The 136,805-nt window shown below is 35.8% G+C and overlaps 4 protein-coding genes and 3 pseudogenes across 4 annotated transcripts; 4 read left to right on the top strand and 3 right to left on the bottom strand.

Moving 5' to 3' along the window:
• The first annotated feature begins 42,091 nt into the window (after positions 1-42,091).
• Positions 42,092-87,362, top strand: LOC146526504 (uncharacterized). The gene is made up of 2 exons (XM_085207038.1): positions 42,092-71,564; positions 87,150-87,362. The coding sequence occupies exon 1, from the start codon at positions 42,092-42,094 to the stop codon at positions 44,816-44,818; it is 2,727 nt and encodes a 908-aa protein (XP_085063164.1). The 3' UTR covers positions 44,819-71,564; positions 87,150-87,362.
• LOC146526505 (uncharacterized) lies at positions 79,006-81,751 on the top strand. The gene has a single exon (XM_085207040.1). It carries the CDS (start codon positions 80,501-80,503, stop codon positions 81,749-81,751), a length of 1,251 nt encoding a protein of 416 aa, XP_085063166.1. The 5' UTR covers positions 79,006-80,500.
• Positions 87,363-87,528: 166 nt separating the features above from the next.
• On the bottom strand, positions 87,529-89,212 carry LOC146526503 (uncharacterized; annotated as a pseudogene).
• A 409-nt stretch (positions 89,213-89,621) lies between these two features.
• Positions 89,622-91,404, bottom strand: LOC146526502 (uncharacterized). Its single transcript, XM_085207041.1, has 2 exons — positions 90,366-91,404; positions 89,622-90,279 (listed from the first exon to the last, which is right to left on the bottom strand). The coding sequence occupies exons 1-2, from the start codon at positions 90,723-90,725 to the stop codon at positions 90,067-90,069; spliced, it is 573 nt and encodes a 190-aa protein (XP_085063167.1). The 5' UTR covers positions 90,726-91,404; the 3' UTR covers positions 89,622-90,066.
• A 366-nt stretch (positions 91,405-91,770) lies between these two features.
• LOC146526501 (uncharacterized) lies at positions 91,771-92,921 on the top strand. Its single transcript, XM_085207083.1, has one exon. It carries the CDS (start codon positions 92,175-92,177, stop codon positions 92,919-92,921), a length of 747 nt encoding a protein of 248 aa, XP_085063209.1. The 5' UTR covers positions 91,771-92,174.
• A 7,119-nt stretch (positions 92,922-100,040) lies between these two features.
• On the bottom strand, positions 100,041-102,262 carry LOC146526500 (uncharacterized; annotated as a pseudogene).
• A 7,124-nt stretch (positions 102,263-109,386) lies between these two features.
• On the top strand, positions 109,387-119,673 carry LOC146526499 (uncharacterized; annotated as a pseudogene).
• The last annotated feature ends 17,132 nt before the right edge of the window (positions 119,674-136,805 follow it).

Genomic DNA, 136,805 nt, shown 5'->3' with positions numbered 1-136,805 from the left:
CCTTCCAAGTGGCTTCAATTTTATTATTACTATTTCAGATTTTGTTTAATAAATAAAGATTTTGCAATTTTGCAAACACTTTTGAAAATTTTAGAGCAAGATTTTAAGTACTCTTTAAACTCTTCACCACTATTAAACTGTTTTTCATAATATAACATATACAGTGTCTCCCTACTCTTATAAATACCTGCTGTGGCCCAGTCACCAAAGATAGGACTATCGGTAATTGTAATCTCTTTGGGAGTAAATATTGAATGAAATTTATTAATAAAAGAGTAAAAAAAGAATTGTACAAAGAATTGGGAGGTAAAGTTATATCTAAAACTGGTAAATTAGTTAGTAAACTAACTCTCATACGTTCCAAACGACTAGCTGTGACAGGTACAAAAGCAATTTTTCTCTTAGCCACCTGTTTTTTCTTACTAGAGAATTCTACTAGCTGACCAGAGTGGTCAGAATCCAATTTATTAATAATGCTTTTGTAGCATGGAATAATGTCAGTAAATATGTTATCTATACAAGTACTAGTCGTAGGAGTTATTCTGGTTGGCTCCATAAATAAATTAAGTAAATTGTGTGACTTAAAAAGACTTAATAAATTTATGGTGGGGCTTAAACTTTCCAAAATATTAACATTAAAGTCCCCACACACTAACAAAGGCTTACCCGACTTGGTAAGTTTGCTTAAGGCCTCATCCATTACTTCTAAAAATAATTTTAAATTGGCAGAGGGAGGTCTGTATACACATATAACAATGAATTGCTCTAGTTGAACACACGCTAATTCGATAGAACATTCTACAGAAAGGGACACAATATCTTTCCGTTCCTTGAACTTAAGGTTCTTGTTTAATATAATAAGCGACCCCCCGTGTATTGTGTTGATTCTGCAGAATGAGCTTCCTACCCGGTGGTTTCTGAAATTAAACATGAGCTGGTTTACCTTTAACCAATGTTCAGTAATACACAAAATACTAATTTCCTCCGAGTTCATGAATAATTCCAGCTCTAGCTGCTTGCCCCCCGTCAAGCAACGGATGTTCTGATGAACTAATCTAATAGACTTAACATTTTTATTATTATTTTTGCATGGATATTGTGATGATGTGCAGTGTGCGTTATTATTGTTGTAATTTAATTGTAAAGCTAGCTGGAGGGAAGAGCTCAAAGGGATATTTAATAATAAATTAGAGCTAGAGGTTGCTACCTCTGTTGTCTGAGAAATTAATTTAAATGTTGAGAAATGTCAACAGAGTGTAAATTCTTCTTCTTCTTCCTGGCATTAATCCCGGCTATTACCAGGGTCTGCCTTCCTACTTAACCTACTCCACTTTGCACGATCTTTTGCGTCCTCGGTGGTTAGACCATTGGCTCTCATGTCCTGCATCACGACATCCAACCAGCGCTTCCTTGGGCGTCCGGGAGGTCGCGCCCCAGGAACTGGTATAGCAAGGCACTTGCGTCCGACATAGTTCTTAGGCCGGCGCGTAACGTGGCCAAACCATCTCAAGCGACGCTCTTGGAGCTTATCCGCTACGTCACGGACCCCAAGACTACCTCGAATGAATGTGTTGCGCATGCGGTCAGACCGCGTTACGCCGCACATCCACCTCAGCATCTTCATTTCCGTGACGTGAAGCTCCTGAGTGTGCCGAGATAGTGCTGGCCAACATTCGCTGCCGTATAAAAGAACCGGTCGGACGATGCTCTTGTACATCAGCCCCTTGAGCTTGGGCGGTATTCTGCGGTCGCAGACCACACCAGTGGTCCTCCCGCCATTTGGCCCAGGCAGCGCTTATCCGGCCATGGACATCGTGGTCGATGCCTCCAGACTCGTGCATAACAGATCCAAGGTACCTGAACTTCTCCGACTTAACGGCTGGCTCAGGACCTATAAGGATGGTGCTCGAGTCCCGGCTCCCGCAGGCCATGTACTCTGTCTTCGACACATTTAGTTTAAGACTTAGAAGAGGTTCACTTTACGCTCCAGCGTCAGTCGGTTCTCGGCAATGAGTGCTATGTCGTCGGCATACATCATCAGCCATGGAGGCTGGTCCTGGATGTGAGCCGAGACAGTATCGAGCACTACATTGAATAAGAACGGCATAAGAGCCGAGCCCTGGTGAACCCCCACTGTAATCGGGAAGGGTCTAGTGTCGCCAACAGCAGTCCTAACCATAGAAGCGGAATCGTGGTACATGTCTCTGATAATCTCAATATAGGCCTCAGGGATCCCTTTGGATCGCAATGCCCACCAGATACACTGACGAGGCACACAGTCAAAGGCCTTCTGCAGATCTAAAAAGGCCACGTGCAGAGCTCTCCTTTTTTCCCTGTATGCCTCCATCAAAGTTCTGAGGGCGAAAATGGCGTCCATGGTGCCCGATCCTGGCTGAAATCCATATTGAGACTCAGAGACAGTACACTCTCGGCGGAGCCTGAGGTCGATCATGCGCTCGAAGAGCTTCATGATATGACTCATAAGCTTAATGCCCCTATAACTACCACAATCTTGAACACTGCCCCTTCCCTTGTAAATAGGGGTAATAAAGCTAAGCCGCCACTGATGCGGCATCTTACCAGTGTTCAAGATATGGTTAAAAAGGTCAGTAAGCATGAGCACACCAAGAGAGCCCAACGATTTCCACGCTTCGATCGGAATGTCGTCAGGTCCCACCGCTTTTCCGTTCTTCATGCGTCGAAGGCAATTACGTGTTTCGTCAAGGGTTATTGGGGCAATAAGTCCGAGGTTAGGCGGTGGGTCGTGATGAAGACTGCATGGATGCTGAGTATTCAGCAACTCCTGGAAGTAGCTTCGCCACCTCTCCTTCACAGAGTCATGATTACAGAGCAGCGTGCCCTGGGAATCTCTGACGCAAAGACATTTTGCGATATCTTGCGTCACTTTATCCCCGGAACGTGCCAGTTTTTAAATGAGCTTCTGCCCCTCCACAGTTTCAAGTTTATCATACAATGGTGACAAACTCTCACTGCGGGCTCTGGCTACAGCTCTTTTACTGACACGTTTAGCTACTGTGTACTCCAGTCTGTCTTCAGGAGAGTTGGATTCCTGCCACTTCTTAAAGGCAGCCTTCTTTTCACGAGTCACCTCCTGGAACTCGTCATTCCACCACCATGTCTCCTTGTCGATGACACGTCGTCCCCTAGAAACGCCAAGAACTCGCCTGCCCGCCGCAATGATTGCCGACTGAGCCCGATCCCAAGCATCCTGAGCAGTCTCGGTGTCAGTCGAAAGATTATGACTTTTCACCTCTGCCAGGAAGTCGGTCTGCATCGGTCCATTCAGCAACCACCACTTGATCCGAGGCCTACGTTTCTCGGCTACTTTCTTCTTCGGAGTGACGTTAAAGTCCATGACAAGAAGTCGATGTTGGGCCGTTAGGCTTTCGCCTGGAATGACCTTACAGTTAGTTACCCTGCCCATATGACACCGTCTGGTCAATAAGTAGTCTATTTGAGTTGAGTGGGACCCGCACTTATACGTGATAAGGTGCTGAGAATTCTTTTGGAAGAACGTATTCACGACGGCCAGATCAGACGCAATACAGGTTCTCAGAATGTTTTCTCCCTCTGCATTGCGAAGACCGTGCCCAAAACCCCCGTGAACACGTTCATACGGCTCAGCAGCCCTACCGACGTGCCCGTTCAAGTCCCCCCCAACTAAGACCACTTCGGTAGACGGCACAGCAAGTAGCACCCCTTCATACTGCTCCCAGAATGTCTCCTTTTCGGCCGCGCTACATCCCGCCTGGGGAGCATAGGCACTGATTAAGTTTGTGATAACGCCCTCAATCAGTACCCTCACTCGCATCAAGCGGTCGGAGCGACGGTCAACTTCAAGGAGCCCATTCTGAAGCTCTTCAGAAAGCACTACCGCTACACCGTTTCTACCCGAAGGTGACCCAGTGTAGATAAGCCGGTAACTCTGTCCGATGTTACGGAACTTATTGCCCTTCCAGCGTGTTTCCTGGAGGAAAGCACACTGGACCCGACGTCTCATGAGTACATCTGCGAGTTCCCTGCATCGTCCGGTCAGAGAGCCAATATTCCACGTTGCAAAGCGGAGTTTCTTTCTGGGTACTAGCGTCTTTGGTCGTGCCCGTACATGACACGGTAGCCCTTGCCCACTTGTCGCAGGTGTAGGGCGATGTGCCTGCGCTTCGTTTTGCGGCGACGCCCTAGCCGTACCCAGTCTTGTGTTTCGTTGTCGGTCCATTTAAGTGGCGGTTGGCGGTTTTTAAATGGAGCGACTGCCGTCTGACCTCCAAAACCCCTTCGTGGGGAAAAACCGAAGGGAGAGGAAAATAGAAGGGGTAGGATAGGTAAAAGGAGGCAGCTAAGGAAAAGAGGAGGGGAAGGGGGGGGGGAGTTAGGACACCATTCTTACGGACTGGATGAGGATGTAAGAGTGGCGGCTCGAGGATCCGGGGTCGCGTACCCGTATGTCCACAAACAAATATCGGACAGATATTAGTCAGGACATCCTCTGGATTGTTCGTCCATAAATTTGTCTATAGTAGCTATAATCCCCCGGCACTGGCGGCGGTGGTCCGCCTTCTGTTCATATAGATTTTTGTGGGCGTCGACGAGAATGCTGACTAATTTTTTATTTGAATCATGCTGTGTTTCGACGTGCGTAGTGTCCAATTTCTCCTTAATATGTTTGAAGAGATCCCTCAGTAACTGTATTTCCGTGGGTTTTTCGCGATCGTTTCGGCTAAGCCAATCTTGTATATTAGAACTGATTACAGAACCAATATTTTCAATATTACTTCTGCTATCCACTTTTCGAGTTGGCAGCCATTTTCTAATTTCATCCGATGATGATTCTATTGTTATTAGTGTCTCCGGTGAATTATTATTTATTTTTTGTATTAATTTTCTTTGTGTGTAAATTATTAGACATAATGTCAGAATAAATTGCAATGTCAGTCTGCTCAATAGAAGCAGTTGAAGTAGTAGCCATGAACTGACGTATCATAATTAAAATATTGGTATTGAGTAATTTAGGTCATATAAATAAATGCTAGCTAAGCGCGACATGTACGCGCTTGCTCGTACATATTCCCGGGCGGGAAAGATGAGGGTTAGTAGAAGAGATGATATGCTGCGATGATAACAAGGTAGGTGATTATTACAAAATTGCTTAACTGCCATGAACTCCGTGATTAGTAATAATGATAACTAGATGAGTACATTTTTTCTTAACATCTAACTTATACTGAAGAAGTGTTCAAATATCCCTCGGGAACACTTAGTCTAGGTGTCTCTTTCACTAAGACATTTGCACTTGTAGACTGAGTCGACGGGGGCGCCTCTCGGGTCGGGGCCGCCTGTGGTCCTCGCTCCGGCGCCCATTACGCTCGCCTGCTGCTGCAATTGTAAACCTATACTGCTCCACCGAGGCCCACTAAAGCGAATAACATGTATATCGCAGCATAGTGGTGGACGTCGTGAAAATACATTTCTGCTAAGGGTTCGGTATTTTTCATTAATTCGATATTTCTCAGTGCGTTTTATTAAATTAAACTCTGCTTCTACCACCGACGTCTGATTCTTCCATAGCTTCCAGTGACGTCACCTCATGCCGTAGCTGCAATGTGATCGTGATTGTATTTTTTCACAAATATTTTCCAGGTACTTATGTATTTCCCAAATAGCCTTAATGCCTTCTGAATACGGTTGAGTATCGTAATACACTACTAGCCGCCAGTCGTCTCTAATTATTTGCATGTCTTTAATGTGGTCGAAATAAATACTATTGTTACTTGGTAAGGGATTTATATTATAAAAGGACTGACCTAGTGGGATATTTATAAAAAATAATAAAGAAAGTGCTACGGAGGCAAAGTTAACGGTTTTATTTTCCGTTACAGATTTAATAGAATTTTGTTCGTTATTTTCGGGAAGCCTACATAATTTTATAACTGGCCTTTTCATGAACCCGTCTTTAGGTCTAAGCGTCACAACTTTTACGTAGCCGTCGCTACCGGGGTGTAGCTCTAGTACGCGACCTAAGGCCCATTTCCCCGGCGGGAGATTGTCTTCCTTACTTACTGATGACAATATCGTCTCATTTTACATTTGATTTAGGCTCCCTTTATTTACTACGAGCGGTAAGTGAAGTTAAATATTCCTGGGGCCACCTATTCCATTTTCTTAAGTGAAAACCACCCTTCTTCATTAAGTTAGTCATGTCTGTTTGTAGCTGTTTGGCAGCTTGAAGCGAGTGGGCATCATGAATGAGGTCAACCAAGTAAAAGGATTCTTCTAGTACGCTAGGCGCTAAACTATCTTGAAAGTTCGGCCTCTCGTCGTGAGCTAATCGTTGAAGCGTCATCATTGCAAGGAATGGAGCCGCTTTAGTTTCATATGAAATTGTAGCTAAGTAATATTCAAGCAATATTTTATTTGGATTATCTCTCCATTATAAGAGATGATTAACCCATATAGACCCGCCGTGCCCAAATGGGTACACCTACAATAGTACCCTTGTTTTTTTTATATTTTTATTTTTATGCAGTTTATGTCTAGGATTGAAAAGATAAGTAGTATATACTTATGTTGTAGCCGTAAAATCCAATTAAAATTTTTTTACAATCGTTCATTTCGTGCCTTTTGTAAAGCTGTTTCACGAAATCTGTGAAGGCAAAATGTAAGTATATTTATTTTTAATTTTTTCTTCTAAATACATTTCTTTTGGTACAAAACATACTTAAGTACTTAGTATTCTATGTAATATAATTACATTTGATTAGAAAAGAAGAGTCGTAATAGGACAAATTCAACTTAGACCTAAAGACGGGTTCATGAAAAGGCCAGTTATAAAATTATGTAGGCTTCCCGAAAATAACGAACAAAATTCTATTAAATCTGTAACGGAAAATAAAACTGTTAACTTTGCCTCCGTAGCACTTTCTTTATTATTTTTTATAAATATCCCACTAGGTCAGTCCTTTTATAATATAAATCCCTTACCAAGTAACAATAGTATTTATTTCGACCACATTAAAGACATGCAAATAATTAGAGACGACTGGCGGCTAGTAGTGTATTACGATACTCAACCGTATTCAGAAGGCATTAAGGCTATTTGGGAAATACATAAGTACCTGGAAAATATTTGTGAAAAAATACAATCACGATCACATTGCAGCTACGGCATGAGGTGACGTCACTGTAAGCTATGGAAGAATCAGACGTCGGTGGTAGAAGCAGAGTTTAATTTAATAAAACGCACTGAGAAATATCGAATTAATGAAAAATACCGAACCCTTAGCAGAAATGTATTTTCACGACGTCCACCACTATGCTGCGATATACATGTTATTCGCTTTAGTGGGCCTCGGTGGAGCAGTATAGGTTTACAATTGCAGCAGCAGGCGAGCGTAATGGGCGCCGGAGCGAGGACCACAGGCGGCCCCGACCCGAGAGGCGCCCCCGTCGACTCAGTCTACAAGTGCAAATGTCTTAGTGAAAGAGACACCTAGACTAAGTGTTCCCGAGGGATATTTGAACACTTCTTCAGTATAAGTTAGATGTTAAGAAAAAATGTAATCATCTAGTTATCATTATTACTAATCACGGAGTTCATGGCAGTTAAGCAATTTTGTAATAATCACCTACCTTGTTATCATCGCAGCATATCATCTCTTCTACTAACCCTCATCTTTCCCGCCCGGGAATATGTACGAGCAAGCGCGTACATGTCGCGCTTAGCTAGCATTTATTTATATGACCTAAATTACTCAATACCAATATTTTAATTATGATACGTCAGTTCATGGCTACTACTTCAACTGCTTCTATTGAGCAGACTGACATTGCAATTTATTCTGACATTATGTCTAATAATTTACACACAAAGAAAATTAATACAAAAAATAAATAATAATTCACCGGAGACACTAATAACAATAGAATCATCATCGGATGAAATTAGAAAATGGCTGCCAACTCGAAAAGTGGATAGCAGAAGTAATATTGAAAATATTGGTTCTGTAATCAGTTCTAATATACAAGATTGGCTTAGCCGAAACGATCGCGAAAAACCCACGGAAATACAGTTACTGAGGGATCTCTTCAAACATATTAAGGAGAAATTGGACACTACGCACGTCGAAACACAGCATGATTCAAATAAAAAATTAGTCAGCATTCTCGTCGACGCCCACAAAAATCTATATGAACAGAAGGCGGACCACCGCCGCCAGTGCCGGGGGATTATAGCTACTATAGACAAATTTATGGACGAACAATCCAGAGGATGTCCTGACTAATATCTGTCCGATATTTGTTTGTGGACATACGGGTACGCGACCCCGGATCCTCGAGCCGCCACTCTTACATCCTCATCCAGTCCGTAAGAATGGTGTCCTAACTCCCCCCCCCCTTCCCCTCCTCTTTTCCTTAGCTGCCTCCTTTTACCTATCCTACCCCTTCTATTTTCCTCTCCCTTCGGTTTTTCCCCACGAAGAGGTTTTGGAGGTCAGACGGCAGTCGCTCCATTTAAAAACCGCCAACCGCCACTTAAATGGACCGACAACGAAACACAAGACTGGGTACGGCTAGGGCGTCGCCGCAAAACGAAGCGCAGGCACATCGCCCTACACCTGCGACAAGTGGGCAAGGGCTACCGTGTGTAATTCATGTTGGGTTGATTGTTTTGTTTCAACGGCCACTTTAGTTACAATACAAATTAAATATAGATATGAGAGTGTATTGAAATTGTAGTTATCTTTAGATTTTTTTAATTGTAAATCTGTACTTTTCCTTGAAAATAAATAAAGTAAAAAATATAATTTTATATTCAAGAGAAAATAAAGCTAAATAAATCATCAAGTTAGAGAACAAAAAACCCAATCACATACAAGCAATCTGTGCCCAAAAACGATAGTTTGCAATAGACAACAAATCAACATCCACGAGCCTCGAACCTGAACCTACCCATTCAGTTTAAACCAATGTAGAACAAAGTTTGACAACCACAGAAATACTTTGTAATAAGAAAAAACTTATTTTTCTTCTCCTATATATAGATTTTTTTAGTTCTCTGCGCGGGGAACGCGGAGAACTTAGTGCTCCACACACTTTTCTCAATTTGGTTGACTTATTTATTAGCCTTTCGAATTTTTTCCAACATTTTAAGTAAAATTCATTCATTCATTCATTGATATTAACAATAATAGAATTTAAGACCAAATAATAGACAATAAAAAACCTCACCTTTCAATTTAATCAAAGAAATAACTAAAAGAAGACAACCACTAGACTAAAAACAAAACAACAAATTTATACTTCCAATCACTTTCTGCTTTATCCAAAATAGCAACTAGACAAGACTAGTGTCATAACACTCCAATTTATTCCGCTTTAAAGATGGCGGATGGTGCAACTTAACGCTGCGGTATAATCTATTCTTTTGATAATAAGAATGGAACCTACAATCTTGAAATATTACTTAAAAGGAATCTGCCATAATGTATTCATATGCCTGCCTAAAAACGCGTTGATAGTGTAAAAAGTGTTATAAAACATTTCATGTCGCAAAAATAGTTTCGAAAATTTAGATACTACTACTAATGTGCCCATTGGCCCCATTTAAGGACGGCATTTTTTTTATATTTAAATAAAAAAAAAAAAAATTTTTTTTTACGTTTTTTATTTTCTTACATCGATATCTAGCAATTATTACCTAAAAAACCTTTTATTTACTGCTAGTTTGGCTATGGGTCTAAATGGGTTAAAGAATCATTTGCAAATTCTGATCTTTATTACTAACCCATATTTGCCTAAACATTTTTTCGATATCGGCAGTAAATGCATATTTAAATTGTCACAACTTCAGAATGAGATCCATAATTCTTGTTGAAGTAATTAAAGTAAAAAAGTTTCGGGTGACACAATGGGGAGGTAAATAACATCTGCTGGAATGCATTACGGTCGACCGCCGCTGGTGTCATATGTCCGAGCGACAAAATTCTTGAATGAATTGCGAATAATCATTTTTAATTGGTTTATTTAATTGAAGTCGTCTTTCTAAATTATAAAATTGAGCTATTGCTTTTGGTTTTGAATTCCCTAATTTCTCCTGGTACTCGGGTTTCAGTGGCAACGTAACTTCGTATCGACCGTCATCGTGCCTTTTTGTAGTAGGAAGTAAGATCTCGTTTGGATCCTCCTGAACTGACACGTATGAGTTACGTGGAAGTTGTTTTTCTGCGCTGGCATTTTCCCTTGTATAAGCAGAGTTGCCCTCACCGCTATGACCGCCTTCCGTCGATGCGCGAGTCTATTGCGAATTGTTAAGAACTGGTGAAATTACTTTACTATTAATAAAGGACGGTTTATGATAATACTGCATCTTCTGTGCGTCAGACATGTTATTATTTTTATGAATAGTCTCACTGGACAAGTCTTTGAATAAAACCCAGTTATTGTAGTTTCCGCTAAACGTAGGAATTTCCATCTTTTTATTAATGGCCTTTCTGACGGCCTGGTACTTATATTCATACGCTGAGAATGTACACTCGTACTCCTCGTTTGATCCGTTCAGCTCGCTGTCTAGCTCCCAGTAGTGTGAACGTGGGAGGTTTGCCGAGGGGAGATTGTGGTTTCTCTCCGGCTGTAATATCACAGCTCTGGATATGAGTCTTAATAGTATCATACCTCTCTTTCATCATCCCATTTCATCAGTGTGAACCTCTCTAACTCCTTAATCAACAGTCTCGAAAAGTTACTCTCATATGCAAACCAATAGCTGTCTAGAAGGACCAACATCTTATATTTATGTATCTACTTGCGCCGACTTTCTTAAAATTTGTATATACCCTTTCTATGGCCGATGCCACCTGCTTTAGGTTATCCAAAATATCCGCCACCGAAGACATCGTTGAGAGAGAAATAATATAAAATAAATGGACAGATCTTACTTGGAATCTGCGCGCCTGAATCCTTAGCGTTCAGGCGATTTTCACTGGAACTCTTAACGTAGGTACAGGTAGTACACGAAAGTCACTTATTATAGTTAATGCACTGTATCTCTACAAGTACACCGGTATACAGAACCGCACACACGCGGATGTACTAGGGTTCCGTTGTTATGTAGGTTCGGAGGACCAATATGTGTGTTTATAAATAAAACAGTTTTCTTTAACAAATATATAATATTAAATGCATCTAAAAGTATAATGAACTAAATGCAAAAATAAATTGAGCCACGCGCGGTACTACAATATTGGGATTGCGTAATTTAGGTCATATAAGGGTCATAATCAGAAAAAGTGTACATTTTGTGTCTTTTCTTGTCCCGCTACTTTGAATGCGTTTTAAAAATACAATTTTAAAGATAATTTAAATATTTTGCCATTTACGATAAATTTACTTATTAACTTAAAGATTTTTGTAATATTTTAAATGTATTATGGCTATTAATAGTATTTTTTGTTAGTTGCAAAAAACTTTTCAAAATGCTTCCATACAATTTTTCGTGTCCCATTCACCACTTTACTTTTTAAAAATTGATTTGTTACGAATGTTTATGGTTTTATTTGATTTCAGATATGTTTATATTACTTTACTTTATGCAAAATATTAAACAAAAGTACTTTTATTGATATAATTTTTAATAAATAATATATATGAATTAAGTAAATTTGTCCCAAAATATTGTCTTTTTTGTTACTCAGGGCTAGTAACGTACAATTAAATTATGAATGCAATTATTTTGGATGGTGTTTAATATTAGTTTTTATTTTGGCACCATTATTCTAAAAGGCAATGCTGTCGTAGCTACAACAAGTAGTGTTCTCGCAGCAGTTGAGGGGTTCAAATGTTTTAGAGGGAATGCGTGAAATTACATCTCAGGGTTATAAACGGCTTTTATTTTGGTAAGTATTCTATAATTTCGTTTTCTTGTTTATGTTATTTGCTTCTTTTTACAAAATCTCAAAAAAGAACTTCAGTGCTTACACATGCAACACGTGGCTTATGAGCAAATATTTAAAAAGGTTAGAATTTCTCAGACTTTATTCTCAATTGCGTTATATTTCGTTACGTAACGAAACTGAGAAAATATGAAGCCTAGTTCATAATTACGTTACCATCGGAAGATATGTATATAAAAAAAAATTGCTGGCATATGAAAAAAATAATTGGTGACTTTTGATAACGTAAAGTAACCAAAAATAATGATTTTTAAGTTTTTTGCCTGTTTGCTTGTTTGTCTAATGTGTTTGTGCACGCTTATCTCAGAAACGGCTTAACCGATTTAGTTAAAAACATTTTTTTATTCTTCCTGAAATTAGTTGTGATTTTGTAATTACTATTTTTTTCTCTGGAGATAGTGAATTAATAAATATGTAGTTCAAGTGGGTGAAGCTTTTATTTAAAAACAAATACGTTCTGTACTAGCGTTGTTAAAGATCTAAACAATAAACATAAAATATTATTAAATATCTATTGATAAATATTTTTTTATTTTCAGTAAGCGTCATGGCTCCTATGTCAAATGCTGAAACACATAAAAGATATAGAGAACGTCTTAAAAAGACCAATCCTATTAAATATGAAGATATGCGGAATAAACACTTACAAAGAATTAAACTTAATTCCCGTGATAACGACTCAAATTTTGATATATTTTAAAGTGGATTTAATTTTATCATTAACTTTGTGATCTCTAACTAGAAATAGAAGTTTATTACGTTACGAACTAGCATTATTATATTTTTAATATTGTCACTTTGTTATGTTTTCTTACATTTATAATCTGTTAATTCAACGATTGAATCTTTAAAATTTTAATTTGTGTCTCATTAAATAAAAACAACAGTAGTTTTATTCGTATAATATCCTTACTTTGTTGTGTATAATGCCTTATATCATCAGTTTCGTAACAAACATTATCAGTGTTGTTACTTATCAGTTACGTTACGAATTCGAAAATGTCCACTTTTCTGATTATGACCCATAAAGGAAATGCAAGCTAAGCGGTCTCAAGTACGCGCTTGCTCGTAAATAATGAAAGAAGCTTAATTTTTGGAACTATTCGTATGTCGCATGATCTCAATACTTTGAAAGAATGTTAAATGATTTTAAAAAAAAAATTAACATAATGTGATGGTTGACTTACCCACTTTATTTTTTCTTTTTTTATCTTACTAGCTGAGCCGGTGTCCGGAATAGCAGAATAAGTATTAAAAAAATAAAAATTAAACAATGACTGTTAGGCAGGCATATGAATACACTAGCGGACGCGCGCAGCTTCGCTTGCGTATTTAAGGGTGAATTCTAATAACCCATGAAACATGTATTCAATGAAATACTTTTAAAAATCTAAATTTCAAATTTTATAAAAATCGGTGCCGATTTAAATTTTATTCCATACAAACTTTGAACCCCTATTTCACCCCTTTAGGGTTAAAATTTTTCAAAATCCCTTCTTAGTGGATGTCCAGATTACGAAAGTAAACTTTTGTCCAAATTTAACGTTTCTACGCACAGCGGTTACGGCTGTGCGTGCGTCTTACCTCAGTCAGTGAGGACAAGTCCTTTTATATATATAGATTATGGCAGATTCCTTTTAAGTAATATTTCAAGATTGTAGGTTCCATTCTTATTATCAAAGGAATAGATTATACCGCAGCGTTAAGTTGCACCATCCGCCATCTTTAAAGCGGAATAAATTGGAGTGTTATGACACTAGTCTTGTCTAGTTGCTATTTTGGATAAAGCAGAAAGTGATTGGAAGTATAAATTTGTTGTTTTGTTTTTAGTCTAGTGGTTGTCTTCTTTTAGTTATTTCTTTGATTAAATTGAAAGGTGAGGTTTTTTATTGTCTATTATTTGGTCTTAAATTCTATTATTGTTAATATCAATGAATGAATGAATGAATTTTACTTAAAATGTTAGAAAAAATTCGAAAGGCTAATAAATAAGTCAACCAAATTGAGAAAAGTGTGTGGAGCACTAAGTTCTCCGCGTTCCCCGCGCAGAGAACTAAAAAAATCTATATATAGGAGAAGAAAAATAAGTTTTTTCTTATTACAAAGTATTTCTGTGGTTGTCAAACTTTGTTCTACATTGGTTTAAACTGAATGGGTAGGTTCAGGTTCGAGGCTCGTGGATGTTGATTTGTTGTCTATTGCAAACTATCGTTTTTGGGCACAGATTGCTTGTATGTGATTGGTTTTTTTGTTCTCTAACTTGATGATTTATTTAGCTTTATTTTCTCTTGAATATAAAATTATATTTTTTACTTTATTTATTTTCAAGGAAAAGTACAGATTTACAATTAAAAAAATCTAAAGATAACTACAATTTCAATACACTCTCATATCTATATTTAATTTGTATTGTAACTAAAGTGGCCGTTGAAACAAAACAATCAACCCAACATGAATTTCGTTTGCGGCAGTCGAGGGATTAAAAAAACCCAAATAATTATTAATTATTTATTAATTATATATTAATACAATTATTCTTAAAACTAACGACTGCTTTAATCGAAGTGAGAATAAAGAGTGTTTTTAACTTCTAATAAGATATTATAATTACGAGAATTAAAACACAGGTGCATTGGACAATTCGAAGAAATCGCTGGGTGGTCGCCCGAGATCAGGCGAGTCACTTTGGTACGTCAGCATATTCGTAGGGTTAGGGTTCCGTAACTCCTCCACCCCTAGAGAGGCAACTATTTGAGAATGTTGAGTGAAAAAGTTGCCGGAGTACTCGCTTCCTTAGGATCTTCTGGGTTATCTCCATTTTCCAAGCTTTCTTCATTCTTTGCAATAGTTTTCTTGTACTTTTTATATTGTAATAAAATGATGAGTGCACCTGCACTGAATAATATTTCGTATACTGGTATGGTTGTATGATATACTGTAGAATCCTTTTCGTGTTCAATGTGTAGCGGTGATTGCATCACAATTTTATCGTTGCTTCTATGGAGTCCATGAAGATTTATAGATGATATATTAATAGTTGTATCTGATGATTGAGTTCTACTTGGCAGAGATACCAGCTGCTATGTTTCGGGCATTCGGCCTTTATGTACAAGAATGAATTCTCGTTTGTTGCAATGAAAGGAGAGGATGGGATAAGAGCCTGTGATTTTTTTATTAGGTACTACTAATAACTAATCTATATAATAAAAAAAAATATCTTTAGAAATAATAGGAAATCGGAATATAAAAACTATTTGCTTATTAGCATAGTAAGAAGCCGGTTGAATTATAAGAAACTAACTTAATATGTCTATACTAATCATAGAACGGTGCATGCTTGATGCATGTATAAAAGCTAAACTATTTTCTATTCTTAATAATTCGTTCCTTAAATCGTCTATGTTTTTACTTAATATTACTAATAGTTGGCCAAATTTCGCATATTTAATTAAAGTCAAACCATTATTCATTTTGTTAGAAAGTATTAACATTAAGGTACTATTAATTTTACTTTGATTTTCTACTAGTTGAGTCAAAACACTATTATATTTAGTGATCCATTCTTTGCTTATGCTTAATTGATTATTAATTTCATTTGTAATTTTATCTTGATTACTTTCTAATAATTTTATAGCTTCGTTATACTTTAAAGCATCAGTATAGTCTAAGTTCCCTGTAATACTTTTTATAACTCCTCCGAGTCCATCAATGATTCCTCTTTTAGATCTAGTGGGTTGTAAGGATTTAATTTGAAGTAATATCTCGTCTAATTTGTTAAGCAAGTTATTTATCTGTATTTCATATACTGAACTGAACTGGTTTTTATAATTGTGTGAATGATTCTGTAGACTGTGTGTGCTATCTTTTTATATTTAATGTCCGCGAATTTAATGTCCTGAAGATGTACCAGGGGTAGCATCGCAAACACGAGGATCCTGTAACAAATTCGCTGTTTTAGGGATTCGCTTTAGTCGCGATTTTGCTATAGGGCCACGTTTCTTTTTAGTGTAAATATGTATGGGTAAATCGACAAGGACAGTGTCTTGTGTATATCTAGGGGCTGTTTTTTGTCTTTCAGCTAATGGAATCTTTACAAAGATCTGTTGATCGGGTGCATATTCTATCTCAGGTTCGCGTGTATTATTTCTATTTTGGATAAGGGTCGTTCGGTCACTAAGGGATGATTGATTAATGATGTCGTACACTTTTTTCATCCGCTCTTTATGTGTCTGTAAGTATTGTTGTAACATTTGTTGAGTGAGGTCAACGTCAAGGCAATCTCGGGGGTCAAAATGTCCATTTAGTAAATCAAAAGGTCTACATCTCGTAAAACTGTGTATGGAACTATTGTAGGCTATAAAAGCGTAGGGCATGAGATTGACAATGGGTTCGTCTTTGTGTTGTAATTTTAAAAGTCGTAGATGTTCAAGGAGAGTTGAGTGAAATTTTTCAATGTTTCCGTTGCCATTAGGAGAATTAGCTAAGATTTTGTGGTGGTTAATTTTGTGAAGTTTAGTAAATTCGTTAAATAATTGGTTGGCAAATTCTGTTCCATTGTCTGTTATAATGGTCATAGGAACGCCATGGTGGGTACAGTATTGTAATAGAGCTTGTAATACACTAACAGCTGTTCCGTCACGCAAATAATAAGCTTGTCCGTATTTGGTAAAAACGTCTATGAAAGTCACGTATTTGATACTCTGTATTGTCAGTAAGTCTATGTGAATAATTTCGAACGGTTTCATCGCTGGGGGTACAATATTAAATTGAGGTCGGACTGGGTTTCGATCGTACTTGGCTTGTCCGCATATAGTACATTCTGTGATAAATTTAGTTATTTGATCCTTCATTTTCGGCCAAAAGTAAATTCGTGATAATGATAAATAGGTTTCATTGATTCCTCGGTGATTTGTCTTTCCCTCGTGATAATGATGAATAATTTCCTGCTGTTTAGGATATTCTTTAACGTTCTCTACTTCCGTTTTCGCTAAGACTAAATTCATTGAAGATGATTTAAATTTACTTTGTAGAATTGGAACTATGGTATACATATCTAAAATAGGATTAACTAAAATAGCTGTCTTAATTTTAGAACAAATGTATTCTTTTACGGCGTTAATTATATCTTCCTCTAAATTACTTTTACTTAACTGGATGTTAATTCGAGTGTGCTTTTCAAAAGGCTTTGATACTGTAGGTTTTCTTTTTACACCGTCAACTATAGTAAAAATTATTTGTCTATGAAATTTATTAAGAGGTTCATCCGTAATCGGTATTTCTAAAATAGGGTTTTCGTGATTACTGTGTGCCGTTAACGTAGAAGAGTTAGAATGATGAGAGGCGGTTATTGTTGAAGAGTTTGATCTTTCAGGAACCGATACCGTAGAGGAATTTGACACCCTGCGTATGGTATCGGATGGATTGGCTAATAGTGAATTTAATTCATCGATTTCTTCTATTAATGAATTTGTTTCTTTTGCATGTATTTCTATTCTAGAGAGAGCGTCCGCGTTAGTATTACTCTTACCTTTTTTATATATCACTGTATAGTCAAATTCGCTTAATCGTAAACGCCATCTCGTAAGCCGTGAATTTGGCTCCTTTAGGTTCATCATCCATTGCAATGGTTTATGGTCTGTAACTATTTTAAATTTCCTACCAAATAAGTAAGGCCTAAAGTACTTTGTTGCCCAGACTATAGCCAATAATTCTTTTTCTATGGTACTATAGTTTTGTTCACTATCGTTAAGGATCCTAGAGGCATAGCAAATTGGTCTATCGGATCCTTTAGGGCCTTGTGATAAAATAGCACCTATAGCCACATTGGATGCATCAGTTGTGAGGTTAAATTCTTTATTGAAGTCGGGGTATTGAAGTATTGGGTCATTTGCTAAAACTGTTTTACACTTTTCAAAACTAGATATGTATTCGTCATTTAAAATGATTTTCCTACCTTTTTTTAGACATTGTGTAAGGGGTTTTGTTAATTTTGCGAAGTCTGGAATAAATTTACGATAATATCCAACTAAGCCTAGGAATTGTTTTATTTCTTTTGGTGTTTTCGGTATGGGGTATTTTTCTATTGCAGCTATTTTTTCGGGGTTAGGTTTAACTCCGTCTGCACCTATAATATGGCCTAGAAAAGCTGTCTCTCGTTTTAAAAATTCTGACTTATCCATTTGGATTTTAAAGTTGGATTCTCGAAGTCTCTGGAAAACTTTACTTAAATTTACTATATGCTCCTGTAAGGATGTACTAAAAACAATTATATCATCCATATAGACTAGACAAATTGAGTTTTGTAGGCCTTTCAGCACATCGTCCATCACTCGCTGAAAGGTCGCTGGAGAATTTTTTAATCCCATGGGCATACGAAGGAATTCATAATGTCCATGTTCTACATTAAATGCCGTTTTATGTATGTCCTGAGGATCTGTTTGTACCTGATAAAATCCGCTGGCTAAGTCTAAAGTCGTAAAATACTGACATTTTCCTAATTTATCTAATACGTCGTTAATGTTGGGGATAGGATATTTATCGTCTATTGTTTTTTCGTTTAATTTGCGAAAATCAACAACGATTCGCCATTTTCTTTTACCGGATGCGTCGACCTTTTTAGGCACAACCCAAATAGGTGAGCTCCATGCCGAATTAGAGGGTCTTATTATTCCTTGATCGAGCATTTGACGTATTTGTTTCTGTACTTCCTGTCTATTAACATATGGGTATCTATAGCTTTTTGTGTGGACGGGGACTTCGTCGGTGGTTTTAATCGAGTGTTTTAACTTATTTGTAAAAGTAAGAGGTTCGCCTTCTAGATAAAAAACGTCAGCGTATTGGCTACATAGTATTTCTAGATTTTTCCGCTCCTCAACGTTAAGATGCTCTGTACGAAGTCGCGTCAGAACGTCTTTTACACGTTGCGATTGTTCATTGCATCTAAAATTGATATTATTAATTTCTGCATAGACGGCTCGGTCCATTGAGAATATTACGTCATTCCTACTAGGATTTTTAACTAATACGATACCTCTGCTATTCTTAACGGACGTAAGGTTCTTTAAGACCACGAACATAGGCCTGCATTGTTACTTTTTTATATAAATCGCGCTTTGCTTCGATAGTGGTGGATAGTGTCTCATGTAGTGTAACATAGGTCATTAACATGCTAAACAAATTTTGACAATGGTCATAAAATTCTTGAGGGCTTCTATTACCTTGTGTGGCTAAGGAGAGATCATTGTATAGGGCGGTCTCATCCCTTTGGTCGGAAAAGTTATTAATTAAAAGTGTTTTAATACCTAGCCAACTATCGGGTATTCCGTTTGAATTAATTTTGCTTGCTGCTGTGCCCGTTATCTTGTTTAAAATTCCATTTAACAAACATACGTTAGAAAATTCACTACCAGGTAATTCACTAAGATATTGGATCGCTAAATGGTCACAAATTTGAATAAATCGAGTTAAAATATTTGGGTTCCCGTCGAACTCCGGGACAAGGCGGAGGGCCTTAAATATGGTGTCCGGATCGTGAGACATGTTAACTAAATTAATTAAATTAGAATAACTACAATCTAAATTTAAATTTTTTATTTCTTGCGAATTAATATTTCTTAATCTATCTATACCTAACCGACGGGCCTGCCTAGATGGAGGCTCTCGGGTCCTAGATGTGTTAGGATGGAAAATTTTGGTAACTTATGAATAGGAAGGAGCCACACGAGAACAATTCTTATGTACTCACATAAATTGCATTATCTGGTCTCTTCTCAGTTGAATCGAAGGCTGGATTCTACTCCCGGCTGCCACAGGTCCGTAGATTCTGGATTCTCGAACGGTGCTCGATAGCCACCCGGGCGGCACGCGACGCGATGATAATTATCGAGTAATTAATTTAAACCGATCGCGAACCGGCCCGCTAAAATCCTACCGACTGCGCCAATTACGTTTGCGGCAGTCGAGGGATTGAAAAAAAACCGAATAATTATTAATTATTTATTAATTATATATTAATACAATTATTCTTAAAACTAACGACTGCTTTAATCGAAGTGAGAATAAAGAGTGTTTTTAACTTCTAATAAGATATTATAATTACGAGAATTAAAACACAGGTGCATTGGACAATTCGAAGAAATCGCTGGGTGGTCGCCCGAGATCAGGCGAGTCACTTTGGTACGTCAGCATATTCGTAGGGTTAGGGTTCCGTAACTCATGGGTAACATGGACGATATAATCTTATTCATTAACAAAATGTTTATTGTTCATTTAGGTTTTCTCTTAACAAATACCTCCTTTGTTTATTGTGTATATATTGATAATATTTCTCAAATTGTATTAGGAAAAGTCTCGTCTTGTAACGAATCAAAAACATTAACCAGTAATTTGTCTCGCCTTCTTGAAATAATAATGGCATGAACGTCGAGAATACGTGTGACTTGCACTTAATATTGTATTCAAGAAAGTTGAAGGAGGTTGAGGAGGAGGGAGAGAATTCGATTTCTGTTTTTTTTTCATAATTTGGTCCAGTCCTAGGAATGTCCTGCATGAGAAAATAATATATGTCACACTACTTGCACTAAGTATGTGCGCGAAAAATGGACCAATAACTCAATTTTAACATTTAAGTTTACTGTTCGAAGTCTGTTTTTGTTTTTAAAAATGATAAAAGCTCTTCTCTACATGTCAGGACACGCTCGTCCTGTCTGTAACCGTCTCCAAATATAGTGTTGTTTGGTGTTCTGTTAATGCAGTCGGGTAACAGTAAATAAGTGTGCAAGTTGATGGTGAGAAATACATTGAGGAAAGTTAGGGAATTATTTACCCACAAAACTAATGTGTATCGAATATCATTGTTAATAGAATATAATATAATATAAATTCAAATTCAAAATATTCTTTATTCAAATAAACTATAAAAGCAGTTTTGAATCGTCGAATGTACATGTCAACAAAAAGCTACCACCGGTTCGGAAGGCAGTTCTGCTGAGAAGAGCCGGCAAGAAACTCAACAGTTGCTCTTTTCAAAGTCAATGGTATATTTTACTATTACATTAGCTGGCAGCTATCCTGCATTACATTCAATAGACATTAATTCCAGACATGTTTATCCTCTAAATATTCTTGAACAGTGTAATAAGCTTTACTTGTTAGAATTTTTTTTACACATACTTTAAATCTTGGTAGTGGCAAACTAATACACTGCGGAATTTTATTATATACACGTATACTCAGACCCATAAAGGATTTATTAACTTTTTGGAGGCGAAAACTTGGCGTAACAATCTTATCTTTATTTCTCGTTTCTATCGTATGATTGTCACTATGTTTACTATGACAATGTATATTTTGTCGGTCAAAGAGAATATTATAATATACAAATTATGATCTGCAACTGCATCTTTAAAACATCTCGCAGAGATTTTAGGTTTTTAGCCTTTAGGTTATAAATATATCTCACAGCTCTTTTTTGGACAATAAATATTGAATTTATATCTGAAGCACTGCTCCATAGCAAAATACTATGAAAATAGCTATAGTAGACTAGTCGGGCAGTTTCAACGTCCGTCATTTGTCTTACTTTTTTAATTGCGAACGCGGCAGAGCTGAGTTTATCCGCAATTGCTTCGAGATGAGTGTTCCACTGTAGTGTGGAATCTTATGGCTAAGAAAATTGCTGATATCGACACACATTGAGGGTTTCTCCGATAATTACTAGACTAAAGTTATGTGTTTTAACATTTGGTAAAGTAAAGTAAACTGGATACATTTAGTTTTTTTGTCATTTAACATTAGATTGTCAATATCAAACCAGCGAAGGATATGCGATAATGCGCTATTCACTTCGTCTTACTATTGTGACGCGCTGAACAATCGTTTCTATATCAGTGCGAGTGCGATATCCTGCGAGTCCTGTGACCACGGTAGGTGTTCAACTTCGAACGTTGTTTGTGTGCCGGACGGGCGGAACTCAAGTGAATGAGCCGCTGACGCCCTGCACACTATAGGTTCGGATCGTGGGGACACGGAGTACGATGAGACCCCAAGACGTTCTTGCCAGACGTTCTGATAAGAACGTTGAAACAGGAGGTTGGAAAAGGATATTGAAACACGATCTTGAATACGGTATAACGATCGGTGACTGTCGGCTTTTTTAACTGTGTCTTGTTTCCGATGTTCCTTGTTCCTTGCTTGTTGCTGTTGGTTGCCGACTGACTGACTGACGTTGGAAGACTGACTTTGGGCCGCCCGACGCGCGCCTTTTATACGTGACGCGGTCGGAGCTAATAACGGTAAAGAGCCGAGAATCACCGAGCCGTTTTGTCTTTATTTACAACAACATTTTTACTATCATTTCGGTACATTTACATTTATATCTTTATAACTAAAATTCGGATGTTCTTATAATTTATACATATTGAAAGTATACAAAAATGTCTACAAAACGATATATAACACATTATACTATTAACTATTAGAAAATAACGAAAGACATGAAAACTATGACGGAATTTACACAAGTAATTACGAAAAAAACATCTCTCATTAATTATTAACAAACATTCGGTATATGTAAATGTAATATTTGATGTCTTCTTGTATCAATAAAACACAGCTTTAATAATTAATCTCTGGATATGCAATATAGACAGAACGCCGAGCACGTCTGCACGTGTTCACGATCGGTGCGCGAGTGAGTCGCATTCGGGGTTCGCATATACTACATCCCTTGTTTATTTTATTTTTTTTCCAATTTACAATTAAATTATTTATTAATCTTACATTTACTTACTTATTTTAAATACAAAATAACATGAAAACAATAATTAATCAATACAATTCTGACATAAATAAATTAATTTAAATCGTTATTATGTTCTAAATGTTCTAAACTATCATTGTTAACATTTTCATCAACCACAGTCCACGAATCATTAACTTTCTTCAAATGAACTATATTTCGACGATATTCTCTTCCAGTATCATCGTTCCGAATATTAACATCGCCACCAGTCACACCAGTGACTGTATGTATAGTGGGATTAAAAGTAGTGGTCAACTTATTATCTCTAATTACATTTTTTACTAGTACCTTTTCACCTAATTGTAAGTTATTGTCTGTTGCTCTTCTTTTTAAGTCTCCATACACTTTCCCTTTTTCTTTTAATTGAAGATCTCTGTCTCTTACATCCTCGTCAACTATTTTAAATTCCATATCTGGAGCAGACGGGATCTTGTCTCTAAACTGCCTCCTATAAAATAACTCTGAAGGGGATTTTCCTGTAACAGAGTGAGGTGTACTATTATACATCATTAAATAACTAAAAAGGTCTTCTTTCCAGTCCCGACTTTCTGCTTGACAAATTTTTAACCGTTTTAAAACATCTCGGTTTTGCCTCTCAACTTCCCCGTTCATTTGAGGCCAATAGGGTACTGTATTATTTACAATGATACCACATTCTTTACAATATTTTTGGAAAACCTCACTGGTAAACTGATTTCCATTATCACATGTTAAAGTCGCCGGGTAACCTAATCTGGAGAAAATTTCTTTCAGGGCCTTTATCGTGTCTAAGGAAGTAATACTACGCATAATTTTAATTTCTTTATATCGACTATAGTAATCGACAAGTATTAAAAGGTAATCACGACTAGGGAGAGGTCCTAAAAAGTCCATCGCTATATCAACCCAAGGTTCAGCAGGAAGTGTTCGTCTCTTCATTGGATGCGGTGGAGTAGGATTAGATACCAGAGTACAACCTCGACAGCATTTTACTAATAGTTCAGTATCTTTATCGATCCTTGGCCACCAAACCTTTGTTCTAAGACGAGCCTTCATTGCTACTATACCTGGGTGTCCTTCATGAGCTGCTTCTAGTACACGTTGACGCAAATTATGAGGAATAACTATTCTTGTACCTCGGAGAAGGATGTCACCATTAAAGCATAGTTCATTTTGAATTAATTTATAATTATTAATGGAATCGTGCCAATCATTATAGTAGACACCTTTCTTCACTTTCAAAATTTCTCCATCTTCAACAGAGCCTCCTTTAATTTCATGTAATGGTACTGCAATAGGTCTGCTATAGTTTACTACGTAGTTTATATAATTTTCAGAATCGAATGGTTCTGATGGGGAAGTTTTGCCGAGTCTCGAAATGGTGTCAGCTATGTTTGATTTGCCCGGACGATAAATTATTTTATACCTATAAGCCTGTAATCTAAGAACCCATCTCTCTATCCTAGCGCATGGTTTAGACGTTCTTCCAAAAATGGTTTCCAATGGTTTGTGATCACTTACTAGTTCAAAATCTTTGCCAAACAGGTATATTTTAAAATGTTCAACAGCCCAAACGAGTGCTAACGCTTCTTTTTCTGTTTGGCAATATCTTTTCTCACAGTCTGTTAGAGCTTTATGACCAAAAGCGATCACACGGGGACCATCTTCGCCAATCTGAACTAATACTGCACCTAAACCCACAGGAGAGGCATCAGCGATAACTTGGGTCCTATCAGAAGGATTATAATAACCTAATGATTGAATATTAGATAAGCTTCTCTTTAGAAGTTCGAATGAATTATTTTGCCTAGCTGTCCAATTTTTTTGTATATTTGCTGACTTTCCTAAGCCTAACCGTAATATTTCGCGCAAAGGTTCAGTAAGTGTAGCTAAGTCTGGGATCCATTTACTAACGAAATTAACCAATCCCAAAAAGCTTTGAATTTCTTCTATGGTATTGGGGGTTCTACTATTTTTTATTGCGGTTAAATATTTATCTAGTGGTCTGACTCCATTACCTGAAAGTTCATGACCAAGAAATTCAATGCTTTTGGTTTTATATATGCATTTTTTTTCATTTAATAGTACGTCATTTTCTTTCAAAACCTGTAATAACTTTTTCAACCTTTCATCATGTTCTGTTTCTGTAGACCCGTGAACTATAATATCATCGATAAAATTAAATGTTCCTTCACAACCTAATAACATCTTTTCCAAAAATTTTTGGAACATTTCCGGAGCACAAGAAATTCCAAACATTAGTCTTTTGTACCTAAATAGACCTTTGCTAGTGCTAAAAGTAGTAATATATCGACAATCTTTATGAATTTCTAATTGATGAAAGGCATGTTTTATATCAAGGGAGCTAAAGTATTTAGCTTTGCGGAAATGAGGAAGTAGTTCATTCATTGTTGGAAGGGGGTGATTTTCTCTTATAATAGCTTCGTTGGCTCTCCTCATATCCACACAAATACGTACCTCTTCTTGACCTTCTTTAAGTACCGGAACAATTGGAGAAACCCACGGTGATGGTTCATTTACTTCTTCAATGATATCAGCATTCTTTAGTTCCTTTAATTTTTTAGCAACCTTCTCTTCTAAAGGAATAGGAATTCTTCTATGGGGTTGGACCACTGGCTTAACGGATTGATCTATTGGAATCTGAACAGTCACTCCTCTAAATTTAGGGAACGGTTTCTCTAAAGATGGCTTACTTATAGCATTAATTTGTCCAATTTTAAGCACGTTTAATGAAATCGCAGATTCTTTGCCTAATAAATCACGTGTCCCATTTTTTATTACATAAAACGTTGATTTTATACCATTGTTACCAAAAACAGAAATTTTTGCGTCAAAAGAACCCATAATGTCTAAAGGTTTTTTACTGCCGTAAGAGATAAGTGTCTTGTTAGGATTGCGTATTTGGTTAGAGACTAGTACACTATTGTTTTTTAAATATTGCCAGGTTTTGTCAGTGATTACATTACATTTGCTTCCCGAATCTATCAACATATCAACAATTACTCCTCCAATGTTACACTTTATAGTTTCATCATCGTCCAGATGAAAGATATAATCAATTTCAGTCTTGTCAGTGCAATTTTGCGTTTCTGTTTTAGGTTTTTTATGTACAGTCTCAGTTCTGTAGTTAGAAAATTGTCTTTTTTGCCTGGTTCTACAATGTTCTCTAAAATGTCCAATAAAGCCACATTTCATGCATCGTTTGTCCCTTGCAGGGCATTTCAAGTCATTGGATGAATGTGTGGAGCTACCGCACCTACCACAGCTTGTGTTAAACGGTTTATGTCGGATAGGTCTGCCCATTTTTTTCTTGCTATCGATTTTGTTAATATCTGTTTTGGTAAAATTGTTCATGTTATGTGTATTCTCATTTTTAAATTGTTCTAATTGTCTGGCTACAACTTCTAATGCATTTGCTTTACTAATAATTTCATCAAGAGTAATTGAATCACCGATTTCCAAAATTTTTTTTTCTCAGCTCAACTAACCGGCACTTTTCAGTTATTTGGTCGATAATATGATCTTCTTTTTTATGAAATTGACACTTTTCAGCCTGATTTCTCAATCTTAATAGAAATCGTTCGAATTGTTCTCCTTCTTCCTGTTTCATAAGTCGGAATAGGTATCTTTCATATATTCGACTTTGTTTTGGAGCAAAATAACTATCTAATTTTTCTAAAGCTATTGTATATACATCAACACCATCTGCTTCTTCAGAATGAGCACCAGGTAAATTATAATAAACTTCTTGGAGTGATAATCCCCCTAAGTGAAGAAGTGTCGCTCGTTTTTTTAAAGGTGTCTCAATATTAGCAGCCAGTAAATAAATTTCAAATGCCCTCTTCCATTTTACCCAGCGAGTTCCGACAGATGTCGGATCGCCTTCGCAATCAAAATGGTCTAAATTTGTGAGTGTGAGTGATGCATGAGACATTGGGGCGACCTGCAAACAAATGTATCTCTTATACTTGCGTGGCTTTTACTGAAAATCAGTAACAGTATTTATCTGCATAGCCCTATTTTATTATTACAATTGCACATGGCCTTTTCTATTTTATAATTATACTCTTTAAATAAATTACACATTTGCATAATATGTATAATTTCAACATTTTATATTGTAATGTGCATGGCCCTTTTCTTTGCCATTAACTTATTGCGTGGTTCTAGACCTTTACTGTAATTACGATCTTCTATATATTATTATTGTGTTAGTATGCAATCAAGTACATATAAATAAAACAAAAATAGAAAATAATATGAAACAGCAAAGTAATAAAGTAGTAAGTAGGTAGAATTGAATGTTTCATAGTAAAATGTCAAACTAATTCCAATGAAATTTAAATATTATTTTATTGTTTTGATTTTATGGTTCAATTATGTATAAAATTAGTATTAATAAAATAATAATAATATCAATAATAATCTTAATCAATTGAGTTAACCAATGTGTTCGGAAGTACTGTTAGATTGCATACATGCACAATGTTCAGTAATCATAATCATTATCAGGTAATAATGTCATAATGTCGTAATTACTATTACTTTTATATTTGCGTGGCCCTTATCTATTCAGATCTAATGCGTGGCCCTTTACAGTGAATGATGAATGAACGGTTATTTACGTATTATCTCACTTGATACAGGTATAAGATTTAAATAAAAACTGTTTCTTAAACACATGTACACAGTAGTTTAAGATATAAAAGTAAACATCGTTTTGTCGGTTAGGTTATAATAATGTTTCTTTTTTTTTTTTTTTTGTACTCACTTTTTTCCTCGTCGCCACTTGTAATATTTGATGTCTTCTTGTATCAATAAAACACAGCTTTAATAATTAATCTCTGGATATGCAATATAGACAGAACGCCGAGCACGTCTGCACGTGTTCACGATCGGTGCGCGAGTGAGTCGCATTCGGGGTTCGCATATACTACAGTAAATGTGTAATTAAGCTACAGAAAACTATGATAAACAAAAGTTAACAATAGAATTTACGGTACGAAAGTTATTTTTATCTAAAAATGCGGTTAATTCGGTAAATCATAGTACAACTATATAATACAATGTAAACTCGGAAATTACTATGCAAAAACGAAACTGTGACATTTAAAACGGTTAATGAACCTACCTATTGAACTATATTTATATTAAAGTATTTAATTATACACAAAAATACTAATAATATCATACGAAACTACGATAGCGGTATGACGTCACTCTTTGTCTAACTAAAACGGTCGTAGACACGATGTAACAAGTCCGCGACCGATGCTCGGCGTTGCGCTGTCGCGAACAGTTTGGTTTATTGGTGTTCTAAGTTGTGGAAGACGCCATTTAGTATCGAAACGTAAATTGTATTGGTCAAAAATAATAATAATGATGCACATCACTCATTTCACGGCTATTATTTCGAACACCCAGTTAAGTTATTTTGTGTTTGGTTCATTTATAATACTTTGAAATCGTATATTTAATTAGACGAAGTCAACTGACGTTTCCTGTGTTGTCAGTTTTTGATGAAATAAAAATGAGTGTTGTGACTACGTGAATGATTGAAAAAACTCCTGAGTGAATGAAATTGCCTCGATTGTCTAGTGAATAGTTAGTGTGTCGAACTGCCGATGTCAGGTTCGGGGTTCGCATTTTAGTCGTGCTTTGTACATACCAACGAGTTTTCAACGAGTACCGTAAACTAACAAACAAACTTACAACATCAAGAACAATATATATTTTTTGTAAATGAGGAAAAAGTAATTTCTATTTACCCGGAAAGAAGGGTCATAGGTCACGAGGGGAGAGGTAAATATAGAGAATATATTAGTATTGACAAAATAAACTAGACAGTTATGTGATAAATGAATATTATATATGTAATATAAAAGACAACATAATCAAAACAGTATTTATTTAAAAATCCAATGAACAATGTATAATTTCACATCAACTTTTTTTTTTATAACTTTATATTATTTTTATTCATTTAGAAATGATAAGAGTAAGTTATAATGAATGCAATGCTAATTTGTCCATAAAATCAACAATACAATGAAATACTTAGCTTAACAAAAATAAAAAAAATACTCTAAATTAACAATAATTCAAAAATAAAATAAAATAATAAAATAAAAGCATTTGGTAAATAATCTTAGGCAATCATACAATCTTAAAAATAAATGAGTATCTGATGAGATGAATAAACACTATTAATTACTTATAATTTGGGATGTGACGATGCACAGCATCTGTGAGAGGGCGCTGTATACTTCCCTTTGATTATCCAATGATTTTCACTTCCGGTTGCTGTCTTCGACCAATCAGCGATCGCCGGAAGTCACGTGGTCTCAGGTGGTAGGGCGCCGGAACGTATAAAAGGCGACACTACGCTTCTTACCTCATAGCGGATCAGCCTGACTGTTACGTGCTAAGGAACAAGTACTCATCACCACCAGTAGAAGACCGGACCGAAGCAAGCTCACACGAACCCGAAGACCACACCAAGAAGCTCTCGCCTTATTTGTGACCAAATAAGGAGGAACTTCGCCCGCACTGGCCTGTGCGGAGGGGAACCCCTTCCCCTTGGACTCCCTGCCCGGACCGAGACCGAGATGGGCAGAAGGGTTGTGAGGACAGTCAACCGCTGCCGCCGCCCGTGCTCATAGGAATGAGCAGCCACCAGCCGCCGCGTGCGGGGACACAAGCGTCCCCTGCTGCGGCCGCAGCCACCGCCGCAACCAGCGGCACCCGGCCCCCGCGCTCTGCTGCGCTGTACGGCGTACCCGTGCAGGCAATGGACCAGGGGACCACGTCGAGGGAGCCCCCTCTCACCGCGGCGCAACCTGGCGCGCCGTGCCTCGCGGGATCGACGCCCGCACCTGCCGCCTCGCCTGCCTCAGGCCAGGCACCCAGGGCCGCACGCAGCGCCCACCGACACCAAGAGCCGAAGAAGCGCTCCCCCTCCGCGCCCCCCAGGGTGCTGGACGACGCCATGTCCCCGCAGTCGTCACTGAATAGGGACATGGTAGTTTTGGCAGAACTCAAGCTCAGTGGTGCGCTGAGCCGAGAGCTGATGGAACACATGGCCGTGTTCCTAAACGACCGTGCTCGAGCGCTAGACCAGGCGCAGTCGCTGCCCTTGTACCAGACCCCGGTGCGCCGTCAGCGCACAGAAGACTATGGAGATGCTGACACCGGAAAGCGCCACTGCCCGGTGACCATCCAGAGCGACCGACCAGAAGGAAGAAGAAAAAGAGATGAAGGGAAAGACAGGGATATGCCTCTTTTGGACCCTCATCCTACAGCTGCCACACCCGTGACCATGACAGCAGCCCCAACCTTTGCTGATGCCACTCGGAATTCTAATACCAACATACCGACGGTACCCAGCGCAACACCAGCGACTACTACGAAGCCGCCAAAAACGCCACGCTACCCACCCCTAGTGGTAGAAGAGCTCCCGAACTGGGCTCAACACTTTCGGGCGCTAAAGATGAAACTAGGACGTGCCCCGAATGCGCGCCCCTTTGGCAAGGGTGTTCGCTTCACTCCCTCATCAGAGGATGAGTACAGAATCCTCCAGCGTTACCTCAGTGACCTTGAAAAGAATGAGAGAATTCACTGGTTCTCATACTCACTGCCCACCGAGAAGACCGTCAAGGTAGCCATCCGGGGACTGCCAGCTTCCACTCCAATAGTGGAAATCGAAGAAGCCCTCTGCGAAGCAGGGTATCAGACAGATTACGTCAAAGCTATCAAGGCACGCCAAGGTAGGCCAGGATGTATTTTTCTAGCCTACATGAAGCCCAAGCCAGATCTGCTCCCAGGCTTGTACCACGTTAACGAGCTACTCAATATGCCAGGAGTCGTGATTGAGGCTTGGAGAGGCAAGAGGGGTCCCGCGCAGTGCCACCGCTGCCAGGGCTTCCGCCATTCTAGCCACTGTTGCCACCGAAGACTGGCGTGTGTAAAGTGTGGTGAAGAACACCACGCCCGCGACTGCCCTCGCCCAAGAGATGAGCCCGCCACCTGCGCAAACTGCGGAGGCCCGCACCCTGCCAATTATGCTGCGTGCCCTCACTTCAAAAAAGAGACACGCAACAAGCGGGCCGGGACTGTGGCTGTTACATCATCCTCGATTCAGCGCCGTCCGCCTGTTGCCAATCAAGCCACCGTCCACCCGCATCAGGTGGAAACTGCCGCCGGTTCACAAACCTTAATGGCCCCGGCCAACGATCCCACATCAAGAGGAGCCCGCCCCACTACTAAACAATCCAAGAAGAGGGGCACGCGCAAGAAGAAGCCATCCTCCACAGCTGAAGGATCGAAGCCAGCAGCAATATTAGTAGCAACACCCGCAGTCGCTACAAAATCTGCCACGGCTACCTTGGAGATTGCCATCACGACCCTTAAAGATGTCCTCATTGCTCTACAAGAGGGTAATGACCCCAAAGAGGTCGTCCTTCGAGGAATGACCGCCTTATTTCAAAATGTCTGAACTACGGTTTATTTATTGGAACGCCTGCGGCCTGTCACCAAAGACCGCACTACTAAAGTGGCTACTAAGAGACCAGAAGGTGGACATAGCGCTGGTCAATGAGACTCACTACCGCCCGCCAGATATCGTTAAGTTTCCGGGCTTTATCGTGTACCGACTAGACGATACCGAATCCATCCATAGGCGCAGGGGTCTTATGGTCTTGGTGCGAAGGAACATCTTACATCAACAGCTGTCTCCCACCACTCTCAAGTCATTCCAGGCATTGGGGATTGAAGTCTGCGTCAAGGGCAATCTACTACATCTCTTCGCCATCTATAGGCCGCCCAACCTCCTGCTCAATCTTCAAGAGGTAGAACAATTGATGAGTTCACCAATCCCTACATTGGCTGCAGGGGATTGGAATGCCAAGAACCCTGCGTGGAACTCAAACTCCACCTCGCAAGTAGGCAGGAAACTCCTTGCTGGCGCGGAACGTCTTGGCCTTACTATACTTGGTCCAGATGTCCCCACCCACTACCCATGGACATCCACCCATCTGCCAGACGTCATTGATTTGATAGTAGCCAACCAGACACTTCAACTCTCTCAAGAAGTCCTCCCTGACGCCCTAGGATCTGACCACCACCCAGTATTGGTAGTGCTGGGAAGCCGCCCAACCAAACTCCCACCGCCTCCACCTCGAAGACGCATCAACTGGGAACAGTTTGGCCACCACCTCATCCATACCCTGCCCCCTAGGACTGAGCCCCTGGAGCGACCCGAGCAGCTGGACCACATGGCCGAGACTCTAACCTCAACCATACGGGATGCAATGGACGTAGCGACAACTGTTACCCCGATGACGTACCGCCTCCCACCAACCAGCCACCGCCTCGCTCTACTAATAAAAAAGAAGCGGCGCCTTCGACTTTCCTGGCAGACCACTCGCGACCCACGTATTAAGTCAAAACTCAATAAGGCTACGGAAAAAGTGAGACTTGAACTGGAGACTGAAGCGGCAGACTCATGGAGCAACCGACTGGAGCACGCCAGCGATGATCTCAACTCACTCCATCGACTCTGCCGGCAACTCACAGGGTCCAAACAACCTGTCCGACCCCTTCTTCACAGTGACAACACGGTGAGATATCGCGCCGAGGACCGTGCTGAAATCTTTGCGGAACATCTCGTACGCTGTTTTTCTCCGCATCCCAGCAGCAACCCCACGCATTCTGCCTGTGTGGAGGCGGAGGTCAAAGCCGAACTCTCGAAGACTGTACAAAACGGAGGTCTATTCTTCAGTCCTACAGAAGTGAAGAAGATTTTAGCCGTCCTCCCATCGAAGAAAGCCCCAGGAGCTGATGGAATCTCTAACGCCGCTTTACGTCGCCTTCCCCGCCAGCTAATAGTAGCACTAGTGCGTCTATTTAATGCCGTGCTAAGAATTGGACACTTTCCGACTATCTGGAAGAAAGGCCAGATCATCATGCTGCCTAAACAGGGGAAGAATGTACTTCTCCCAGATAGTTACCGCCCCATCACTCTTCTACCGGCACTGGCGAAAGTTCTGGAGAAGCTGATACTCTTGCATGTACGGGCGCATTTCCATCCGCGCCCTGAGCAATTCGGGTTTCGTAGCGAACACTCCACCACACTCCAAGTGTCCCGCGTGCTTCATCATCTAGTAGCTGCCCGCAATAAACGTGAGAGTGCGGTCGCGACTTTTCTAGACATAGAAAAGGCGTTTGATCGCGTCTGGCATTCCGGGCTCCTTTTCAAGATTCTCCAGACGCAGATTCCTCGCCAGGTGGTGAGAGTGATCGCGTCGTTCCTGGAACACAGAGCATTCTCTGTAAGAGTAGAGAACGCTCTATCCGATGAATACCCCATCACCGCAGGAGTCCCCCAAGGAAGCTGCCTTTCGCCATCTTTATATGCGATCTACACCGACGATATCCCGGTGCATCCCCAAGCACATCTGGCCCTTTTCGCCGACGACGTGGCTTTAATTACTACGTCTCTGAAGCCCTGGCATGCTGCAGTCAAGATGCAGCGCGCCCTTGATGTTCTCCCGGAATGGTTTGCCAAGTGGAGACTGTCCGTTAACGTCCGGAAGACACAGGCTGTCTCCGTTGGCCTTCACAGGAAACTCCCGTCGCCGCTACAGTTCCAAGGGGAGACCATAGCTTGGTCGCCCACAGCTCGGTACCTTGGGGTTACCGTGGATCGGACTCTGACGATGGAGCCCCACGTCAAGAGAGCCGTGGACACTACGAGAGCAGCCATAGCACTTCTACGTCCCACGCTCAAATCAAGGCTGCCACTGCACACGAAGGTTGGGATCTATAAAACCTACATCAGATCCCGCCTAACGTATGCAGCACCCGCATGGTTCGCTCTAACAAGCGAAACAAATAAGAAGAAACTCCGCACACAGCAGGCGAAAGCTCTACGCTTGCTCACAGACGCCCCACGCTACGTCCGAAACGAGACAATTCGCCGGGATCTTGGCATAGAGACCCTGGACGACTTTGTCTCTCGTTTGGCACGTGGAGTTTACTCCAAGGCGGACACTTCCCGCCATCATCACCTTCGTACCATCGCCCCCTGGCATGCTCGCCCACCGGACCACAAGAAGTATCCTCGGGATATCCTCAACCCGTCCCCAATATAAAGCTAGAGCCGCTACTCGGTCGCTGAGCGTCTAAGCTGGGCCTCCCTCAGGGCAACTGAGGGTCTCACCTGGCTGGGCGGATCGCACGAGTAGCGAGTGGCTCCCTACAGAGGATACACAGGTCTTCAGGAGACCTCCCAGTGACTCGCCCATAGTTGTGGGCGACGGCTGCAACCACGGGCAGGGGGCAATGCTCCAAAACCGTTTCCTCCTCCTCCTTGCGGGGGAGTGAGAAGACCTCGATGATTACCTCATAGCGTCGTTATTTCCCATTAGAGTAACATCGTTTAAAAGTGAAAGTGCTGTGGTAAGTGTAGTGTTGGAGGTGGAATTTCTTCACATCTTGAACCGGATTTCTATATGGGGCCTACTCCTGGGAAGGCCTCCAGCAAAGATGTTCATCCTCATCAAGAGAATTAGCTTTTGTGAAATTCAAAGGTAAAACAACGACAACGGGTGAGTCATTTGAATCTCTTGTGTAACAAGTATCTACATGCATGTAATACTGTTCTATTGCTTGGTATCATATATACCAATACTGTAGTGGATTCTGAGCTTAACGAACACGGCAGTGTTATAACCTACAATAAGGTTAGGTATATGTCTCAGATTTTCAGCAGTTATGGCCCATTTTTTTTCAACTAACGGGCATTGCAAAAAGCAAGAGGACTCATCGCTTGTTTAACGCTCTTGGAGACGTTCTCGGCATAATATCATGCGATGTAAACGGAGTTTACTAAATAAATCGGTTTTCACCGAGTTTACTTAGTTGTATTATCCATTAATATACTACCTTCGTTTAAATACGATAAATTCGTTAGGATCGTATCCTGAGCGAGTTATCAAATATATAAAAAAAAAAAAGATCTGTTCTCATCATATATATCAGGGAAGCGGATTATTTAATAGTTGCCAGTTGTCAAAACCAGATGGCGTTGCCTGCCCCTCTGACGTGACACCAATCGATGACAATCAGAAATGGGATCGGAACAAGCTCCGGTCCCAACCAGCTTATTCTGCGACATATATAAAAAGTCTATTTTTAGTCTATTTTTAGATAAATCTTTTTTATTTATTTGTAATAGGATAATTACTAACGTTGTTGAAAGGTTATAATCGCTGGGAGCATATCCTAAGCGAGTTAACGAATAACAATGGATAAATCTGCGTGGGAGTTTCTTTTGGCTTCTTTCGACAATTGCAAGCGAATACTCGGAAGAACTAGATACAAGGATTCGAAGACAATTTCAAAGCCTCCTGGCAGGAAGTGTTTCAAACACGGAATATCGGAGGTTCATTTTCTCAATCCTGGAGGAGTGAGGATAAAGGAATTGTGGATTTGCTGCTTATTCATGGTTACTGCCATCGACGTGAACGTCATAACATTTAGCAATGGGCGTCATAGTATTTAGCAATCACGGGATCTTCTGTATGGCCTCTTTGGCCAAAATTCTAGCCAGTCACCTTATCTTAGTTGCCTTAAGAGGGACTCGGGCTAATACTTGACATAAGGTATGTCCAATTATTTAAAGTGCATTTATCCGTACATTAGAATTTAAAAAAGCTCTGTACTATTTTAATGCTCTCAATTGTACGGGAGGGGGGCAGTTATAAGGAGGCTGCCTCTGAGCGTATCGGAGGCAGTGGCTGATGGTTTGGGCTCCGTAGGCCCTTCCCGGTTTAATCGCGGGAATGCATCTAGCCATTTACCTCCATGCCACCAATAATCCTTTTCCAAGATTATTTGAAGCAGTTGGACCTTCGTCAACCGTACATCAAAAATTGAGAAGCATGCGTTGAGTATGAAACTCTAGCACGTTTAATTATACATTAGCAATTGTCAAGTATCAGTGCATACCGGATATCGGTAGTATGGAGTGAGAACCCGCCGACGGGTAACACAAACCCAGAACTTAGTACAAGGGTATTGCATGATTGTTAATAAATTTAATTAAATGTAACCGTATCTTCCTGTATACAATTGTGTTAAGAAATACTGAGGCTGCCTATGGGTATATCGGAAACGCGTATAGATGGTTTGGGGGCTCTGAAAACTCTTTTCGACTTAATAATGAGCATTCTCCATATCATCTCTCTCTTTATCCAATAAGAATTTTCAAGCGGTTCGAGAAAGCAAGGATAGAAAATAGTTCGACTCACGTTCGACAACTGATAAAGCAAACCAATAAGAAATTTTCTAATAGATAACGAAAGGTTTATCAAAAAGAACAAAAAGTTTGATATATGGATGGTTGAGTAATGGATAAAAAGAAGCAATGTGTCAAAACTAAATTAAAAAACTGACTAAAATAGTGGGTTCAAGTATTATAAAAAGTCGCCGAAAGTTTCTTTAGGCTAATTTGGCATTATCCTCGTGCAAGTGAGTGCACATCCCCGCGAGTGCCGCGACAAAAGTATTTTATACCTAACGTACTATATAATAGATACCGTGCATCCCTGTGGTGCATTCGAGTAGCCATCAGAATTGAAGCTGATGTAGTGGAAGAAATCTATAATCCAGCTAGAAGAAAAGCATCCAGCTAGAAAATGCGAAGGCGACTGATCTTGGTATTTGGAAAAAGAAGTAAAATTTGCATCTAGCAAGAGTAAGAAGCAGGAGAAAGAGGAAAAGAAGGCAGCTAAATAATTCAGAAGACATATCAAGACCAAATTAATGTCGCCAGTTGAGCGCCTTATTACTGAAGTTGTCAGATATGACAAAATATGAAATGCGAGAATTACAGACAACCTTTTATTACTAAGTTGTTGGATACCATAAAGTATGATAATCAATAATACTGCAAAAAAAAAAAAAGACTATCAAGAAGTTTCATTCATTTTTTGTAACTTTGGTTCCAAAGCTGAGGAAAGCTAATGAAAATAATCGTCTTCATGGGACATGAGGGCTGTGTAAAGGTAGTTACATATATACCTTGGCGATATCCACGTGCGTAACGTAGATATTCCGCCGCATATTGCCATGAGTTCTGCATAAACTGAACCTGGCTAGCGAGGTATACACGTAGTCACAACTCTAATATGGCGGAGAGCATGTTGGATTTCTACGACATCATTAAGTCCGGGGAAGTCGGACGTTTAAATTGAGTACATCTGTATTTAAATCGTATATTTTGACACCGTGAAGTTGCTCCTAAAAGCGAATTTCAGAGAGTGAACTATGGTAGTTCTAAAATACAGCTAAGAAGCGATAATTGAAATATCATAAAATTGATAACTTTATATGTAAATGTATAGTAGTATCAATTACTTATAACTTTATTACACTTCGAAGAATGATATAATCATTAGTCGGCCTAAATTTTGTGAAAAACTAATGAGCTCATAAACTCGCATTTTCTAACGCATCGTATATCAAGTCCAGTTTGCTTCAAAACTGTACCTAAGTAGCAGATAGGACATTCATATCATGAATTGTCGGTCTGGTTGCGGATCGGGTAAGCATTCATTGATGCTTTTGTGAAGTTGTAATACTCGAAGTATGTGATAATGAAATCAAGTCTTAAATTTTACAAATGCGTTGAAAGGTTTGACCAGGTTAAGAATATATTATTGGGCTAAGTACATAGTATTTTATAGAGCATTCTATTAAATACTCTAGTGTTATTAATGTTGTACTAATGGCATCAATCACAAGGTAAAAAATTAACTCGGGTAACTATTTCATCATCATCATCATCATCAGCCTGTCCTCGTCCACTGCTGGACGTGGGCCTCTCCAATGGCGCGCCGCTGGGCTCGATCTTCTGCTCTCTGCATCCGGCCGTTGCCGCCACTTTGCGGACATCGTCACCCCATCCAGCGGGAAGACGTCTTTAATTACGCTTGCCAAGGCGTGGTGTCCACTCTAGAACGCGTCTCTATTTACTATAAATTTATTATAGTTGTTAACCCTTTACTTGGCAAGAACTAAAAATATGAAAAAAAAGGAAATTATTGATAAATTTTGTTTAATTTATGAATGGACAACTTGAGAAAAATAAAAATAAAAATCTAAGTATCCTAGGTTTCGAGAAAACTTAAGTACATCACAATGTACACTGCCAATTTTACAGAAATATTATAAATAAATTGTTTGTACATTTTGGTGTACACTACCAAGGACATTGTTTTTATTACATTATTCAGGTTATTATAAATTTATTTCAAAAAAAGGAGGAAATATTTAAATTATTCTTTATTATTTTAGGTGAAAATTACGAAAGCAATTACGTTTTATTTTTCCCACAACAAAACACAAATGTACGTTACATTTTATACAGTAGACAGATGTTCTTCCACTCTTACAATATTTGCAACGCATTGTTTCATTACCTGCTTCTGGAAGATGACCTGTGTTATCAAATCTGACGCTATCAGTTGGTCGGACTGAGACTGGTTTATGGATTTTCAGATTCTCGCCTATATCGTCTGTAACGTTTTGGTTTGTTCCTATTCTATTAGACTTAGACAACCCATCAAACAATTCAAATCTGAAATCTTTCAATGAAGTCTTCTTCCCATCTCTTCTATGTAGGAGCCAAGCGTTATTTATACACATATCAACAAGTTGTGAAAATATTCCCAAGTACCAACGGTGACTTTTGAAGGGAGTTCTATATAACGATATCAACATATATGCTAAATCGACCCCTCCCATATGTTTGTTGTAATGTTTGACCACTTGAGGACATTCTACATCTACTTTCTTTTTCTCATCCTTATCGTATCGTTTGATTGTTTCTAAGGGGTACGAGTCTATGTAGGTGCTAATAAGTGTAACCACTTTATTGTCGTTCCACTTTACGACTGCCAACTTATTCTTATTGCAAACCACCTGGGCGCTAGAACCGCGTTTCTTCTTTTTTAATTGTTTGTCAGTTGGCAATAACTCTTGACAGCCTCTGAGACGATTAGTCCTTATTGTTCCTAGACTAAGGATCCCGTATTCTTCCCGCAGAATATATGTTAGTTCAGGCGACATAAAAAAGTTATCAGCATACACAATGGCCGGCTTTTTCTTTATAGTTTGACACAATGCAAGCACTACCATACCTCCTAAACCAATTGTAGCTTCTTTCTCTGAAAAAGTCAGTCCACGAAAGGTATCGTCGCCACCATACAGAATAAAATCGTAGATGATACCCGAAACACCCGCACGGACAAAATTCTTAAACCCCCATTTCTTAGGTTTCATTTTTACGTACTGCTTTCGTTTACCTGCTTTACGACCTTTATAAGGTATCATCATCTCGTCAATGGAATATTTTCCTTCTTCTTCAATTTTCAGAAAATTTTTGCGTATTTTCTCCATTAGGGGGCGAATCTTGAAATAACGGTCTGAATCTTCCAAAGTATTATCAACAAAATGAATATATCGACGTATTTGTTGATACTTTTTGAGAGGCATAAGATCAGCAATGAGAGGGTATCTTGTTTTTCTTGCCCAATAGTCAGTATAAGCTGGCATCTGTACTATACCCATCATGATTTGAATGGCCAGGAAGCTTTTAATCTCATCTTCTGTCAGCTGAATAGATCGACCTAGTTGTTCAACTGCATATAAATTTGTATTATGAACAATGTCAGTAATTAAGTCAGGAGAAAAAAAGAAATAAAAATAATCCAGTACTGTCTCTATTTGTGTTTGATGGAGATTGTATAAGTTTTCTTCAAGAGATACATTGTGACGAAATACTGCTTTTGACCATTGATAATTTAGGGCGAATTTCTGAACCTTTACTTTTTTGGTCACTACAGTCTTTGTTGTCTTTTTACGCTTGGACCTGGTAAGTAGTAACTGCTGTCCGCTGGTGCTAGGCTGGGGAGATGATAGTTCAACAGAAGGAGATGGCAAAGATTGGATGGAGTTCAATGTGGGTATAACATTGTAGTTACTTGTATTCGGCGATGGAAAAACTTCATCAAATGTTGGTGTGAGTGGTAAAGTAATGGGTATATCATGCTGTTCGTTGTTGGAGTCAGTTGAAGTATCAAGCAAATTAAGGGCTTCTAGTGATGATGCTATTGAAGGTGGATCAGAGGTATCTGGTGAAGTCGGTATATAAGCATTTGCTTCCTCATCAGATGTGGAACTATCGTCAGAGCATGCGTTTTGAGCGGGTACCAAAGCCAAGATCTTATGGGCGCGAGTTAGTTGTAAGTTCTGCAGGCGGAAAAAGAAAAAAAAAAGTTCAAAGCAGACAGTTTTTATGAGAAGGTAAAAAAATAAATAAACAAAAACTGCCGATTCGTTGAAAAACAAAAACTTAGCAATGTACAGCGTGGTTACCATAGTTCATTTTTAGTATTTTAGTGCGTTATTGGCAACGTGCAGTGCAGTGTACATACATTTGTTTCAACCAAAATCGGCCATAAAAATTGAGACAGTAACGCATAAAACCACTTTTTGAGTAATACATAGTTTTTAGATCAAATAACACACCCTTTTTTATTAGTTTTTGAGCTAAAAAGTAATTTATAACGCAAAAACTTACCCGGGTCCCGCCAACAACGATAATATATAGTTCGCGCGAGCGAGCAAGTAAACGTGTGACAGTTGCTCCCGAGTATTTAATTGTTTTACAAAGAAAAAGTACATATAAACTACTAAAAAGTGCAATTATCTCACCTTGAATTCTTTATCTCAGTGATAGTTTACGTGGTTAAATAATATATGCAGTGTATAGATCTAAACGAGTAACAATCAGTTTAGTGCAGCGGACCTTTGTTTTTGCATATTACCCTCGCAACTTTTTATGCGAGAACCGTTATTACTGCGCAAAAAATAAATATTATTTTTTGATATCTTCAGAGCATTTATTACTGTATAATAGTTTGTTAAATAGTTTTTTTTTTTTTGTGACATTTTTTACTTAAAATTTAAAAATGTCTTCGCGTTTATCTTGGGGATGTTGCATGAATAAACATAGTACGAACGAGAAATTCATACGTTGCTCTGTGTGTAACATGGCGTATCATTGGAGTTGTTTGTACGGTAAAGAGCATCACGAATATGACACTACTGTGGAACTAACTTCGGAATGGAAATGTCCGCTATGCAAGTCCAAAAAGAAAAATATTTCCTCTGATAATACTCCTATAAAAGTGAGACCTGGAACTAAATATAAGGAAGATTCTAACATAACCAAGAGATCGAACAAGCGGTTAGCAAGCTCTTCCCCTCGCAGTGAAGAACCTAGTTCGCAAGTTACTGCAGAAAATATGCAGCATATTATCGAAGAAATTATGGGTTCTCACAAAATCGAACTAGTTACGGAAATAACAAACTCAATGAAAAGCCTACTCTCTGAAGAATTACAATCGGTACGTGAGGAGTTTACAGATATGAAGAATTCTATAAATTTTTTAAGCAATCAGTACGAAGATCTTCTCAAGGAACATAAGTCAACCTTAAATACGCTTAAAACAGTACAAGAGGAAAATAGCACAATGCACTCGACTGTAAGAAAATTAAGTTACCGAATTGACTTAATGGAACAGCATGCACGTTTAAATAATATTGAAGTACAATGTGTCCCAGAAAACCGACAAGAAAACATTATAGAGATAGTCACTAAATTAGGTAGTGCAGTGGGTTGTAATATTACGGAAGATACAATAGCAGCATGTAGCCGGGTTGCAAAGTCTAATCGATCCAGCAATCGCCCCCGTTCTATAGTTGTTCAATTGACATCTCAAAAAATTAGAGACCGCTTATTGGCAGCTTGTATAAAATATAATAAATCGCATCCCACGGATAAACTGAATACATCTCATATTGATATCAAAGGACATAAACAAGCTATTTATATAGTTGAACATCTGTCACCCACAAATAAGGCATTACATGCTGCTGCAAGGGTAAAATCTAAGCAAATTAATTTTAAATATGTATGGGTCAGAAGCGGAAAAATTTATATGAGAAAAGATGATAGCTCAGAGTTTAAAGTAATAAAAAGTTTTGATTATTTAGAAAAAATAAATTAGAATTAATTGTGTTAGTGTAATTCAAATAGATAATTTGCGTAAAATTCTCGTCAATAACAATTTATTATCAAAATGTTCGTGGTTTACGAACAAAAACAAAAGATTTTTATTGTAATTTATTGTGTGTGAACGCTGATATAATTGTGCTTACGGAAACCTGGTTAAATGAAACTGTTTGTAGTAATATGTTGTTTGGGAATAATTATAATGTTTTTAGGAGAGATCGGATGATTGATAGTAATTCTAAAAAGAAAGACGGAGGTGGTGTCTTGATTGCTGTAAAAAAACATATTTCTTCTAAAAATATGATTGAATGGCAAGGCAATTGCGAAGATTTGTGGGTTGTTATAAATACACCTATAAATAATAAACTTTGTCATATGGTTTTATGTGTAGTATATTTACCACCACCAGTAAATAAAGCGTTACTCGAGACTTTTTTGGCTAATTATAATAGAGTATCTGAAATCCATAATCTTTACACTTGCCTTGTTGGAGATTTTAATCTCAATAACATAAACTGTAGTACATCTAACACTCACTACATTCAACCGATCTCTTCAATTTGCCAATCTTTAGTGGACTTCTGTGCAATGAATAACTTACGACAGTGTAACAATGTAATGAATTGCTCAAATAAAATTCTTGATCTTGTGTTAACTGATATACCAAACTGTAATGTGACAGAATCAATTGACGTTTTATGTAAGAGTGATCCATTGCACCCACCAATTGAATTTAAAGTGAACACAGAAACATCAGATAGACTAACAATTAATACAAATCTCAAACGATTAAATTTTTATAAGGCTGACTATGGTTCTATAAATAAATATTTAGCGGATATAGATTGGCATACGGAATTTTATAAATGTGAATGTATTGACGAAATGGTGTTAACATTTTACAACATACTAAAAAAATCTATTGACATGTTTGTACCTTTATCTAAGAATAAATGCAATAAATTCCCGGTTTGGCTTCCTAAAAAATTTATTAGACGTCTAAATGAAAAAATAAAAATAAAAGAACGATATAAAATATATAATAATCCTATGGATGAACTAACTCTGAGATTGCTTAGCAGACGTTGCCTGAAATTAGCTTCTGAATCATTTCAGACGTACATTCAAAACACTGAACAAAGTATAAAAAAAAATCCTAAATACTTTTTCAATTTTGTCAAAAATTCTCAAAAACATCAGAGTACATATCCAGCTACTTTAAGTAACGGCAAAGTAACTGCTAGCAACGGGGAAGATTCTTGTAATCTCTTTGCTCAATATTTTGCATCTATTTGTAATTCTCCTTCAGGTTCCAACGATATTAATGCAATTAGAAATGTTTATTCTGTTCAAAAAAATAATACCCCATTATCTTATGTAGAAATTTGCGAAAAACATATACTTAATAAGCTCAAAACACTTGATATTTCTAAAGGAGCTGGATCGGATAATATTCCTTCTATATTTATTGTTGAGTGCGCGAGTAATCTTTCATTGCCACTTTATTACTTATATAATGAGTCGCTTAGGTCCGGAGTATTTCCTGTGAAGTGGAAAGAAGCTAAAGTCGTTCCTGTGCATAAGCAGGAAGATGAAACTATGGTCAAAAATTATCGACCGATATCAATACTGTCGCACTTTGCGAAGGTATTTGAGGATCTTATCTGTCCTATTATCAATTCCCACTTTAAACCTTCCTTGATAGATCAACAACACGGATTTGTAAAAGGTAGATCAACTATCACAAATCTTGTTACTTTCACCGATTCTGTAATTCAAGCGATTGATGAGCGATTACAAATAGATGCAATTTATACTGATTTGAGCAAGGCATTCGATCGTGTGCCGCATGATATTTTATTAAAAAAACTGGCCGCCTATGGTTTTATGGGTCCATTAATAAAGTGGTTTTCATCATACTTAAAACATCGTTCTTTTTATGTTGTATTAAACGGATATAAATCAAATATTCAAGTATGCTTATCAGGAGTACCTCAAGGTTCCCATTTGGGTCCTACTCTTTTCAATATTTTCATAAACGATATTATAGTGTGTTTTCAGAACTCTAGTCCGTATATATTTGCTGATGATGTTAAATTTATTAGAGCCGTAGGAACATTGGAGGACTCAATTTTACTTCAAGAGGATATTGACCGCCTAGTTGAATGGTGCAATGATAATGGCATGAGCGTAAATGCAGCTAAATGTAGACACATAAAATTCACACGTAATGCACGATCTGTTCCTTCATTTTACTCCATTAAAGAAATTATACTTGAAGAGGTCACAACATTAAAGGACTTAGGCGTAGTCTTAGATTCAAAACTAACTTTCTTGCCACATATTGAACAGACGATAAAAAAAGCATCCAAAAAGTTATGGTTTGTAATACGCATGTCAAAAATTTTTCTCAAACCAAACACTAAAATTATTTTATATAATAGTCTCATAAAAAGTATTTTAGAATATGGCAGTGTAGTGTGGCGACCACATTATGCTACACACATTTTGAGACTGGAACGTCTTCAAAAGCGTTTTTTGTGGAATCTGTCATTTTCTACAGGAAACGTTAAAAAGTTAACTTCGTACAGCGAGAGGTTAAAATATTTTAAAATGATATCACTGGACAATCGTAGAACTTTATTAGATATTCGCTTTACTTATAAAATATTAAATAATTATATCGACTGTCCTCAATTGTTAAGTAGCTTTAATTTCAAAGTCCCTCGTTGCTATCCTAGGTCTAAGATTGCACCCATATCTATCCCATTTCGTCGCACTGTACTCGGTTCAAATTCAGCAATTCCTCGTTTGAGCAAACTTCTAAACGACTATAGTATGGTTACGGATGTATTTTATGATTCGATAAATAAATTTCACAATAATATCTTGAAAAATCTCAAATAATTTTCATTAACTAGTAGGTAGCACTTAAACTACAACATACAAGTTGATTAGAATTTGTTTTTATAAACATTAGATTTAAGTAAAACAATTATGTGATTGCATGCTGTGTTTACCTTTATATAGTTGTACAATTAAGTTCTTTTTTTTTTTGTATTGCATGTGTTAGTATTATAAGTATCATTGTAACAACTGCTGGTGAACCTTTTACAAATAAAATAAAATAAAAAATAAATAAACACTTTGTTGTTTCGAAGCCATTTTGAATTTGACATGTGTTGTTCAGTGTTGCAACAACGAAAATATTTTTCTACTAATTCTAAATTATTTAGTAATATTTTTAATAAAAACAAAACAAAAAAATATTATTATTTAACCAGTAAATTTTTTTTGAAATGTATGTACAGTCTAATGTACCTTACCAAGTTAAGGGTTAAAAAAGGAAGTATGGAGTTGGTTGCCGGTTCTATCTACGACCTGCTGTCTGAGCCGGAGATAGTTTCCAATAGACCGGACGACATTTTCATCGGCATTTCGATCCTGCTCATACTTCTAACATGATATTTCGTTTAGAAATATTTTGGTGAAACACGTGACCTGTCGAAAATTACGCTCTAGAGACGGTGGTGTCATCCTAAGAAGTGTTTTTCTGGGTTCTACATTAAGAAACTAGCTGGACTACCGAAAGCAGGCTACAAAAGGTAACAATTTTGTTGTGTAACTTGGAGGTGAGGCTACGCAAGGGCTTCATGAATAATGGTCAATACTTATATAAACAGGTTGTTGAATTATTATCGGAAGAAGTGAGCACGTCTAGCTTTATTATTTGGACGGTTATGCGAGCTTCCTTTCCTACTCATGCTTATCAGCGAGTTGCGAATCATCTTCTAAAATTTGTTTGTATGCAAATTATAAGTAAATCTAATAATTGAAGTTAGATTATTTTGGCTCAGCTTCCCGCAGAGCGATTATTAATTGAATTAAAAAAAATTAAGCAATTTACAATTTGCTTATAAGTAGAACAATGTTACTCATGTTTTTTGTGGTTTTACAGATCAATTTATCTGAATGTATCGGAATCAATTTATACAATCATTCTGATTTAGATCACATAGCGTCGTGCGTGGTCACCAGGAGTTATAAACACGTCTCTCACAGATGCTGTGCATCGTCACATCCCAAATAATAGTACAAGTTTTACATAACAATAAAACTTGTATTATTGTGGAGAGACGATGCACAGCATCATTTTAAGGCTCCTGGTGAGAATCTGCTATGAGGTAAGAAGCGTAGTGTCGCCTTTTATACGTTCCGGCGCCCTACCACCTGAGACCACGTGACTTCCGGCGATCGCTGATTGGTCGAAGACAGCAACCGGAAGTGAAAATCATTGGATAATCAAAGGGAAGTATACAGCGCCCTCTCACAGATGCTGTGCATCGTCTCTCCACAATAATACAAGTTTTATTGTTATGTAAAACTTGTACTATTTGTATTTTTGATTTTCATATATGTATAATTATATTAATACTATATATAAATATTATATTAATACTATATATAAAATAAACAAGATCTAATAAAATGGCAAGCTTAAATTAATAGTTAATTCAATAACATTAAATCCCTCGAAATATCCTCGTCATTTTTATAAATAATGGGACGTCTAGAACGGCCAGTTGTACATGCAGTTGTTTGATTAGTAGACGTTGATTGTTTATTTCCTGTAGACAATATATTCTTCAAATCATAATTGCTGAGTAGAACGTAAAATAACTTCAGTTTTTTTCTGTTGACCTTCTTTCTGGTTTTCTATGAAATGTTCATTGTTCATAACAACTGATTCAATGTCCCCAATACCACTTAGATCATCTTCAAAAAATAGCGGCAGAGTAGCTATATCGAAAGAACTTGTACTAACGTTGTACAAACTTGCAATTACATCTTCAAGTGATTTTCATTTTTTGGCACATCATTCTCTTTATAATTAATGGAATGTTAAAGTAATTTATAAGAAAATATAACTCCAGAACACAATATTATTTAATTTACTTAGTAAACAGACAGCAATACAAATTACAGTATATGAATAAAAATTATTGACAGACAAGTCATTGTTTTTGACATTTATAAAGATAGATGGCGTTATTCAGTGTTGCAATTAGTTAATTTCAACATCCTCTTCTTAATTGCAAACCCATAGCTGTAGAAAAAAACTTCAGTCTTCTTTTGAGAAATTGGTTTTGTAAGTATGTCGGCAACCATTTCCTGAGTGCCAATATATTTGAGATCAATTTCCTGATTAGCGACTCTTTCGCGAAGAAAATGATATCGTATATCAATATGTTTGCTTCGTGCATAGTAGGAATCATTGCCTGTAAATTTAATTGCACTTTGATTATCACAGTAAATTATGGTAGGTGCAACTGAAATATTATACTGCAATTCTGACTCCAAATGTCGTAGCCACAAAGCCTCTTGTGTGGCAGTAGCTAATGCCATGTACTCTGCCTCCATGGTTGATAATGCGACTGTGTTCTGACGTTTAGAACACCATGAAACTGAAGCACCCTGAAACAGAAATGTGTAGCCAGTGCATGATCGCCGGCTGTTAGTATCTGAAGCCCAATCTGAATCACTGTAGCCAAACACTCTTTCCTCTTCTTTGTTTTGACTAAATATCAATTTACAATCCTTTGTGCCCTTTATATACCGCAGTACTCTTTTTACTGCTAGCCAGTGTTGCATTTCTGGTTTGTTATTGAAGCTGCTCAATTTGTTTACTATAAAACATATATCTGGTCTTGTACCCTGTGATAGGTAAAGTAAACTCCCAATTGCTTCTTGATAAGGGACATTTTTAACAATATTATCTTGCTCTCCTGTGCTAATCAATTTAGAGCTAAGATCACATGGTGAATGAACTGCATTGCAATCTGTAAATTTTACAAATGCGTTGAAAGGTTTGACCAGGTTAAGAATATATTATTGGGCTAAGTACATAGTATTTTATAGAGCATTCTATTAAATACTCTAGTGTTATTAATGTTGTACTAATGGCATCAATTACAAGGTAAAAAATTAACTCGGGTAACTATTTCATCATCATCATCATCATCAGCCTGTCCTCGTCCACTGCTGGACGTGGGCCTCTCCAATGGCGCGCCGCTGGGCTCGATCTTCTGCTCTCTGCATCCGGCCGTTGCCGCCACTTTGCGGACATCGTCACCCCATCCAGCGGGAAGACGTCTTTAATTACGCTTGCCAAGGCGTGGTGTCCACTCTAGAACGCGTCTCTATTTACTATAAATTTATTATAGTTGTTAACCCTTTACTTGGCAAGAACTAAAAATATGAAAAAAAAGGAAATTATTGATAAATTTTGTTTAATTTATGAATGGACAACTTGAGAAAAATAAAAATAAAAATCTAGGTATCCTAGGTTTCGAGAAAACTTAAGTACATCACAATGTACACTGCCAATTTTACAGAAATATTATAAATAAATTGTTTGTACATTTTGGTGTACACTACCAAGGACATTGTTTTTATTACATTATTCAGGTTATTATAAATTTATTTCAAAAAAAGGAGGAAATATTTAAATTATTCTTTATTATTTTAGGTGAAAATTACGAAAGCAATTACGTTTTATTTTTCCCACAACAAAACACAAATGTACGTTACATTTTATACAGTAGACAGATGTTCTTCCACTCTTACAATATTTGCAACGCATTGTTTCATTACCTGCTTCTGGAAGATGACCTGTGTTATCAAATCTGACGCTATCAGTTGGTCGGACTGAGACTGGTTTATGGATTTTCAGATTCTCGCCTATATCGTCTGTAACGTTTTGGTTTGTTCCTATTCTATTAGACTTAGACAACCCATCAAACAATTCAAATCTGAAATCTTTCAATGAAGTCTTCTTCCCATCTCTTCTATGTAGGAGCCAAGCGTTATTTATACACATATCAACAAGTTGTGAAAATATTCCCAAGTACCAACGGTGACTTTTGAAGGGAGTTCTATATAACGATATCAACATATATGCTAAATCGACCCCTCCCATATGTTTGTTGTAATGTTTGACCACTTGAGGACATTCTACATCTACTTTCTTTTTCTCATCCTTATCGTATCGTTTGATTGTTTCTAAGGGGTACGAGTCTATGTAGGTGCTAATAAGTGTAACCACTTTATTGTCGTTCCACTTTACGACTGCCAACTTATTCTTATTGCAAACCACCTGGGCGCTAGAACCGCGTTTCTTCTTTTTTAATTGTTTGTCAGTTGGCAATAACTCTTGACAGCCTCTGAGACGATTAGTCCTTATTGTTCCTAGACTAAGGATCCCGTATTCTTCCCGCAGAATATATGTTAGTTCAGGCGACATAAAAAAGTTATCAGCATACACAATGGCCGGCTTTTTCTTTATAGTTTGACACAATGCAAGCACTACCATACCTCCTAAACCAATTGTAGCTTCTTTCTCTGAAAAAGTCAGTCCACGAAAGGTATCGTCGCCACCATACAGAATAAAATCGTAGATGATACCCGAAACACCCGCACGGACAAAATTCTTAAACCCCCATTTCTTAGGTTTCATTTTTACGTACTGCTTTCGTTTACCTGCTTTACGACCTTTATAAGGTATCATCATCTCGTCAATGGAATATTTTCCTTCTTCTTCAATTTTCAGAAAATTTTTGCGTATTTTCTCCATTAGGGGGCGAATCTTGAAATAACGGTCTGAATCTTCCAAAGTATTATCAACAAAATGAATATATCGACGTATTTGTTGATACTTTTTGAGAGGCATAAGATCAGCAATGAGAGGGTATCTTGTTTTTCTTGCCCAATAGTCAGTATAAGCTGGCATCTGTACTATACCCATCATGATTTGAATGGCCAGGAAGCTTTTAATCTCATCTTCTGTCAGCTGAATAGATCGACCTAGTTGTTCAACTGCATATAAATTTGTATTATGAACAATGTCAGTAATTAAGTCAGGAGAAAAAAAGAAATAAAAATAATCCAGTACTGTCTCTATTTGTGTTTGATGGAGATTGTATAAGTTTTCTTCAAGAGATACATTGTGACGAAATACTGCTTTTGACCATTGATAATTTAGGGCGAATTTCTGAACCTTTACTTTTTTGGTCACTACAGTCTTTGTTGTCTTTTTACGCTTGGACCTGGTAAGTAGTAACTGCTGTCCGCTGGTGCTAGGCTGGGGAGATGATAGTTCAACAGAAGGAGATGGCAAAGATTGGATGGAGTTCAATGTGGGTATAACATTGTAGTTACTTGTATTCGGCGATGGAAAAACTTCATCAAATGTTGGTGTGAGTGGTAAAGTAATGGGTATATCATGCTGTTCGTTGTTGGAGTCAGTTGAAGTATCAAGCAAATTAAGGGCTTCTAGTGATGATGCTATTGAAGGTGGATCAGAGGTATCTGGTGAAGTCGGTATATAAGCATTTGCTTCCTCATCAGATGTGGAACTATCGTCAGAGCACGCGTTTTGAGCGGGTACCAAAGCCAAGATCTTATGGGCACGAGTTAGTTGTAAGTTCTGCAGGCGGAAAAAGAAAAAAAAAAGTTCAAAGCAGACAGTTTTTATGAGAAGGTAAAAAAATAAATAAACAAAAACTGCCGATTCGTTGAAAAACAAAAACTTAGCAATGTACAGCGTGGTTACCATAGTTCATTTTTAGTATTTTAGTGCGTTATTGGCAACGTGCAGTGCAGTGTACATACATTTGTTTCAACCAAAATCGGCCATAAAAATTGAGACAGTAACGCATAAAACCACTTTTTGAGTAATACATAGTTTTTAGATCAAATAACACACCCTTTTTTATTAGTTTTTGAGCTAAAAAGTAATTTATAACGCAAAAACTTACCCGGGTCCCGCCAACACTTTGTTGTTTCGAAGCCATTTTGAATTTGACATGTGTTGTTCAGTGTTGCAACAACGAAAATATTTTTCTACTAATTCTAAATTATTTAGTAATATTTTTAATAAAAACAAAACAAAAATATTATTATTTAACCAGTAAATTTTTTTTGAAATGTATGTACAGTCTAATGTACCTTACCAAGTTAAGGGTTAAAAAAGGAAGTATGGAGTTGGTTGCCGGTTCTATCTACGACCTGCTGTCTGAGCCGGAGATAGTTTCCAATAGACCGGACGACATTTTCATCGGCATTTCGATCCTGCTCATACTTCTAACATGATATTTCGTTTAGAAATATTTTGGTGAAACACGTGACCTGTCGAAAATTACGCTCTAGAGACGGTGGTGTCATCCTAAGAAGTGTTTTTCTGGGTTCTACATTAAGAAACTAGCTGGACTACCGAAAGCAGGCTACAAAAGGTAACAATTTTGTTGTGTAACTTGGAGGTGAGGCTACGCAAGGGCTTCATGAATAATGGTCAATACTTATATAAACAGGTTGTTGAATTATTATCGGAAGAAGTGAGCACGTCTAGCTTTATTATTTGGACGGTTATGCGAGCTTCCTTTCCTACTCATGCTTATCAGCGAGTTGCGAATCATCTTCTAAAATTTGTTTGTATGCAAATTATAAGTAAATCTAATAATTGAAGTTAGATTATTTTGGCTCAGCTTCCCGCAGAGCGATTATTAATTGAATTAAAAAAAATTAAGCAATTTACAATTTGCTTATAAGTAGAACAATGTTACTCATGTTTTTTGTGGTTTTACAGATCAATTTATCTGAATGTATCGGAATCAATTTATACAATCATTCTGATTTAGATCACATAGCGTCGTGCGTGGTCACCAGGAGTTATAAACACGTCTCTCACAGATGCTGTGCATCGTCACATCCCAAATAATAGTACAAGTTTTACATAACAATAAAACTTGTATTATTGTGGAGAGACGATGCACAGCATCATTTTAAGGCTCCTGGTGAGAATCTGCTATGAGGTAAGAAGCGTAGTGTCGCCTTTTATACGTTCCGGCGCCCTACCACCTGAGACCACGTGACTTCCGGCGATCGCTGATTGGTCGAAGACAGCAACCGGAAGTGAAAATCATTGGATAATCAAAGGGAAGTATACAGCGCCCTCTCACAGATGCTGTGCATCGTCTCTCCACAATAATACAAGTTTTATTGTTATGTAAAACTTGTACTATTTGTATTTTTGATTTTCATATATGTATAATTATATTAATACTATATATAAATATTATATTAATACTATATATAAAATAAACAAGATCTAATAAAATGGCAAGCTTAAATTAATAGTTAATTCAATAACATTAAATCCCTCGAAATATCCTCGTCATTTTTATAAATAATGGGACGTCTAGAACGGCCAGTTGTACATGCAGTTGTTTGATTAGTAGACGTTGATTGTTTATTTCCTGTAGACAATATATTCTTCAAATCATAATTGCTGAGTAGAACGTAAAATAACTTCAGTTTTTTTCTGTTGACCTTCTTTCTGGTTTTCTATGAAATGTTCATTGTTCATAACAACTGATTCAATGTCCCCAATACCACTTAGATCATCTTCAAAAAATAGCGGCAGAGTAGCTATATCGAAAGAACTTGTACTAACGTTGTACAAACTTGCAATTACATCTTCAAGTGATTTTCATTTTTTGGCACATCATTCTCTTTATAATTAATGGAATGTTAAAGTAATTTATAAGAAAATATAACTCCAGAACACAATATTATTTAATTTACTTAGTAAACAGACAGCAATACAAATTACAGTATATGAATAAAAATTATTGACAGACAAGTCATTGTTTTTGACATTTATAAAGATAGATGGCGTTATTCAGTGTTGCAATTAGTTAATTTCAACATCCTCTTCTTAATTGCAAACCCATAGCTGTAGAAAAAAACTTCAGTCTTCTTTTGAGAAATTGGTTTTGTAAGTATGTCGGCAACCATTTCCTGAGTGCCAATATATTTGAGATCAATTTCCTGATTAGCGACTCTTTCGCGAAGAAAATGATATCGTATATCAATATGTTTGCTTCGTGCATAGTAGGAATCATTGCCTGTAAATTTAATTGCACTTTGATTATCACAGTAAATTATGGTAGGTGCAACTGAAATATTATACTGCAATTCTGACTCCAAATGTCGTAGCCACAAAGCCTCTTGTGTGGCAGTAGCTAATGCCATGTACTCTGCCTCCATGGTTGATAATGCGACTGTGTTCTGACGTTTAGAACACCATGAAACTGAAGCACCCTGAAACAGAAATGTGTAGCCAGTGCATGATCGCCGGCTGTTAGTATCTGAAGCCCAATCTGAATCACTGTAGCCAAACACTCTTTCCTCTTCTTTGTTTTGACTAAATATCAATTTACAATCCTTTGTGCCCTTTATATACCGCAGTACTCTTTTTACTGCTAGCCAGTGTTGCATTTCTGGTTTGTTATTGAAGCTGCTCAATTTGTTTACTATAAAACATATATCTGGTCTTGTACCCTGTGATAGGTAAAGTAAACTCCCAATTGCTTCTTGATAAGGGACATTTTTAACAATATTATCTTGCTCTCCTGTGCTAATCAATTTAGAGCTAAGATCACATGGTGAATGAACTGCATTGCAATCTGTAAATTTTACAAATGCGTTGAAAGGTTTGACCAGGTTAAGAATATATTATTGGGCTAAGTACATAGTATTTTATAGAGCATTCTATTAAATACTCTAGTGTTATTAATGTTGTACTAATGGCATCAATTACAAGGTAAAAAATTAACTCGGGTAACTATTTCATCATCATCATCATCATCAGCCTGTCCTCGTCCACTGCTGGACGTGGGCCTCTCCAATGGCGCGCCGCTGGGCTCGATCTTCTGCTCTCTGCATCCGGCCGTTGCCGCCACTTTGCGGACATCGTCACCCCATCCAGCGGGAAGACGTCTTTAATTACGCTTGCCAAGGCGTGGTGTCCACTCTAGAACGCGTCTCTATTTACTATAAATTTATTATAGTTGTTAACCCTTTACTTGGCAAGAACTAAAAATATGAAAAAAAAGGAAATTATTGATAAATTTTGTTTAATTTATGAATGGACAACTTGAGAAAAATAAAAATAAAAATCTAGGTATCCTAGGTTTCGAGAAAACTTAAGTACATCACAATGTACACTGCCAATTTTACAGAAATATTATAAATAAATTGTTTGTACATTTTGGTGTACACTACCAAGGACATTGTTTTTATTACATTATTCAGGTTATTATAAATTTATTTCAAAAAAAGGAGGAAATATTTAAATTATTCTTTATTATTTTAGGTGAAAATTACGAAAGCAATTACGTTTTATTTTTCCCACAACAAAACACAAATGTACGTTACATTTTAGACAGATGTTCTTCCACTCTTACAATATTTGCAACGCATTGTTTCATTACCTGCTTCTGGAAGATGACCTGTGTTATCAAATCTGACGCTATCAGTTGGTCGGACTGAGACTGGTTTATGGATTTTCAGATTCTCGCCTATATCGTCTGTAACGTTTTGGTTTGTTCCTATTCTATTAGACTTAGACAACCCATCAAACAATTCAAATCTGAAATCTTTCAATGAAGTCTTCTTCCCATCTCTTCTATGTAGGAGCCAAGCGTTATTTATACACATATCAACAAGTTGTGAAAATATTCCCAAGTACCAACGGTGACTTTTGAAGGGAGTTCTATATAACGATATCAACATATATGCTAAATCGACCCCTCCCATATGTTTGTTGTAATGTTTGACAACTTGAGGACATTCTACATCTACTTTCTTTTTCTCATCCTTATCGTATCGTTTGATTGTTTCTAAGGGGTACGAGTCTATGTAGGTGCTAATAAGTGTAACCACTTTATTGTCGTTCCACTTTACGACTGCCAACTTATTCTTATTGCAAACCACCTGGGTGCTAGAACCGCGTTTCTTCTTTTTTAATTGTTTGTCAGTTGGCAATAACTCTTGACAGCCTCTGAGACGATTAGTCCTTATTGTTCCTAGACTAAGGATCCCGTATTCTTCCCGCAGAATATATGTTAGTTCAGGCGACATAAAAAAGTTATCAGCATACACAATGGCCGGCTTTTTCTTTATAGTTTGACACAATGCAAGCACTACCATACCTCCTAAACCAATTGTAGCTTCTTTTTCTGAAAAAGTCAGTCCACGAAAGGTATCGTCGCCACCATACAGAATAAAATCGTAGATGATACCCGAAACACCCGCACGGACAAAATTCTTAAACCCCCATTTCTTAGGTTTCATTTTTACGTACTGCTTTCGTTTACCTGCTTTACGACCTTTATAAGGTATCATCATCTCGTCAATGGAATATTTTCCTTCTTCTTCAATTTTCAGAAAATTTTTGCGTATTTTCTCCATTAGGGGGCGAATCTTGAAATAACGGTCTGAATCTTCCAAAGTATTATCAACAAAATGAATATATCGACGTATTTGTTGATACTTTTTGAGAGGCATAAGATCAGCAATGAGAGGGTATCTTGTTTTTCTTGCCCAATAGTCAGTATAAGCTGGCATCTGTACTATACCCATCATGATTTGAATGGCCAGGAAGCTTTTAATCTCATCTTCTGTCAGCTGAATAGATCGACCTAGTTGTTCAACTGCATATAAATTTGTATTATGAACAATGTCAGTAATTAAGTCAGGAGAAAAAAAGAAATAAAAATAATCCAGTACTGTCTCTATTTGTGTTTGATGGAGATTGTATAAGTTTTCTTCAAGAGATACATTGTGACGAAATACTGCTTTTGACCATTGATAATTTAGGGCGAATTTCTGAACCTTTACTTTTTTGGTCACTACAGTCTTTGTTGTCTTTTTACGCTTGGACCTGGTAAGTAGTAACTGCTGTCCGCTGGTGCTAGGCTGGGGAGATGATAGTTCAACAGAAGGAGATGGCAAAGATTGGATGGAGTTCAATGTGGGTATAACATTGTAGTTACTTGTATTCGGCGATGGAAAAACTTCATCAAATGTTGGTGTGAGTGGTAAAGTAATGGGTATATCATGCTGTTCGTTGTTGGAGTCAGTTGAAGTATCAAGCAAATTAAGGGCTTCTAGTGATGATGCTATTGAAGGTGGATCAGAGGTATCTGGTGAAGTCGGTATATAAGCATTTGCTTCCTCATCAGATGTGGAACTATCGTCAGAGCATGCGTTTTGAGCGGGTACCAAAGCCAAGATCTTATGGGCGCGAGTTAGTTGTAAGTTCTGCAGGCGGAAAAAGAAAAAAAAAAGTTCAAAGCAGACAGTTTTTATGAGAAGGTAAAAAAATAAATAAACAAAAACTGCCGATTCGTTGAAAAACAAAAACGTAGCAATGTACAGCGTGGTTACCATAGTTCATTTTTAGTATTTTAGTGCGTTATTGGCAACGTGCAGTGCAGTGTACATACATTTGTTTCAACCAAAATCGGCCATAAAAATTGAGACAGTAACGCATTAAACCACTTTTTGAGTAATACATAGTTTTTAGATCAAATAACACACCCTTTTTTATTAGTTTTTGAGCTAAAAAGTAATTTATAACGCAAAAACTTACCCGGGTCCCGCCAACACTTTGTTGTTTCGAAGCCATTTTGAATTTGACATGTGTTGTTCAGTGTTGCAACAACGAAAATATTTTTCTACTAATTCTAAATTATTTAGTAATATTTTTAATAAAAACAAAACAAAAAAATATTATTATTTAACCAGTAAATTTTTTTTGAAATGTATGTACAGTCTAATGTACCTTACCAAGTTAAGGGTTAAAAAAGGAAGTATGGAGTTGGTTGCCGGTTCTATCTACGACCTGCTGTCTGAGCCGGAGATAGTTTCCAATAGACCGGACGACATTTTCATCGGCATTTCGATCCTGCTCATACTTCTAACATGATATTTCGTTTAGAAATATTTTGGTGAAACACGTGACCTGTCGAAAATTACGCTCTAGAGACGGTGGTGTCATCCTAAGAAGTGTTTTTCTGGGTTCTACATTAAGAAACTAGCTGGACTACCGAAAGCAGGCTACAAAAGGTAACAATTTTGTTGTGTAACTTGGAGGTGAGGCTACGCAAGGGCTTCATGAATAATGGTCAATACTTATATAAACAGGTTGTTGAATTATTATCGGAAGAAGTGAGCACGTCTAGCTTTATTATTTGGACGGTTATGCGAGCTTCCTTTCCTACTCATGCTTATCAGCGAGTTGCGAATCATCTTCTAAAATTTGTTTGTATGCAAATTATAAGTAAATCTAATAATTGAAGTTAGATTATTTTGGCTCAGCTTCCCGCAGAGCGATTATTAATTGAATTAAAAAAAATTAAGCAATTTACAATTTGCTTATAAGTAGAACAATGTTACTCATGTTTTTTGTGGTTTTACAGATCAATTTATCTGAATGTATCGGAATCAATTTATACAATCATTCTGATTTAGATCACATAGCGTCGTGCGTGGTCACCAGGAGTTATAAACACGTCTCTCACAGATGCTGTGCATCGTCACATCCCAAATAATAGTACAAGTTTTACATAACAATAAAACTTGTATTATTGTGGAGAGACGATGCACAGCATCATTTTAAGGCTCCTGGTGAGAATCTGCTATGAGGTAAGAAGCGTAGTGTCGCCTTTTATACGTTCCGGCGCCCTACCACCTGAGACCACGTGACTTCCGGCGATCGCTGATTGGTCGAAGACAGCAACCGGAAGTGAAAATCATTGGATAATCAAAGGGAAGTATACAGCGCCCTCTCACAGATGCTGTGCATCGTCTCTCCACAATAATACAAGTTTTATTGTTATGTAAAACTTGTACTATTTGTATTTTTGATTTTCATATATGTATAATTATATTAATACTATATATAAATATTATATTAATACTATATATAAAATAAACAAGATCTAATAAAATGGCAAGCTTAAATTAATAGTTAATTCAATAACATTAAATCCCTCGAAATATCCTCGTCATTTTTATAAATAATGGGACGTCTAGAACGGCCAGTTGTACATGCAGTTGTTTGATTAGTAGACGTTGATTGTTTATTTCCTGTAGACAATATATTCTTCAAATCATAATTGCTGAGTAGAACGTAAAATAACTTCAGTTTTTTTCTGTTGACCTTCTTTCTGGTTTTCTATGAAATGTTCATTGTTCATAACAACTGATTCAATGTCCCCAATACCACTTAGATCATCTTCAAAAAATAGCGGCAGAGTAGCTATATCGAAAGAACTTGTACTAACGTTGTACAAACTTGCAATTACATCTTCAAGTGATTTTCATTTTTTGGCACATCATTCTCTTTATAATTAATGGAATGTTAAAGTAATTTATAAGAAAATATAACTCCAGAACACAATATTATTTAATTTACTTAGTAAACAGACAGCAATACAAATTACAGTATATGAATAAAAATTATTGACAGACAAGTCATTGTTTTTGACATTTATAAAGATAGATGGCGTTATTCAGTGTTGCAATTAGTTAATTTCAACATCCTCTTCTTAATTGCAAACCCATAGCTGTAGAAAAAAACTTCAGTCTTCTTTTGAGAAATTGGTTTTGTAAGTATGTCGGCAACCATTTCCTGAGTGCCAATATATTTGAGATCAATTTCCTGATTAGCGACTCTTTCGCGAAGAAAATGATATCGTATATCAATATGTTTGCTTCGTGCATAGTAGGAATCATTGCCTGTAAATTTAATTGCACTTTGATTATCACAGTAAATTATGGTAGGTGCAACTGAAATATTATACTGCAATTCTGACTCCAAATGTCGTAGCCACAAAGCCTCTTGTGTGGCAGTAGCTAATGCCATGTACTCTGCCTCCATGGTTGATAATGCGACTGTGTTCTGACGTTTAGAACACCATGAAACTGAAGCACCCTGAAACAGAAATGTGTAGCCAGTGCATGATCGCCGGCTGTTAGTATCTGAAGCCCAATCTGAATCACTGTAGCCAAACACTCTTTCCTCTTCTTTGTTTTGACTAAATATCAATTTACAATCCTTTGTGCCCTTTATATACCGCAGTACTCTTTTTACTGCTAGCCAGTGTTGCATTTCTGGTTTGTTATTGAAGCTGCTCAATTTGTTTACTATAAAACATATATCTGGTCTTGTACCCTGTGATAGGTAAAGTAAACTCCCAATTGCTTCTTGATAAGGGACATTTTTAACAATATTATCTTGCTCTCCTGTGCTAATCAATTTAGAGCTAAGATCACATGGTGAATGAACTGCATTGCAATCTGTAAATTTTACAAATGCGTTGAAAGGTTTGACCAGGTTAAGAATATATTATTGGGCTAAGTACATAGTATTTTATAGAGCATTCTATTAAATACTCTAGTGTTATTAATGTTGTACTAATGGCATCAATTACAAGGTAAAAAATTAACTCGGGTAACTATTTCATCATCATCATCATCATCAGCCTGTCCTCGTCCACTGCTGGACGTGGGCCTCTCCAATGGCGCGCCGCTGGGCTCGATCTTCTGCTCTCTGCATCCGGCCGTTGCCGCCACTTTGCGGACATCGTCACCCCATCCAGCGGGAAGACGTCTTTAATTACGCTTGCCAAGGCGTGGTGTCCACTCTAGAACGCGTCTCTATTTACTATAAATTTATTATAGTTGTTAACCCTTTACTTGGCAAGAACTAAAAATATGAAAAAAAAGGAAATTATTGATAAATTTTGTTTAATTTATGAATGGACAACTTGAGAAAAATAAAAATAAAAATCTAGGTATCCTAGGTTTCGAGAAAACTTAAGTACATCACAATGTACACTGCCAATTTTACAGAAATATTATAAATAAATTGTTTGTACATTTTGGTGTACACTACCAAGGACATTGTTTTTATTACATTATTCAGGTTATTATAAATTTATTTCAAAAAAAGGAGGAAATATTTAAATTATTCTTTATTATTTTAGGTGAAAATTACGAAAGCAATTACGTTTTATTTTTCCCACAACAAAACACAAATGTACGTTACATTTTATACAGTAGACAGATGTTCTTCCACTCTTACAATATTTGCAACGCATTGTTTCATTACCTGCTTCTGGAAGATGACCTGTGTTATCAAATCTGACGCTATCAGTTGGTCGGACTGAGACTGGTTTATGGATTTTCAGATTCTCGCCTATATCGTCTGTAACGTTTTGGTTTGTTCCTATTCTATTAGACTTAGACAACCCATCAAACAATTCAAATCTGAAATCTTTCAATGAAGTCTTCTTCCCATCTCTTCTATGTAGGAGCCAAGCGTTATTTATACACATATCAACAAGTTGTGAAAATATTCCCAAGTACCAACGGTGACTTTTGAAGGGAGTTCTATATAACGATATCAACATATATGCTAAATCGACCCCTCCCATATGTTTGTTGTAATGTTTGACCACTTGAGGACATTCTACATCTACTTTCTTTTTCTCATCCTTATCGTATCGTTTGATTGTTTCTAAGGGGTACGAGTCTATGTAGGTGCTAATAAGTGTAACCACTTTATTGTCGTTCCACTTTACGACTGCCAACTTATTCTTATTGCAAACCACCTGGGCGCTAGAACCGCGTTTCTTCTTTTTTAATTGTTTGTCAGTTGGCAATAACTCTTGACAGCCTCTGAGACGATTAGTCCTTATTGTTCCTAGACTAAGGATCCCGTATTCTTCCCGCAGAATATATGTTAGTTCAGGCGACATAAAAAAGTTATCAGCATACACAATGGCCGGCTTTTTCTTTATAGTTTGACACAATGCAAGCACTACCATACCTCCTAAACCAATTGTAGCTTCTTTCTCTGAAAAAGTCAGTCCACGAAAGGTATCGTCGCCACCATACAGAATAAAATCGTAGATGATACCCGAAACACCCGCACGGACAAAATTCTTAAACCCCCATTTCTTAGGTTTCATTTTTACGTACTGCTTTCGTTTACCTGCTTTACGACCTTTATAAGGTATCATCATCTCGTCAATGGAATATTTTCCTTCTTCTTCAATTTTCAGAAAATTTTTGCGTATTTTCTCCATTAGGGGGCGAATCTTGAAATAACGGTCTGAATCTTCCAAAGTATTATCAACAAAATGAATATATCGACGTATTTGTTGATACTTTTTGAGAGGCATAAGATCAGCAATGAGAGGGTATCTTGTTTTTCTTGCCCAATAGTCAGTATAAGCTGGCATCTGTACTATACCCATCATGATTTGAATGGCCAGGAAGCTTTTAATCTCATCTTCTGTCAGCTGAATAGATCGACCTAGTTGTTCAACTGCATATAAATTTGTATTATGAACAATGTCAGTAATTAAGTCAGGAGAAAAAAAGAAATAAAAATAATCCAGTACTGTCTCTATTTGTGTTTGATGGAGATTGTATAAGTTTTCTTCAAGAGATACATTGTGACGAAATACTGCTTTTGACCATTGATAATTTAGGGCGAATTTCTGAACCTTTACTTTTTTGGTCACTACAGTCTTTGTTGTCTTTTTACGCTTGGACCTGGTAAGTAGTAACTGCTGTCCGCTGGTGCTAGGCTGGGGAGATGATAGTTCAACAGAAGGAGATGGCAAAGATTGGATGGAGTTCAATGTGGGTATAACATTGTAGTTACTTGTATTCGGCGATGGAAAAACTTCATCAAATGTTGGTGTGAGTGGTAAAGTAATGGGTATATCATGCTGTTCGTTGTTGGAGTCAGTTGAAGTATCAAGCAAATTAAGGGCTTCTAGTGATGATGCTATTGAAGGTGGATCAGAGGTATCTGGTGAAGTCGGTATATAAGCATTTGCTTCCTCATCAGATGTGGAACTATCGTCAGAGCACGCGTTTTGAGCGGGTACCAAAGCCAAGATCTTATGGGCGCGAGTTAGTTGTAAGTTCTGCAGGCGGAAAAAGAAAAAAAAAAGTTCAAAGCAGACAGTTTTTATGAGAAGGTAAAAAAATAAATAAACAAAAACTGCCGATTCGTTGAAAAACAAAAACTTAGCAATGTACAGCGTGGTTACCATAGTTCATTTTTAGTATTTTAGTGCGTTATTGGCAACGTGCAGTGCAGTGTACATACATTTGTTTCAACCAAAATCGGCCATAAAAATTGAGACAGTAACGCATAAAACCACTTTTTGAGTAATACATAGTTTTTAGATCAAATAACACACCCTTTTTTATTAGTTTTTGAGCTAAAAAGTAATTTATAACGCAAAAACTTACCCGGGTCCCGCCAACACTTTGTTGTTTCGAAGCCATTTTGAATTTGACATGTGTTGTTCAGTGTTGCAACAACGAAAATATTTTTCTACTAATTCTAAATTATTTAGTAATATTTTTAATAAAAACAAAACAAAAATATTATTATTTAACCAGTAAATTTTTTTTGAAATGTATGTACAGTCTAATGTACCTTACCAAGTTAAGGGTTAAAAAAGGAAGTATGGAGTTGGTTGCCGGTTCTATCTACGACCTGCTGTCTGAGCCGGAGATAGTTTCCAATAGACCGGACGACATTTTCATCGGCATTTCGATCCTGCTCATACTTCTAACATGATATTTCGTTTAGAAATATTTTGGTGAAACACGTGACCTGTCGAAAATTACGCTCTAGAGACGGTGGTGTCATCCTAAGAAGTGTTTTTCTGGGTTCTACATTAAGAAACTAGCTGGACTACCGAAAGCAGGCTACAAAAGGTAACAATTTTGTTGTGTAACTTGGAGGTGAGGCTACGCAAGGGCTTCATGAATAATGGTCAATACTTATATAAACAGGTTGTTGAATTATTATCGGAAGAAGTGAGCACGTCTAGCTTTATTATTTGGACGGTTATGCGAGCTTCCTTTCCTACTCATGCTTATCAGCGAGTTGCGAATCATCTTCTAAAATTTGTTTGTATGCAAATTATAAGTAAATCTAATAATTGAAGTTAGATTATTTTGGCTCAGCTTCCCGCAGAGCGATTATTAATTGAATTAAAAAAAATTAAGCAATTTACAATTTGCTTATAAGTAGAACAATGTTACTCATGTTTTTTGTGGTTTTACAGATCAATTTATCTGAATGTATCGGAATCAATTTATACAATCATTCTGATTTAGATCACATAGCGTCGTGCGTGGTCACCAGGAGTTATAAACACGTCTCTCACAGATGCTGTGCATCGTCACATCCCAAATAATAGTACAAGTTTTACATAACAATAAAACTTGTATTATTGTGGAGAGACGATGCACAGCATCATTTTAAGGCTCCTGGTGAGAATCTGCTATGAGGTAAGAAGCGTAGTGTCGCCTTTTATACGTTCCGGCGCCCTACCACCTGAGACCACGTGACTTCCGGCGATCGCTGATTGGTCGAAGACAGCAACCGGAAGTGAAAATCATTGGATAATCAAAGGGAAGTATACAGCGCCCTCTCACAGATGCTGTGCATCGTCTCTCCACAATAATACAAGTTTTATTGTTATGTAAAACTTGTACTATTTGTATTTTTGATTTTCATATATGTATAATTATATTAATACTATATATAAATATTATATTAATACTATATATAAAATAAACAAGATCTAATAAAATGGCAAGCTTAAATTAATAGTTAATTCAATAACATTAAATCCCTCGAAATATCCTCGTCATTTTTATAAATAATGGGACGTCTAGAACGGCCAGTTGTACATGCAGTTGTTTGATTAGTAGACGTTGATTGTTTATTTCCTGTAGACAATATATTCTTCAAATCATAATTGCTGAGTAGAACGTAAAATAACTTCAGTTTTTTTCTGTTGACCTTCTTTCTGGTTTTCTATGAAATGTTCATTGATCATAACAACTGATTCAATGTCCCCAATACCACTTAGATCATCTTCAAAAAATAGCGGCAGAGTAGCTATATCGAAAGAACTTGTACTAACGTTGTACAAACTTGCAATTACATCTTCAAGTGATTTTCATTTTTTGGCACATCATTCTCTTTATAATTAATGGAATGTTAAAGTAATTTATAAGAAAATATAACTCCAGAACACAATATTATTTAATTTACTTAGTAAACAGACAGCAATACAAATTACAGTATATGAATAAAAATTATTGACAGACAAGTCATTGTTTTTGACATTTATAAAGATAGATGGCGTTATTCAGTGTTGCAATTAGTTAATTTCAACATCCTCTTCTTAATTGCAAACCCATAGCTGTAGAAAAAAACTTCAGTCTTCTTTTGAGAAATTGGTTTTGTAAGTATGTCGGCAACCATTTCCTGAGTGCCAATATATTTGAGATCAATTTCCTGATTAGCGACTCTTTCGCGAAGAAAATGATATCGTATATCAATATGTTTGCTTCGTGCATAGTAGGAATCATTGCCTGTAAATTTAATTGCACTTTGATTATCACAGTAAATTATGGTAGGTGCAACTGAAATATTATACTGCAATTCTGACTCCAAATGTCGTAGCCACAAAGCCTCTTGTGTGGCAGTAGCTAATGCCATGTACTCTGCCTCCATGGTTGATAATGCGACTGTGTTCTGACGTTTAGAACACCATGAAACTGAAGCACCCTGAAACAGAAATGTGTAGCCAGTGCATGATCGCCGGCTGTTAGTATCTGAAGCCCAATCTGAATCACTGTAGCCAAACACTCTTTCCTCTTCTTTGTTTTGACTAAATATCAATTTACAATCCTTTGTGCCCTTTATATACCGCAGTACTCTTTTTACTGCTAGCCAGTGTTGCATTTCTGGTTTGTTATTGAAGCTGCTCAATTTGTTTACTATAAAACATATATCTGGTCTTGTACCCTGTGATAGGTAAAGTAAACTCCCAATTGCTTCTTGATAAGGGACATTTTTAACAATATTATCTTGCTCTCCTGTGCTAATCAATTTAGAGCTAAGATCACATGGTGAATGAACTGCATTGCAATCTGTAAATTTTACAAATGCGTTGAAAGGTTTGACCAGGTTAAGAATATATTATTGGGCTAAGTACATAGTATTTTATAGAGCATTCTATTAAATACTCTAGTGTTATTAATGTTGTACTAATGGCATCAATTACAAGGTAAAAAATTAACTCGGGTAACTATTTCATCATCATCATCATCATCAGCCTGTCCTCGTCCACTGCTGGACGTGGGCCTCTCCAATGGCGCGCCGCTGGGCTCGATCTTCTGCTCTCTGCATCCGGCCGTTGCCGCCACTTTGCGGACATCGTCACCCCATCCAGCGGGAAGACGTCTTTAATTACGCTTGCCAAGGCGTGGTGTCCACTCTAGAACGCGTCTCTATTTACTATAAATTTATTATAGTTGTTAACCCTTTACTTGGCAAGAACTAAAAATATGAAAAAAAAGGAAATTATTGATAAATTTTGTTTAATTTATGAATGGACAACTTGAGAAAAATAAAAATAAAAATCTAGGTATCCTAGGTTTCGAGAAAACTTAAGTACATCACAATGTACACTGCCAATTTTACAGAAATATTATAAATAAATTGTTTGTACATTTTGGTGTACACTACCAAGGACATTGTTTTTATTACATTATTCAGGTTATTATAAATTTATTTCAAAAAAAGGAGGAAATATTTAAATTATTCTTTATTATTTTAGGTGAAAATTACGAAAGCAATTACGTTTTATTTTTCCCACAACAAAACACAAATGTACGTTACATTTTATACAGTAGACAGATGTTCTTCCACTCTTACAATATTTGCAACGCATTGTTTCATTACCTGCTTCTGGAAGATGACCTGTGTTATCAAATCTGACGCTATCAGTTGGTCGGACTGAGACTGGTTTATGGATTTTCAGATTCTCGCCTATATCGTCTGTAACGTTTTGGTTTGTTCCTATTCTATTAGACTTAGACAACCCATCAAACAATTCAAATCTGAAATCTTTCAATGAAGTCTTCTTCCCATCTCTTCTATGTAGGAGCCAAGCGTTATTTATACACATATCAACAAGTTGTGAAAATATTCCCAAGTACCAACGGTGACTTTTGAAGGGAGTTCTATATAACGATATCAACATATATGCTAAATCGACCCCTCCCATATGTTTGTTGTAATGTTTGACAACTTGAGGACATTCTACATCTACTTTCTTTTTCTCATCCTTATCGTATCGTTTGATTGTTTCTAAGGGGTACGAGTCTATGTAGGTGCTAATAAGTGTAACCACTTTATTGTCGTTCCACTTTACGACTGCCAACTTATTCTTATTGCAAACCACCTGGGTGCTAGAACCGCGTTTCTTCTTTTTTAATTGTTTGTCAGTTGGCAATAACTCTTGACAGCCTCTGAGACGATTAGTCCTTATTGTTCCTAGACTAAGGATCCCGTATTCTTCCCGCAGAATATATGTTAGTTCAGGCGACATAAAAAAGTTATCAGCATACACAATGGCCGGCTTTTTCTTTATAGTTTGACACAATGCAAGCACTACCATACCTCCTAAACCAATTGTAGCTTCTTTTTCTGAAAAAGTCAGTCCACGAAAGGTATCGTCGCCACCATACAGAATAAAATCGTAGATGATACCCGAAACACCCGCACGGACAAAATTCTTAAACCCCCATTTCTTAGGTTTCATTTTTACGTACTGCTTTCGTTTACCTGCTTTACGACCTTTATAAGGTATCATCATCTCGTCAATGGAATATTTTCCTTCTTCTTCAATTTTCAGAAAATTTTTGCGTATTTTCTCCATTAGGGGGCGAATCTTGAAATAACGGTCTGAATCTTCCAAAGTATTATCAACAAAATGAATATATCGACGTATTTGTTGATACTTTTTGAGAGGCATAAGATCAGCAATGAGAGGGTATCTTGTTTTTCTTGCCCAATAGTCAGTATAAGCTGGCATCTGTACTATACCCATCATGATTTGAATGGCCAGGAAGCTTTTAATCTCATCTTCTGTCAGCTGAATAGATCGACCTAGTTGTTCAACTGCATATAAATTTGTATTATGAACAATGTCAGTAATTAAGTCAGGAGAAAAAAAGAAATAAAAATAATCCAGTACTGTCTCTATTTGTGTTTGATGGAGATTGTATAAGTTTTCTTCAAGAGATACATTGTGACGAAATACTGCTTTTGACCATTGATAATTTAGGGCGAATTTCTGAACCTTTACTTTTTTGGTCACTACAGTCTTTGTTGTCTTTTTACGCTTGGACCTGGTAAGTAGTAACTGCTGTCCGCTGGTGCTAGGCTGGGGAGATGATAGTTCAACAGAAGGAGATGGCAAAGATTGGATGGAGTTCAATGTGGGTATAACATTGTAGTTACTTGTATTCGGCGATGGAAAAACTTCATCAAATGTTGGTGTGAGTGGTAAAGTAATGGGTATATCATGCTGTTCGTTGTTGGAGTCAGTTGAAGTATCAAGCAAATTAAGGGCTTCTAGTGATGATGCTATTGAAGGTGGATCAGAGGTATCTGGTGAAGTCGGTATATAAGCATTTGCTTCCTCATCAGATGTGGAACTATCGTCAGAGCATGCGTTTTGAGCGGGTACCAAAGCCAAGATCTTATGGGCGCGAGTTAGTTGTAAGTTCTGCAGGCGGAAAAAGAAAAAAAAAAGTTCAAAGCAGACAGTTTTTATGAGAAGGTAAAAAAATAAATAAACAAAAACTGCCGATTCGTTGAAAAACAAAAACGTAGCAATGTACAGCGTGGTTACCATAGTTCATTTTTAGTATTTTAGTGCGTTATTGGCAACGTGCAGTGCAGTGTACATACATTTGTTTCAACCAAAATCGGCCATAAAAATTGAGACAGTAACGCATTAAACCACTTTTTGAGTAATACATAGTTTTTAGATCAAATAACACACCCTTTTTTATTAGTTTTTGAGCTAAAAAGTAATTTATAACGCAAAAACTTACCCGGGTCCCGCCAACACTTTGTTGTTTCGAAGCCATTTTGAATTTGACATGTGTTGTTCAGTGTTGCAACAACGAAAATATTTTTCTACTAATTCTAAATTATTTAGTAATATTTTTAATAAAAACAAAACAAAAAAATATTATTATTTAACCAGTAAATTTTTTTTGAAATGTATGTACAGTCTAATGTACCTTACCAAGTTAAGGGTTAAAAAAGGAAGTATGGAGTTGGTTGCCGGTTCTATCTACGACCTGCTGTCTGAGCCGGAGATAGTTTCCAATAGACCGGACGACATTTTCATCGGCATTTCGATCCTGCTCATACTTCTAACATGATATTTCGTTTAGAAATATTTTGGTGAAACACGTGACCTGTCGAAAATTACGCTCTAGAGACGGTGGTGTCATCCTAAGAAGTGTTTTTCTGGGTTCTACATTAAGAAACTAGCTGGACTACCGAAAGCAGGCTACAAAAGGTAACAATTTTGTTGTGTAACTTGGAGGTGAGGCTACGCAAGGGCTTCATGAATAATGGTCAATACTTATATAAACAGGTTGTTGAATTATTATCGGAAGAAGTGAGCACGTCTAGCTTTATTATTTGGACGGTTATGCGAGCTTCCTTTCCTACTCATGCTTATCAGCGAGTTGCGAATCATCTTCTAAAATTTGTTTGTATGCAAATTATAAGTAAATCTAATAATTGAAGTTAGATTATTTTGGCTCAGCTTCCCGCAGAGCGATTATTAATTGAATTAAAAAAAATTAAGCAATTTACAATTTGCTTATAAGTAGAACAATGTTACTCATGTTTTTTGTGGTTTTACAGATCAATTTATCTGAATGTATCGGAATCAATTTATACAATCATTCTGATTTAGATCACATAGCGTCGTGCGTGGTCACCAGGAGTTATAAACACGTCTCTCACAGATGCTGTGCATCGTCACATCCCAAATAATAGTACAAGTTTTACATAACAATAAAACTTGTATTATTGTGGAGAGACGATGCACAGCATCATTTTAAGGCTCCTGGTGAGAATCTGCTATGAGGTAAGAAGCGTAGTGTCGCCTTTTATACGTTCCGGCGCCCTACCACCTGAGACCACGTGACTTCCGGCGATCGCTGATTGGTCGAAGACAGCAACCGGAAGTGAAAATCATTGGATAATCAAAGGGAAGTATACAGCGCCCTCTCACAGATGCTGTGCATCGTCTCTCCACAATAATACAAGTTTTATTGTTATGTAAAACTTGTACTATTTGTATTTTTGATTTTCATATATGTATAATTATATTAATACTATATATAAATATTATATTAATACTATATATAAAATAAACAAGATCTAATAAAATGGCAAGCTTAAATTAATAGTTAATTCAATAACATTAAATCCCTCGAAATATCCTCGTCATTTTTATAAATAATGGGACGTCTAGAACGGCCAGTTGTACATGCAGTTGTTTGATTAGTAGACGTTGATTGTTTATTTCCTGTAGACAATATATTCTTCAAATCATAATTGCTGAGTAGAACGTAAAATAACTTCAGTTTTTTTCTGTTGACCTTCTTTCTGGTTTTCTATGAAATGTTCATTGATCATAACAACTGATTCAATGTCCCCAATACCACTTAGATCATCTTCAAAAAATAGCGGCAGAGTAGCTATATCGAAAGAACTTGTACTAACGTTGTACAAACTTGCAATTACATCTTCAAGTGATTTTCATTTTTTGGCACATCATTCTCTTTATAATTAATGGAATGTTAAAGTAATTTATAAGAAAATATAACTCCAGAACACAATATTATTTAATTTACTTAGTAAACAGACAGCAATACAAATTACAGTATATGAATAAAAATTATTGACAGACAAGTCATTGTTTTTGACATTTATAAAGATAGATGGCGTTATTCAGTGTTGCAATTAGTTAATTTCAACATCCTCTTCTTAATTGCAAACCCATAGCTGTAGAAAAAAACTTCAGTCTTCTTTTGAGAAATTGGTTTTGTAAGTATGTCGGCAACCATTTCCTGAGTGCCAATATATTTGAGATCAATTTCCTGATTAGCGACTCTTTCGCGAAGAAAATGATATCGTATATCAATATGTTTGCTTCGTGCATAGTAGGAATCATTGCCTGTAAATTTAATTGCACTTTGATTATCACAGTAAATTATGGTAGGTGCAACTGAAATATTATACTGCAATTCTGACTCCAAATGTCGTAGCCACAAAGCCTCTTGTGTGGCAGTAGCTAATGCCATGTACTCTGCCTCCATGGTTGATAATGCGACTGTGTTCTGACGTTTAGAACACCATGAAACTGAAGCACCCTGAAACAGAAATGTGTAGCCAGTGCATGATCGCCGGCTGTTAGTATCTGAAGCCCAATCTGAATCACTGTAGCCAAACACTCTTTCCTCTTCTTTGTTTTGACTAAATATCAATTTACAATCCTTTGTGCCCTTTATATACCGCAGTACTCTTTTTACTGCTAGCCAGTGTTGCATTTCTGGTTTGTTATTGAAGCTGCTCAATTTGTTTACTATAAAACATATATCTGGTCTTGTACCCTGTGATAGGTAAAGTAAACTCCCAATTGCTTCTTGATAAGGGACATTTTTAACAATATTATCTTGCTCTCCTGTGCTAATCAATTTAGAGCTAAGATCACATGGTGAATGAACTGCATTGCAATCTGTAAATTTTACAAATGCGTTGAAAGGTTTGACCAGGTTAAGAATATATTATTGGGCTAAGTACATAGTATTTTATAGAGCATTCTATTAAATACTCTAGTGTTATTAATGTTGTACTAATGGCATCAATTACAAGGTAAAAAATTAACTCGGGTAACTATTTCATCATCATCATCATCATCAGCCTGTCCTCGTCCACTGCTGGACGTGGGCCTCTCCAATGGCGCGCCGCTGGGCTCGATCTTCTGCTCTCTGCATCCGGCCGTTGCCGCCACTTTGCGGACATCGTCACCCCATCCAGCGGGAAGACGTCTTTAATTACGCTTGCCAAGGCGTGGTGTCCACTCTAGAACGCGTCTCTATTTACTATAAATTTATTATAGTTGTTAACCCTTTACTTGGCAAGAACTAAAAATATGAAAAAAAAGGAAATTATTGATAAATTTTGTTTAATTTATGAATGGACAACTTGAGAAAAATAAAAATAAAAATCTAGGTATCCTAGGTTTCGAGAAAACTTAAGTACATCACAATGTACACTGCCAATTTTACAGAAATATTATAAATAAATTGTTTGTACATTTTGGTGTACACTACCAAGGACATTGTTTTTATTACATTATTCAGGTTATTATAAATTTATTTCAAAAAAAGGAGGAAATATTTAAATTATTCTTTATTATTTTAGGTGAAAATTACGAAAGCAATTACGTTTTATTTTTCCCACAACAAAACACAAATGTACGTTACATTTTATACAGTAGACAGATGTTCTTCCACTCTTACAATATTTGCAACGCATTGTTTCATTACCTGCTTCTGGAAGATGACCTGTGTTATCAAATCTGACGCTATCAGTTGGTCGGACTGAGACTGGTTTATGGATTTTCAGATTCTCGCCTATATCGTCTGTAACGTTTTGGTTTGTTCCTATTCTATTAGACTTAGACAACCCATCAAACAATTCAAATCTGAAATCTTTCAATGAAGTCTTCTTCCCATCTCTTCTATGTAGGAGCCAAGCGTTATTTATACACATATCAACAAGTTGTGAAAATATTCCCAAGTACCAACGGTGACTTTTGAAGGGAGTTCTATATAACGATATCAACATATATGCTAAATCGACCCCTCCCATATGTTTGTTGTAATGTTTGACAACTTGAGGACATTCTACATCTACTTTCTTTTTCTCATCCTTATCGTATCGTTTGATTGTTTCTAAGGGGTACGAGTCTATGTAGGTGCTAATAAGTGTAACCACTTTATTGTCGTTCCACTTTACGACTGCCAACTTATTCTTATTGCAAACCACCTGGGTGCTAGAACCGCGTTTCTTCTTTTTTAATTGTTTGTCAGTTGGCAATAACTCTTGACAGCCTCTGAGACGATTAGTCCTTATTGTTCCTAGACTAAGGATCCCGTATTCTTCCCGCAGAATATATGTTAGTTCAGGCGACATAAAAAAGTTATCAGCATACACAATGGCCGGCTTTTTCTTTATAGTTTGACACAATGCAAGCACTACCATACCTCCTAAACCAATTGTAGCTTCTTTTTCTGAAAAAGTCAGTCCACGAAAGGTATCGTCGCCACCATACAGAATAAAATCGTAGATGATACCCGAAACACCCGCACGGACAAAATTCTTAAACCCCCATTTCTTAGGTGTCATTTTTACGTACTGCTTTCGTTTACCTGCTTTACGACCTTTATAAGGTATCATCATCTCGTCAATGGAATATTTTCCTTCTTCTTCAATTTTCAGAAAATTTTTGCGTATTTTCTCCATTAGGGGGCGAATCTTGAAATAACGGTCTGAATCTTCCAAAGTATTATCAACAAAATGAATATATCGACGTATTTGTTGATACTTTTTGAGAGGCATAAGATCAGCAATGAGAGGGTATCTTGTTTTTCTTGCCCAATAGTCAGTATAAGCTGGCATCTGTACTATACCCATCATGATTTGAATGGCCAGGAAGCTTTTAATCTCATCTTCTGTCAGCTGAATAGATCGACCTAGTTGTTCAACTGCATATAAATTTGTATTATGAACAATGTCAGTAATTAAGTCAGGAGAAAAAAAGAAATAAAAATAATCCAGTACTGTCTCTATTTGTGTTTGATGGAGATTGTATAAGTTTTCTTCAAGAGATACATTGTGACGAAATACTGCTTTTGACCATTGATAATTTAGGGCGAATTTCTGAACCTTTACTTTTTTGGTCACTACAGTCTTTGTTGTCTTTTTACGCTTGGACCTGGTAAGTAGTAACTGCTGTCCGCTGGTGCTAGGCTGGGGAGATGATAGTTCAACAGAAGGAGATGGCAAAGATTGGATGGAGTTCAATGTGGGTATAACATTGTAGTTACTTGTATTCGGCGATGGAAAAACTTCATCAAATGTTGGTGTGAGTGGTAAAGTAATGGGTATATCATGCTGTTCGTTGTTGGAGTCAGTTGAAGTATCAAGCAAATTAAGGGCTTCTAGTGATGATGCTATTGAAGGTGGATCAGAGGTATCTGGTGAAGTCGGTATATAAGCATTTGCTTCCTCATCAGATGTGGAACTATCGTCAGAGCATGCGTTTTGAGCGGGTACCAAAGCCAAGATCTTATGGGCGCGAGTTAGTTGTAAGTTCTGCAGGCGGAAAAAGAAAAAAAAAAGTTCAAAGCAGACAGTTTTTATGAGAAGGTAAAAAAATAAATAAACAAAAACTGCCGATTCGTTGAAAAACAAAAACGTAGCAATGTACAGCGTGGTTACCATAGTTCATTTTTAGTATTTTAGTGCGTTATTGGCAACGTGCAGTGCAGTGTACATACATTTGTTTCAACCAAAATCGGCCATAAAAATTGAGACAGTAACGCATTAAACCACTTTTTGAGTAATACATAGTTTTTAGATCAAATAACACACCCTTTTTTATTAGTTTTTGAGCTAAAAAGTAATTTATAACGCAAAAACTTACCCGGGTCCCGCCAACACTTTGTTGTTTCGAAGCCATTTTGAATTTGACATGTGTTGTTCAGTGTTGCAACAACGAAAATATTTTTCTACTAATTCTAAATTATTTAGTAATATTTTTAATAAAAACAAAACAAAAAAATATTATTATTTAACCAGTAAATTTTTTTTGAAATGTATGTACAGTCTAATGTACCTTACCAAGTTAAGGGTTAAAAAAGGAAGTATGGAGTTGGTTGCCGGTTCTATCTACGACCTGCTGTCTGAGCCGGAGATAGTTTCCAATAGACCGGACGACATTTTCATCGGCATTTCGATCCTGCTCATACTTCTAACATGATATTTCGTTTAGAAATATTTTGGTGAAACACGTGACCTGTCGAAAATTACGCTCTAGAGACGGTGGTGTCATCCTAAGAAGTGTTTTTCTGGGTTCTACATTAAGAAACTAGCTGGACTACCGAAAGCAGGCTACAAAAGGTAACAATTTTGTTGTGTAACTTGGAGGTGAGGCTACGCAAGGGCTTCATGAATAATGGTCAATACTTATATAAACAGGTTGTTGAATTATTATCGGAAGAAGTGAGCACGTCTAGCTTTATTATTTGGACGGTTATGCGAGCTTCCTTTCCTACTCATGCTTATCAGCGAGTTGCGAATCATCTTCTAAAATTTGTTTGTATGCAAATTATAAGTAAATCTAATAATTGAAGTTAGATTATTTTGGCTCAGCTTCCCGCAGAGCGATTATTAATTGAATTAAAAAAAATTAAGCAATTTACAATTTGCTTATAAGTAGAACAATGTTACTCATGTTTTTTGTGGTTTTACAGATCAATTTATCTGAATGTATCGGAATCAATTTATACAATCATTCTGATTTAGATCACATAGCGTCGTGCGTGGTCACCAGGAGTTATAAACACGTCTCTCACAGATGCTGTGCATCGTCACATCCCAAATAATAGTACAAGTTTTACATAACAATAAAACTTGTATTATTGTGGAGAGACGATGCACAGCATCATTTTAAGGCTCCTGGTGAGAATCTGCTATGAGGTAAGAAGCGTAGTGTCGCCTTTTATACGTTCCGGCGCCCTACCACCTGAGACCACGTGACTTCCGGCGATCGCTGATTGGTCGAAGACAGCAACCGGAAGTGAAAATCATTGGATAATCAAAGGGAAGTATACAGCGCCCTCTCACAGATGCTGTGCATCGTCTCTCCACAATAATACAAGTTTTATTGTTATGTAAAACTTGTACTATTTGTATTTTTGATTTTCATATATGTATAATTATATTAATACTATATATAAATATTATATTAATACTATATATAAAATAAACAAGATCTAATAAAATGGCAAGCTTAAATTAATAGTTAATTCAATAACATTAAATCCCTCGAAATATCCTCGTCATTTTTATAAATAATGGGACGTCTAGAACGGCCAGTTGTACATGCAGTTGTTTGATTAGTAGACGTTGATTGTTTATTTCCTGTAGACAATATATTCTTCAAATCATAATTGCTGAGTAGAACGTAAAATAACTTCAGTTTTTTTCTGTTGACCTTCTTTCTGGTTTTCTATGAAATGTTCATTGTTCATAACAACTGATTCAATGTCCCCAATACCACTTAGATCATCTTCAAAAAATAGCGGCAGAGTAGCTATATCGAAAGAACTTGTACTAACGTTGTACAAACTTGCAATTACATCTTCAAGTGATTTTCATTTTTTGGCACATCATTCTCTTTATAATTAATGGAATGTTAAAGTAATTTATAAGAAAATATAACTCCAGAACACAATATTATTTAATTTACTTAGTAAACAGACAGCAATACAAATTACAGTATATGAATAAAAATTATTGACAGACAAGTCATTGTTTTTGACATTTATAAAGATAGATGGCGTTATTCAGTGTTGCAATTAGTTAATTTCAACATCCTCTTCTTAATTGCAAACCCATAGCTGTAGAAAAAAACTTCAGTCTTCTTTTGAGAAATTGGTTTTGTAAGTATGTCGGCAACCATTTCCTGAGTGCCAATATATTTGAGATCAATTTCCTGATTAGCGACTCTTTCGCGAAGAAAATGATATCGTATATCAATATGTTTGCTTCGTGCATAGTAGGAATCATTGCCTGTAAATTTAATTGCACTTTGATTATCACAGTAAATTATGGTAGGTGCAACTGAAATATTATACTGCAATTCTGACTCCAAATGTCGTAGCCACAAAGCCTCTTGTGTGGCAGTAGCTAATGCCATGTACTCTGCCTCCATGGTTGATAATGCGACTGTGTTCTGACGTTTAGAACACCATGAAACTGAAGCACCCTGAAACAGAAATGTGTAGCCAGTGCATGATCGCCGGCTGTTAGTATCTGAAGCCCAATCTGAATCACTGTAGCCAAACACTCTTTCCTCTTCTTTGTTTTGACTAAATATCAATTTACAATCCTTTGTGCCCTTTATATACCGCAGTACTCTTTTTACTGCTAGCCAGTGTTGCATTTCTGGTTTGTTATTGAAGCTGCTCAATTTGTTTACTATAAAACATATATCTGGTCTTGTACCCTGTGATAGGTAAAGTAAACTCCCAATTGCTTCTTGATAAGGGACATTTTTAACAATATTATCTTGCTCTCCTGTGCTAATCAATTTAGAGCTAAGATCACATGGTGAATGAACTGCATTGCAATCTGTCATATGGAATCTCTGTAGATTTTTTTTTATATAGGCAGTCTGATCAATATGTATTTGGTCTCTGGCCTCATTCTGAGTTATTCTCCAACCAATAAAATGATTTACTGGTCCCAATGTTTTCATATGTAATTTACTTTTAAGTTGTTGCTTTATTTCTTCACCTTTCTGTTTGTTATTATAAAAAAATAATAAATCATCAACATAAATCAGTATAGCAAGAATGTTTCCATTATCATTTTTGTAGTACACACATGGATCCACAGACGTACTTTTCAATCCCAATTCTTTTAACAAGTCTGTTAGTTTTAAATTCCATTGGCGACTGGCCTGTTTTAAGCCATAAATGGACTTATTTAATCTACAAACTTCGTGCCCATATTCATAACTCGGTGGTTGATTCATATATATTTCAGTGTCTATGTCTCCCTGTAAAAATGCTGTAACTGCATCCATTTGATCTATATATAAGTTTTCTTTTACAGCCATTGCAAACAAATATCTTATTGAAGTATGTCGTACTACCGGAGCAAAAATCTCAGTATATTCAGTTCCTTTCTTTTGTATGAAACCTTTTATGACTAATCTAGCTTTATATCGTACAACTTTACCGTTTGCATCGGTTTTTATTTTAAAAACCCATTTGCAAGGAATTATCCTCTTGTTTTCAGGAAGCGTAACTAATGTCCATGTATTATTCTGAAGGAGTGATTCATATTCACTATCCATAGCATCTTTCCACTCTTTTGCTTTTGAACCTGAAAGAGCTTCTTCCACAGTTTCTGGTTCCTTTAATAATATTGCTGAATCAGTTGGCTTCTCATCATGACAAAAAAATGTAGTAGGTTTATTCCTTGGCCTCAAAGTCATATTTCTAAAGGGCATTGTTTCTTCCTCTTCGAAACTCTCTGGTGTGTAATCTGGGTCATTATTATCTGACTCTGAGTTTGACAATTCACTGGTGGCGTCAAACAATTTGTCTTCTTCAGAACTTTCATTTACAAAAGTATCGGTATCAGATTCTAGTTCAGTAGCTTCCTGTTGTTGCAATGTAGTAAGCGGCATTATAACACAATTGTTTTTGACTGTGTGTTCCAGGAAAACAACATCTCTGCTCTTGTATATTTGTTTTTTACTCATATCATACAATCTGTAACCTTTTGTATGTTCACAATAACCCACAAATATCATTTTGAAAGCTTTTGAATCCCATTTTTGTCTCTTTTCTTTTGGCACATGAACCATTGCATGACAACCAAAAATTTTCATGTTATTCAAATTTGGTTTTTTACCAGTCCACATTTCATATGGTGTCTTGTATTAAAGCTTTTGTTGGTGAACGATTTACAATATAAGCCGCTGTTGAAACCGCTTCAGCCCAAAAATATTTTTGTAATCTGGAATTCAAAATTAAACATTTAGCTCTCTCTACTAATGTGCGATTCATTCTCTCTGCCATGCCGTTTTGCTCAGGCGTATATGGGTTAGTTGTTTGATGCTGAATACCAGTTTTACACAGAAACAATTTAAATTCGTTATTTATATATTCTCTTCCGTTATCGGAGCGCAATGTCTTTATTTTTTTATTTATTTTATTTTCTACTAAATTCTTGAATTCTTTGAATTTCTCTAACGTCTTAGACTTATTTTTCATGAAATAGACAAATACCTTCCTGCTATAATCATCTATGAAAGTAACATAATATCTGGCACCTCCAACAGAACTTGTCTCCATCGGACCACAAACATCAGAGTGAATTGCCAGTATTTTTGAACGGTTGTCTACTCATTTTACCTTCTAAACAAGTTGTACAAACTTGATTGCCTTTTTTTAATAATTCATCCCCTTCTGCACTTTCTGTTATTTTCTGTAAGTCAGTGAAATTTAGATGGCCCATCCTTTGATGCCATAAATTTATATCTTGCTCATTCACTGTTGATAGCAATGCCGGTGCTTCAGAAACATTATTTACTATATACATGTTATTGCGATGCAGAGCTGTCAATACTAATTTATTATTCTTATAAATTTGACAACCATCTCTCTCGAATTTCACTTCACAGCCATTATTTATCATTTGACTTACAGAAAGTAAATTAACTGATAGTGTGGGTACAAATAGAACATTTCTAACCTGTATTGTCTGTAATGTGCCATCTGAGTCTCTTATCTGGAAATCCACATTGCCACTGCCTTTTACTGGCACTATTTTATTATCTGCCACCTTGATGTTATTGATTGTACATGGAGTAACATCATACATCCAATTCTCATTATTGCACATTATGCAGAGATGCTCCAGAATTCACATACCAGCAGTTTCCATCCAATTCAGCAGAAACTGGAAAAGCAGCATAATAACCATTAATTTTTGAATTATCTGTGTTTGACGAACCCTTTTTTTTGTCTTTAAAATAGCAATCTTTACTCATATGCCCATACTTATTACATACATAGCACCGTGGGCCTTTGGGTTGCCTTTTTTCTTGTGTTTGGTTATGTAAATTATTCTGTGAAAACTTTGACACATTTTGTTTATTGTAAGCCTTGGCCTTTGAATAGTAAGCAACAGAATCTGATACCTTAACCTCTTGTAGCAACTTGGTTTTGACATAATCAGCGGTAATAGCCACACCAGAGCTCTCTAAAGCCATTATCATCGGTTTGTAGTAATCAGGGAGGCCAGCAAGCAGCAATGTACCAAGCCACTCATCTCCTACCACAAAGTTGATATTCCGTAACTTATGAGCTGTTGACATTACCTTGTTGACATATTCCTCAACACTCGAGCAATTTTCCAAGTTGGTGGTGATCAGATCTCTTAGTAAACCTACTTTTAGACTGAGCCCAGAGTCATCAAATACTTTTTCGAGTTTTATCCATACTTGCTTCGCTGTTGTAGCTTCTTGAACGTGGACATAATTAACTGGATCTATCAAAAGTATTATTTTCGATCTTGCTTTCGTATTTTTCTTGCTGTCGGATTGATAACCCGCATCAGGTTCAATTTCCTGCCACAGTTCTTCATGTTCCAGATAGTTTTTGACGGCAAATTTCCAACTTTGGTAGTTTTCTCTTCCAATGAGTTTCTCAATTGTGCCCATTGATATTTGTGACACCATTTTTAATGTACTTTTCGTCAAAAAATATGTTGAAGAAGGAAACAAACACGCCGGTAATAGCCGATTGCGAGGTTATGAAATTGAATCCAATTTAATCACAGCAGTTTTGTATCGAATTATATTTCGTATTTACTTTCGGACATTATTTGCCCATAACCTAATGGAATGTTAAAGTAATTTATAAGAAAATATAACTCCAGAACACAATATTATTTAATTTACTTTATTTACAATATTTATTTACAATATTATTTAGTAAACAGACAGCAATACAAATTAGTTATGCACTCACCCAAACCCTCAATATTAGGTTAAGCGAGAGTATTCCGCTGGCTCAGCGAGACCACCGGGGTATTCTCAGTATTGTTATAAGCACCTTTAAAATTTCGCAATACATTATAACTTTAGCAATACAAATATTTTTTAACTTGAATTAATTGTTGTCTTGATCTCCAAATCGATCGGACGTAATAAATAGTTTTAATTTTAATTAGTTTTTTTATTTTTAAAAAGGTAAATCCACTATTAGAAAGTTTAACTGGCGCAGCCGGTAGGATAGTCTATCAAAGGTCTGCGTGTCTTGTAGATTTGGGTGTCCAAATTCGCCCAAAAATCGCGAGTACAGTGCGAATAGACTTAGGCTATCCACGAACCAAAGAAATAAGTTGAACAAGAAGATGGGATCAGCGATCGGTCGGTGAGTAAAACTCTTTGCCTTCCTTTTTTCTTATATTCCCACATTCTATTTGAGATTTACAATAAAAATAAGTGGCGTTATTTTGGGATTGAACGTCTCGCATTATAACGTATCTGGTTTTAATATAAAACTCTATTAAACCTGTAGTTCTAAGAAAAGTACCTCCATAGACTAATTAACGTCTAGAAGTAATATTATTAAAATATTTGAGTAATTAAAGAAAAATATATATAGTAATTAATGATCTAAAAATCGATCGTAATTGTTTTTATGTATTATGAAATAAAATAAAAAAAAAAAAAAAAAAAAAAAAAAAATTATTATTTTATTGTGTTTTATTTTCCTACTATTTTTATATTTTTAATTTACTGTGTGCTATTTTATATACATAATTGTTATATGTGTTTTTGATATATTTTATATTTTTGTGTGTGTTAAATTAGTTAAAAATAATTGTAATTGATTTGAAACTTCAGAGCTCTCTATTAATTTTTACTCTACAAAATGGAACAATCGCGAGAAATTCCTTTAGCGTCAAATAGCGTAGTACCAATACCCAATGAAATGTTACGACTAATTCCTCTTTTCGGTGGCGACAAAAGAATATTAAATTTATTTTTTAGAAAATGTGAGTACATTATAAATAAATTTCGTGGTCATCAGCAGCAGAATATTTATGTTTTACATGCTATAACTAGTAGATTAATAGATGATGCCGCCGCGTTGTTATCTGAGCGTGAGGATATAGAGACGTGGCCTGAGTTAAAAGAATTATTGGAACAACATTTTGGTGACCCTCGTAGCGAAGAATGTATAAAAATTTCTCTCGAATCATGTAAAATTAAATCAGGGGAAAGTTATTTAGAGTTTTGTAACAGAATACAAAATATTCGGTCCCTGTTAATATCTAAAGTAAATTTATCGGCAGATGAAGAAGTTAAAAATGCGAAAATTGCTATTTATAACCACACAGCCTTAAATGTTTTTCTCTATAATTTACCAGAAAATATGGTGCGTATTGTGAGACTTAAATCACCTAGTACATTAGAACAAGCTCTATCAATAGTTTTAGAGGAGGTTAATTTTCATGAACAATATCAACTTCGTAATCGCATTCTTAATAATTCAACGGCACCGAGGCCAACACCTAACGTCGCAGGGTCGTCATTTACACAAAATAATCTTACCCCTCAGCAAAAATTTAATTTTGGAATCCATACTATTAGACCTCAATTTACACAACAACCGAAATTTGAATATAAACCGCAGCAAACATTACTAAAGCCTCAACCGTTCGGGTATAGGCCTCCCCAAAATCCACAATTCGGATATAGGCCTCCCCAAAATCCACAATTCGGGTATAGGCCTCCCCAAAATCCACAATTCGGGTATAGGCCACCCCAAAATCCGCAATTTGGGTATAAGCATCCCCAAAATCCTACTATGACACCACAACAGTTTGGCCAAAGACCACCTCAGAATAACCGCTTAGAATCAACTGACATATCTATGAGAACGGCACCCCCGCGACCTCAAATAGCGCAACAAGGTTTTAGGTTAAATGAAACTGATTTACAAAATGAAAATTTGGAATACGACTATTACTACGATTATGATCCTTATGACTATATGAATTACGAACCGTATGTTGAGGACGTGCCTTATGCACCTATTGACGAAATAGACAATTATATTGTAACTCCACCAGTCGAGGAAAATTTTCAAACAGAAGCCTCGCAAAAGAAGAAATCATAGAATTAAATTGTGACCCGAATCTTAAATTACCTCATATTTTTATTCCAGAAATTAATGCAAAATTAATGATTGATACTGGCAGCACTCGCTCGTTTATTAGCCCCCGTATTGCTTACCAATATTTTCATAATTTTATTAAATATGAACCTTTTAAAGTTATTAGCACACATGCTTCTAGCCTACACAAAGAAATTATTGAAATTCCCTTATTTCCGACTTTTAATACTACAGATTATCATAAATTTCATTTATATGATGTAGATGAACGCTATGACGGACTTATTGGAAACGATTTACTTAAACAATTGGACGCAATTATTGACCTCAAACATTTATTACTGAGAACTAAGACCACTGACATTCCTATAATTAATAATTTGAATTATCTCGTTCATTTACAACCTCGGTGTGAACAACGAGTAAAGATCCCTACTGATTTACACACGGGAGAAGCAGTAATTGAATTTAAAGAGTTTACACCTGGTATACGAATGCCTTCTGCATTAGTAAATTGTATTAATGGATATGCATCAACAATAATTCAAAACACTTTAGATAGACCTATGACTTTGACTATTAGCAAAGCGTTTAAAACATCGAGTATTAATATTTCAGAATGTAACTTCATAAAAAATAATAACGAAACAATGACTGACACCGACGAAATATTGAAACAAAATTTAAAAAAACTTAGATTAGACCACACTAACGAAACTGAACGTACTAGAATACTAGAATTATGTCACGAATATAGGGATATATTTTATTGTGATGAACTACCCTTAAGTTTTACCAACGAAGTTAAACATAAAATCCGTACTAAGAGTGAAGATCCTATTTTTATAAGACCATATAGGCAAGCTCCTGCGCAAGCAGACGAAATTAATAGACAAGTTGAAAAATTACTCCAAGATAATGTAATAAGAGAATCACATTCCCCGTGGAATGCACCTGTTCATTTAGTTCCCAAAAAGCGTGATGCATCAGGTTTAGTAAAATGGCGTATGGTAGTCGATTATCGACGTCTTAATGAAGTGACTGTTGACGATCGTTACCCACTACCTAATATTACTGACCTACTGGACAAACTTGGCAAAAGCTTATACTTCACTACGCTTGACTTGGCAAGCGGTTACCATCAGATAGAGGTAGACGAGCAAGACATAAAGAAAACGGCTTTTAGCACGCAACATGGCCATTATGAATTCCTTAGAATGCCGTTTGGCTTAAAAACAGCCCCAGCAACATTCCAAAGGGCTATGGATAGTATATTAAGAGGGTTACAGGGAATACATTGTATGGTCTATTTAGATGATGTCATTATATTTTCAGCTAGCCTAGATGAACATATTCAAAAATTAAGAACCATTTTTGACCGACTTAGACAGACGAATTTAAAAATCCAACTAGATAAATCGGAATTTCTACGAAAAGAAGTAATTTACCTTGGACATACAATAACAAAAGACGGTCTTAAACCAAATGACGATAAAATTACTGCCGTATTAAATTACCCAATACCCAAGACGACAACTGAAATAAAATCGTTTTTAGGTCTCATTGGATATTATAGGCGGTTCATTAAAGATTTTGCTCATGTTACAAAACCATTAACGTCTTGCTTAAAAAAACGAAATAAAATTGTCTTAGATAAAAATTATATGGATGCATTCAACAAATGTAAGGAACTTTTAACAAATGCACCCCTCTTGCAGTATCCTGATTTTGATAAAACTTTTATTTTGACTACTGATGCTTCTAATGTCGCGTTAGGAGCAGTTCTATCCCAGGGTCCCATTGGTAGCGATAAACCAATCGCGTATGCTAGTCGTACCTTAAGTGACACGGAATCTCGATATAGTACAATAGAACGCGAATGTCTTGCTATTGTTTGGGCTATAAAACATTTTAGGCCATATCTTTACGGTAAGAAATTCATGATATACACCGATCATAAGCCTTTATCATGGCTGAACTCACAAAAAGATACAAGTAGTAAACTTACTCGTTGGCGCCTTCGACTTCAGGACTACGATTACGAAATAGTTTATAAAAAGGGAAACCAAAATTTAAATGCGGATGCTTTGTCAAGAATTAGAGTAAATGCCACACATTCAGACGATGAAAAAGACTCTATGATAGTAAATTTTGATAAGAAAGAGAAAGGGCTACGGCAACGCAATGACTCTAGTACAATGTCTATATCAGAATGTAGTTCTAGGGAAAAACCTATAACCCTTTCCGATTCCGAAACTTTATCAGTGCCGAGTTCACCTAGGACATGTGACTATCCGGTTAGGTCACCGTCTGAAACATCCAAAACAGACACAGTTCATTCCGCTAATATCATAGAATCGTCAGGTATACCAATATTGCACGAAGCAATAGACACAAAGCCTAATCAAATTCTAGTATATACATGGTTTAAGAATGATATACAAGTTCGCGATCTTTCACGTGAAAAGCAAAAGGTGTTAGAAGTATTTTTACCCACTTATAATAGAGATTTAGTTAAACAATTTTTAAAGGAGTATATTAAACCAAAAACCAAGTATTTCATTTATTTTGAAAATAATGAACATCGGAAACAGTTTACTAGTATTGTCATAGAATTATTTAGGAAGGATACCGTTCTATTATTCGAATGTACAGAGCGAGTCATTTTTATAGAAAATGAAAAAGAACAAAAAGCTATCGTATTAAAACATCACCAAGGTAAAACATGTCACCGCGGTATTAAGGAAACTCTAGCAAGTATACGTAGGAATTATTTTTGGCACAATATGCAAGAAACCATTTCAGCCATTATTAACGCTTGTGAAACATGCTGTAAAATGAAATACGATAGAAAACCTTTTAAACCTGTTTTACAGTTGACTCAAACACAAGACGCCCCGTTTCAAGAATTATTCATTGATCTTTTTCAGATAGAAGGAAATTACTATTTGACTATTATAGATGCATTTAGTAAATTGGGTCAAGCCATTTCAATAGATAATAGATCAACCGCGGAAGTAGTTCGTGCACTTATGAAATATTTTTCATTTTATGGTACCCCTAAAAAGATTAGTTCCGATCCTGGTAGCGAATTTAATAATGAATTAATGAAAGAATTTTTGAGTTTACATAAAATCGAAATCCATATCGGCTCCCCTAACAACTCTAATTCGATGGGATTGATTGAGCGTTTACATTCTACTATTAATGAAATTTATAGATGCGCGAAATACGAAGAGAAATGCACGGATGCAGCATCAGTGATGATGTATTCCATTATTGCCTATAATAGTTCTATCCATTCTGTCACAGGTCTAACCCCTTTCGAAGTAGTATTTGGTCATACGGATTCAAGTAGTTTATTTGAGGTAGATTTAGAGAAACAATACATACAGCAATTGGTTAAAGATCATGCAAAACGTTTAAAAGTATTATATAAACACTTAGCCGAAAAAATGATTGAAATTAAGCAGAAGGTAAAGGAAAGTAGAGGTGGTGAAGATGAAATAGATCTTCCATTAGGAAAAATTATATTTACAAAAGACGTTAATAAACGGAAAAGCAAGGATAAACCGCGATATCATAAGGCCAAAATTATAGGAAAGGATTTAAATAATGTTATACCGATACAAATTGGTCAAAGAAAATCTAAAGTTCCCGTTAAAAATATAAAACGCCCTCCGCAGGTGGTGTTTGCTGATACTGATGATAATGGGATCTGTGCTGGCCCTTCATCTGCAATCTCTTGAAAATAATCCAGGTGTGTATCCTGTAAAAGAAGGTCAGGCGTATCTTCAAACAGATTACTGGACTATAATTAAGGTTTTAAATTTAAATAAAATATATGATGATTTAAACTTTGTTATAAATAAATACAATGAATTTAACAATTTAATTAATAAAAATATTTCTTACTTACGTGATTTCCAAGTTGCAAGATTTCACGTTGAATATATTCGCGACATCACCGTACAGAAATATGAACAGCTAGTTCCACAAAAACGTTTCAAGAGAGGCCTTTTCAATCCATTGGGTTCTCTTATTAAAATTATTACTGGGAATTTAGACTATAATGACGCTGTAAGATATGAAAAAATCATTTCTCAGCTCGCAAATGATCAAACTACAATGAGGAACAAATTTACTTTAATATCTAAAATGCTTGATAGTTTTATAAATACTACTGAAGTTTTGAATCAAAATTCTTTTGTATTAAATGAGCGTTTGAAAATTGTTGAATCTATGATCAAAGAGTTAGTTTCTAAGGATAATCATTTAGTGTATACCACATATATAGTAAGTCTTCTTAATTTGTTCGTAAGTAACTTTCGTACTATATTCATTAAGTTAGGAGAAATAGAGACTGCATTAGCTTTCAGTAAAATATCCATATTACATCAAAGTATTATTAATTCTACTGAACTATTACAACATTTAGTTTTAATATCTCAAACTGAAAATTTAGTATATACGCCGAGTGCGGAAAATTTGGTAAAACTAGAGGAAACAATCAATATTAAATCATATATTAAGCAAAACCAGATTACGTTTATAATGGAGATTCCAATTACGGATAACATTACTTATAATTATTATAAATTATATTCCTTACCTATTTTTCGTAAATCAGAAAATAAAACATTTTCCATTATCCCTAAATATCCCTACCTCTTGGCAAAGGGTACGAAATACTTACCGATCCTAAAACCATGCCGGTCACTTGCTGCTGGAGAACAATTCTTGTGTAACGAAGATCATCAAACTCTTTATCCTGAGATAACTTGTATCGAGCAGCTCTTAAAATTCGAAGATAACTTAACACAATGTGAACAAAGAGAGATTGACATAGAGAATATAAGGGTCCAAAGAATCACATCTACAAGTTGGATACTATTTTCAAAATTTAGAAACACCCTAACTCAAACCTGTAATGGGGATGTCAATAAGTATTCTATTATTGGGACTTATGTTATGACCTTAGACGAACCATGTAATGTTGAGGTAAAGAATATAAAGATTCGTAGTCATGTCAACCTCATAGAGAGTGATCCCGTGGGAACCAAGCAAGATTTAGTTTTGCCACAGCTGCCTATGGCTAGAGCCCCTGTATTATCCAGTACACGCGTACTCAATATGAGAGGAATCAATTTGGATGAAGTAAAATATATGTCAGCGATACTAAAGCAAAGTGTTTTCAGTGATAGTGAAATCATTAATAGTGAGAGACATCCTAGAGTCAGTGAAATTTTAATTTACATCTTTATATTTTTATTTCTTTTATGTATACTCTCATTTTTACTTTATGTTTTTCGTTGTAAAATCTTACATATAAATTGTTCGCGAAATCATCGGAAAGTTATTAAAAATGAACAACCCGATAATTTCGCACTTGGGGAGGGAGGAGTTATGCACTCACCCAAACCCTCAATATTAGGTTAAGCGAGAGTATTCCGCTGGCTCAGCGAGACCACCGGGGTATTCTCAGTATTGTTATAAGCACCTTTAAAATTTCGCAATACATTATAACTTTAGCAATACAAATATTTTTTAACTTGAATTAATTGTTGTCTTGATCTCCAAATCGATCGGACGTAATAAATAGTTTTAATTTTAATTAGTTTTTTTATTTTTAAAAAGGTAAATCCACTATTAGAAAGTTTAACTAATTACAGTATATGAATGAAAATTATCGACAGACAAGTCATTGTTTTTGACATTTATAAAGATAGATGGCGTTATTCAGTGTTGCAATTAGTTAATTTCAACAATAATAATTATGATTTGCATTCAATTTCGACTTTTTACCTTTACCCTTCCTTTTTGTATTAATATTGGTAGATTCGTCTTTTTTAACCGACTTCTGTAAGAAAACGAGTTTCGAGTCTCGTCTTTTCCTAAATATGGAAAGCCATTTACCACGTATTTTGTTTTTACATCAGAGGCCAGCCAAAATTTGATGCCAAATTTTTGGGGTTTGTTTGGCATATACTGAGTAAATCTGTATCTAGCCTTCGTCGGAAAAAGGTGCTCATCTACGGTAATGTAAGCTCCCGGTTTGAAGCAATTTTGACTGTTTTCAATAAATTTATCCCAAACTGCTGGGACTAAAGCGAACTTGTCTGTTTGCAAACGTTGACTCCTCTCATTTCTTTTGTAAAATATCAGTAAAATCTCGTCTACTCATAGTGCTAGAAAAAAATGATGGTCCCCACTTGTTGTTCCACTAATATTGGAGTCTCAAAGTATTTCCTTCGTATGCCCCACGTGCATACAATATTGCAAGAAATGCCTTCAATTTTTCTTGCGTAATTGTCCAGGATTTCCCCGAAACTCGAGAGCCTTCTAACTCTGTACAAATTCGTATATTTTCCAAAATATGATCGTCAATCAATAATAGGAACGCACTACTTACATTTCCCTTACTACTGCAACAATGAAATACACTAGCGTTGGTGTAAGTAACGCCATGATGATGGAATACATCTTCTCACTCTTCTTTTCTAACACGATTTTGCTCTTCTCTAGCTCTTGTCTAGATTGCAGCATTTTTTCCACTTTGTCCTCGTTGTACTGTAATTTGAACTCCGTAAGATCGCAATTCTTGCACCTCTTAGCCTCGTGTTGGTGGTATGTGACATCGATGTCGCGCGGTCCCAAGTATTATATAGCTGTCCATGGCCGCTTCGGAGACATTGAGCTTCTGGGTAAGTGTAGTTCGAAGCTCCTCCGAACCCGAGGCATCCATCGGAAGACAATTTTGTATCGATTTATTTATGTCGATGTTATTAGGTAATGGTGGCGGAGGGTTGGAAAATGACATAGATGGTATAATATACTCCTTAGAATGCTCCTCAGGTGGCGGTTGAGGCGGCGGCGGTAGAAGCTGCAGCACGTTCACCTTATGATGTGCCAGAGAATGTGGCGGCAATATCCCTGTCCTGTAGAAGTTCCTCTCTTCAAACACCGAGGCATGCACATATTTACAGTTAGCATAAGTGCACACGGAGTTATGGTACTTGTGACAGAACGTGTACACTCCCACCAGTTGTGAGTTATCGTACTTGTGCGCGAACCTATAGACTCGGGTCGGGTCACTAATGTCTTGTTTTGTTCGTACTTTTGAACAATCGTGGAACGCGTCGTGAGTCGTTAGATCCAGACTGACTTTAATACGTCTCTCAATCTGAGAGACTCGCAAAAGATGCTGACAGGGAAATACGGAATTACAGGAGTAAGGGTTATTACATACATGGCTAGTATATAACAGCCCCCGGGATAGGAGTAAATTTACCCCAGAAGGGTTAAGTTTATGTGACTGTGGTTCGGGCGCGGCTCTCAAAGTCGCAGCATACACTACCTCGTTACCTATTTTGGACCGTACATACTTTTTCATTTTTATAAAATTTGGCGACGATTTAAATTTTATTAATGTTCTTCCACTCCAACTCTTGCAGCTGTTTTCATATGAAATATGGGGTATTATAGTTAGCAGGATTATAGGATTATAGGAACACTACAAGTCTAGTCTACTGCCAAAGTGGGTATGCCAGGAGCACAGAAGCACAGTATCCAGCCTAACGGATCGAAAATTTTTAATTTTTTAGCATTTTAAAATTTTTTAGCATTTTTTAACCCCCCCTCCCCCATAGGTGATACGTAGTGAGGTTTAAGACCACCACCCCTCCCCCTTCTCAACATCACGTGTATTTTTAGTACCTACAACGAATCTTAAAATTTTCTGAATATTATCTTAATTTAAATACAGGTATAAACTATAATCTTATTTTATTCTGAAATTAAGGACCATAATAAAAATGTCTACACCAGGTTGCAAGTTTTTTTTATTGCCATAACAATAATAATAAACGAAGAGTTTAATCATAGGAAAAACATGTATTGTACTAGTACATAAATATATTTAATGTATATTGTCCTCGGACCACGGATTAGCAAGACATTCTTCAACACTAACAACTGGATAAGCATCTTGCAGGTCAGTTGTTGGCACTGTGCTTTGTTGAAAATCAACATCGGTTTCATCAAGCCACTCGGTGTCATCATTTTCGCGCACAACGCAGAGAATTTCTTTCGATCCGCCGATTGATCGTCACGTGAGGATGCGTGAAGTACGAACATTGTGCATCTCTACACTATTACTGCTCGGATTAGGTTGCTTGTGACATGAATTTACATGTTCCTTAACTTTCTTCTTTGTACAGAAGTACAATCCACACCACTGGCACGTCCGATCCAAAAGTTGCCGACGATCCTTTTGCAGACTAGGGCAATACAGGTCATACGGCAATTTGTTAAAGCCCTCATGCGTTGGGGTGATTCCAAGAGACCGACGCAGAAGAAATGTAGCAATTTGCTACATTGCAAGCCTCAAGAGCCTCTTGAGGCTTCGGAATACATAGACCACTAGACGACTGCAAAATTGGGTAAGGAGGTATAACGAAGCGTTCAGGAAGAATAGATCGACGAGAACTCCGCAAATCTCCACAGCAAGCGTGGTCATCACACTTCACCACCTGGTAATAATATTAAGATATCTTAATCATATTAGATAAGAAAAGTAAATGATAAAATAATAATAAATGAGATTTTACTAATGTACCTGAAGCAAATACTGGCTCTCTCGCACATGCTCGCTATACCACTGCAGAGAAGGCAAGTCTGGAACAAAGCTTTCAGCAGTGTCATCGGGCTCGAGGTACTCTGCTACGACGTCATGGCCGTCGATAACCATATTATTCCATACTTCTGTGAGAACTTCTCCAGCCTTCTGAAAGTTCATTTTTTCGAGATCATGATCTTTTGTTCTCCCTTGTTCATCCAAATGAGTTCCATAAGAATCACGCGGAAGTATGAGTCCAGATAATTCCCGGCTTAAAGGCGCCATTCTTCTCTCAACACGGTTGAATGCGCTTCTGCCGGGTGCATTCGTAAAAATGAATATTGCATCTAAATCATGCATCAGGAGAGGAGCTTGTTTATTTGCCGCTGTCAAACCTATAGGTAGTTATGCACTCACCCAAACCCTCAGTATTAGGTTAAGCGAGATTATTCCGCTGGCTCAGCGAGACCACCGGAGTATTCCCATTATTGTTATAAGCACTTTTATTGTTTCGTAAAATTCATGTTAAATGTCGCAATACATTATAACTTTTGTAATACAAATACTTTTAACTTTAAGAATCAATATTGTTGTGATCTCCAAATCGATCAGACGTATTAAATAGTTTTAATTTAAATTAGTATTTTATTTTTAAAAAAGTAAATTCTCAATTAGAAAGTTTAACTGGCGCAGCCGGTAGGATAGTCTATCAAAGGTCTGCGTGTCTTGTAGATTTGGGTGTCCAAATTCGCCCAAAAATCGCGAGTACAGTGCGAATAGACTTAGGCTATCCACGAACCAAAGAAATAAGTTGAACAAGAAGATGGGATCAGCGATCGGTCGGTGAGTAAAACTCTTTGCCTTCCTTTTTTCTTATATTGCCACATTCTATTTGAGATTTACAATAAAAATAAGTGGCGTTATTTTGGGATTGAACGTCTCGCATTATAACGTATCTGGTTTTAATATAAAACTCTATTAAACCTGTAGTTCTAAGAAAAGTATCTCCATAGACTAATTAACGTCTAGAAGTAATATTATTAAAATATTTTAGTAATTAAAAATAATGATCTAAAAATCGATCGTAATTGTTTTTATGTATTATGAAATAAAAAAAATAATAATTTTATTGTGTTTTATTTTCCTACTATTTTTATATTTTTAATTTACTGTGTGCTATTTTATATACATAATTGTTATATGTGTTTTTGATATATTTTATATTTTTGTGTGTGTTAAATTAGTAAAAAATAATTGTAATTGATTTGAAACTTCAGAGCTCTCTATTAATTTTTACTCTACAAAATGGAACAATCGCGAGAAATTCCTTTAGCATCAAATAGCGTAGTACCAATACCCAATGAAATGTTACGAGTAATTCCTCTTTTCGGTGGCGACAAATGAATATTAAATTTATTTTTTAGAAAATGTGAGTACATTATAAATAAATTTCGTGGTCATCAGCAGCAGAATATTTATGTTTTACATGCTATAACTAGTAGATTAATAGATGATGCCGCCGCGTTGTTATCTGAACGTGAGGATATAGAGACGTGGCCTGAGTTAAAAGAATTATTGGAACAACATTTTGGTGACCCTCGTAGCGAAGAATGTATAAAAATTTCTCTCGAATCATGTAAAATTAAATCAGGGGAAAGTTATTTAGAGTTTTGTAACAGAATACAAAATATTCGGTCCCTGTTAATATCTAAAGTAAATTTATCGGCAGATGAAGAAGTTAAAAATGCGAAAATTGCTATTTATAACCACACAGCCTTAAATGTTTTTCTCTATAATTTACCAGAAAATATGGTGCGTATTGTGAGACTTAAATCACCTAGTACATTAGAACAAGCTCTATCAATAGTTTTAGAGGAGGTTAATTTTCATGAACAATATCAACTTCGTAATCGCATTCTTAATAATTCAACGGCCCCGAGGCCAACACCTAACGTCGCAGGGTCGTCATTTACACAAAATAATCTTACCCCTCAGCAAAAATTTAATTTTGGAATCCATAATTTTAGACCTCAATTTACACAACAACCAAAATTTGAATATAAACCGCAGCAAACATTACTAAAACCTCAACCGTTCGGATATAGGCCTCCCCAAAATCCACAATTCGGATATAGGCCTCCCCAAAATCCACAATTCAGGTATAGGCCTCCCCAAAATCCACAATTTGGGTATAGGCCACCCCAAAATCCGCAATTTGGGTATAAGCATCCCCAAAATCGTACTATGACACCACAACAGTTTGGTCAAAGACCACCTCAGAATAACCGCTTAGAATCAACTGACATATCTATGAGAACGGCACCCCCGCGACCTCAAATAGCGCAACAAGGTTTTAGGTTAAATGAAACTGATTTACAAAATAAAAATTTGGAATACGACTATTACTACGATTATGATCCTTATGACTATATGAATTACGAACCGTATGTTGAGGACGTGCCTTATGCACCTATTGACGAAATAGACAATTATATTGTAACTCCACCAGCCGAGGAAAATTTTCAAACAGAAGCCTCGCAAAAGAAGAAATCATAGAATTAAATTGTGACCCGAATCTTAAATTACCTCATATTTTTATTCCAGAAATTAATGCAAAATTAATGATTGATACTGGCAGCACTCGCTCGTTTATTAGCCCCCGTATTGCTTACCAATATTTTCGTAATTGTATTAAATATGAACCTTTTAAAGTTATTAGCACACATGCTTCTAGCCTACACAAAGAAATTATTGAAATTCCCTTATTTCCGACTTTTAATACTACAGATTATCATAAATTTCATTTATATGATGTAGATGAACGCTATGACGGACTTATTGGAAACGATTTACTTAAACAATTGGACGCAATTATTGACCTCAAACATTTATTACTGAGAACTAAGACCACTGACATTCCTATAATTAATAATTTGAATTATCTCGTTCATTTACAACCTCGGTGTGAACAACGAGTAAAGATTCCTACTGATTTACACACGGGAGAAGCAGTAATTGAATTTAAAGAGTTTACTCCTGGTATACGAATGCCTTCTGCATTAGTAAATTGTATTAATGGATATGCATCAACAATAATTCAAAACACTTTAGATAAACCTATGACTTTGACTATTAGCAAAGCGTTTAAAACATCGAGTATTAATATTTCAGAATGTAACTTCATACAAAATAATAACGAAACAATGACTGACACCGACGAAATATTGAAACAAAATTTAAAAAAACTTAGATTAGACCACACTAACGAAACTGAACGTACTAGAATACTAGAATTATGTCACGAATATAGGGATATATTTTATTGTGATGAACTACCCTTAAGTTTTACCAACGAAGTTAAACATAAAATCCGTACTAAGAGTGAAGATCCTATTTTTATAAGACCATATAGGCAAGCTCCTGCGCAAGCAGACGAAATTAATAGACAAGTTGAAAAATTACTCCAAGATAATGTAATAAGAGAATCACATTCCCCGTGGAATGCACCTGTTCATTTAGTTCCCAAAAAGCGTGATGCATCAGGTTTAGTAAAATGGCGTATGGTAGTCGATTATCGACGTCTTAATGAAGTGACTGTTGACGATCGTTACCCACTACCTAATATTACTGACCTACTGGACAAACTTGGCAAAAGCTTATACTTCACTACGCTTGACTTGGCAAGCGGTTACCATCAGATAGAGGTAGACGAGCAAGACATAAAGAAAACGGCTTTTAGCACGCAACATGGCCATTATGAATTCCTTAGAATGCCGTTTGGCTTAAAAACAGCCCCAGCAACATTCCAAAGGGCTATGGATAGTATATTAAGAGGGTTACAGGGAATACATTGTATGGTCTATTTAGATGATGTCATTATATTTTCAGCTAGCCTAGATGAACATATTCAAAAATTAAGAACCATTTTTGACCGACTTAGACAGACGAATTTAAAAATCCAACTAGATAAATCGGAATTTCTACGAAAAGAAGTAATTTACCTTGGACATACAATAACAAAAGACGGTCTTAAACCAAATGACGATAAAATTACTGCCGTATTAAATTACCCAATACCCAAGACGACAACTGAAATAAAATCGTTTTTAGGTCTCATTGGATATTATAGGCGGTTCATTAAAGATTTTGCTCATGTTACAAAACCATTAACGTCTTGCTTAAAAAAACGAAATAAAATTGTCTTAGATAAAAATTATATGGATGCATTCAACAAATGTAAGGAACTTTTAACAAATGCACCCCTCTTGCAGTATCCTGATTTTGATAAAACTTTTATTTTGACTACTGATGCTTCTAATGTCGCGTTAGGAGCAGTTCTATCCCAGGGTCCCATTGGTAGCGATAAACCAATCGCGTATGCTAGTCGTACCTTAAGTGACACGGAATCTCGATATAGTACAATAGAACGCGAATGTCTTGCTATTGTTTGGGCTATAAAACATTTTAGGCCATATCTTTACGGTAAGAAATTCATGATATACACCGATCATAAGCCTTGATCATGGCTGAACTCACAAAAAGATACAAGTAGTAAACTTACTCGTTGGCGCCTTCGACTTCAGGACTACGATTACGAAATAGTTTATAAAAAGGGAAACCAAAATTTAAATGCGGACGCTTTGTCAAGAATTAGAGTAAATGCCACACATTCAGACGATGAAAAAGACTCTATGATAGTAAATTTTGATAAGAAAGAGAAAGGGCTACGGCAACGCAATGACTCGAGTACAATGTCTATATCAGAATGTAGTTCTAGGGAAAAACCTATAACCCTTTCCGATTCCGAAACTTTATCAGTGCCGAGTTCACCTAGGACATGTGACTATCCGGTTAGGTCACCGTCTGAAACATCCAAAACAGACACAGTTCATTCGGCTAATATCGTAGAATCGTCAGGTATACCAATATTGCACGAAGCAATAGACACAAAGCCTAATCAAATTCTAGTATATACATGGTTTAAGAATGATATACAAGTTCGCGATCTTTCACGTGAAAAGCAAAAGGTGTTAGAAGTATTTTTACCCACTTATAATAGAGATTTAGTTAAACAATTTTTAAAGGAGTATATTAAACCAAAAACCAAGTATTTCATTTATTTTGAAAATAATGAACATCGGAAACAGTTTACTAGTATTGTCATAGAATTATTTAGGAAGGATACCGTTCTATTATTCGAATGTACAGAGCGAGTCATTTTTATAGAAAATGAAAAAGAACAAAAAGCTATCGTATTAAAACATCACCAAGGTAAAACATGTCACCGCGGTATTAAGGAAACTCTAGCAAGTATACGTAGGAATTATTTTTGGCACAATATGCAAGAAACCATTTCAGCCATTATTAACGCTTGTGAAACATGCTGTAAAATGAAATACGATAGAAAACCTTTTAAACCTGTTTTACAGTTGACTCAAACACAAGACGCCCCGTTTCAAGAATTATTCATTGATCTTTTTCAGATAGAAGGAAATTACTATTTGACTATTATAGATGCATTTAGTAAATTGGGTCAAGCCATTTCAATAGATAATAGATCAACCGCGGAAGTAGTTCGTGCACTTATGAAATATTTTTCATTTTATGGTACCCCTAAAAAGATTAGTTCCGATCCTGGTAGCGAATTTAATAATGAATTAATGAAAGAATTTTTGAGTTTACATAAAATCGAAATCCATATCGGCTCCCCTAACAACTCTAATTCGATGGGATTGATTGAGCGTTTACATTCTACTATTAATGAAATTTATAGATGCGCGAAATACGAAGAGAAATGCACGGATGCAGCATCAGTGATGATGTATTCCATTATTGCCTATAATAGTTCTATCCATTCTGTCACAGGTCTAACCCCTTTCGAAGTAGTATTTGGTCATACGGATTCAAGTAGTTTATTTGATATAGATTTAGAGAAGCAATACATACAGCAATTGGTTAAAGATCATGCAAAACGTTTAAAAGTATTATATAAACACTTAGCCGAAAAAATGATTGAAATTAAGCAGAAGGTAAAGGAAAGTAGAGGTGGTGAAGATGAAATAGATCTTCCATTAGGAAAAATTATATTTACAAAGGACGTTAATAAACGGAAAAGCAAGGATAAACCGCGATATCATAAGGCCAAAATTATAGGAAAGGATTTAAATAATGTTATACCGATACAAATTGGTCAAAGAAAATCTAAAGTTCCCGTTAAAAATATAAAACGCCCTCCGCAGGTGGTGTTTGCTGATACTGATGATAATGGGTTCTGTGCTGGCCCTTCATCTGCAATCTCTTGAAAATAATCCAGGTGTGTATCCTGTAAAAGAAGGTCAGGCGTATCTTCAAACAGATTACTGGACTATAATTAAGGTTTTAAATTTAAATAAAATATATGATGATTTAAACTTTGTTATAAATAAATACAATGAATTTAACAATTTAATTAATAAAAATATTTCTTACTTACGTGATTTCCAAGTTGCAAGATTTCACGTTGAATATATTCGCGACATCACCGTACAGAAATATGAACAGCTAGTTCCACAAAAACGTTTCAAGAGAGGCCTTTTCAATCCATTGGGTTCTCTTATTAAAATTATTACTGGGAATTTAGACTATAATGATGCTGTAAGATATGAAAAAATCATTTCTCAGCTCGCAAAGGATCAAACTACAAAGAGGAACAAATTTACTTTAATATCTAAAATGCTTGATAGTTTTATAAATACTACTGAAGTTTTGAATCAAAATTCTTTTGTATTAAATGAGCGTTTGAAAATTGTTGAATCTATGATCAAGGAGTTAGTTTCTAAGGATAATCATTTAGTGTATACTACATATATAGTAAGTCTTTTTAATTTGTTCGTAAGTAACTTTCGTACTATATTCATTAAGCTAGGAGAAATAGAGACTGCATTAGCTTTCAGTAAAATATCCATATTACATCAAAGTATTATTAATTCTACTGAACTATTACAACATTTAGTTTTAATATCTCAAACTGAAAATTTATTATATACGCCGAGTGCGGAAAATTTGGTAAAATTAGAGGAAACAATCAATATTAAATCATATATTAAGCAAAACCAGATTACGTTTATAATGGAGATTCCAATTACAGATAACATTACTTATAATTATTATAAATTATATTCCTTACCTATTTTTCGTAAATCAGAAAATAAAACATTTTCCATTATCCCTAAATATCCCTACCTCTTGGCAAAGGGTACGAAATACTTACCGATCCTAAAACCATGCCGGTCACTTGCTGCTGGAGAACAATTCTTGTGTAACGAAGATCATCAAACCCTTTATCCTGAGATAACTTGTATCGAGCAGCTCTTAAAATTCGAAGATAACTTAACACAATGTGAGCAAAGAGAGATTGACATAGAGAATATAAGGGTCCAAAGAATCACATCTACAAGTTGGATACTATTTTCAAAATTTAGAAACACCCTAACTCAAACCTGTAATGGGGATGTCAATAAGTATTCTATTATTGGGACTTATGTTATGACCTTAGACGAACCATGTAATGTTGAGGTAAAGAATATAAAGATTCGTAGTCATGTCAACCTCATAGAGAGTGATCCTGTGGGAACCAAGCAAGATTTAGTTTTGCCATTGCTGCCTATGGCTAGAGCCCCTGTATTATCCAGTACACGCGTACTCAATATGAGAGGAATCAATTTGGATGAAGTAAAATATATGTCAGCGGTACTAAAGCAAAGTGTTTTCAGTGATAGTGAAACACATCCTAGAGTCAGTGAAATTTTAATTTACATCTTTATATTTTTATTTCTTTTTTTTTAGGTTTTCGTACCTTTTGTTCCACGATACACTCGAGCACTCATTTCAACTAACGCGTTCGTAAATTTTACAGTGAAATCGTAAAAAAACCACGGAAAACACGCAAAAATCGTCGCTTATGAACAATCAATCGCTCTTTACTGTGCGCTTGCTGTCGCAAAACTAACGGAATTTTATGCTCATAATGCTCAAAAGGGTCGAAAAGACACGTGGTACAACAATACAGGCGGTTACAATAGGGTTACAATAGTACAATAGGGCGGAGGGGGCTATGGTGCCATATGGCCCATTATGTTTGCCGCAGGTAGTCGTTTCGGAGTAAGTTTTGTCGCTCTTGGCGGCGACCTTTATTTCCTAAGGAAAAAAAATTTTTTTTCGCACGGTACCTTTTTTTCTAATTCTAGAGGGTTTAAACTATTTTTATTTTTTTTTTCACAATAAAGATAGTTTCAGTGCTGCCATCATTTATAACATATCATAGTAACTTCCTATAGTTTTAACAATATAATGTACAATCACTATCAAAAATATTTAATTGAAGTCAAATTACTAAATCATATTGACAATATTTATTTTATAATTATATATTAATAAAAGTATGTACTTCATTTATATTTTTATCTTCAGTCATAATAACATCATAACAACTTCTCCTTATTTAAATACACAACTTACACATTTCGTTTCATGCTAATTAATCATATTCACATTTTTACTATAAACTCATAATGAATACTACCGCTAACAAACTGTATAAGTACAAAGCAAACCATACAATGCGTTGCATAAATTTTATATATAAATAAATGTACATATTTGTAGAGGCGTTTATATAATCTAGGAAAGAAACCTTTGTTCGTTTTTAAATAATTTAAATATATTCATGAGGAACTGAGTGTCTTAACGCTAGGTTCCATTTGCCTACCCTGCTGTATATCGCGTGAATCTGATTTTTAAATATATTACATATACGTTTTACTATATATTAAAATATTATTCTGAATAAATCAATGAATAATCCTAATTACACGTGTCCTAACCTAGTAGGTACTCGTATATAAAGCCATATAAAATGTTTATCATCACGTGATGATATATCTTCGTATGGACGCGGCATCTTTATTACGTTTTATTATAATTAAATACTTAATTATCTTTAAATTTGAGTTGAGATTCGAGTCTTGTCTTATCTTGTCACCTTCTCTCACTGTATTAAAACATCATATTATGTAGGTGAATTGAAAAAATGCTTTTGATGATAAATCTTCCGGAAGGTAGTTTTGTTTTTATGATACGGCGTTTATACGCTTGCTACGTCTCGGCAATCCTTTAGCGTTAGGCTTCCGTCTATACGCGGCGCGGCGCGGCGGCGGTAGAAGTAAAACAAACAGGCTTTGTAATTCGATATTGTAGTAAGGGTGTTGTAGCATTAGCTTGACACCGACTTCAAAATTATAAAATCTTTGTATAATTATTTTTCTATTATTATTTTAGTTCGTTTTTGTTAATTATTCTCAAAGTGATCAAGACTGGTACAACAGTACGGTGACAAAACAACTTTAATTTATTCGAAGTAATCCATCGTCACAAAATCCGTGACAATTAAAAAAAGTTCTAAAAATTATTTTGAAATAATGCATGGTAAAAGAACCATTCACAAAACTTTATTCAAAATTGAAAACAAAATGATATTGAACTAGGATAGTACTTTTCATTTTATTACCAGTAATATTTTCATCATAAGTAAAATTAAAAACTTAATATTTGTTTGTTTCCAATCTTGAAAGAATCTATTTTGATAGTACGCTTAAATACTGGCGCATAACAATTTTACATTTAAATAAAATGCTCAGTAATCACATGTAAAATTTAACACAATTTTAGAAATTTGATTAATGATAAAATTAATATTAAACAACATCTAAATAATTTAAAACACTTACATATCACTCAAAATTCAAGGTAAACATAACGCGACTTAACTTCCGCCAGTGACGTTTTGACTTTTGTTTACACAGATAATTGAAAATTAATAATTTATAATCCATAATTCTTAATATTAATAATAATTAATAGTTAATTCACATTAAATCCCTCAAAATATCCTCGTCATTTTTATAAATAATGGGACGTCTAGAACGGCCAGTTGTACATACAGTTGTTTGATTAGTAGACGTTGATTGTTTATTTCCTGTAGACAATATATTCTTCAAATCATAATTGCTGAGTAGAACGTAAAATAACTTCAGTTTTTTTCTGTTGACCTTCTTTCTGGTTTTCTATGAAATGTTCATTGTTCATAACAACTGATTCAATGTCCCCAATACCACTTAGATCATCCTCAAAAAATAGCGGCAGAGTAGCTATATCGAAAGAACTTGTACTAACGTTGTGCAAACTTGCAATTACATCTTCAAGTGATTTTCATTTTTTGGCACATCATTCTCTTTATAATAATTATGATTTGCATTCAATTTCGACTTTTTACCTTTACCCTTCCTTTTTGTATTAATATTGGTAGATTCGTCTTTTTTAACCGACTTCTGTAAGAAAACGAGTTTCGAGTCTCGTCTTTTCCTAAATATGGAAAGCCATTTACCACGTATTTTGTTTTTACATCAGAGGCCAGCCAAAATTTGATGCCAAATTTTTGGGGTTTGTTTGGCATATACTGAGTAAATCTGTATCTAGCCTTCGTCGGAAAAAGGTGCTCATCTACGGTAATGTAAGCTCCCGGTTTGAAGCAATTTTGACTGTTTTCAATAAATTTATCCCAAACTGCTGGGACTAAAGCGAACTTGTCTGTTTGCAAACGTTGACTCCTCTCATTTCTTTTGTAAAATATCAGTAAAATCTCGTCTACTCATAGTGCTAGAAAAAAATGATGGTCCCCACTTGTTGTTCCACTAATATTGGAGTCTCAAAGTATTTCCTTCGTATGCCCCACGTGCATACAATATTGCAAGAAATGCCTTCAATTTTTCTTGCGTAATTGTCCAGGATTTCCCCGAAACTCGAGAGCCTTCTAACTCTGTACAAATTCGTATATTTTCCAAAATATGATCGTCAATCAATAATAGGAACGCACTACTTACATTTCCCTTACTACTGCAACAATGAAATACACTAGCGTTGGTGTAAGTAACGCCATGATGATGGAATACATCTTCTCACTCTTCTTTTCTAACACGATTTTGCTCTTCTCTAGCTCTTGTCTAGATTGCAGCATTTTTTCCACTTTGTCCTCGTTGTACTGTAATTTGAACTCCGTAAGATCGCAATTCTTGCACCTCTTAGCCTCGTGTTGGTGGTATGTGACATCGATGTCGCGCGGTCCCAAGTATTATATAGCTGTCCATGGCCGCTTCGGAGACATTGAGCTTCTGGGTAAGTGTAGTTCGAAGCTCCTCCGATCCCGAGGCATCCATCGGAAGACAATTTTGTATCGATTTATTTATGTCGATGTTATTAGGTAATGGTGGCGGAGGGTTGGAAAATGACATAGATGGTATAATATACTCCTTAGAATGCTCCTCAGGTGGCGGTTGAGGCGGCGGCGGTAGAAGCTGCAGCACGTTCACCTTATGATGTGCCAGAGAATGTGGCGGCAATATCCCTGTCCTGTAGAAGTTCCTCTCTTCAAACACCGAGGCATGCACATATTTACAGTTAGCATAAGTGCACACGGAGTTATGGTACTTGTGACAGAACGTGTACACTCCCACCAGTTGTGAGTTATCGTACTTGTGCGCGAACCTATAGACTCGGGTCGGGTCACTAATGTCTTGTTTTATTCGTACTTTTGAACAATCGTGGAACGCGTCGTGAGTCGTTAGATCCAGACTGACTTTAATACGTCTCTCAATCTGAGAGACTCGCAAAAGATGCTGACAGGGAAATACGGAATTACAGGAGTAAGGGTTATTACATACATGGCTAGTATATAACAGCCCCCGGGATAGGAGTAAATTTACCCCAGAAGGGTTAAGTTTATGTGACTGTGGTTCGGGCGCGGCTCTCAAAGTCGCAGCATACACTACCTCGTTACCTATTTTGGACCGTACATACTTTTTCATTTTTATAAAATTTGGCGACGATTTAAATTTTATTAATGTTCTTCCACTCCAACTCTTGCAGCTGTTTTCATATGAAATATGGGGTATTATAGTTAGCAGGATTATAGGATTATAGGAACACTACTAGTCTAGTCTACTGCCAAAGTGGGTATGCCAGGAGCACAGAAGCACAGTATCCAGCCTAACGGATCGAAAATTTTTAATATTTCCGAAAGAAAAATTCGTTTAGTAGGCTTTGATTGTGATTTTTCTGTTAAATGAAAAGCTAGCTTGTTGCAAATTCCAATATAAGCCTAAAGTCTTAGTATTTTCTATTTTAAAATTAAATGTATTTGATACCGTGCTAAGCTAACATTCCTCGTCAATATTAATTATGGCTTAATAATGGTCCCTGGTTCGAGAGATTCTTTTAAAAGTATTAGAAGTACGCGAACAAAAAAGCAAGAGCGCTTCTTCTTTGCGAATATTATGTATTATGAAATGACTTGTTCTTTTAATGTATGATGTATTTTGTTTGCTTGACTTGTATTTGTTATTACCAATAAATTATGATTATGATTACAATTCCGCATGATTCTGATTATGATTATAATTCCGCTTTGACCTCCATTTCCTAAACATAAATCTAAGTATGTTTTATGTTTTTAAAAGCATGTCCAATTTTTTTACTAGCTCTTGACCCTGCTGAATACTATATGCTCCGCTAATTAGATCGTCGACAAAAAAATCATTTTCTTAAATTATGCCTTTCATCGTCGGCGAGTTGCCTTAATGTCATAAGTGCTAAGAAAGCCTCTCCTTTAGTTCCGTACGTTACAGTTTTTTTTTTATTTATTTATTAAGATCCACCAGTGGTAATAACATTAAATTAATCATACAGTAAGTTTCTTATATTTAAATTATTACAGCTAAATGCATACCTACCATACCTTTTAAGGTGAATACCACATGCATTAATGTAACTGTATAGCCATGTACCTAATTATTCTACACAATAATATACACAAAAAATTTAAATTTAAAATTGAGGTTAAGTTACTTAAACATCAGTAAATAAAATATTAAATACTACAGTGTGTTACGTTTCGGCGATATTTAAAGAAAAAGTCACCGAAAGGATCCAAAGCGGTCCTTTCGTTAACAATAGTGCAAAATCGAGACATAGGGGAATTATTGCCCAAAAAAAAGGGCACAGTAAAACATGTAAGTACAAATTATAAACCTTTGACTAGTATTTTAATGATCTGACTTTGTTAATTAAATTAAAAGTAACAATGTTTGTTAATGAATGCTGTTAAACCAAAAGAATGAAAGTTCAATGAACTAATGTGACCAGTAAACTATATTAATAAATTAATGTCTTACTTGAGTGAATATTAATAGATTTGAGTGTATTAAATTTATAAAAATTACAGCATTTATAATATATTTCTCAAATCTTACTCAAAAATGACTAAACTTTACCAATTACCTAGTTACATGAACAAAATCGTGTTTATGACACGTGTAAAATTAACTATTTAATTTTACTAACCTGATACAGCATTTAATTTAATTAAATACCTTGCGAGTGATGGGTAGTATTAAGAGAAACACTTAATAATAAATATCTAAAGAATACTTCTTCAAATCGTGATATGATACCCCGTGACCTTACTTGACCTCTGCACACGTTGACAAATATTTCCTTAAATATTCTTGAAATCCTTTAATTTAATAGATTTTCCTTATTTCTTCTATTTCAGATGGTGTTCTCAACATCCAGATCGATTTGAATCATGAATACTTCAAATCGTGATATGATATCTCGTGTGCTTACTTAACCTCTGCACACGTTGACAAATATTTCATTAAATATTCTTGAAATCCTTTTAATTTAACTGATTTTCGTTAATCCCAGACGGTGTCCTTACCATCCGGCTCGAGATGGACCATGTATAAACAGGATTCAGAAGGATGGAAATTAATTTACTTGCAAGGGTGATAAGAGCTGCGCTTCCTTTATTACAGATTTAATCAGAAGAGATTGACAAACCAAACGTCAACAGTGACAGATTATTAACAACTTACAAATAAAATGTTGCTACTTAAATTATAATATGTTAATTATAATCTGCAATAAAGTTAATTATTTAAATTTAAAAACTATTATTTTAAAACTATTATTTGGTCTTGAACACGGTACATACAATCATTTAAGTTACTTCCGTTCGAAGTTTTCGCTGAGGCGTTAAAGACTACACGTAGTTTCGTAGTGATAGATTCCACTCGCTCCACACCGTGATGTGGCAAGTAACACTCCGATATCGTATTACTATTGTTTTCTATACACAATACCATGTGTTTTAAATTAATATATTCGTTTATAAATAGCTTATAATCCTCTGCATATTTCTTATTTTCATCAAATTTACGCTCTAAATTTTTAAATTGTGCTATAGCTACTTGCTTTGATGAACCTAAATTCTTCTGAATTTCGGGTTTCAAGGGCAGCCGAACTTCATATCGACCACTTTTTAATCGTTTCGTTGTTGATTTATATTTATTTACACATTCAAGATCTTCTGAAGACATATTTGATACGTCGGAAATATCCTCTATTTCCCAAAATTTTTATATGTCGTCAATGTTAGTTATAACGACGTTGCAATAAAAAAATGAGCATTCCCACATAAGATCCAAACCAACTGAGTTTGCTGAGCTATTGGTTGGTTTGCGCTGTTGTTTTTTTTATAATACCTGCCAAAACTATTGTTGAATAAATATCGGTCCCTAATAAAAGGTCTACTGGGCTGCTAATATGGAATTCTGGATCCGCTAGATGAATGTGCTCTAGATGCGTCCACGTTGACTTTATGAAACTTCTATTCGTCAAATTTTTAATTAAATTATTCATAATATAACCTTCAGTATCAAAAGAAAAACTATTGTATATTGAACAACTGATATTGAGCATCTCTTTACAATTGTTTTCTTTTTCACCTACTTTGAAAATTACGCCCTTACGCCACTGTGATCTCTTTAAGCCTAACCTTTGTGCAGCGTTTTCGGAAATTAGAGAGATTTGAGAACCTTGATCGATAAGTGCTCTCAAAATTTTTGATCCATCTGAAGATATGACCTTTATTTTAGTCATCGATAATAATATTTCTTTACAAATATTGTATGGCTATTAAATTATCCTTAAGTGGAGTAACTGTATTATTTGTTATGATGTGACCCAAGTACTTTACAGAGTCCTGTATGTACTTAAATTTGGAGAATTTTAATCTAAACCCTTCTTTTGAGATTGCTTCCAACAGTAATGATATTTGCTTCATGTTTCATGTGTTCATGTTTCATGTGTTCAGTGAATGTCTGAGAAAATACTAAAATATCATCGATGAAATTTACTGTAAAATTGTTGAAATGCTTCCTAATAATACTAGTTAATATTCTCTGAAGTCTTCAAACCAAATGGCAGACACGTTCATTGAAAACCAATCCCCAACACCTTAAATGCTTCTTCTGTAAATTTTATAATATGACATATTATGTGCTGATCAATGATAAGACTAAATGCCGTCTTCATTTGTCCTTTCATTATATGTCGTTTAGCGTATCCTGTTGGTCCTGACATATCCCTAAAAATATTATGCGCTGGTAACCGGCCAAGATTGGGTCTTCCGTCTATTTCTTCCCAGACTGTTCCATCAGCAGCAGTTTTGATGCGTTGATCCTCTAAATCTATTTCACTTTCGGATGACAATAAAACCCTCTTTTTTTTCTGCCCTGAACTTATTTATAATATTCTCCTCTTCACTATCGCTTTCTGATTCTAATTCACTTGTAAATAGTTCTTGGTCTATTTCCATGTTTTTTTCAATTACAGAAGTTTCTTGTTTATCATGTTCTGAAAATTCTTCTATGTCCGTTATATTTTTTAGGTAATTTGTAATTTTCAAATGCTTTGACATTTTTAGGGTAAATATCTACAAACGATACTTTAGCTTCTCTTCTTTAAATAAATAATGGTAAAAAAATTGCAAAAATTCTGTTTAGAAGTGCACTACTTGAGATTGTAATCAATACTATTGTTATCTACTCTTTTCAACTCTAAGCGACTCTGAGATAATCGTAAAAAAATTACTTTGAAATAACTTTACAACAGTTTTTCCCACCGGTCATATTGACCGACCGCGGTAGGTAGGCCACATAACAATTTTTTTTTTGGAAAAAGAAAAAAAAACCTTAAAGTAAAGAGTGAAGAAAATATTATATGCATATTCTAAGAATTATCATATAGTTTGATAACAATATTATAACATTAAAACTGTAAATTGGACAAAAAGTTTGAAAACGGTCAATTTGACCGCTACTGGTAGGCTTAGTGTTAGATTGTATATTTTCATCTTCATCCATATAAGTATCACGTAGCTCTCCTGAAAAAAAAATCCTACGTCTAACTAAACCGTTGACGTAACTTGATATTTTTTTTACGTATGGGCTTGAAATATTTTTCCCTACATGTTGCACTAGTGACACACCCGCGGCTACACCCGCTTGAACTATATTTATTTGATAAAGAAGACATTTATTTATTTAATAAAATAAATTATGCTTGCGTTGTAATAAATGTTTACATGTAACTTAAAGCTAACTTATAGTTAAAAAGAATGTTCTTTAATTTTTTGGATATTTTTATTGCTTAATGTAACTTATTGTCTTCTTTCATAGATTGACGATCCAACGCAAAAATAATTTTTCATTTCGTACCTGTAGGTTGTTAGATTAGCGCGTTCAACCAAATAAACTCTTACGCTTTATTATATTAGTATAAATATCTATTTTATGTGTATTGTTGTAGGTACCTATCTAAATGTTTTATTTCTGTAAGACTTTGTCTTGTGGGGAACTCAGGGTAAATGGTAAAAGCTTTTATTTATAGCTTTACGTCTTTACTCTGTATCTAATAGTGTACTATGTAACCTAGACACTCGATTCTTCCTTCTGACTGAATGTGAGACGTTGCGTCGTAAATACCCGAATTCGACGCTGCGTTTCGTGTTTCCAGAGCAGACCGATGAAAATAATTCATAGTCACACCACAAGTCAATACGATAGCCAGCCATTTCTTGTAAGCCATAATATACCTAATAAAAATTATGTAGATATACACAAACTCAGTAGAGATTTTAGAGCTACCTAAGGAGATATGAGGTGGACACATACCTTTATATATTTTTTTATTTATAAGGCAAGCCAACGTAACATACAAAAGATACAAACATTTAAAAAACAAAGTACAAAGGTTTTACATTGTACATCACACTTACAGGCTAGCTCAATATGATTATAACTAAAGGCAGGTATTCGAAAAACCTAATATTCTACACCTAATTTAAAAACAATTAAAAATGATTCTACAACCATACTACCAAAATTTATGTATAAAAAATATGTATATAGATAGACATGTTTACGGGAGCGCGAGTGGGCTTTTAAAAATAACTAAGAAAGTTAAATTTAAATTTATTTTATTTAAAATAAGAACAAAGTTTTATGTTCTTATAACTAACTTAAAATTAACTTAACTAGTGAATCGACCGAGAAGAAGTGCATGCTCTAATCGACTAAAGAATAAAATATAGAATTATTAATACTAAAACACTACGTTTGTTTCCCATGGCATGAAGGGATTCGCGTTACATACGCCGAACGCTGATTAGGCGTTTACCGGTACCGTTCTCACGCCATGAGGCAACATAACTAGATATTACATTAGTTAAAAAATATATAATAAGAGTAAACAAAAAATAAATAATAATGTTAAAAAACAGTTCTCTATTCACATTGTAAAAAATATTTTTCAATTTTTTTTTAAATAATGTACCTGAATCTCTAAAAATATCAATATTTGCCATGTTAAAAATTGCGTTACAGTTTTTCATGCCTCGGTTTATAGGGGCATTTGTACCCAGGTTAGATCTTACTTTTCTACTTAGAAAAGTGTATTTTTCTTTGTTCGTACTCTTGTCTTAGTATAGCAAGCATAATTTTTTCAAGCAGTTTATTGCAGTCCACTTCTCCATTTATAAGTTTACGGCTGGATAGGGAAAGCGTTTTATAAAATTTTAAAATATCTTTATACCTTTTATTTTTGTTTATCCCATTATCCTTATAATTTAAATATTTTAAAAATTTCTTTTGTACTCTCTCTATCCTGTCAGTATGTATTTGATAGAACGGATTCCCAACCATTTCTCACCATTGAATTAAATAATATTAGTTTAGTCTTTGATTTTTTAAATTCTTTACTGTTTCTTATGATAAATCCTACAGTCTTTAATGTTGTTTTTAACAAATTATCAATATGAGGTACAAAGCTTAACTTATTGTCAATTGTGATGTTTTGTCTTATTCAGTGTCTCTCCATTTAAGTTATTATTAAAATTAAAGTTATGTACCTTTCTACTGAACGTAATAGCAAAACACCTCTGATAGTTCAATTTTAATTGATTTTCATTACACCAATTTATCGTCAATGTCCGTTGCATAATCTTCCGAATACTATAACAGCATTATCTCAAGAACTCACTAATATTTCTACACGAAGCAAATCATTAGGCTTAATTATAAATCCTAAGAAAACGCAAGCTATTATAATAGGTAGTCCAAGGCTTATTTGTCAAATCACATTTAACGATTTACCTGATATATTGCTTGACGGAGTATTAATTCCTTTTACTGAGAAAGTTAAGAATTTAGGAATTATATTCGACCAACATCTATCTTGGAAGCCACAAATCTGTGAAGTAAGCAGGAAAGTTTTTTCAGCTGTCGCATCACTACGTCGTGTTAGAGTTTATATAAGTTACATATAATTGTATAGACATTATTTTGTATTCTTGTCGAGACTTGTCAATATTTGTCAGTGAGTCATATTGTTATCTACCTGCTTAAAAGCATAATTGTCTAAGGTTTCTTGTAAAGTGTTTTTAATTTGGTATGGCAGTCTAGTCTGAGACGTCGCAGTGGACGGTCGAATAAAGCTTTGTACTAAATTGTACTTTTATTCTGAGCCCCTTTATATCTCAGAAGTGGTACCCGCTAAGAAAATACTCGGCTAATCAACATCAGTTACAATGGATACGATAAATAATTGTCGTCAAGGCATAAGCACGGCCGTCCATATGAGAGAAGATTTAACACGACCATCACAGGAAGATACTCGTGCACATTTTTCGAGACAAAGGGCGGTACGCAGTACTGCTCGTAGTAAATTACGACATTCAGTGCGGCGCCGTCGCCAATCCAACGACGGCACAAGTGTAAGCAGTGCAAGTAATGTCAGTTACACACGATTTACTAGAAGTAAGCGACGGGGTCTAAGAAGTCACCATTAGAAGCGGAATCGAAGGCGTCATCGCAGTAGCAGCAGTGAAGTTTCAACGTCATCCCATTTGAGGAATTGAAGTGGCCGACGATGGCGCCATAGCAGTGACAACATTGCCAACAGTGAAAGAAAGAGGGTACGTAGTAACATTGATGATAATTTGCATGATACTCATTTACTCATACGTGAAATGTTGCAATCAATGAATAAGTCATAGAATCGCGATGATAAATTGCCATGGTAGGTAACGTTATATTAGAATTTGACCCTATGTCAAAAGATTAAACAATTAATACGTAGATTTGTAAGTAGAAGAGTGCTCACGAAATACGGTTGGTCTGATAGACAGATTATTTATTATGCTTTGCCGAAATTATTTGGTTTGGTTAAATCATAGTACGAAGAATTACCTTCTTTATTATTTAGTTGAACAGAATGGAAAGAAAAATTATTAGAATCTTATCCTACGAAGCCCGAACAAGTGTTTAGATATTTAAGTCAATTGATAAATCGTAATAAATTTTTCACAGATAAAATTCTAAATTTATCAGATAAATTTATCATAATTTTAATAATAATAAGAATAGGTCAACACGAGCACAAAGAGAGTCTGTTATAATTGTAATGAACCAGGATATTATACTATAAATGTACGAAACATATTTTAAGATCTTATCTAGTATATCTTATATATATATAAAATCGAAAGGTCACTCACTCATCACGAAATCTCAGAAACTACATGTGCTAGGAATCTAAAATTTTGCATAGGAGTTATTTATAGGACGTAGGTGCTCGCTAAGACGGGAATTTGCAATATTCGACTTCTAAGGGGTTGTTTTTGGGGTTGAAAGTTTGTATGAAACATCGTTACTACAAATTCTAGGAGTAACAAATTTTGCATAGACGTCACTAGGACGTAGTGGAGACAGAAATTAATAATAACAGTTCACGCGGGTGAAACCGCGAGCGGGCCGCTAGTAATATATAAAATATAAAAAGAATGTAAGGAAGTCTAAAGCATTAAGTTCAAAGTATATTATTATTTCTAAAAGTATATGAATATCAAATATCAACATTGATCATATTTTTAAATTCGAAATTCAAATTCAAAAATTCATTCAAATTTCTTATAGAAATTACAATAATGTACTAGGCAAAAGAGTCAAAGTCATATTAAAAGATTGATACACGTTAAAAGTAATAAAAAATGTACTAGACATCATTTTATAATGACAGTTGTCAGTTAATTCTGTTCTTGAGTGAGACTAAACGGAGTGTCTTCTAATTTCTTGTTCAAGCGAGCAAAGCTGCGGGCGGACCGCTAGTGTACAATATGTAACAAAATAGATCATCTAGTGACTACGTGCCAGAAATTGGTAAATTAGAGCAATAAATAATTACAAGAATGTATTAAAAATAAATAAAGACTTACAATAATAATAAGTTTATTTTAAATATGAAGGTAAATAATAGATTATTGGTAGGTTATGTGGATTTAGGTAGTCGGTGTAAATTAATACCTGAAAATATTGTTATCGAACTTCATTTAAAATGGTATCAAAATAATTTGCCTAATTTAAGAGGTCTAAGCAATAATTTTATTTTACTATTCGGTAAGACTGAAGTTAAAATTAACATACAAAATATTTGCGAAACCATTGAAGTGTTAATTGTAAGTGATGACGTTATCAGCTATCCTATATTAGTAGGTCATTTATTTACGGACAATTTGGTATTGTTATTACTAAAATGCCAAGAGGTTTACAGTACATTTTACAAAATGTAGCGAAAAATTACGTTTATTGTCCAATAGACCCGCGTAAACAGTTGGTATAGTGAAGATGCGGTTCAAAAATGTGTGTGTGTTGACGTTTACAAAAATGTGAATTCTATTTAAGGCCAATACGAACTTGAAAATGGTCAGGGTTCAATTTTAATACTCAAATATTTCTCTCAATGATTTAAAAATTAAAGAAAGAAAAGAAATAAACTGAGCTAAGATAATTGTCGAAGAAATACCTAATAATATTATAAATTCAGAAGATTTAGATAAAGTTAATATAGGGGAAGGTTTAAGTAATGATAATGTATTTATACTATAATATTCTCTTTGTCCCACAAAATATACATTGTCATAATATACATAGTGACAATCATACGATAGGAACGAGAAATAAAGATAAGATTGTTACTCCAAGTTTTCGCCTCCAAAAAGTTAATAAATCTTTTATGGGTCTGTGCATACGTGGAAAATTTAACATATCTGTAAAAAAAAAAAAAAAATCTGACAAGTAAAGCTTATTACACTGTTCAAGAATATTTAGAGGATAAAGATGTATGGAATTAATGTCTATTGAATGTAATGCAGGATAGCTGCCAACTAATGTAATAGATTGTACCATTGATTTTGAAAAGAGCAACTGTTGAGTTTCTTGCCGGCTCTTCTCAGCAGAACTGCCTTCCGAACCGGTGGTAGCTTTTTGTTCATATGTTCATTCGACGATTCAAAAGTGCTTATAATAAGTTTATTTGAATAAAGAATATTTTGAATTTGAATGAGAATGATGAATTCGAAACTTGTTTGTCGAGTGGACTAGAAGAGTTAGGGTTTACCGATATTATTGACTTGGACATTGAGTTAACTGATTTTAAGCCTGTTAAATATCGACCACATAAGTTACGATCAGTAGTTACTATTAGTAGTAAGGGTAATGGTTCAAGATATGTTAATTGCCGGTGTTATTAAAAAGTCAAATTCTTCATATGCTCAAATTCTTCATAAGATAAAAGATTGTGTTGATTATCGTGCTCTTAATAATAAAACTATAAAATAACACTATTCGTTACCGCTTATAGATAATCAGTTAGATTTGTTAGCTGGCAATAATTTATTTGTTTTACTAGATTTATTTTCGACGTTATCAAAAATTGTATTAGATCAGGTTCACGAAACACAATGCTATCACAGAATTTCCGATACCGAAAAATGTACACGATATGAGAAGATTTATTGATTTGGTAAGTTTTTTTTGAGAATGTTGATTAAAAACTTTGCACTTATTGCTAAAACAGTGACTGATCTTTTAGACAGAATGTCTCTTGGTAATGGATTAATGAACAAGAAGAATCATTTAATATGTTAAAAGGAAAATTAGTAGAACGACTTTATTAGTGCTTTATGATCAAAATCTTATAACTGAATTGCAAACAGAGTTGATAATTTATTGTTACCGGTAGCATATTATAGTCGAAAGGATAACACATCTATACTGGTTATAATTAACGCTTTTACAAAATTTATTAATATGTCAGCTGTGAAGAATACCAAAACGTCTACCACCATTAACGTATTTAAAGAACATTTTAGCTTTTTTGGTAATCCACTAAGACTTAGCACGGATAGAGGATCATGTTTTTCTAGCAATCAATTTAAAGCGTTTCATAAAAGTCGTAGTATAAAGCATATTCTTAATACGGTGGCAACACCGAGAGAAAATGGTAAATTCAAACGATTTAATCAAACAATATTTTAAATATAGTTTCAATATCTTAATTATAATTAATGCTTAGGCGATATTCAGTTAGGTTTAAATACAACTATTCGTAAAACTACTCAAAAAAAAGTTATTATTCGCTTATAAAATCCGTAATTCATTTATGGGACAATGTGTACGCGTTTACAACAAGATCCCAGAAAACGTCAGAGAATTTTCTATATCATGGTCTAAAAAAAAAATTGTGAAAAGACATTTGTGTGTTAAAGGTTATTACCAAATTAATGATTTCATAAATGATAACACGCCTTGGGATACTCGCTCCAGTCTGTTTCAAAGAAATCATTGTCACAAATAATTAAATATTTGTATTTGTTTAAAATTAAAAAAAAAATAAGTCCCGCTGAGTTTCTTGCGCCGGTTCTTCTCAGGTCTGAGCCACTAACTTAAGTGAACTGGTGGTAAATTATTTGACGTTCAAAAAGAATAAAACATGTAACTTTATTTTGAATAAAAAATATTTGAATTTGAATCGAATTTGAATAAATAATTGGTAGCACATAAAACATAATTAACGAAATATATTATGACACTGAGAAACGGTTGTCTGAAAATGCACTCGTAACGGTTAGGGTTGAGGTTAGTAGTCGAATTATAGAAAATCCAATAAGTATAAAAACATAGTTGCAATCGATAAAATAATCAATGGATAACTTTTCAACGAGATGTTTCTAGCTTCGAATTTGAAGAAAACAGTAATAACACAGAGTAATGAGTACCATGCTAATTGTTAGTTACAGATGATTACAGTAGCAGACTACAGCTAGTGCCAGAAGTTGGCACAGATAGTTTTTTTAGCAGAATGCGCAGATGTAGGCTACAGATGTATCAGAGTCATGATTATATGCACAGATGACAGAGAGCAGACTATAATGTTGTGAGCTGAGTGGTGAGTGACATTGATGGCATGGATATCCCCAGCAGATTGCAGCATTCATAGGCCCGTGATTTAGTCAGTGCAGAGGGCAGACTATAATGTTGTGAGCTGAGTGGTGAGTGACATTGATGGCATGGATATCCCCAGCAGATTGCAGCATTCATAGGCTCGTGATTTAGTCAGTGCAGAGGGCAGACTATAATGTTGTGAGCTGAGTGGTGAGTGACATTGATGGCATGGATATCCCCAGCAGATTGCAGCATTCATAGGCCCGTGATTTAGTCAGTGTAGAGGGCAGACTATAATGTTGTGAGCTGAGTGGTGAGTGACATTGATGTCATGGATATCCCCAGTAGATTGCAGCATTCATAGGCCTGTGATAGTCAATACGGAGGTAGAAGGTGAATTGCTATGGGTTCGCTTGTGTGGCAGAACTTTGAGGAGATGGCTCTTAGCTCTGCGCCTTGTCTACCTAGGATATTTAAGTGGTACGTAGATGACACTTTTACAATTTTACGTATGGACAATATTTACATATTCCTGAACCATCTCATTTCATTAATAACAATATTCAATTCACAATAGAATTACAGGCAAGTAATTCCTTAGCTTCCCTTGATGTGTCCCAATGACAGAATAGACCGCACAATATATAGGACACCACGCACACGAATAGATACCTCAATGGTGAATTGCACCACTACCCTATCACAGTTATCTACCGTTGGCAAATATTTGTTTCAGAGAGCATCTGCGACGCTGATCACCTAGGGGACTAGTTTCCCCAGGGGAAGAATTCCCTTCATCAGAATAAGCTGCCAGTTTACCGCCAGCGTTGTCAGAAGACTAACATCCTTGAAATCACAAACCTACCAAACCAGAAGGCCAGATACAGTCAGCTCATTCTGCAGGAGTTCAGGGCAGTACGCGAGGAAATTAGGAAATCGTTGGCAGTAGTCAACTGACAGACAAATGCCACCTCAGTCTGCCCGTGACCGCGGACTTCCAAATATGCGCGATTGGTCCGGTTAAAAGAGCTTCATTTACAACTTTGTTTTGTTTTTTTTTTTTGACCATAGAGTAAATAGTAAACAATCATTAAGCGTGTGTGATGCTAATGAATAAAATAACGTTAACGTTAATAATAACGACTATTGTATTATGTATGATTAATCAGATAAATTAATGTAATACTTGGTATAATGTAAGTTAATATATGCATAAGTTGCTTAGTTATTTAATGTTAATGCTGTTGCGAGAGGACTCGCCTCTCTTCAGGAAGGCCGAGCTGTTAGAGTTTATATAAGTTACATATAATTGTATAGACATTATTTTGTATTCTTGTCGAGACTTGTCAATATTTGTCAGTGAGTCATATTGTTATCTACCTGCTTAAAAGCATAATTGTCTAAGGTTTCTTGTAAAGTGTTTTTAATTTGGTATGGCAGTCTAGTCTGAGACGTCGCAGTGGACGGTCGAATAAAGCTTTGTACTAAATTGTACTTTTATTCTGAGCCCCTTTATAAACAATATTGAAATTCAATGTGTACCAGAATCTAAAACTGAAAATCTGATCACTATAGTTAAAGAACTTTCAAAATCTATAAACCTCAATATAAAAGATAATGAAATTGCTCACTGTTCTCGCATTGCCAAAATAAATCCAAAATCGACGAGACCAAGATCAATTATAGTCCAACTTAGTGCTTCCTTGGTCCGCGACCAATTTATAGCAGCTGTGAGCAAGTACAACAAAAGTAACCCCTCCAACAAACTTAATTCATCTCATCTTGGTATTGGTGGAAACAAGGTTCCTGTATATGTTTGCGAACATCTAACGACACCAAATAAATCACTTCACGCTGCCGCTCGTAAAAAAGGAAAAGAGTTACAGTACAAACATATATGGGTTCGAAATGGGCGTATATTTATGAGAAAAACTGACGACAGCGACTACAAACTCATTAACAACATGGATTCCCTGAACAAACTTACGTAAAACATACAATATTGCATGTAATTATTTATATAATCTATTAAATGTGTATTATCAGAATGTAAAAGGTCTGCGCACCAAAACACATGATTTCTACAGAAACGTAAACTGTAATAGCTATGATATTATTATTATAACTGAAACCTGATTAAATAGTGGTGTTTTAGGCTCTTAATTGTTTAGTGATAATTATACTGTTTATCGAAGAGGTAAGGATCATTGCTAAAAAAAAAAAAAGACGGTGGAGAAATATTAATGGCTTCCTCCGCTTGGTGGAATGGGAGATTTCTTGAGAAGATTTGTGGCTAACAGTAAATATTAATCAAAGTCGTACGATAGCTCTTTGTGCAACGTATATTCCTCCACCTGTCAGTAAGACTGTCTTGGACAAATTTATAAAAAAAAAAAAAAAAACTTTAACGCACGTGTCGGACGCGATTTTGAATCTTGGCCAAAAGTCTTAGGAAGACACGGCGTCGGAAATATGAATAGTAATGGGCAACTTCTTCTGTCGTTGTGTGCCCAATTTGAACTAGCCATTACCAACATCATGTTCAAACTTCCTGCTAGGTATAAAACCACATGGATGCATCCGAAATCGAAGCACTGGCATCTGATTGACTATATAATGGTTCGTCAAAGAAATATCTCCCAGGTGCATATCACTCGCGTTATGCGCAACTCTAATGCGATTTGTCATTCAGATCACCGCCTCGTCATCACCAAGATAAGGCTTCGATTAAAACCTCCTCGTAAATCAGGAGGAGTTAAGCTTAAGACAATAGACATACAAAAATTACAAAACCCAGAGTCACGCGAGATTTACGCTCAGGCAGTCAGCATTAAGCTTAAGACTATGGATGTTGAGGATGGTGACTTCGTTGCTAATTGGTATTAAACCTAATAGACACGAGGATTGGTTTGACGACAACGATGAAATTTTGACCAAGGCCATTCAGAAACATCGAATTCTATTGCGCTGCCACCAAGACGACCATCAGGTAAGGCAGGTTAAGCAGGTTGGCGATGACCTACGGAGATATGTGCGAGAAATAAAAGACAAGTGGTGGCGTGAAAAAGCGGAACGCATACAGTGGCTCGCAGATACTAATCAGTTGGGATTTTTTTATGATGAGATCCGCAAACTTATTGGCGTTAGCCCTCTTACTAGAGTACCCTTGAAATCTCTCGATGGCACACTTTTGTTAACTAGCAAACAGGACATGCTTAAAAGATGGGAAGAGCATTTCAACACATTGCTCAATGTTGATCGAATTGTGGATATTACTCACATAAAATCGATTATACCACTTCCCAAACTCAATGAGCTGGATGAGCCACTATCTCTGCGTGAGGTAAATGTTGCCATTCAACAATTGCGGAATGGAAAAGCGGTTGGCATTGACGGTGTACCGGGGGAGTTAATGAAGTACGGGGGCCCAGAATTACATATATATATGTGGGAGCTTTTTGCACAAATGTGGGAAAAAGAGCAAGTACCTGATACTTTCCGTACATCGCGTGTTTGTCCTCTATTCAAGAACAAGGGCAACAGAGCAGATTGCAATTCTTATAGAGGAATCTCTTTGGTTACTTCATCCGGAAAAGTTTTTGGGTGAATTTTACTTAACCGCTTGTTGCCCCTATCTGAATCTATATTGCCCGAAACCCAATACGGCTTTCGACCGAACCGAGGCACGTGTGAGGCTATTTTTGCAGTGCGACAACTACAAAAGAAGAGTCGTGAACAGGGTCAACCTCTATATCTATGCTTTGTCGACTTAGAGAAGGCCTTTGATAGCGTGCCTCGTGAAGCCTTATGGGTGGTAATGGAGAAACTTGGATGCACAGATAAGTTTGTGAGAATGATTCGTCTCCTCCATGATGGCATGCGATGCTGTGTTAGAATGCAAAGTGAAAACTCTGAGTTCTTCTCGGTAAGATGTGGCGTCAAACAGGGCTGCGTGCTTGCACCAACTCTGTTCGCACTGTACTTTGCAGTTGTAGTTCGGGAGGCTTTGCAAACTTTATCAGAAGGAATTCATATTCGTTGTCGTACTGATGGCGGCGGTATCTTTAATCTGATTAGACTAAACGCTCGCACCAAAGTGTCTTATGCAACTGTCACCGAGTTAGTGTATGCAGATGACCTGTGTCTCGTAGCGGAATCTCCAATGGGTCTTCAAAGACTTATCACGAGTCTTGCTGAGTCATGTCGAAGATTTGGCCTCAAGATCAGTGTAAAGAAAACTGAAGTGATGGTACATGACACACTGAACGGAGGCTCAGCTGAGATAAAGCTCGATGATTACCCGCTTAAACAGGTAGACCATTTCAGATATCTGGGTAGCACCATTACATCGAAATACCTCCTTGATACCGAAATTAACGGCAGAATTGGAGCTGCTGCCGCAGCCTTTGGCAGGCTGCGCAACAAGGTATTCCGCTCGCATGACTTAAAGCTCGTTACAAAAATAGCTGTATACAGCTGTAGTTTCGTCTCTCTTATATGCCTCTGAAACATGGCCGCTCTATCGCAAGCATATTACTACACTTGATCGATTCCATCTCAAGTGTTTACGCGATATTATGAATATCCGTTGGTGGGACCGTGTTCGTAATACAGAAGTTCTACAACGTGCGAAGATCGACGGAATGGAAGCCTTCTTGATGCGAAGACAGTTGCGTTGGGCTGGTCATATCTCCCGAATGACGGAACTGAGAATGGCAAAACGCATCTTTTATTCCGAACTGCAGGTAGGCAAGCGGAAACATGGCGGCCAATTATTGCGGTACAAGGATGTGCGGAGACAATTGCAGCTGATCGGCTTAAATGGAGACGCATCCTTAGCACTAAGGTGTCGGAGTTTGAAATAAAACGACGACATGAGCTCAATCTTAGACGCGACGAGCTTAAGGCTGACCTGAGGCTATTAATTATAATTATTTGGGGGGAGTGCTGACATGTAGTGAATGTGGCCGAACTTTTTCTGGTAAAGTCGGTTATGTCAGTCACATTAGAGCTCATCAACGAAGCTCTTGATAGCCAGATGTCAGTCGCTGTGGCCGAAATCGGTCAGGAACTTATCATCACTCATCATTGCCTACCTCAAAAGACATATTATCCCGCCTTACACTGTCAAATCGATTTCTAAACCTTTCGGCTTCTAATTGTAAACGCCTGGTAGCTAACTCGCGATCGGCTCTTAAATCAATACTGGACCCTGGGACACTAACATCATTTAAACGAGCTTGTATACAAGGTATGTTAGCATTTACACCTATAAGTAAGCGAATCGGAGCAAATTCAGTTGATTTTTGGACAGTGGTATTAATAGACTGTTGGACCTTCCATAAACCGCTTGGCCAGTCTGACGAACCGTTACAGGTAGTATTCAACATATTGATAAGTGTCGCAATATATCGCTCTACCTGACCATTTCCCCTTGGCGTACCGGTTGATATCATTGTAATTCCGTAAACATTGACCTAATTTGGAGAGAACTAAAGTTAGTGCCTCTATCGGTTATTACTAATGAGGGAGTACCGAACAATGTAATGGTATCTCGAATAAGTGGTACCAATTCTACAGCACCGAGCGTTTTAAGTGGTTTTAACACACAAAACTTGGTGAAAGCATCTAAGGGTAACAAAATATATTTGTAACCGTCATTTGTTTGTACGAATGGACCCGTACAGTCTAAATGAATCGTGTGAAAAGGAATATGGATGCTTTTTCAATTGGATGTAAGAAACCTTGCTTTGGGCCAGAGTGGCTTTTTCGTTCTACACAAATTAAACAGTGTTTTAAGTATTTCTTAATGAATGGAATCATTCTCGGAAACCAGAAATTTTCACGAAGCTTATGTAAAACTTTCTCGAATGAACCTACATGACAATTGTTGTCATGATAAAGTTGCAAAAGATTAAATCTAGCCCCTTTTGGTACATACAATTTTGGCTCCCCAGATTTAATTTTATAAAATAATAAATGGTTCTCTAAAAGATAACGGTTTTCATCAAGGTCACCAGCTGTAACTCAACTAATTAAATTTTGAATTTCTGGATCATTTTGTTGAGCAATTTCTAACCAAGATGGCGTCTCATTAATAAAATTGACATTTAAGAATTCAGTAGGTGAGCATAGACTATTTTTAAGTGTAGAAACATTACTTGGAGCATTTTGATAGGAAATTTTAGCAAGATTAACAGAAACAGGACTCCCAACAGGATTGCGACTAAGGAAATCAACGTGTTCAATACATTTACCCTTTTTATATACAATATCAAATTCAAAATCTTGCATAAAGATCCACGGGCTACACGTGGAGATAAATCTTTTTTATTAAATGTAGCTTTAATAGCATTACAATCGGTAATGATTATAAATTTGATACCTACAAGGTATACCCTAAATTGTTTTAAGGCGTTATAAATAGCTAAAGTTTCTAGGTCATACGAACAATATCTAGATTCTGTAGGAGACGTTCTTTTACTAAAGTAAGCTACAACTGATTTTACATTATTTACTTTTTGCACCAAAACTGCTCCATAGCCTATTGAACTAGCGTCAGTGTAAAGTTCTGTAAGTAATTTTGGGTCAAATACAGTTAATAAAGGTTTGGATGACAAATGCTTAATGACATAATCCCTAGCCTCGTCCTGTTCGGGTCCTCAATGAAATTTGAAATTATTTTTAGTTAAATTCGTGATACAGGCCGTACGCGTTGCGAAATTTGGAATAAATTTCCTAAAATAACTAGCCAACCCCATAAACTGGCGCACCTGTTTAATATTATTAGGTACTAGATAATTTACCAGGGCAGATACTTTTGTTTCACTAGGTCTTACACCTTCTTGTGATATGTGTCTTCCGAGATATTCAATACTGTCAACAAAAAATTTACATTTCGACAAATTAATAATAAATCCTGCAGAACTAAGAGCATTAACTGTTTTTTCTAAATAATCTAATCCTTCGTCGATTGTGGAAAATGGGATAAGGATGTCATCAATGTATACTAAGAGAAATTTTAAGTGTTGCACAGCCTTCGTGATGGATCTTTGAAACACAGCTGGACCATTACAAATTCCAAATGGCATTTTAATAAATTCGTAATGACCAGTTGGCGTCACAAACGCTGTATATTTTCTAGAATCTAAGGCCACTGGTATTTGATAAAACCCGTTTCTCATATCCAGTGATATAAAATACCTTGCTGACCCAAGCTTATCGATTTGATCTTCGATGAGAGGAAGTGGATATCGATCCTTTTCTATAATTTTATTCAATGCTCTAAAATCTACACATAACCTATCATTACCATCTTTTTTTTCTCTCTTTCGACAGGGGCCAACCGATAAGGGCGGTAATAGACAATTTCATTACTTTTTAAACGGATAGTTAGTGAACTATCTCATCCATGACAGAGGGATATTTCTGAAAAACACTACAAATTTTATTTTGTATAATTAAATCTAAGTGACAAATCTTCGATGCTAAATCAGATAATTCTGTTACAGAAGAAATTAAATTCGCCTCTGGTATGTTTTTGATAGGTTTTCTAATTAAACGACAATAAGTTGAATCAGTAACAATTTCTATATCCGGGTACTGTACTGTATTTCTACCTATAAGGAGGTCATACTGAAAATCAATATCTCTAACTACATGTATATCGAGTTCTAAATTGACGTCTTCAAACTGAACACAAGCAGTAATTAGTGCAAATACATGTATATTATTGCTGCCTATTCCTTTTAAATATAAGGATAAAGGAATTAAGCGACACCCCAGTCTCCTAGCTACGGATTCTCTAATTAAACTACAATTTGCCCCTGTATTAATTTTTTTAAGGGAATTTAGTAATAAACCATTAATAGAAACTGGTGTGAGGCTTAATTCGGTTTTCCTAAAAAATTAACGTCCGTAGTAGAGATTGAAGTTACAGATCTTTATGAATCTGCCCTTAGTTTATAAAAACTAAGATTTTCGGTATGACCTACTCTTTTACAAAAAGTACATGACTTTACATGAATATCATTTTGCTTCGAAACCTGTGGAGCCTGAACCGTTTGATTTTTCACATTTTTCCAACATTGAGACTGTACATGTCCAGTTTGGTTACAAAGAAAACATTTTCTATCCATGTCAAATTTAGACCGTTTAGCTCCACTGAATCCTGTGCCAGTATTCTTATTACTACTGTCTGAAGCTCTTTTCCTGTTTTTCATGTAGGTTGACAACAAGGAGATAAGGGCTGCAGTAGTGGTGACGCCACTATTTCAAGATGCCATTTTGACATCAACATCAGTTATGCCTCCACAGATCAGCTCAATCAGTTGCTCATCTGTAAAGGTTACTTTAGTGTTGCGTAGTAACCTTATTTTTTCTCTGGCATAATCTCCATAGGATTCTACGGCATCAGATAAATAAAGGACTGCTCTTGAAAGTCTTTCGGACAGATTTTTTTTCTCAGGGTAAGCGTCAATAATGTCTTGACGCAGATTTTCCCAAGATCTGTCGTCCGAAGGCTCCCATGACGCAAACCAAAGTAAAGCAGAGCCCTTAAGGGCCTTACCGGCTTTAGCTGCTGTGCACTTATTGCTTCAGAGTCCATTCTGAAACTTAAATATATCAATAATAATATATAATATTTTATAAATATATATTTTTAAAATATTATAATATTTAAGTATTTAATAATTTATAATGTATAAAAATAATCTATTACTGAAAAGTTATTTAAATTCTTATAACTGCTTTATATGGACGGGATAAGAGAAACAAATAATAAATTCAAAATAATATTTATTCAAATAGACTTTTATTATAAGCACTTTGAATTGTCGAATGAACATATGAACAAAAAGCTACTACCGGTTCGGAAAGCAGTTCTGCCGAGAAGAACCGGCAAGAAACTCAACAGTTGCTCTTTTCAAAGTCAATGGTACAATTTATTATCTACATTCTATTACATTTAATAGACATTAATTTCATACATATTTGTCCTCTAAATATTCTTGAATATTAAATACAATTTCATAATTCATAATTTAATTTATTATGTTTCCTAATTTATTATATTTCCCTTATTTAATAAATTTAGTACATACACCATTATATATTTGATAATTAGTTAAATAATAGAAATATTAAATAAAAGCACAAGATAATTTATATTTAATTAAATAATAGAAATAATAAGCAAAAGCACAATAATTTATCTGTAAATAGTCGTTTTAAAATAAATCAATAGAAAGCAGCACTTACGTCTGTTCAGTCCGGAAGCCCGTCCAGAATGTCTTTACAAAGCACTGCACCTCGATTTATAAACTACCGACCTAAGATGGTGGGGAACCACCATCATAAATTTAGTCAAAATACTTCTAATAAATTGTATTATTTTAAGATACTGTCAAATTCATATTTTTTTATTTTAGTATTATAATATTCTTAACGATAAAATTTAGAATAATACAATAAATGTATAATTTTAAGATACTATCACGGCCATACTGACAGTTCTTCGCTCCTCGAAGTACAAAACTTAATATTAAAACATAACAAAATAAGTAATATAATACAGTAAGCAATATAACACAGTAAATAACATAGTAAGTAATATAACATAGCAAGTGAAATAACATAGTAAGTAACATAATATAAAGTATGTAAGTAAAATAAAACCAAATCTCCCTCAAATCCTTTTTGACAATGTCTGCTTAGAGGGTAGTGATAGTGTCAAGAACTTAGGAGTGTGGAATGGACAGCACATTTTCTTGGTCGCCTCAAATTGCCGAGCTCAGCCGTAAGATCTTCTGTGCTATAAGAAGTTTGAGAAGATGGAAGAACCTACTACCATTAAAGACTAAAATCTCATTGGCTCAAACTCTTCTTCTCCCTATACTTGATTATGCCGACTCGTGTTACTTAGATTTATCTCAACAACTACTAAATAAGCTTGAACGGATGCAGAATCTTATAATCCGATTTATCTTTGGATTGCGAAAGTTTGATCACGTAACACAATACCGTACTCAACTTAAATGGCTCACTGTAAAAGACCGACGACAATTACACTCTCTCACTCTCCTTTTCACAATCCTTTACCACCCCGTCACTCCTTCGTACCTCAAAGAACGGTTTAAGTTCTTGGGGTCGAACGCCCTCCACTCCCAACACCTTCGTTCCCGCAACAACAAAAAAAAAAGAAAAAGAAGAAAAAGAAAGAAATCCCCTCATGTCACACTAAATGCTATGGAGACTCTTTTACTGTCCAAACAGTAAATAATGTAAATTATGCATTCCCACACTGATGATGTCAACACTCAACATCTGTTCCCCTTTTAAGGAATTCCTGCATCGGCGATCTTCTTGGAAAATACATATGTAACTCCTCCACCCTCAGATCAGCAACTATTTTAGGATATTGAGATAAAATGTTGCTGGCATCTTACTATGCATCCCTGATGTCCCTGTTTCACCTTGCTGCTCATTTATGTTATCATTTGAAGTTAAGGTTGTATCTTCATTATGTTTTCGGCTTTTCCGTAACTTATAACGATGGGTTGCGATGCCTATAATCAGTGCACCTGCACCTAATATCAAAACATATAAGGGTATTGTAGTATGATAAAATGTATTTGAATGGAGCTTATCTAGTTGTAATGGTTTTTCCTGAATTATTTTTTCTCGAATGCTATGAAGTTCTTGTAAATCTATTGATTTAACGTTGAGGTGAGTAGGAACATTATTTTGATTCTCTGCGCTGAACGGTATTTGCATCAATTTCAGTGGCTGTCCTTTTACTTCATCACTGTCATTTATGATGGTGAACTCCGCAGTTTTCATATAACATTTTACGGGAATACTGATTAAATAGCTGCCCTGGAGCGATGTAACTTCTTTTCTGTTGCAGACTAACTGTACTTTGCTGAGATGCGGGAAGGATAGAACATAATGTTGATCATCTAGCTTTTCCATTGCCTCTTTTGCTAGAGTTATCGTTGTATGTTGACAAAAATCATTTAAAACTTGATTAACAATCAGTTGCTGCACGCAGTCAGTGTCCTTACGAACACGTTGATTCACTTCCTTTTCACACAGATACCAGTGTTTAACCTTTCGACATTCAGTCTCCATGTACAGGAACGAGTTCTCGTTAATTGCTATGAAAGGATATGGAGGTATAATGACATTTTGGGCTTTGTTAGGTACAATGGAAAGTTTATAGAGGTCGTAGATATCTGCAGAAACTATTGGAAATTTAAAAATTATCACTATTTGCTTATCTATATAATAGCATCCTGGTTCTATAATATCATAATAGTCTCTTAATTCTAAGTCTATAATTTGATCCTTATTATATATTTTCCTTAATTTGTCTATCATTAATTCTAAAACACTTATCTCTATCATAGAATGGTGTGTAGTTGAAACACGAATAAAAGCTAACATATTTTCTACCCTAATTAACTCGTCCATTAAATCTTCTATATTTTCTCCTATAATTACCAAAAGCTGCGCAAATTTTGCATATTTCATTAAACTATCCCTCTTATAGATATTTGAATTTAAAATGAGTTCTAAAGTGTTATTAATTTTAATTTGATTTTCAACTAATTGAGTAAGTATGCTACTATGTTTCGACATCCATTCCTTACTTAAACTATGGTTGCATGCATGCATGCATGGTTATTAAATTCGGATACTACTTTGTGTTGATTATCTTCTAATAATTTTATTGCATTATTTTAATTTAAAGCGTCCTTGTAATCTAAATTTCCTGTTATACTTTTGATTATGGAACCCAAGCCGTCCACAAGACCTCTTTTGACACGACTTGGTTCTAATGATTTGAGTTGGTCAGAAAGCCTGGCAAGCTTTTCAGTAAGATAATTTATTTGCAATTCATAGAGTAGGTAAGTTTCATTACTGAGGCTTTGAAGTCTGTCTAACTGGGTCATTAAAAGTTCTATTTTGTCCTCTATACAGTCTAATTTAATATATTGTAGGAAAGAATGATAATGAGTTGTCAGTCGTATAGGTCCAAGTTTGTAAGGTAACACTCCAGGTCCATTGTCCAAGCTCTCAAGTCTTATTTCGGAGGGGTTCGTCGTGTGGATTGTCAGCACTACCAGTATCCTGTAACAAGTTAGCCCCTTTAGGAACTCGTTTTAGGCGGGATTTGGCTACAGGACCACGTTTCCTTGAGGTGTATATATGGATTGGTAAGTCAGCTAAAACTGTATCCTGCGTATATCGAGGTGCGACCTTTTGACGACTAGCAACTGGATTTTTTATAAAAATTTGTTGTTGGGGTGCATACTCAATTTCTGGCTCGCGACTTTTATTCCTATTGTCTATTAAAGTTCTACGGTGCTCAAGGGATGTACTATTTATAATTTCGTAAACTTTCCTCATGCTCTCTTTATGATTAATGATATATTGTTGCAATAAATGTTGGTTAAAGTCTACGTCATGACAGTCTCTCGGGTCGAAGTGTCCGTTCAGTAAGTCAAAGGGTCTGCATTTAGTAAAACTATGTATCGAGCTATTATAAGCTATAATAGCGTACGACATAAGATTAATTACCGATTCATCCTTATGCTGTAGCTTGAGGATTCGAATGTGTTCTAATATAGTTTAGTGGAAACGTTCAATATTACCATTATCATTAGGGGAGTGGGCTAAAATTCTGTGATGATTAATTTTATGTAATCTTGTAAATTCAGAAAACAATTGATTAGTGAATTCCGTCCCGTTGTCAGTCACTATTGTCATAGGTACACCATGGTGCGTACAAAATTTTAATAGAGCTTGTAAAATGCTAATGGCCGTTCCATCGCGTAGATGATAGGCTTGCCCATATTTAGTAAAAACATCTATAAAAGTTATATATTTTTCATTCTGTACCGTAAATAAATCGAGATGTATAATTTCAAAAGGTTTAGTAGCTGGGGGTACAACATTAAATTGGGGTCTTATTGGGTTCCTATCATACTTAGCTTGACCACAAATTGTGCACTCATTAATAAATTTGGAAATGTGTTCTTTCATGTTAGGCCAGTAATATTTCCGAGATAAAGCAAGGTAACATTCGTTTATTCCTCGGTGGTTTGTCTTACCATTATGATAGTGGGATATAATTTCCTGTTGTCGTAAATAGTCTCTAATATTTTCTATTTCAATTTTGGCTAAGACAAGGTTCATTGATGAACTTTTAAATTTATCTTGAATAATAGGAATTATAGAATACATTGCGAGGGGTGGATTAATAAGGATATCAGTCTTTATTTTCGGATTAACATATTCCTTTATAGCGTTAATAACATCTTCTTCCAGATTGGTTTCTAATAATTGTACAGAAGTTCGTGTATGGTTGTCAAAAGGTTTGGTCACTGTCGGTTTTCTTTTAACGTCGCTAACTACTGTAAAACATATTTGTCTACTAAATCTATTTAGAGGGTCGTCTGTAATTGGTATATTTAATATAGGATTTTCCCTATCAGAGTGTACTGTGTCAGTCGAAGAATTTGATAGAAGTGGTACCTGTTCAGAAGGATTTCCAAAAAGAGAGTTTAGTTCGTCAATTTCCTCAATTAAAGTTTTAGTTTCCTCAATATGAATTTCAATTCGCGAGAGAGCGTCAGCGTTGGTATTCATTTTTCCTTTCTTATATATTACTGTAAAATCGTACTCGCTTAATTTCAGTCGCCATCTAGTGAGACGTGAATTCGGCTCCTTCAAATTCATCATCCACTGTAGAGGCTTGTGATCTGTCAGTATTTTAAACTTTCGTCCGAAAAGGTATGGTCTAAAGTATTTAGTTGCCCACACTATGGCAAGAAGCTCTTTTTCGATCGTACTATAATTAATTTCTTTATCATTTAGAGTGCGGGATGCAAAGCATATGGGTCTGTCAGGTCCTATTGGCCCCTGGGATAAGATAGCTCCAACAGCTAGGTTTGATGCATCAGTTGTCAAGTTAAAGTCCTTGGTAAAGTCTGGATACTGTAAAATGGGGTCGTTAGTCAAGAGAGTTTTGCATTTTTCAAAACAGCTTATGTATTCAGAGTCAAGGGTAACCTTTTTACCTTTTTTTAAGCATTGCGTTAGAGGTTTCGAAATGCGGGCAAAATCTGGAATAAATTTACGGTAGTAACCGAGAAGTCCTAAAAATTGTTTTATTTCTTTGGCGGTTTTTGGAATTGGGTATTTTTTTATAGCGGAAATTTTGTCCGGGTTTGGTTTGATACCGTCCTTGCTAATTATGTGTCCAAGGTAAGCTGTTTCCAGCTTAAGGAACTCAGACTTGTCCATCTGAATCTTGAAATTAGACTCACGGAGTCTCTGAAATACTTTTTCTAAATTATTTATATGTTCTTGTAAGGATGTACTGAAAACTATGATATCGTCTAGGTAAACAAGACATATTTCATTTTGCAAACCTCGTAATACGTTATCCATTACTCTCTGAAACGTAGAGGGTGAGTTTTTCAACCCCATGGGCATACGAAGAAACTCAAAGTGACCGTGCTCTACATTGAATGCAGTTTTAGAAATATCCTGAGGATCCATTTCCACTTGATAAAATCCGCTCGCGAGATCTAGGGTGTTAAAGTAGTGGCATTTCCCTAACTTGTCTAGTACGTCATCTATGGTTTTTTCATTTAATTTCCGAAAGTCAACTACAAGTCGCCATTTTTGTTTACCGGAAGCATCAGTCTTTTTAGGTACTACCCAGATTGGTGAACTCCAGGCAGAGTCGTATGGTCGTATGTATTATACGAGCATTTTCGCGACCTGGTCCCTAACCTCTTGTCTATGTACGAAAGGATAACGATAAGTTCTTGCATGTACGGGAATTTCGTCAGTTGTCCTAATTTTATGTTTAATTTTATTAGTAAAAGTCAAAGCTTCACCTTCGATATAAAAAAACATCCGAATATTTAGAACAGAGAGCAATAAGATTACCTTTTTCCTCATTATTTAAATGGTCGGTTCTTAATCGCGATATTACGTCTTGTCTGCGTGTCGTATATCGAGTGCAAGTGTTCTCAATATTAAACAATTCAGCGCTTGCCGGCCGGTCGAGAGATAGTATGATGTCATTCGGTGTCGGATTATGTACCTCTAGGTAGCCGCGGTTATTAGTTACAGTGGTAATACATTCGTGAATAATGCAATTACAAATAAATTGTTCTTTAATAAAAACTTCGCCGTCTGGGGAATTTATGGGAATACGAATTATTTTCGAGGTCCCGGCTGGTATTATGTCTTCGTAAAGATTAACATTATGCGAATTATACATAGTAATAGGATTCGAAGCAGAGCGAGTAATTAAATATCCGTCCTTTAAATCGATTTTAGCTTCCCATTCTGTTAATAAGTCTAGTCCTATAAGTCCGTCAAAATAATCGTGAAAATTATATATAAATAATTTTATATTTCCCGTATCCTTGAACTCCTCAAAGCATGGTAAAGTTATAGAATACTCATTCCTGCTAATTGTATGCACATTTGTGACCTCAAAAGGGTCATAATTAAGGGAAACATTTGAAAAATATTTCGCTACAGCACTGGGGCTAATAAATGATTGGTTTGCACCAGTGTCTATTAAAAATTTAAGTGGGGGATTATTAATTTGAATATAGGGAAGCTGTCTCTGTGTCTGTAAATTTAAATCTATTTTGGTCTGAGTGATTTCTCTTTCGACCGAAAATCCTGATTTAAAACATTAGAATCCAATGGTGCTTCAGTTTCACTTAATAAATTATCGTCATTCGTGTCATTATATGTAATTAAATTATTATCGTAAAAGTCGGGTCTGTAGTCATTGTCATAAATATCATATTCATTATAATAACTATACTCTGGCTCGTAATAATATTCAGGGTAATTATAATGCATATTTTCATAAGGCAAACATTTGTTCATATTCATTTCACGTGCTTTAAAATAATTTGTAGGTGGCGGATTACCCGATTTTCGCCAGTCATGTCCAGTCATCAAAGTGTGGGGTAAAGGTCTGGGGGTAAAATTCTGGACTCCACTCATAGGTCTAGGCATAGAATTTTGAGGTGGATTATTTCTAGGGGGCAACCGGAAAACGTTGCTACGTGGATTATAATTAGGGGGTGATGCGCTAAACATTTGTTGCGTTCTCGTTTGAATAGGCATATTATATTGGGGTTGATTCCGATTAAAATCAAATTTAAATGGTTGTGATTGTTGAACAGGGCGTTGTCCTACAGGTGTTGGCCAATTAAAAACTGGAGGTTGAGAATTTTGTATTCTAGGAGGTATAAATGGTATAGGGTTTGGTTTAGCAATTGATTGCTGTTTTTGTCCGTCAGTACGTTGCTGTAAATATATAACATTTAATTCCTCCTGCACATACTCAAGAGCTTTTTCTATACTTTCGGGTCGTATACTTCGAATTCGTGACCCTAAGGGTTCTTTTAAGCCGCGTACAAATGCTTGGGTCGTAACTTTCTTATATAGATCGCGTTTAGCTTCTATTGTAGTCGGTATACTTTCATGTAGTGTAACGTAAGTCATTATAGTACTGAATAGCGTTTGACAGTGGCTATAAAATTCCTGGGGAGACTTATTTCCCTGCACGGCCAAAGAGAGGTCATTGTAAAGGGCTGTTTCGTCACGTTGGTCAGAAAAATTATTAATTAATGAAGTTCTTATACCCAGCCAACTATCTGGTATACCATTGTAATTAAATATGTAGTTTATTCATATATGTATATATAATAATTACAAATTATCTATTATTTGTTAAATAAACATGTAGTTATATATATTGGTCAATATAGTGGCTCCGTAATTTAAATTATTAAAAAGGATTATTTAATGTATATTAATTCATATGATTCACTGTGTATATTCTAAAATCACCTAAATACGTGTTATCAGTGTTATAAATACTCCTAACTGTAAGATTACTAACGTTGGACTGTGCAAGTGTGCAACCGCCGTGACCTGTCGTCTGTCATTGTGCCAACGGAAGGACTTTTGAATTTCTCAGTGAAACCCGGGGAGTATTTCTTTCAGTATTGTATATTTACAACATACTAAATTACACAAAATACATTTTTATATACATTAACAATGGAATCACAAATTATGACCCGTAAAGCCTCTACAAAAGACCTAGAAAGCAAGCTGAAGCAAGCCTTACATAAACTAAAATCCTCTCAAGACCTGTGTAAGCAGCTTCTCCAGGAACGTGAGGACAGTGAGGTGGAAATTACCACAATCATTAAAAAGAACTCAGATTTAAAAAATGAGCTTGCTGAGCTGTATACAAACTATTTAGATGTAGTAGCACAGCGGGATCAACTGAATGATGTTGTGGGTACATTTGACCAGTGCAGCATTGAACATGAGAGGGCTCTGGACCGGATTTCAGAGCTTGAAATTGAGTTGCAAGAGGCCAAAGCCTCAATTCTTACACTAAATAAACAAAAAGAATGTAATGAATCGCAGAAAACCTCATGCTTATATGATGAGCTGGTTGATTGTAACGCACAACAATTCCTTAAACCAGTTGTAATAGACCTGACGAAGGATGACTCATATGCTATGCAAAATATAAACTTTTCTACACATAATAAATTAAAGAAATATATTAAATTAAATAAATTTATAAAAAAAACAAATAAAATGGTAAATTTTAAGTTTTCTGCAAAAAAAATGATCACATTAAGAAATGATAATTCAACATTAATTAAAAAGCTTGAGTGTTATAATAATAAACTAAAGCAAAGTAGGTATATGTATGACCAAGACACACTTCAACTGCAGAATGAAATAGACAGCTTACATAGCTCCCTCAGAGCATTAAGTGAGAAGTATGAATCCTCACAGAATGAAATTAGAGAACATATTCTAGCTGCAAATAACTTAGTTGACTTGTGCAATTATAATGTAGAAAGATTTGAATCTTTGACGAATAAACATAGTTGTGGTTGTGCTGTTACGGAGTCCACTGAGTCAAGTGTCACTCAAACGATATGTAATTCTGAGGTTGTGGGTGACTCGGCCATGCACATTATATTGAATAAGAATTTACATGTAGAAAATTCCTCTCACTCCTCTCCAAACAATATTACTGTAATTTCAGATAAATTAAGTCAAGGCTTTGGGTCCCTACTTAATTACCATTTTTCGAATGTTTTTAATGCATGTTCGCCTGGCGCCAGTTACCAGTTTAATATTAACAAAATAATGTCTATGAATGTAAATGAGCATAGTACTATTGTACTATTACATGGAAATAGTTTGTCAGTGAAGAAACAAGATGTGGTAAAGAGTATAGAAAACTTGCTTAAATTACATAGTAAAAGTAAATGTAAATTTGTTATATGCTCTTTTCCATATTCTTCTTGCCTTACAGATAGACAAAATAGGTATATTTATAATTTAAATATGACCTTGTATAATGCGACTCAACGTCATAGTGACGCGATTTTTTATTCAGATTTAAATAAGTTTATTTATAATAGTTGTAAGTTGACAGAAGATACATTGTATCTACCTTTATATTTTAAAAAACAAATTGCTACTTTAGTAGCATATAATATTCGAAACCCTGTTATTATCTCTTCGACCGCCGGCAATGTGTAAAAGCAAACGATATCACATCGACTTGGCTTGAGCTCACTGCTGGCGTTCCCCAAGGCGGCGTTCTTCTCCACTTCTTTTTTCTGTCTTTATTAACAATATTTCAAAAGTCATTACTTCTCCTTTCCATCTGTATGCGGATGATTTGCAGCTTTATCGCCATAGTAATTTAAATGAATTGCCTGAAGTCATTGAAAGCATAAATAGCGATCTCAGTGCTATTCAATCGTGGGCGGAATCTTTTGGTCTATTAATCAACCCTAGAAAGTCACAGACTATTATTATAGGCAGCAGTAGACTTAGACAAAAAATCGACTGGGATTCTGTGCCAGCGATTCGCTACTCTGGAGAACCGATTCCTTTTTGTAGTGAAGTTAGAAATCTGGGTCTTATCATTGATTGTAACATGTCTTGGGTACCACATATCAATGCAATCAGCAAGCGCATGCACTTCTCCTTCCATTCCCTTAGGCGTCTCCAATATTTCCTCCCTCACAAAACAAAAATTATGCTTGCGCAATGTCTTCTCCTTCCAATTCTCGACTACGCTGACGTTTGCTATTTGGATGTGAATGAGGAGCTACTTGACAAATTAGAGCGACTTCAAAATCTCGCCATACGCTTTGTGTTTGGCCTGCGTAAGTATGACCACGTCTCTCAATTTCGTGCTCAACTTAATTGGCTCCCAATCCGTCTTCGCCGTGATATGCACATCCTTACCTTACTTTTTAAGATCCTCAATTACCAAAATTTTCCTAACTACCTACGTTCCCGCTTTAATATTCTCCCCCGTCCTACACGCTCTAGGCGGTCGTGCGTCGTTCCGGCGCTCGAGATACCTATGAGCAGTACCAAATTCTTCCATAAGTCTTTCACTGTGTACGCCACATCACTTTGGAACCAACTTCCCATCCCTATCCAAAGAAGTCCTTCCTTACTGTCCTTCAAATCCCAGCTAAAAAAACATTTATTTGCTAGTATGAACTAGTACCTAATTTTATTCAGACAGTTTTTTTTTTTTTTTTTTTCTTGAGCATGACAGCCGCACTTCACGTATTTATATATATATATATATATATATATATATATATATATATATGTTTATTTATATATGTATATTAGTATATTGTCATAGATTTAGTATATATGTATTATATATAGTTTGTATTTATAAATTTAGTGTATATGTATCTATTTATGTATTTGGATATGTATTTACTCTTTTTTGTGATTATTATTTTTTATTTAAATTCTTAGTGATTTTTCTCCTTTGATAACTGCACTGTACTCTCTTCCCGCTATTTGACAGTCACCCACTTCCATTGGTTGGCTGGAAGAGATTTCTTTTAGAAATAAGCCCACCTTTGCTAACTAAACTTTTAATTTTGTATTTCCTATGTGTTTTTATGTGCAATAAAGAATATATATACATTGTATAACAAAGGAAATAGTTTGTAATAATAATTTTTCATTAAAAAATAATAATGACATAATAAGTTCCAGTTTAAACTAGATAACAAGACAACACCTAGGCCGTTTAAATTGAATATTGTACACCAAAATATACAAGGCTTAGGAGGCAAAGAACTGGAATTAAAATTTAATATACATATAATGTGTATAACTGAGCACTGGATCTCGAGATGTAACAATACAGTAAATATTGAAAACTATAAATTGTCAAGTTCGTTCGTTAGAGAGAAGGCCATCCGCGGCGGTTCGCTTATATTAGTAAGAAATGACATACGTTGTAAATCGCGACCAGATATAGGTGCTCTCTCCGACGAACGCTCCATTGAATTGTCCTGCGTTGAATTCAATAGACATATTATAGTATGCGTGTATCGACCCCCCTCAGGTAGTTTTGAAGTATTCGAAGAGAAAAAGGAGGATGTTCTGAATAATTTGAGTTCCAATAGTAAATCTTTAATCATATGCGGAGACTTCAATATAGATATAATACAGGTGACATCATTAAGCCTCCGTCTTCTAAACTTATTTAAATCTTTTAATTTGTTTAATATGTTCTTTGAACCAACTCGTATAACGAATACGTCCGCTACTTGTATAGATAATGTTTTTTGTCATTGTGGGCCTGTAGAAAAACAAATTATTACTAATCTGAGCTCGGATCATTGTGGTCAAATGTTTTCGGTAATAGATAAAACAGTCGCAGAACGTAAACAAATATCAATTAGATCAATTACTGAAAATAAAATTAATCTTTTTAATAATAGAGTGAGTGAAAGAATTGCAAACTTAGAAATAACCGGATTAAATCCGAATCAGCTATATTGTAAAGTTTTTAATTTACTCTCTACAGAGTTTGATAACATTTTTAAAGTTAAACAAATATATAAAAACTCGAAATTAGCTTTTAGCGACTGGGCAACTGTTGGTATATACCGAAGCAGAAACACACTATACGAATTATATAATATGAGGCAATGGAATCAAAATCCGGAGTTCTTGTTAAAAGTTAGAAATTTTTCAAAAATATTTAAAAAGGTATGTGGCCAGGCTAAGTCTATGCATATAAGAACAAAAATTTTGAACTCTAATAATAAAATTAAAGCTACATGGGATGCTATTACTACTGTATCTGGGAGATCTAGAGCTGTCAGTGAACCTATTAAATTAAAAGTTAATAATATAATCTTAAGTTAAGATTTAGAAGTTGCAAATACTTTTCAAAATTTTTTTTCTGATATATCAACTGAAGTAACACGTTCACTGCCATCATCTCCTTCGGAGGCAGAATTAATACTAAAAACCCATGTAAATAGTTGTAGACAAAATTTTGTGTTTAAGAATGTGTCACCAGAAGAAATTGTCAAAACTTTTAAAAGCCTTAATTTAAAGAAAACTGGTGACTTATGGGGCATGTCTGTTAAAGTTTTTAATTCAATTATACCTAATATTGCTCCTTACCTTGCTTTAATTTTTAACAATTGTGTAGAATCCGGTACTTTTCCTGATTTAATGAAATATAGCAAAATAGTGCCGCTTTACAAAAGTGGAGATAGATCTGAGCCTGGAAATTACAGACCGATTTCTGTTTTGCCATCCTTAAGTAAAGTATTTGAAAAAATAATGTTCAACCAGCTCACAATTTTCTTAAATATTAACAATTGTTTCCATAGTGAGCAATATGGTTTCACCAAAGGCAAGTCCACTACGGATGCGGGTGCTGCACTCCTAAAGCACATTTATGAAGCATGGGAGAGGTCACAAAATGCAATTGGAGTGTTTTGTGACTTATCCAAAGCCTTTGATTGCGTAGACCATGTAACTCTGTTATTAAAATTAAAACATTATGGTATACAGGATACTGCCCTTGACCTTATTGCCTCATATTTAAACCAAAGAATCCAGAAGGTTAGTATAAATAATGTAAAATCATCTGGATCTCCTCTAAAGCGTTCCACAAGGATCTATACTTACTACTCCTCTTTTATTTCTTCTTTATATTAACGATCTGCCTTTTATGTGAAGAACCTATGTGATATTGTACTTTTCGCGGATGATACCTCTTTAATATTTAAGGTTGACAGAAATAAAATAAACTATGACGATGTGAATAGCGCATTATCGCATATTCTTCGTTGGTTTGATGTTAATAATCTAATGTTAAATGCTAAAAAAACTAAATGTATTGAGTTTGCTTTACAAAATGTTATAAAAAATAATTTCAGTCTACTAATTAAAGGAGAAACTCTCAATTTGTCCGAATCAGCTATTTTCTTAGGTGTAACTATAGATTCCAAACTCCAGTGGAACGCTCATCTGGAAGCACTTGCGGATAAACTCAGCTCTGCCGCGTTTGCAATTAAAAAAGTAAGACAAATGATGGACGTTGAAACTGCCCGACTAGTCTACTATAGCTATTTTCATAGTATTTTATCTTATGGAATGCTGCTATGGGGCAGTGCTTCAGACATAAATTCAATATTTATCCTCCAAAAAAGAGCCGTGAGATATATTTATAAACTAAGAGCGCGAGATTCTCTGCGAGATGTTTTCAAAGATGCAGGTATTCTTACAGTTGCTTCCCAATTTATATACTATAATATTCTCTTTGTCCGACAAAATATAC

The sequence above is a fragment of the Heliconius melpomene genome, unplaced genomic scaffold (genome assembly GCF_056956725.1).
Source record: "Heliconius melpomene rosina isolate 202511_hmr_F unplaced genomic scaffold, ASM5695672v1 ptg000031l, whole genome shotgun sequence".
NCBI classification, from domain to species: Eukaryota; Metazoa; Arthropoda; class Insecta; order Lepidoptera; family Nymphalidae; genus Heliconius; species Heliconius melpomene.
Note: the sequence above shows the minus strand (reverse complement) of the source record. Positions and strands in the feature narration are given on the sequence as shown.

What these genes read in the sequence shown, in the direction of transcription:
- LOC146526501 (XM_085207083.1), top strand. Translation starts at nt 92,175, where the DNA reads ATGGTGCGTATTGTGAGACTTAAATCACCTAGTACATTAGAACAAGCT.
- LOC146526505 (XM_085207040.1), top strand. Translation starts at nt 80,501, where the DNA reads ATGGAACAATCGCGAGAAATTCCTTTAGCGTCAAATAGCGTAGTACCA.
- LOC146526504 (XM_085207038.1), top strand. Translation starts at nt 42,092, where the DNA reads ATGTTGTTTGGGAATAATTATAATGTTTTTAGGAGAGATCGGATGATT.
- LOC146526502 (XM_085207041.1), bottom strand. Translation starts at nt 90,725, where the DNA reads ATGCATGATTTAGATGCAATATTCATTTTTACGAATGCACCCGGCAGA. An exon ending in AGAGCCAGTATTTGCTTCAG is followed by an intron (nt 90,280 to 90,365) that starts GTACATTAGTAA and finishes TATTATTACCAG; the next exon opens with GTGGTGAAGTGTGATGACCA.